We start from the raw sequence: 143,373 nt of genomic DNA, 5'->3' as shown, positions 1-143,373 counted from the left end.
GCTGAAGCTCCAATACTTTGGCCACCTGATGCAAGGAGCCGACTCACTGGAAAAGACCTTGATGCTGGGAAAGACTGAGGGCCGGAGGAGAAGGGGGCGACAGAGGATGAGATGGTTGGATGGCATCAGCGACACAGTGGACATGGGTTTGGGTAAACTCCGGGAGTTGGTGAAGGACAGGGAGGCCTGGCGTGCTGCGGTCCACGGGGTCACAAAGAGTCAGATACGACTGAGCAACTGAACACAACAACAGTGGGTGTTACCATGTGGAGCCCACAAGGGTCTACCTTTCTCTCCCTTCCTCTCTCCAGGGCCCAGGCTTTCCGTTCTTTCTTCTCAGGTCTTTATGGAGCACCTACTAAGTACTGGGTACTTGGACAAAATAGACCTGCTCCTTAACCCAGCAGTGTCTGGATGGTTCACTGGGAAGACAGACTATCAACAAACAGAGTGGCAAACAAGGTAATTTTAAGTGGTAAAGAGTTCTTTGAGAGAGTCACCCAGCTGATAAGATGGGAGGGGTTTTATGTGAATCCAGGAGGACCTCTTGGAGGAGGTGATATCTGAGTTGCGACCTGAAGGGGAGACAGAGCATGCTGGGCAGACACCTGTGTGTGTGTGGGAAGCGTGGTGCAGAGGAGAGGGCTGGGAATTCCAGGGAGAGAGAAGAGCAAGCAAAGGCCCTGGGGTGGGGTGGGGAGAGCTGGGGGTTTCTAACAGCAGGAAGCAGCACAGGGTGAGCGAGGCAAGTACTGCAGGGGAGAGGTGTGGAGGGCAGGCAGATGAGTCCTGCCCTGCAGACCAGGGTGAGAAAAGAGGGTTTTATTTTAAGTGTGAGCAGAAGTTATTCGCTGGAGGCTCCAAGCAGGGGAGAGACACATGATCCCATTTATATTTTAAACAGAGGACTCTGGCTGCCGTGCAAAAAGGAGCGGCTGGCTGGGGGAGACGCCAGGCTGGAAGCTGGGAGAGAGGGAGGCGGCGGCTGCAGAAATTGCGGTGCCTGGGCCCAAGGTAGCCTCAGTGGAAAGGGAGAGCTGGATTCCCCGTACATTTTGAAGGAACAGCCAACAGGACTTGCTGACAGGTTGACTGGATGGTGCATAAGGGTGATGGATTTGAACCTGTCTGTCTTTATTTAGGCCCAGTTCTGTTTTAATATCAGCCTTTCTATCATGGTTAATATTGCCGTGCCTCAGACTCCCGGGAGGGCGGGAGGAACGGACTGCAGTGGAGACTGTGATGTCAGAGGTCTGGGAGGTCGCCCTGTCTCCGCTACTGACTTGTTAAGGGATGCTGGTTGAATCACAACCCTGCCTCGCCTTGGTTCCTGTGTCTCCCTTGTGAAATATGCACGGCCATCATGTCTGGCGGAGGGAGGCTTGGATGTGAACTTGGGGAGCTTGGAAAGCAGTGGAGCAGGATGGTGGCAGCAAGCCCACGCCCCTTTGCTGGCCGGCCGGCCCCCCAACCCCGCCTCCCTCCCTGCTCTCGCTGTGGTTCTGAAGGCCCTCTCCTCCCCTGTCTGATGCCACCAAAGTGGACTGATGTGTGGGACGGATGAGGACACGGGGCAGAGGGAGGGGAGATGGCTCTGAGGGCTGTCTTGGGCAGAAGGGCCTGGGAGGGAGCGGCCTCCAGCATGACAACCAGGGAGGAGAGGGCCACGGCTGAGTGCTGAACAGCCCTCGTTGGGGTCGGGCTGGGAGGAGACTGACTTTCTGACCCATCTTTCAAGAATAATTTGCTACACAATTATTCTGGCAATTCTTCAGCACCCTAAAGAGAAGGCAGGGGGCTCAGGAACCTTGTTGGGAGAGGGAAAGAAGGGTGATCTTGTTCCCTAACTAGGGGTGACTGACCGATGTGCATTAGTCGCTCAGTCATGTCCAACTCTTTGTGACAGCATGGACTGTAGCCACCAGGCTCCTCTGTCCATGGGATTCTCCAGACAAGAATACTGGAGTGGGAAGCCATTCCCTTTTCCAAGGGATCTTCCTGATCGAGGGATGAAACCTGGGTCTCTAACTAGAGGCGACTGACCAGAGCCCCTGGGAAAGTTCCCATGAGCGGGGACATGAAGGAACTCTCTGACACTGTGGGTTGTATACACTTGGGACTTAGCAGTCCCAACTGGGGAACCTCTTTTTAAACATCTATGAAATCATGATTATGTCCAAGGATGTTTAATGGATCTTCTCCACCTGGAGACATCCTAACTGCCCATCAGTCTGGGACTTGTCCAACAAACAATACCACGACGGCACGTACCATGGAATACTATGCAGCCGTTGAAAAGGAGAAGGCCAATCTCGGTGTCACCCCGATGGAACCTCCTTAATACAAAATGAAGTGGAAACAGGCAAGTTGGAGAATCATGTGTGTAGTGTTATCCCTTTTTTGGTAAGGAAAACAGGCACAGAGAAAGGAACTCTACAATAATCTGTTAACATTCGTAACTTCATGGAAGTGGGCTTGGAGAATGGAGTGGGAGAGATTATTGACTTTTTCTTTAAACTTCCAGCACATTACAACAGTCATGTGTTTATTTTCACAATTCAAAAACTGACTGTGTGTTCTTGGAAGTTCAAGATGTTCTCAAACTTGCTAAATCTACAGGGAATTTTGCACCTGAACCCCAGTCCCTGGTATTAGGAAAAGATACTAGATGCATGATTGAAAGAGGATGAGTGAAATTTCTAGGCCTGTGTATCTCCTTTCTCCGATGGTCTTTAAAAGTCTAATAAAACAGGAGCCCAGACGATGGAGTCAGAAACTAATGAATACCTCCTCATGGGGGGTTTGTATTGACGTAAAACAGTCTCGCCACCCAACACGTTAGCATGCCCCTGCTCCAGCTGGTCCAGGCCACGGCTAGCTGACAGCCTGGAGATGAGGGGCCAGAGTTCCCTCCTGTGACCCCTCTCCATCCTCTGGGTTGACAATTCTGCTGCTAGAATGAGACAGTGAGGGGTGAATGCGTGTTAGGGGTGGTGCTGTGGCGTCCAGCTCTGGAGGCTGTGATGGGGGACAGTGATGTTACTACCAGATGGGGCTGCTGCTGCTTCGGCAGAGCTGCTCACTACAGACAAACCCTCTGATAGGTAAACGCAAGGGGGTTGTTCCTTAGTCTGTTCATTAGCTCTGACGTCGTCCCCAGGATATCTGTTAGCTGATGTGCTGGTGGGGTAGGTGGAGGGGTGTGGATGGGTGGGGGACTTCTCTCTTCCCGTCTCTCATCTGGCTGCCTCCTTCCTGATGTCAGAACAGAGAGCCCTGATTCGCCACTGGGATTCCACACTGGTCCAGACTTTGCCCATCGCCTGCCCCACCTGCCCGTGTCTCCCCGAGCCGGGGAGAGCTCCTCCCTCCCCCAGAACAGCAGCTCAGTGTTGGATTCCCTTGTTCATGTTTTGTTTTCACAGGTGACAAGAGCTTGGGATGCTGTTTCTCCTAAGCGTTCTAACGGGAGCCTCCATGAACACAATGCTGAATCATATGAGGGACTTGGAGAAATTTCAGGGATTCTGGTTAACCAAGGGATAGAAGATCTTAGGGCTAGGTAGCAAGTACTGGTTGTTAAATAACATACCCCCTATTTATAACGAACTGTGTATGCTCAACACATAACTCTTGGAAAACACAGAAGGGCAAAAAGAAAATTAAATATAAAATTCCTCTATAATTTCTCCAGTCCAAAATTACATTAGCAACACACACACACATGCAATGTATATATTTACCCCAAATAGCAGACTCTGCATCTTCTTCTGTAATGGATTCTTTTCATATGGGCATACACCCGCAACTACCTTCTTTCAAACCATCTATTTTTTCCCAAATGCAAATATTATAAACAACACAAAATGTAAAAAAAATAAAGATCTGCTATAATCTCAATCCTCTGGGTAACCATTATCACTTAAGAAAGTATTTTTAAGGCTTTTTTTCTATGCACATGTGCACCAGTGTGATTCCTATAGGCTTGGCTTCTTTTTTTCAGCCCCACGTCCTCAGCACCTACAGGAATGTCTGGCATGTGGTAGGTGCTCAGTAAATATTGCTGAATTAATGAAACACAAATGCATATTTAATAGTATTCCTGGAGTAGAGTCAACTCACACATTTTTACAAATCAAAGCTGGGAAAGCCTTCATGCAAGACATTACATTCATTTTCTGCTTTCTGGGAACGAGCCTGGAGTTTACCTTTGAGAAAGACCGTCTCTTAATTCTGGATGTGAGCAGGTGGTGAGCAGAAGAGAAAACTACCAGTCTGCAGTTCTCGGGGAGGCGCTAAAAGCCCGAATGCTGAAGATGCAGCTAGAGCTCTTACATATTCTAAAGAGGACTGAAAGGCAACTGTGTTCACAGAACGTAGCCTTGCAGGCTGGGAGAAAAAGGCCCAAACTTGAGAGCTGGGCAGCTCCAGGTCTCGGCGTGCTTATTTGCCCTGAGAGACAGGGTGTGTTTTCTTCTCCAGGCATTTGCTCCCTAGAACTTGGGGACTGAGGACCAGATGACTGGAGTGTGCATCTCATGCACCCAGGAGGCTTTATAAATGTAGATCCCCAGGTTCTACCTTGTGCAGCAGCCATCTGCTGCTGCAGAACAAGTTACACCCAAACTTAATGACTGAAATAGCAACAATGAATCTTTGCCTCACATAGTGTTTGAGGGTCAGGAACTGGGGAGTGTCTGAGCTGGTTGGTCCTGGCTCCTGGTCTCACATGAGGTTGCGGTCAGGGTGTGTATCAGAGCTTGGCTAGGGCTGGAGGACTGTTTCCAAGGTGGCTCTCCCACGGCTGTCACGTCTGTGTTGGATCTCAGCAGAACTCGGTGTCTCAGCACATGGAAACCTCCATAAGGCTGCTTGAGCATCCTTGAGACATGGCGGTTGACTTCCCCTAGAACAAGTGATCCAAGAGACAGCAAGGCAGAAGAAGCTGCAACGTCTCTTCTGACATGGCCTCAGAAGTCACTCCATTAATTCCACCATAGCCTACTGGTTACACAGATGTTATGGACTGAATGTTTGTGTCCCACCCCAAATTCCTATGTTGAAACCTTAATCCCCAGTGTGCTGGTAACAGAAGTGGGGCCTTCAGAAAATGATTGGGGCATGAGAGTGGAGCCCTCACGGATGGAATCAGTGTCTCGCATAAGGGACCCCAGAGGAGTCCCTTGCTTTTTTCTGCCAGATGACGACACAGAAAAAATACGGTCATCTATGACTCAGGAAGAGAGCCCTGACACCTTGATCTTAGACTTCCCAACCTTTGGAACTGTGAGAAATGTTTGTTACAAAGAACTGATGCTTTTGAACTGTGGTGCTGGAGAAGACCCTTGAGAGTTCCTTGGACTGCAAGGAAATCAAACCAGTCAACCCTAAAGGAAATCAATGCTGAATATTCATTGGAAGGACTGATGCTGAAGCTGAAGCTCCAATACTTTGGCCACCCTATGCAAAGAGCCGACTCATTGGAAAAGACCCTGATTCTGGGAAAGATTGAGGGCAGGAGAAGAAGGGAATGGCAGAGGATGAGATGATTAGATAGCATCACTGACTCAAGGGACATGAATTTGAGCAAACTCAGGGAGACAGTGAAGGACAGAGGAGCCTGGTGTGCTGCAGTCCATGATGTTGCAAAGAGTCAGACACGACTTAGTGACTGAACATCTACTATGGTATTCTTGTTGTAGCAGCTGTTGGAGACTAAGATAACAGGTCAGGCCTGCTCAAGGTAGAAGGGGACGACACACAAGGATGTGAACACCAGGGATCCATGGGAGGCAGGGATCATAGGGGACCATCTTGGAGGCCGGATGTCACAGCCTGATTTCACAGGTGTGTGTGGGGCTGAGCTCAGGGGTCTACCTTCTTTCAAAGTGCTCAGGTGATTCTCCTGCTTTGGCCTCAACACAGAATTGCTGGCTCAGTGGGTGGCTGTAAACAGCCTCCTGAAACTTGCTTTCCCTGGGTTGTGGGAGAGAGGGGTGAAGACCACTAGTCCCATTGGCTTATACATGCAGTAGAAGAGTTCGGACGATCCTGAAAACGACCCCTGGGCCTGTAAATGGTCTTTGTAAGAAAAGGCAGTAAGCAGATCTGCTCTGTGGTTTAAGGAGCCCCACTTTGGTGTCAGACAGGCTGAAAATTTCAGTGTTGTTTGATCCTTCTGAACCTCAGTTTCTCTTACTATAAAATTAACTATTACAATAAGTGTACATGACTTTGAGAAAGTTCAAATGATCATTTTTTGGAATCATCAATTCCCTTGAGAATCAGATGACAGCTGGGGAGCCTGTCTGGCATAACTTGCCTCTCTTCTGGAAACATCACTCTGATTTATCATGAGGAGCCATCTCTGCTCTTAATCAATGGGATTTGGATTAACCCCATTCCAGGTTCCTGGATAGACAATGGTAGGCCTGGCCAATCAGAGCACGTATTGCATCCCCCAGGACAGTGATTGGTTCAGGTAAGGCATGTGACCACAGAGCTGGTCCAATCAGAGTGGATTCCAGGACTTCTAAGAGAGTTACATACAGAGGCATTCTTTTTCTTCTTGGGCCCCTAGCTGGTGGGACTGTAAACAGCAAGGAGCTCCTGCTGTCATTTATCCTGGGGTAGGTGGTTGTGGTTTTGTTGCTAAGTTGTGTCTGACTCTTGTGACCCCATGGACTGTAGCCCACCAGGTTCCTCTGTCCCTAGGACTTTCCAGGCAAGAATACTGGAGTAGGTTGCCATTCCCTTCTCCAGGGGATCTTCCCGATCCAGGGATTGAACCCAGGTCTCCTGCACTGCAGGCAGATTCTTTACTGACTGAGCTACCAGGGAACCTCCTCTTCCCTGGTAAATACCTCCCTAAGGGAACAAATAGAAAAGAACCAAGTCTTGATGGTACCTTGTGAGTACCTGGATCAAGCCATGCTTGAATTTCCAGGTTATACCAGACAGTAAATTCTCCTTAAAGCTTAATCACTTTGAGTTGGGTTTCTGACACTAGCAGTCTTGCATAATATAGCAGCTGAGGTGAAACCATTTTGACATGCTGAAAGCCCCCAACAGATGCAAATTATCCGTACTAAATTTTCATGCATTTGATACTTTTGATGGAGATGAAGCAAGGGGATATTTTCCTGGATCACTCTCCCATTCTCTTGGGAAAACAAATTATTTTCTTTGTTTTGAGAAGCCAGGCATCTGGCCACTCTCAGAGATATAACACAGCTCTGTTTCAAAGCAGGGTGGTGTCCGGCATATGTGACTGCTCTTACTGAATACGAGACACTCCCCTCTACAAAAATCAACTTGTTTCCACTTCTTAGGGGAAAAAAAACAATCAAATCCTGAATGAATAGAATTTATAGTTTTGGCTTTTCCTTCCATCATTTTCCTGCTAGATCACTGGTTCTTGCTACTGACTTGTAGCAGCGTTTGGTATAAGATGATAGTGGATTTAGCACAAAATTTTATGAGGCAGTGTAATTCATTGACATACTCATTTGTGTTTTGTTTTGCACAGGAAAATAATCATGAAAGTTATTTGTAAGTTCTTCTCTGTGGATGCTATGAGGAAAGGGGGAAAGAGAATGGGCAGACAGACAGGCAGACAGACGACATCTGCTACTGTTTGTTGTTATTCAGCTGCTAAATCATGTCTGACTCATTGCAACTCCATGGACTGCAGCACGCCAGGCTCCTCTGTCCCTCACTATCTCCTGGAGCTTGCTCAAATTCATGTCCATTGAGTCCGTGATGCTATCTAACCATCTCATCCTCTGCCGCCCCCTTCTCTTGCCCTCAATCTTTCCAGCATCAGGGTCTTTTCTAATGAGTCAGCTCTTTGCATCAGGTGGCCAAAGTACTGGAGCTTCAGTTTCAGCATCAGTCCTTCCAGTGAATATTCAGGGTTGACTTCCTTTCTGATTTTCTGGTTTGATCTCCTTGCTGTCTAAGGGACTCTCAAGAGTCTTCTCCAGCACAATTTGAAAGCATCAGTTCTTTGGTGCTCAGCCTTCTTTATGGTCCAACTCTCACAACCTGTGAGTGATGACCGCTACTGCTGGTGCTCAGAAGTGGTTTGTTTCCATTTCTCTCTCCTGTGTCTTGTTAGACACCGTGACAAACTGCAAGAGTAGTCGTGTGCAGGCAGAACTGTCCCAGAGAGAGTCGAACCTACTTGATAGCCAGTGACCTACATACAAAGTCTGTGATGAGCTTCTTTGGTGGTCCAGTGGCTAAGACTCTGCACTCCCAGTGCAGGGGGACTGAGTTCAATCCCTGGTCAGGGAACTAGATCCACATGCTGCAAGTAAAGGCCTTGCATGCTGCAGCTAAAGACCTTGGTACAGTCAAATACATACATACATATTTAAAAGTCTGTGAATCCACCTCAGGCAGAGGACTGGGCTGACGAGAGATTTCAGGGATGCTGTAGGAGAATGCTGGGCTGTGATGCTCTTCCTATTACAGCCCGTCACCATTCATAAGTCAAGGATGTGCAGCTCAGATGATGCTGGCAGCTCATTCCAAGAAGGCACTTGTTATCTCAGAGAGGAAACTCGGTCCATTCTGTTCATCCTCCAGTTGGCCACTCTTGGCTGATGTCTCAAAAAGGGGGAGGAGAGGAGTGACTTTGAGGTGTGGGGAAAACGCAGAAGAGAGTAAGGGAGAGATTTCCCCAACACTAGAAGGGGGCTGGTTGGAGCTCTGTAGGGGCCACGATCCTACACAGAATCCTGGGGCGATGGCTGGAGCCCCACTGGGGGCCAGGATGGGGAGGTGTGGAATGGCTCGGGTTACCTGAAGAAAGATGGACCCTGGATACGGGGCTCTCGGTTCCTACAGTCAAGCTTAAAGAGCTCTGTAAGGGCTGGATGACAGACAGTCAGAGTCAGTGGGGGACTGGAGAGCAGAGGCCTGGCCTTTGTTTCCCGAGCCCCATGTTAAGCCTCTCAGATTCCAATGCAACTTTAGAGAGGGAAGGACCATCCCAAAATACAGAGATCGAATTTCTTGCTGACTCTACAGGAAGGGGCTCAGAGTTGATTAAAAATACAAGCACAGCATTCATTGTATATTTGATTTTGCAGGCTGGGTCTTTCGAACAGAGCTATCACTTACTGAATGGCTTCTAGTGCACTGTGTTGAATATTTTAACTTATGGTATTGTCTTTATCCCTCAAAGCAACCCCAGGCTATTAGATATTATTGCATTTTATAGATGAGGAAGCTGAGTCTCAGAGAGGTTAGGTTGCTTGCTGTAGCAAACGTTGCTGGTGCCCCTTTGCACCTACCCCTTGGGTCTTACCATTTCAGGGTTCCTGGACCGGTCTTCCAACCCCCAGCGTGGGCACCTCTTTGCCTGAAGGCTCTTGCAGGACTCCAGCGACCACAGGCCCAACAGGCCAGCAGTGCCAGGGAATGAATGCCCTCAGGGGGCAGCTCTCAAATAAAGACCCATAGGATAAGTCCCCTGGCCCTCCTGCTCCTTAGATGAGCTACCATTTGCTCCCTGGACGAGATCCCTTGATGGCTTCCTTGATACTCGTCCTGCGTGGGTTCCTTCTCTTCCCCAGCCCCTGGCTGGTGCTTCAAGAGGTCACCTTCCAAATCAGCTACTTGCACTTGACCCCCTTGTCTCGGAATAAGTTTCTGTGGGATCCCAGCCAGAGACACTTGCCCACAATAGGTAGCAAATTGGGGAGCTGGGTTTTGAAACCCTGTCCTGCTTCTCTCTGACGCCTGTGCACTTAGCCACAGCACTAGAGCTTTCTTCTAAGCTCTATGGACCTGCACTTTAGGTGTCTGCAAGGGTGCCATGAAGTTCAAGTTCTCTGCCACTCGACAAGCTTGAAGGCAGTGATCTTGCAGGACGTGTGCATGTGAGGCGAGCACTGACTATGCAGACCCCCAGTCTTCTTTGCCATCCAAGCGGCCTGGAAGTATAGCTCCTCCAGGCCCATCCCAGGGTGGAGTTCTTCTGCTCTTCACAGGGCAGGAGGAGGGAGGGTTCTGTTGCTCCGAGGAAGTGCCTGGGTGCTGATACTGACTCTAGTTAGCATGCTGCCCGAGTACATCTCCTGCAGGCTGGCCATCTCTCAGTTGGGCGATAAAGTAATTTAACTAGGGCTGTCTTCCAGGCTAGAGCTCCTGGAGATTGCTCCCCATTTATCACAGGGGAAAAATCAGAACCCGCAGCTCCTGGGCTGCCAGCACCATCCAGGCTGCACGCTGTTGATCTTTGAATGGTGAAGTTCTGAGACGGGTAATGAATGGAGTCAGAGCCCTCATGCTCCAGCAGCTCTGAAGGCTCTTCTCAACCCAGTCCTCCACCTGATTTGAATTCACAGGCTTCTGCGTTTAGTCATGGGCAATGGGGTGTGAGTTGATGGACCCTGGGAGGATTCTCCTGCCTACAGATGCCTACTCTGCTGGCTTGCCATCATGTTGCTCAAAACGGAAAGGATAGGGTGGGGGTGTGGGGGAAGTTAAAGGAATATGTTTTTTAAGTACTATTGCAATGGTGGTTGTTTGTTTGCTTATATGCAGGGGTCTGTGAATTTTTTTCTGTAAGGGGTCTGATAGTTAAGTATTTTAGGCTTTGCAGGTGATTGCAAATATTTTAGGCTCTGTGGCAATTGCTTAATCTTGCTGCTGTAACACAAAAGCAGTCAGACAACATGTAGGTCAATGATTGTCGGTCTGTTTCAATAAAACTTTGTTTACAAAAGCAGGCAATGGACTGGATCTGGCAGATCAGTTGACCTTGGCCTATAGCAGTACTTTTCTCTTTCCCTCTTTTCTACAGGAACTGATTTTCATTCTACCTCTCTTGTGTTCCTTGGAGACTGACTCCAGCCCCAAACACTGAAGGTGGATTTTGATTGGCTGAAGCTAATTAGCTCATTTCATTTTCCTGGACATGGGTTGGTTCAGGGGTGGGCATGTGACCACAGTCCAATCAAAGTGAATGCCAAGACTCTTGCTTGTAATGTTGGGAGGAAGACACTCTTCCTTTGTGGACTGTGTGAGTTTTGAACATGAGAGCTGGAACAGCTGCAACTGTTTTGCTATTATGAGGAAAGCCTTTTTGTGGATGACATCATCCAAAGACCAGGAGAATCAGACATGAAGAGTGGGCCTTGAGACTTTCCGATTATATATCACTCTTTCTAAAAGGCCAGTTTGAGATGAGTTGTATGTATTTGTAGCAGTAAGGATCTTAATAGATTTTCATGTAGCTAAACATTTTGCTTTACAGATATTGCCTAATTTAATAGTCGTAACAACTCAATGCAGAAGGCATTCAAACCCTATTTAGCAGATGTTGAGACTATAACATAAATAGATGAAGTGGCATGTCCAGAGTCATGCAGTATCAACACCATCATGCATGACCATCTGGGACCCCTTCTTGACACCTGCCCCTCCCCCTTGACAACTGTGATTGGTGGTTCTTGAGAGGGGCATGTAACGCAAGCTGAGGCAATCAGAATCCTTCCCTGGGAACTGTTCTCTCCAGAACTGGAGGAAAACAGCCCTTTCTTCTCCAGTTCTGCAGCTCTCCTTTCTAGAAACTTCTTTCCCACCATTTCCACGAGATTATGGAGGGAGCAGCCATATTATGACATGACTGTCTCTGATCACAGTTGATGAAACTGGATAGAAAAATGGACCCAAGAAGGACTCATCAATTCTGTGGTTGTTTACATGTATATCCACAAGTCCTCGGAGATGGCAACGGCACCCCACTCCAGTACTCTTGTCTGGAAAATCCCATGGACGGAGGAGCCTGGTGGGCTGCGATCCATGGGGTCGCTACGAGTCAGGCACGACTGAGCGACTTCACTTTCACTTTTCACTTTCCTGCATTGGGGAAGGAAATGGCAATCCACTCCAGTGTCCTTGCCTGGAGAATCCCAGGGACGGGGGAGCCTGGTGGGCTTCCATCTATGGGGTCGCACAGAGTCGGACACGACTGAAGTGACTTGCAGCAGCAGCAGCCACAAGTCCTCTGATATTCTTTCAAGAGGTGAAGAATTCCCCTTCTCTTGAACGTGGGCTGGACTTAGTGCCTTAGTTAGCAGCATGACGGTATGTAACTTTGGAGGCTGGTCATAAAAAGTGTAGTTTCTGCCTGGTGTTCCCTGTCTTGGATCACCTTCTTCAGGGGAAACCAACACCCAAGCAGCCCACAGAGAGGCCTGCGTGGTGAGGGACTGCAACAAAACCAGTGCAGACTTGTCAACCATTAGAGTGAACTATTTTGGAAATGGATTCTCCAGCCCCAGTCAAACCTGCAAATGATTTCCAGCATAATAGAAACCCTGAGCAACCATCACTCCGTCAAGCTGCCCCTGGATCCCTAACCCACAGAAACTATGCGAAGTAATAAATGTTTTTGTTGTATTAAGCTGCTCAGTTTGGGGGTAATTTGTTATGCAGAGGTAGATAGCTGATACAAGACCCTTCCCTGAGACTTTTAGGCTTGGGCTTGAGAGTCAGGCCAAGTGGACTTGCGATCTGTTGGCAGCTGTATGTACCACCATAAAGATCAGTGTGTTTGAAGAAGCCAGTTTTCAGAGCAAGAGGGTGAGACGAGAGAGTGAGAAAAGAGAATGAGGACAGAGATGATCTGTGGTCAGTGGAGCGCTATTTCTTCTTACCTAGGATCCCTTCTAGCTCTTTCAGTGACAACGCCCTGACTTGCTTTGGCAAGAACCACCTGTTTCCCACTCTTAGTTCATGTGGGTTGGGTAGAACTGATTCCATACTCTGCTTCCAGGGTGAGTGTGTAACTTACAGTTTTTGTACCTACATGAAGGAGTATCTGAAGCCACAGTTACATGAGACAATAAGTAGCCCCCCCACACACACAGCCACACACACCACTTTTTTTTTTTTTGGCTAAAGTTGGTGACTTGGGTTTCACTTACAAGTGAAAGAGGCCCCACTGAAACAGAAGGAGAAATGAGCAAAGGACAGAGATAAAGACATTTATCCAGCTACCAATTCCTGGATCTAGCCGTTCCTGAAACCCAATCAAGTCTTGCCTTTAACAACAACAGCAGGGGCAGCAGCAACAACCAACATTTACTGAAGGTTTAAAATAAATTCCACCTTTTGCTTCGTTTCTTTCACTTGCAACTAAGAAGGTCTTAGAGGTATAGTAGCTAATGCAGAACATGTCTGGAAGGGGGGAGAATGTGCCCTTAAAGGGAAACCAAACAAAGAAAGATTTACAAGACACAAGGGGGAAACGGGGCCACACTGTAACTGTGCCATCTGTAAATTCTGCCTGGACCTCCTCTGTGCTTAGGGCTCCTTGTGGTAAAAAGCACAGCCCCACGGGGAAACTAATGGATCGCAGGCCAGGGAGATACAGGATTCAGGACTGGGCAGAGAAGACAAAGCAAGGCGTGTGTCTGAAAGCCTTCCAAATATTTAAAACTAGGCCCCGAATCTACCTTATTATTATAGGAGATGGCATTGTAAGGCGAAAGTTTTTAACTGATAATAAACCATTTCCTTCCTTATTTCTGTATTTTTTTTTCTGCTTAGATCCCCCCCGCCTTTTTTTTTTGTATAGGATGCAAAGTACAAGCAGTCGCTCCCCTCTCTCTGATAGGGATAAAATGGGATAGTCACACAGGTTATTGTAGAAGTTGTAGTTGTTGTAGACGTCCCAGTAGGGGATTATGGATAGAAAGGGAAACCTTGGAAACTTCAGGAGACCATGTTAATAATGATTGCTCAATGTAGGTTAATGATTGCTCAAGAAAGCTACTGGAACATCGTTCAATGAAGCAGGTTTGCTTAACTATAAAGCCATAAACAAAAGCATGAGATATGATCCAGGCCATCGGGTGAAAGAAAAATGTCACCACCCCTCTACTGACTTGCATAAGCACTAACATAACCCTGGTTTTACCTCATAGGGTCAGACACTCTCCTGCCCCATATGAAGGAGGAGCTGGTGATGTAAGCCTGACGTTTACTTGAAGAAGGTGGTCTTCCCTCCCTCCCCCACTTTCATTTGATTATAAAATTGTAGCCCACGTAATACTTGGGGCAGAGACCCCTCACCTGCCTGCATCTCTCACAAGTGTTGTATATTAATACATTTCTTGCTTATCATTTTGCTTCTTGCTGAATTCCTTCTGTGCTGAGACACAAAGAACCTGAGCCTCAAGTCCAGATACCCAGTGAGTGATTCCAATTAAAAGACCACGGGTTTGGGCTTCCCTTGTGGTCCAGAGGTTAAGAATCCACCTTGCAATGCAGGGGACACTGGTTCGATCCCTGGTCTGGGAAGATCCCGCATACCTCGGGGCAACTAAGCCCATGCGCCACAATTACCGAGCCTGCACCCTGGGGCCTGTGAGCTGCAACTCCTGACTGTGAGAGCCCTAGAGCCCGTGCTCCACAAGAGAAGCCCCTGCAGTGAGAAGCCTGCACACCGCAACTAGAGAACAGCCCCTACTCTCTGCAGCTAGAGAAAGCCTGCACGCAGCAACAAAGAGCAACCATTAAAAAAAAAAAAGATCGTGGGTTCAAATCCCAATCTGTCCTAAGAGAACTCACAGAACAACATGCGTACAAGCTTAGTTGTGTCCCACTCTTTGTGACCCTTTCTACTGTAGCCCACCAGGCTCCTCTGTCCATGGGGTTTTCCAGGCAAGAATACAGGAGTGGGTTGCCCTTTCCTTCTCCAAGGGATATTCCCGACCCAGGGATCAAACCTGGGTCTCCTGCATTGCAGGCGGATTCTTTACCTGCTGAGCCATTGGAGAAGCCCTCAAGTTCCAATCTGGGTTTAGGCTGTGTTCGAGTCCCAGCACGTAGGTTCAATCAGAGGTGAATGGTTTCAGGATCAGGCAAGGGTTCCCCCAAGGAGGAGACAATGAAATAGAGACCCAAGGAAGAGTAGGACTTAGCAAGCAGAAGCATGTCAGGAAGGGCTTTCCAGGGAACAGCAGGTGCAAAGGAGGCAGAAGGAGATGTCTGAGAAACAGGCCAGTGCAGCCTCCGGGCAATGAGCAAGGGGTATGTGTGTGTGTGTGTATCTGTGTGTGGGTGGGCGGATGTGGGTGGGTGTGGGTGGTGTGGGTGTGTGTGGGTGGGTATGTGTGTGTGTGTGGGTGTGTGTGTGTATGTGTATGGGTGGGTGGATGTGGGTGTGTGTGGGTGTGGGTGTGGATGTAGGTGTCTGTGGGTGTGGATGTGGGTGGTGTGTGTGTGTGTGAGAGAGAGAGAGAGACAGACAGAGCTTGTGGTCGTGTGGAGGGTGGGATATGAAACACGAGGTAGGAAAGATGGTCAGGGGCCAGATGTCTTTTTACTTTATAAAGTGCAAAGAATTTGTCCTTAATCAAAATCAAGGGAGAGTGTCCCTGGTGGCTCAGTGGTAAAGAATCCGCCTGCCCATGCAGGGGACATGGCTTCAATCCCTGATCTGGGAAGATCCCACATACCGCGAGGCAACTAAGCCCGTGCGCCACAGCTGTGGAGCCTGGGAACCACCACCACTGAGCCCATGAGCCGTAACGACTGAAGCCCGCGCAACCGAGAGCCCGTGCTCCACGGCAAGAGAAGCCGCCAAAATTAGGAGCCTGCACACCGCCCTGGAGAGTAGGCCCCGCTCGCTGCAACTGGAGAAAAGTCCAAGCAGCAACAAAGACCCGGCACAGCCAAAAATAAATAAATAATTTTTTAAAAGATGGAAAGCCATTAAAGAACTTGAAAACAGGCAAGGGACATAATCACCTCTTCAGTTTGGGAAGAGCCCTTGGGCTGTGCACGGGCCAAGATCGGAGGCAGGAGATGGGGTGGAAGCAGTGGCAGCAATCCTGTAACTGGCAGAAGGCGTTGGTCAAGGAGATGCAGGAGAGGTGGATGGAAATACTTAGGCAGCAGAGTGGAGCTGGGGACTTGGCTGGGCATTACTGGGTGTGTAGCGGAGGCAGGGGAACTGTTTAGCTCCGTTGGCGACGGGAAGAGGGACCCACCAAGGGAAGCACGTGGCTGGGGGCGGTGGTCTGGAGCAGGGATGCAGGCGGTCAATTTAGGTTTGTGCAGGATGCCTCTGAGGCATCTTTAAACATCCAAACATCCAGGTGTGACCGACACGGACAGGTTACTCCCTCCTGCAGGGTGGGCAATTTACAATTACTAAAGCTGATTTTCTCACTGCAATCAGGAAGCAAAGATGAGGCGGGAAGAAGAAAACAAACTTCGTTGTGGACACTCAAGATACATTTTGTTCAACTCCTGAGCCGTAGTAGAGAACTGTCAGGCAAGGGAGGTGTGTAGGGGGATGGAGAGAGAGGGGCTCTGCTTCAGTCCCACTCTTGAAAGATTGTAGGGTCGCAGTCACTCGGTTCAATGCAATTCAGCTGAAATCCACAGCATTTCTTGAGTACATGCATGTGGGCTCAGTTGCTTTAGTCATGTCTGACTCTGCCACCCCGCGGACTCCTCTGTCCATGGGGTTCTCCAGGCAAGGATACTGGAGTGGGTTGCCGTGCCCTCCGCCAGGGGATCTTCCTGACCCAGATGTTGAACCCAGGTCTACGACATTGCAGGTGGATTCTTTACTGTTGAGCCACCAGGGAAGCCCTTGTTGAGCACATGGCTGGCTTAATGGTGAACAGAGGAATTCTGTCTTTTTCTTGGTGCCTCCCTGGAAAAGACTCAGAAACCATCTGTTCGTGGCCTGGATGGAGGGACCGTATATTTGAATAGTGGCAAAGACAAAAAAATTAATCAGGACAAGTAATCAAAACTAAATGAGATCCACGTGCTAAGTAGAAGCTCCACCAGCTCTGCCAAGTAATTAGGATTAAACAGAAATATGTTTTCTTTTGCCCCCTGCCCTCATCAACCTTTTCCCAATGTCTTTTTTTTCCCCTCTAAAAGTAAAGAGAAGTCTTAACAAGCACCTCAGTGAATGATGTGGAGTTCTCCTGGAGTTTTCAATTTGGCTGTATTGATTTATAAGGTCTTTTCAATTACTGAATTCTTCTTGGTGGCCGTGCACAGGGCCAGAGTACGTGAGAATCATGCTCTATTGATCCCAGGTACTTAGAGAGGGGGCATTTATGTGTCTGCTTTAGATGGATGAAGTTGCAAATAATGAAGCTTCCCACACAACATTTATTAAATGAAAATCTAGAATTCATTAACACAAGAACTTGTCTCGTATTAGAAAGAAATGGAAGGGGGGGTGGGCTTGAAGAAAAAAATAGAGACTCCAGTAGTTATCATGAACATAATATATGAAGCAATTTGAATTCAAGGGAAGGCAATTTAGAATCTTATTAAATTTTCTTCTCTCCTTTTATTGTGTGAGCACGGTTGGGTGGCTTCTGGGGAGTCATCGATCAAAACAGAGGTATGTGGAGAGGTGGGGACTGAAAAAGGCCAGTTCCCAGATCCTTGCTTTAGTTACAATGGGATTGCTACCCAGTGCCTAGGATCTGGCCCAAGTCAGGGACTCAGTAAATACGAATGATAAATAATGAATGAGTGGATGGATGGATGGGCCTGGATCAGGAGAGACCATTAAACATTAGCTGTGGTTGCCCAAGAGGCTGGCATAGCTGTTGGCTAAGCCCCGTCAGATTCTGTTTCCAATTCATGCCACTGCTTCATCGCTCACTCAGTCACTCATTCTCACTCACTGTGTACTGAGAATGGACCGTATACAAGGTTATGTCAAGTACTTGCCTTAAGTACTCTATAGTTGCCGTTGTCCGCACATGCTCAATCATGTCCAACCCTTTGCGACCCCATGGATGTTAGCCCGCCAGGCTCCTCTGTCCATGGGACTCCCCAGGCAAGAATACTGGAGTGGGTTGCCACTGCCTTCTCCAGGGGGTCTTCCCACCCAGGGATCGAGCTCGAGTCTCTGGCGTCTCCTGCACTGACAGGTGGGCTCTTTACCACAGAGCCACCGGGCATAGTTGCCTAGGGGTGTTCTCACAAAACACCACAAATCAGTTGCTTAAAATCACAGGAATTAATTTTCTTATAGTTCTGGAGGCAACAAGTCCAAAATTGTGTTAACACCCTCTGAAGGCTCTAGGGAGGAATCCTTCCTTGCTTCGTCTAGCCTCTGATCACCCCAGGCATTCCTTGGTTTGTGGCAGCCTCCTTCCAGCCTTTACCTCTGTCTTCCCATGGCCATCTTTTCTGTGGTTCTGTCTCTCTAATCTCCCTCTCCTTATAAGGACGCCAGTCATCAGGTTTAGGGTTCACCCTGACTCTGTCTGACCTCATCTTAACTTGGTAACATCTGCAAAGACCTCATTTCCAAATAAGGTCACATTCACATGTTCTGGAAGGACATACATTTTGAGGGAAAGCTATTCAATTCAGCAGAAGCAATATGGGGAAATACAGATTGGTGCCTGCTAATGTTGAGTAGGGGAGATAAGAGAAACACACATATTCAATATGTAAATATATAAACACCTCCCGGTTTACAGCGTGGCCCTAGAAGCCAGTTTTAAGCTTGGAACTCTCGAGTTGAAGCACTTGCTGCTTTAAGGGGAGTGGGGGGCCCATTACTGAGGGCAGGGGGTATTAATGGACCTGGGCTGAGTACAGCAGGACTGTCGGTAAGACTTTCACCTGGGGGGTGAAGAGGATACAAAGCTTGTGCAGTGTCTCTGGCATATGAATGACATGGGGGAAATAAAAACTGTAGGAATCAGAAAACTGAGTAGCCATTCCCTTGAATCGCTGGATGCGTTGGAGAGAGAGAATGATAGGTTCCGATCTATTCATTACCATGGAAAACCACACATAACAGAGCATCTCCTTGGGAAAATTTAAAGACACCAACTGGGGGGTTCCCTGGTGGCTCAGTGGTAAGGAATCCGCCTGCCAGTGCAGGAGACATGGTTTCGATCCTTGATCCGGGAAGATCCCATATGCCACAGAGCAACTAAGCCCGTGCACCACAACTGTTGAGCCTGCGCCCTAGGGGTGGGAGCCCCAACTGCTGAAGCCCACGCACCCTAGAGCCCATGCTCCGCGACAAGAGGAGCCGCCACAATGAGAAGCCTTCGAGCCACCCTGGAGAGTAGCCCCCGCTTGGTGCGCTGGAGAAAAGCCCGCGCAGAGACAGAGACCCGGCACAGCCAAAAATAGATAGATAGATAATAAATAAAATTATATTAAAAAAAAAGACACCCGCTGGAAGGCAGACCAAGCTGATGACCAAGTACCAGACTCAACTGTGAAAGTCACTGAACTTCAGAGAAAGCGGAAGTCTCAGCCTAGGCAAGTCGTCTATGCCAGAGTCAGGACCCTGATAGACAGTGAGGGAGAGAGAGAGACCCTGAGAACTGAGGATGTCTGAGAAGGGGCACTTGGGAACCTCAAATCCTTTGATTTTCCTGAGCCCTCCATGCCTGCAAAAGCGGTTCACTCACTCTTCCTTGTCAGAAGAGCGCCCCCCACCCATATTTGCTTGAAACTTATGCAGAAATCTCAAACGAGACAGCTACCTATAAATAATCCTTCCTCTCCCCAGCACCTGTCCCCCCGACCCCACTACTCTTGGATGTCAGGCCTATAAGAAGGTTTAACCAGGAAAATGCTGGAACTGCTCAGGGAGGAGAGACAATGGACTCCAGAGGAATTGTAAAAGCTTGAGTTGGGAGAGAATATTTTGGAGTGACTGCAGGGAGCATGCAGGATCAAGGGGTACAAGTTTGGATAAAAGGGAATCAGTCAATGTGAGGCATTCTTCCCATGATGTTAGAGCACATTTAACTTCTGGTTAAGCACCCCAGGTGCCCATCTTGGTACACTGCCTGGATGCGTGAGGAAACTGTCTTATAGTGAATGAAGCAGAGAGGCGAGATTGGAGGAAGGGATCAAAAGTCCTCAAGGAGCGAAAATGCTCGAGGGGCTATACTACCCAAGAGCAGAAAATCATCAGATGACTGGATTCCTTGGGAAGGCCTGGTGGACCATCCTTTCACCAAGGCCATGAGGAGGGTATCCATAAGGGGTCACCAACGTCATTGGGAGATTCTCTAGTGGTGCCCTCTGAGGGTGGGGCTGGCAGAGACCCTGCTACAGAACTTGGGAGCAATGGGAATGGTGGGATTGGGACCAGAGGCCAGCAGGCAGCTCTCACCCATCAGAAGTAAGGAGGTTAGGGGCTTCCCTGATGGTCTAGTGGCTAAGACTCCATGCTCCCAGCGCAGGGGGCCCAGGTTCAATCCCCGGTCAGGAAACTAGATTCCCAGACGCCACAACTAAAGGTCCCGTGTGCCACAACTAAGACCTGGTACAGTCAAATAAATAAATAAATATTAAAAAAAAAAAAGCAAGGAGGGCACAGTGACTGTCATAGGCAGCAAGTCAGAGTGGTAGCCAGGGTCGCTTGACCTGTTGGGGTCTGTTGAGGTGCTTAACAGATCATGATGTTTCTGGGCAGGATAGATAAACAGTCAACAAATGAGTTTCTAAATATGTATAATCAAAGAAGATTAAAAAAAATGGATGCGCAGAAGACTGAAGTCAGTTATTTCCAAGGAAATCCACCATCCCAATTTCCATGCCTTGAAAGAGTTCCCAAACCTGCTGCTGCTGCTGCTAAGTCGCTTCAGTCGTGTCTGACTCTGTGCGACCCCATAGATGGCAGCCCACCAGGCTCCTCCGTCCCTGGGACTCTCCAGGCAAGAGTACTGGAGTGGGTTGCCATTTCCTATTCCAATGCATGCAAGCATGCTAAGTCGCTTCAGTCGTGTCCGACTCTGTGCAGCCCTATGGACAGCAGCCCACCAGGCTCCTCTGTCCATTTGATTCTCTAGGCAAGAATACTGGGGCAGGTTGCCATTTCCTTTTCCTGTTCCCAAACCTATAATCCATCAACTGAGAGAGAGGGCAGAGTTCCTACAAGAAAGGACCCTGCAGCGTCGTGGTAGCGAGTACAGCTGTAATGTTCTTAGTTTTTCACCCAGATCTACGACATTCACTCAGGTATCTGCATACTGGGGTGCGGTAGGCAGAATAGTACCCCTCACCCCAAAATGTCTACACCCTAATTCCTAGATTCTGGGAACACATTACATTACACAGAAAAAGGGACTGTGAAGATGTAATGAAGTTTCCAGATTTTTAACAGCTTATTGACCAGAGATGTAGTAATACATCTTTTGTTACCCGACCCTATTGACCAGAGCGTTTCAATTCACTTACATAACAAACCGCTGGCCACAGGCATTAATGTCTGCCAAAGTCCCCCAGTCAATAATGTGTTAAGAAAGGGAGATAATCCTGGATTAACCAAGTGGGTCTAAACTCATCACTTGAGCCGTCAAGAGTGGAGAATCTTCTCCAGCTGGAGACAGGAGAGAAGGCAGAGCGGAAAGTCAGAGAGATTCAAAGCAAGAGAGTGACTCAACCCACCAATGCTAGAGGGAGGCCACACGAGAGCATGAGAAAAAACGCGGGAAGCCTCTATGAGCAAAGACTGGCTTCCAGCAAGGAAGCGGGACCTCAGTCCTACACCCACGAGGAAGCAAGTTTGACCAACAACCTGAATAGGCTTGGGAGCAGATTCATCCTCAGAGCCTCTGCAAAGAAACCCAGCCTTGATTTTGGCATTATAAGACTCTGAGAGGAGGACTCATGGAGTCACGCTACACTCGGAATTTTGACCTACAGAACTGCGAGATGATGAGTAGATGTTACTCCCTTGTCCCCCTATTTTTATTTAGTGTTTACTTACTTAGTCATGGACTGTCACCACACTAGGCCGTAAGCACTCTGAGGTCAGGGACTGTGCCCATCTTACTCCTAAACATACCCCTGGCACGCAGCACAGTAGCCGGCACGTAGTGGGTACACAACAGACAGTGTGGGACCGAACCTTGCCATCGTTTACATCAATGCCATAGTGCAAGTACATGCTATTCCAAGCCAGCAAGTCTGTGGCAGGGTGTGTCGGCAGTGAGAAAATCAACACAGGGCTATAGGGTATGAGTTGAAACTGACACCCACAGACCCAAAGCAGCAGAGCGGTTCCTGACTGAGAGTGTTTGCATACCTCGGCGATATTGAGAGTTCACTTTCAGACCACTGCAATAAAATGAGCATCACAATATGGGAAATCATGCGAAGTTTTTCATTTCCAGTGCATATAAAAGTAATGTTGACAGCATACTGTAGGCTATGTGTACAAGAGTGTTGTGTCTTCAAAAACAATATATATATATCTTAAAATAATACTTTATGGCTAAAAAACGCTAACCATCACCTGAGCCTTCAGTAAGTCATACTCTTTTTGAAACATTCGTTATCAAAGGCCACTGATCACAGATCAACATAACAAATACAGTAACAATGAAAACGTCTGAACCATTGCCAGTGTTTCCACCATGTGACACAGAGGCGGGGACTGAGCAAGTGGCACCAGCAGACTTGCTTGACGCAGGGTCGCTACAGGCCTTCAATCTGTAACAAAATGCAGCACGTGAGAGGCTTGATGAGCTATGCCTACCCCAGCTTCATCTCCTAGACTTTGCATGGGAGATGGACCGATGTGATGCTTTAAAGACCAGCTGCTGGGCATCCCCGTTTTCGAATGTACAGTCTGAATGGATGCAGTTAATTGTGGGCATGACCCTCACGTTCACATTGGTCCTTTGACCTGTGAGGTAAGTCACTGTACTAGGAAAGGCCAAGTGGGAACCCCTGAAACTACTTCCTCCAAGCCAAGAGAGCAAAGAAAAAAAAAAACATTCTAGGGGGAAGATGGAGATGAGTATCTCCCACACAAGGCTTTATAGAATGCGTGGATGTTGGACTCATATTTCTGTTCTAATTCATCAGTCTAGTTCCTGGAGAAACCAGGCAGATCATGGTAGGTGATAGAGGATGACCTCAAATATCGTCAGTTGTAGCTCTGACCACATCACATTCTAGTTGCGGATTCTTTACTAGAAAAGACTATCCGGTCTCTTCTCTGAAGACGTATGGCCACTGAATGCATGCTTTTCAATAACTGTCAAGAATGAGAATTGGAAGCAGTTTTCATTTGCATGGGGACAGATAAGAGATAAATTCAAGGTCTTTCCCCAGAGTTATGTTAATTTCCAATTCTCTTCCTGAACATAGTCCAAAGGGATCTGGACTCCCTAGAAATTCTGCAGAATATCATATAGGTCTACTACATTGATGACTTTATGTTCATCTAACTGACTGAACAAAAAGTGCTAAGTACCCTGGATACCTTGCAAAGACAAATTCGCTACAGAAGGTGGGAGTGAAAACCTATTGTGATTCAGGAGCTTGCCATATCAGTGAAGTTTTTCCTGGCCCAGTGATCTAAAGCACATCAGTACATCCCCTCTTACGCTGAAGACAAGTCACTGTATTTTGCACCTTATAACACTCTCTTGAGAGTCCCTTGAACTGCAAGGTGATCAAACCAGTCAATCCTAAAGGAAATCAGTCCTGAATATTCATTGGAAGGACTAACGCTGAAGCTGAAGCTCCGATATTTTTGCTACCTGATACGAAGAGCCAACTCATTGGAAAAGACCCTGATGCTGGGAAAGATTGAGGGCAGGAGGAGAAGGGGACAACAGAGGATAAGATGGTTGGATGGCATCACCGACTCAATGGACATGAGTTTGAGCAAACTCCTGGAGATAGTGGAGGACAGGGAAGCCTGGAGTGCTGCAGTCCATAGGGTCGCGAAGAGTCGGACACAACTTAGCAACCGAACAACAACAACACTAAAAAAGCAGCACAATGCTTGGTGAGCTCCTTTGGGTTTTGAAGGGAGATCATTTCACAGTTGAAGATAACTCTCTGACATACTTACTGCATGACACGAAAGGCTGCTAGGTTTCTCACAGAGCCCAGCAGCAAGAAAGGGCTCCAGAGTGAGTCCAAGCTACTGTCCGAGCGGCCCTGCTATTTGAGTCATATGACTTGGTAGACAACACTGAACTAGAGGGATCTTTGGTAGAGGAGGATGCTGGGGTTTGGAGGAAGACCTTGCCATCTGTAGTGGACTGAATTGTGTCCTAACCCTTGGTACCCATGAATGAGACTTTACTTGGAAACTGGAATTTTGCAGATGTGATGACGATAAAATGAGATTCTATTGGTCTAGGGTGCACCTTCAATCCAATGACTCATGTTCTTATCAGGAAAGGGATATTTGGAGGCAATTTCACTGGGAGAGAATAGAATGTGAAGACAGAGGCAAAGACTGGAGCGATACTTCTTACAAAGCCGAGGAAGGCCAAGGACTGCCCACAACCACCAGCTGGGAGGGAGGTGAGGGACTGTTTGTCCCTTAGACCATTGGTCCCCAACCTTTTTTGGCATCAGGGACTGGTTTCGTGGAAGACACTTTTCACAGACCAAGATGGGGGTGGGTGGGATGGTTGCTGGATGATTTAACTGCATTACATGTGCTGTACACTTTATTCCTATTATCACACCAGCTCCGCCTCAGATCATCGGGCATTAGATCCCAAACAGTGGGGACCCCCCGCCTTAGAGCATCCAGAAGGAACCAACTTTGCCGACACCTTGATTTTGGACTCCTAGCTTGCAAACTAGGAGGAAATTTGGAAATGAAACTGCCTTTCATTTCCAATGGAAGAATACATTTTTGAAGTTTTTAGCTCCCTGGTTTGGGGAACTTTGTTACAGCAGCCCTGCAAATTGAATATGCCATCTAAGGCATTGAACTATATACCGTCTAAAGTATAGACCTGAAAACTGTATAAAAAGCCACGCCCACCCTGCTGGCGGGCTGTGCTAAACACTGAGCGTCTGGCCATGTGACATCAAGGGGGAACCGGCTCAGATGAAGAGTAAAAAGACCCTGGGCCCACCTCTTCTGACGTTCACACTAAAATCACAACTGTGCAAAACCCATTGATGAAAAAGGTTGAACCTAGAGAAGAAATTCTAGAACTAAAGACAAACAGCAGGAACCACAATGACAAAAGAGGGGCAGACCCACAATATAGCCAAGTTCCATATCCCCAGCGGGGGGCCCCACAAGCTGGAGAATAATTACATTTTAGAGGTTCTTCCACAGGAGTGCGGGGTCTGAACCCTATGTTGAGCTCTAGGGGGCCTGAACCGGGAAGATGAGCCCCCAGAGCAGTTGATTTTGAAGGCCAGGGGACCTTCAGGGGTCCCAGGAAGCTGTAGAAAATAGAGGCTTCATCCTTTAAGGATGCACACAAAATCTTATGTGAACCGGGACACAGGGCAGAAGTAACTTGATAGGAGTCTGGGCCAGACTGACCTGCTGGTCTGGGAGAGTCTCCTGGAGAGGGCAGGGGAGGGCAGCTGCTGCTCACCCACCAGGGACCCAGACCTGGTGGCAGCGATTCTTGGGAGCTGCCACCACAAGGATGCTGATGCTGGTGGACACCCTGGAATCCTTCCTGCAGCTCATTAGCACCAAGAACTGGCCCCACCAGAGAGTCTGCAGAAATCAGTGCTGGGACAGCTCAGGCCAAGCAACTGAGTTGGGACACAGCCCCACCCAGCAGCTCAGGCTGCTTTAAGACTCCCTGAGTAAACAAGGGGGACCTAATTAAAAGCTTTTGCACAGCAAAGGAAACTATGAACAAGGTGAAAAGACAGTCCTCAGGATGGGAGAAAATAATAGCAAAGGAAACCACTGACAAAGGATTAATCTCCAAATATGCAAGCAGCTCAATACCAGAAAAACAACCAACCTAATCAAAAAGGGCAGAACCTAAACAGACATTTCTCCAAAGACACACAGATGGCCAATAAACACATGGAAAGATGCTCATCATCTTGCATTATTAGAGAAATGCAAATCAAAACTACAATGAGGTATTACTTCACACTGGTCAGAATGGCCAACATCAAAAAAATCTACAGATAATAAATGCTGGAGAGGGTGTGGAGAAAAGGGAACCCTCCTGCACTGTTGGTGGGAATGTAAACTGATGTAGTCACTGTGCCTAACAGTATGGAGATTCTTTTAAAAACTAGGAATAAAACTACCATCAGTTCAGTTCAGTTCAGTTGCTCAGTCGTGTCCGACTCTTTGTGACCCCATGAATCACAGCACGCCAGGCCTCCCTGTCCATCACCAACTCCCGGAGTTCACTCAGACTCACGTCCATTGAGTCAGTGATGCCATCCAGCCATCTCATCCTCTGTCGTCCCCTTCTCCTCTTGCCCCCAATCCCTCCCAGCATCAGAGTCTTTTCTAATGAGTCAACTCTTCGCATCAGGTGGCCAAAGTACTGGAGTTTCAGCTTTAGCATCATTCCTTTCAAAGAAATCCCAGGGCTGATCTCCTTCAGAATGGACTGGTTGGATCTCCTTGCAGTCCAAGGGACTCTCAAAAGTCTTCTCCAACACCACAGTTCAAAAGCATCAATTCTTCGGTGCTCAGCCTTCTTCACAGTCCAACTCTCACATCCATACATGACCACAGGAAAAACCATAGCCTTGATAGACAGACCTTTGTTGGCAAAGTAATGTCTCTGCTTTTGAATATGCTATCTAGGTTGGTCATAACTTTCCTTCCAAGGAGTAAGTGTCATTTTAATTTCATGGCTGCAGTCACTATCTGCAGTGATTTTGGAGCCCCCCAAAATAAAGTCTGACACTGTTTCTACAGTTTCCCCATCTATTTCCCATGAAATGATGGGACTGGATGCCATGATCTTCATTTTCTGAATGTTGAGCTTTAAGCCAACTTTTTCACTCTCCTCTTTCACTTTCATCAAGAGGCTTTTTAGTTCCTCTTCACTTTCTGCCATAAGGGTGGTGTCATCTGCATATCTGAGGTTATTGATATTTCTCCTGGCAATCTTGATTCCAGCTTGTGTTTCTTCCAGTCCAGTGTTTCTCATGATGTACTCTGCATAGAAGTTAAATAAGCAGGGTGATAATATACAGCCTTGACGTACTCCTTTTCCTATTTGGAACCAGTCTGCTGTTCCATGTCCAGTCTAACTCTTGCTTCCTGACCTGCATACAGGTTTCTCAAGAGGCAGGTCAGGTGGTCTGTTATTCCCATCTCTTTCAGAATTTTCCACAGTTTATTGTGATCCACACAGTCAAAGGCTTTGTCATAGTCAAGAAAGCAGAAATAGATGTTTTTCTGGAACTCCTTGCTTTTTCCATGATCCAGTGGATGTTGGCAATTTGATCTGTGGTTCCTCTGCCTTTTCTAAAACCAGCTTGAACATCAGGAAGTTCACGGTTCACGTATTGCTGAAGCCTGGCCTGGAGAATTTTGAGCATTACTTTACCAGCATGTGAGATGAGTGCAATTGTGCAGTAGTTTGAGCATTCTTTGGCATTGCCTTTCTTTGGGATTGGAATGAAAACTGACCTTTTCCAGTCCTGTGGCCACTGCTGAGTTTTCCAAATTTGCTGGCATATTGAGTGCAACACTTTCACAGCATCATCTTTCAGGATCTGAAATAGTTCAACTGGAATTCCATCACCTCCACTAGCTTTGTTCGTAGTGATGCTTTCTAAGGCCCACTTGACTTCACATTCCAGGATGTCTGGCTCTAGGTCAGTGATCACACCATCGTGATTATCTGGGTCATGAAGATCTTTTTTGTATAGTTCTTCTGTGTATTCTTGCCATCTCTTCTTAATATCTTCTGCTTCTGTTAGGTCCATACCATTTCTGTCCTTTATCAAGCCCATCTTTGCATGAAATGTCCCCTTGGTATCTCTAATTTTCTTGAAGAGATCTCTAGTCTTTCCCATTCTGTTGTTTTCCTCTATTTCTTTGCATTGATCACTGAGGAAGGCTTTTTTTATCTCTCCTTGCTATTCTTTGGAACTCTGCATTCAGATGCTTATATCTTTCCTTTTCTCCTTTGCTTTTTGCTTCTCTTCTTTTCACAGCTATTTGTAAGGCCTCCCCAGACAGCCATTTTGCTTTTTTGCATTTCTTTTCCACGGGGATGATCTTGATCCCTGTCTCCTGTACAATTTTATGAACCTCATTCCATAGTTCATCAGGCACTCTATCTATCAGATCTAGGCCCTTAAATCTATTTCTCACTTCCACTGTTTAATCATAAGGGATTTGATTTAGGTCATACCTGAATGGTCTAGTGGTTTTCCCTACTTTCTTCAATTTCAGTCTGAATTTGGCAAAAAGGAGTTCATGATCTGAGCCACAGTCAGCTCCTGGTCTTGTTTTTGCTGACTGTATAGAGCTTCTCCATCTTTGGCTGCAAAGAATATAATCAATCTGATTTCGGTGTTGACCATCTGGTGATATCTACGTGTAGAGTCTTCTCTTGTGTTGTTGGAAGAGGGTGTTTGCTATGACCAGTGCATTTTCTTGGCAAAACTGTATTAGTCTTTGCCCTGCTTCATTCCGTATTAATCCCACTACTGAATATATACCCTGAGAAAACCACAATTGAAAAAAGACACATGTATCGCAATGTCCACTGCAGCACTATTTACAATAGTTAGGGCAGGGCAGCAACCCAGATGTCCATCAACAAATGAATGGATAAAGAGACTGTGGTACATTTATACAGGGGAGTATTACTCAGTCATAAAAAGGAACACATTTGAGTCAGTTCTAGTGAGGTGGATCAACCTAGAGCCTTTTATTCAGAGTGAAGCAAGTCAGAAAGAGAAAAACAAATACTGTATATTAACGCACATATATGGAATCCAGAAACCTGGTACTGACGAGCCTATCTGCAGGGCAGCAACAGACACAGAGAATGGACTTGTGGCCACAGTGCGGGAAGGAGCGGATGCGATGAATTGAGTAGCATGGGAACATGTTACCTTACCATACGTAAAACAGATGGTCAGTGGGAACTTGCTGTGTGACCCAGGGAGCTCAAACTGGGGCTCTGTGACAACCTAGAGGGGTGGGATGGGGACATATGTATACGCATGGCTGATTCATGTTGATGTATGGCAGAAACCAGTATCGTAAAGCCATTATCCTCCAATTAAAAAAAAAAAAAGATTCCCTGAGCCCCACAGCTGCCTCTGGACGTGGCCCTGCCCACCAGAGGGTCCAGCACTCAGCTCTGCCCACAGTCCCAGAATCCCCTGGTCCTGGCCCCACCCCAGGGGGTACCAGACTTACCTGGCAGACACCAGATGCAAGAAAACCACAGTCTCGAAGCCCATGGACCCAGCCAGCTCACAGCGAGCCAGGCCCTGCCCTGGGACTAGCTGGGCCCCGGCCCTGTCCACTAGCAGGTGAACACAGGCTTCGGGACACTCGGGATCCCATGCCCAAGTGTGTCGGGACCTGCCCGTAAGGTAACATACTCGCACATTCTAGGCATTAGGAAATGGGCATCTTTGGAGACCATTATTTTGCTACCACAGGATCCAAATAAAGTCCACATATTATGTTTGGATGATATCACTCAAGTCTTTAGAAATCTATAGATTCCCTCCTCTAAAACTTTGTCCTTGTAATTCATTGTTGAACATACTGGGTTCTTTTTCCTGTAAGTGTCCTGTAGTCTTAATTTTGCTACATCTTCTTGAATTCTTCAAATTATTCTTCTGGTCTTTGTTTTCTCTTGTAAATCAGTAGTTGGATCTAGAGGCTATATTAAATTTATGTTCATTTCTTTTTGTAAGACTACTTGATAGCAAGTATTTTGTATTTTTGGGTGATATTAGTAGCTGTTGGTGCCCAGTCCCTACATCAATCAGTTCTATAGGGGTTGCAAAAAGGGTGATACTCTAATTCTGTAATTCTGTGTTCATACTTTATTTGGAATATATCTACAAAGTGTCACATGCTACTTGGCTAGCCTGAGATATAGTTCTTTTAGAAGAGCCACCATAAAGATTTCTTTCCCTTTATTTTTCTATTTTTTCACAGTAAAGCGTTGGCTTGCTTGCATCCTCCATGAGTAACCAGTGAGTGTCCTTTTGAGTATCATTATGAAGTCAAGGATCTCAGCATGCTGCTGCTGCTGCTGCTAAGTCGCTTCAGTCGTGTCTGACTCTGTACGACCCCATAGACGGCAGCCCACCAGGCTCTCCCATCCCTGGGATTCTCCAGGCAAAAACACTGGAGTGGGTTGCCATTTCCTTCTCCAATGCATGAAAGTGAAAAGTGAAAGTGAAGTCGCTCAGTCGTGTCTGACTCCTAGCATATTTGGTGTCAAACCCAGATCTATACTCTGGTTTTAGAACAACAGTCTCCAAATGTCCTCTCATCAAGAATCCAGCTATTCTATTCCCTAAGACTCCTTAACTGAAAATATTTTGCTAAGTCCACTGTGGAAAATAAGAATTAATAAGTTGTTCAAATTTTAACACATTAAAGGCATGAGTTGAATAAGGTGATGATCAGCAGGGAAGTCCCAATACGACTGTGCATCGTGTTGTCAGCATTCCAGCCCAAATAAAAAATTGTTTAGTCAACCTGGTCTTGTCCCATGCCATGAGCCTCTCTACAATGAGAATAGTTTGAATACCCTTGTTCACATTAATGGTTATGAGAATCCTTTGTTGAAAACTACTGACTTAATAATAACAGCTGGGACTTCCCTGGTGGCCCAGTGGCTTAGACTCCATGCTCCCAATGCAGGGGGCCCGGGTTTGATCCCTGGCCAGGGACCTAGCTCCCGCAGGCCACAACTAAAGATCCCACATGTTACAATGAACACTGAAGATCCCGTGTGCTGCAACTAAGACCAGGCACAGACAAATAAACAAGTATTAGAAACCAGTAACAGTCAACATTACTGAGTTCCTCCTAGGGGATGGGCAGTGTTCTAAGGACTTCAGTGTAATGCTTAATTTTCACAGTCACCCTAACAGGTAGGCATTTTGTGGATAACATTGAGTCACAGGGAGGTTAAGTGACTTGACTGAGGTCACACAGCTGCTAAGAGATGAAGCTGGGGTTGGCAACTCTGGGCTCATCTCCCACGTGGCAATTATTGGCAGGGTAGTGGCTCTCTCCTTGAGACTGAGTGAGTATTCACACAATACCCACCCTGCCTCTTCATTTACTGATATTACTTGCCTAGCCTCTGCAGGTATCTGAGTTTGAGAACTCTGACATGGATCACCACCCCTTTAGAAGTCTTGGGATTCTGGGGAATTTTAATGGGGTTGGTAATAAGAATGGATGCCTCATCTGAACCTGTCCAGGGAACAGAGTTTTATTTGTCCTGCATCCCATGCTGGGCTGGATTTATAAACACAGAATCCTGGGGCCAAATTTAACAGAGTGAATTATGTTATTCCCCCAATGTAGGCCACAGCATCTAATTTGAGCTTAACTTAGGAACTGTGTGTGCAATTACCCAGTGAGGTGATGGGTGATGGACATGTTCAAGATGGGATCTGGAAGCACTGGACCAAATAATTTCCTTTTTTCTCTTTCCTGCCACAAGAAACAATTTTCTTCCCTGTTGACTGTACTGGTGGATTCAATGCTTCCTTTGATCCCTGGAGACCACACTGAAGTTGTGGCTCAAAGACCAGCCAGCGAGAGACAATGAAACTCAAGCCCTGAACCACGGTTATTCCTGTGTGATATGGGGTTATTTTCCCAGGCATTCTGGGCCTAGTAACATAGAGACCTGGAAGTGTTTCCCGAAGATGTTTGAGTCTATGCCATCAATGGGGGCTCTGAGACCAGGTCGATTTCATTTCCATACAAGTGGTGGTATACAGATAGCATCATGGGCTCAATGGACATGAATTTGAGCAAACTCTGGGAGATCAAGCCAGTCCATCCTAAAATAAATCAGTCCTGAATATTCACTGGAAGGACTGATGCTGAAGCTGAAGCTCCAATACTCTGGCCACCTGATGCGAAGAACTGATTCATTAGAAAAGACTCCAGTGCTGGGAAAGACTGAAGGCAGGAGAAGAAGGGGATGACAGAGGATGAGATGGTTGGATGGCATCACCCACTCGATGGACATGAGTTTGAGCAAACTCCAGAAGTTGGTGATGGACATGGAAGCTTGGTGTGCTGCAGTCCATGGGGTCGCAAAGAGTGGAACATGACTTAGCAACTGAACAACAAGTGATGGTAATTGCCTTTAACTGTGCATTTACTACGTATGAAGTATTTTACATATATCATCTCATTCAAAACACACTACAGTATAACACACACAGATTGAGGCTCAGAGGAGTTAAGTGGTTTCCCCCAAAATCACACAGCTAGTAAGTGGCAGAGCTGGTCAAAACCCATGAAAGCAGATTCTCTGGGAGGCAGAGGACTTCCCACTAGAAGGCTGGACAATGTCTTGGTGTGGGCTACAGGATTTACCCAGGAGGGAGGGAACTGGTCAACCAAATCCCCTCTAATTCTAATATTCCATGAGTTTAAAGACCTGTTACAATGGGCACAAAGCCACTTTGGCTACTTCAGGGCTCTGTTTCCAGGCCTTCACCTACAAAACATCAGACACTGTATCACTGAGCTAACGGATCAAAACAAATGACGGAAGAACTCATAGAACCAAAGAATAACCCAACAACGATTCCATGGATGGAGAGGACGCTGACACGCTGGGGCTCCGGGCAGCAGTACAAACCAATGAATGAAGAGGACGCTGACACGCTGGGGCTCCGGGCAGCAGTACAAACCAACGGGCTTCAGGTCTTGGAGGTAACGACGCATCAGCTCCACCTACTTCCACTCTGGGTTCACTGTGCTTAAGAGCCAGAGTCCTAGGAGACAGTGGTCCAGGCTGGGTCACGTGCCTGCTTCCCAGCCGAGAGAGGATGGGGCATTTTGACCAGCAGCTCCCAAAGAACAGTGTTCAGTGTGGGTGGGTGGGTGGGAACAGGTCCCCGTATAAAAATGAAGGTGATCGTAGCAGATGAAGAGGAAAGGAAACCAGCCAGGCAAAACTCAGCACAGTCCACTGCAGAGGTTATCCTGGGGATGGACAGGGTGCTGTGGGGTCCACAGCAGCTATTTTAGGAGCTGGGACAGTGATAGTCAGTTCTCCCCATCTGTAGAATGGCCATATTAGAGTGACCTCACTCTTGCCACTTAAAACCCCTCACTGAACCCCACTCCACCAAGGAGTGTTGGTTTTTTGACTCCTGCCCGGATGCTGTCCTGGGAAACACAGCTGTGCCTGTCACCTGGACCTCCCCGTCTCGCTTTGTTTACCAAACCTCTTGATGAGCTGCAGGAGGAGGATCATTAACATTGGACGTGTAGGGGCTGTAATTACACACCCACGGAAATCCTCCTCCCACGTCCCCTCCATCACTGAGTACCCATCTTAACCCCGTCAGGCTTCATTATGCGTGGAGAATAAAGAGACCTTGGGAATCATATGGCAGTAATGCTGAAGAGCTGAGGGGAGTGGGGACGGCCTTCTTGGCCACACCCCACCTCTTCCGTGTTGAGTCTTTTGTTTCCGTCAATTGCACCTTCCCCCAAGCACTTAGAGCTCAGGCTCTAAGCCAGCGGTCCCCAACCTTTTTGGCACTGGATCTGGTTTTGTGGAAGCCAGTTTTCCCACATCGGGCGGTGGCAGGGGCGTGGGATGGTTTTGGGATGACTCAAGTGCATTGTGCATTTTTTATTATTATTACATTGTGATATATAATGAAACGATTATACAACTCACCATAATGCAGAATCAGTGGGAGCCCTGAGCTTGCTTTCCTGCAACTAGCTGGTCCCATCTGGGGAGAAGCGACAGGAGACAGTGACACCGGAAGTGTGGGAAGCAGCTCTAAATACAGATGAAGCTTCGCTCGCTCGCCTGGTGCTCATTTCCTGCTCTCTGGTCCAGTTCCTAATAGGCTGCTGGTTCCGGCCCATGACCCTGGGGAGTGGGGACCCCTGCTCTAAGTCAGTGATTCTCTTCCTGGGCCGCAAATTGGAAATATGCTGGGGGAGCTTAAGATCCTGAGATCTGGGACCCCACCTCCCAGAGATGCTGATTTAGTTGGTCTGGGGTCATCTTTGGGCATTGGCATGTTTAAAAGTCTTCTCATGTGATTATAATGTGAAGCCAGAAACGAGAACTCCTGACAGAGTATGGGCCAGTACTTTAGTTACTGGGTCTCTCTCCCTTAGGAAAGGGCACATTCTAGCCTTGTCCTGGGCCTTTGGAAATACTTCCCAGGGCTGAAGCATGTAGAGCCAGATATCCCTAGGTTCAAATCCCATATCTTCATCTCACTAGCTGTGTGTCTTTGGGCAAGCGTCTTAACCTCTCTGAGATGCAGCTTCTTCAGCTTCTTCATCTATAAAGTAGGATTAGTAATAGAACCTCTCTTAACAGGGTGTTAGGAGTAAATGAACGAGTGTGGAGAAAGCGTGTGGCATGAAGCCTGATATAGAATAAGCCCCCCATAAACGTTGGTTCTGTTGTTGTCATCATTCTTATTGTCTGGCATTTCCTCACACTTTAAGCCTCAAAGTATCTCTTTATGATAGGCTATAATATACGCACTATTATTCCCTCTACTTCCCATATAAAGAAATCAAGACTCAAGAGAGGTTAAGGAACTTGCCTAGGGACACACAGCTTGTGCAGGACAGTTTTTTGCAGCCTGCTGCAGGGTTCTGGCCTGTCCTCCTCTGCTTTTAGCTCCTGGGAATCAGGCAGTAACCTCCGGATAATCCCCTATTCCCACTCTGGGAAAAGGGGAAGGTGGCCACTTCGCCGGCCCTCCTTCCTTCCTTGTCTCTTTCCAGCTGGAGGAGAAACATGCCAGTTAGAGACATTCCCAGTGGCCGCCGCTCCTTGTGGTTTTACAGAAACGGCTTGATCGCTGTGATGGTCACTCCCTCCATTAAGTTAATGGATATTCATAGGCAGGCTTGATCCTTACGAGTGTGCAGGCTGAGTGTGTATGAGACCTCACAAGAGCACAGCAGGGATGGCACAGAAGTGCTCCCCAAAGCCTGAGGGCTGTCATGCCTTCGCCAGTCTCTCTTTTAAGTGAAGAACAGAAGCCCCACGCCATTTCAGTAAAAGGGCTGAAGGGCCCTTTCAGGTTCGAGAAGAACATTGGGAGGGCTCCCAGCCTTCTCCAAACGGCGCTCACATCATTTGACTCACAGGGGAATTAAGGGAGTCAGAGTGACAGAGAAACAAAACCCTCAGCGGATGGAAAGAGCGGAAGAGGCTGAGAAAGGATGTCAATGATTAGGTGGTGGGAGAAGCTGGGGGCCGTGAGGGCCTTGACCCCTGCCACTCGGGGAGAAACAGGGGTGATCTTGAGCAAGGGGCTGAAACAGATGGATTTTTAAAAACTGAAGCACAGTTGAGGTACAATATTATATGTTATGGGTCTATAACATATCAAGTCACTTTTTAAAGGCTATATACTCCATTTATAGTTATTAGAAAACATTGGCTGTATTCCTGTAGATGGATCTTGAGGACTATGAGCTTGATGATGTGGTTAGTTCATATGGAGAGCCATTCTGTGCTGGGCATTATGTAAGTTCTTTATAAGTACCATCCCACTGAATCCTCTAGACCCGCACCATTCAATACGGCAGCCACTAGCCACACGTGGCTTTTGAGATTTAGGTTTACATTAACTAAGACGACAAGTAAGTTCTGCAGTGACACCAGCCACCCTGCAGGTTTTCCGTAGCCTCGGGCAGCTAGTGGCTGGCACACTGGACAGTGAGGATACAGGACGTTCTTGCCACTGCAGGGCGCTCTCCTGGACAGCGCTGGTCCAGACCCTGCACACGTGAGGTGTGGCTCCTCAGTGTTAGCCAGGAGCTTGTCAGAATGACAGACTCTCAGCCCTTCCTCTGGCTCCACTGAATTGCCAATTGGGAAAGTCTGGGGGTACCGATTCTTCAAATATATTTTTTCTGCCTCAGTTTCTCTCTCTCTCTTTTCTTCTGGGACTCTGACTACCCTTATTTTAAACCTTCTGATTTTTGTTCCTTGGACGCCCCCGCCCAGAGGATCTGTTCATTTTATTTCTCCATCTTTCTCCCTCCTCAAGAATGGTTCATTTCTATAGCTCTATCTTCAAATCCCCTTCCTTTGTGTATTCCAGCTCTGAATTTCATTTGGTTCCTTTTTGTATGTCCTATTTCTCTGCGGAGATTCCCTGTCTTTTCATTCATTAAAAGCATATTTAAAAACAAAACATAATCAGACAGCGTTACGGCAGTTTTAAATCCTTATCTCAGGTGCATCATCTCAGGGTTGGCTTCTATTGATTGCCTTTCTCCTTAAAAATGGGTCCCATCTCCCTGGTTCTCTACATGCTGAGTAATTGTGAAGTTTATCCTGGATGTTGTGAATTTTTATTTTAATGGAAGATTATGGGTTATGTTATTGATATATTCCTCCAAAGAGTGTTGACCTCTTTGTTTTAGTTGGCCATTACGGTTTGCTGTAAAGACAACATACTCTGTCTTACCTACATGAGCAGTAGCTGAAATCTTAGTTGTAGTTTAATATTTAATAAGCTGTAAGCATGGGGCTTCCCCAGCGGCTCAGTCAGAAAAGAATTCGCCTGCGGTGCAGGAGACATGGCTTTGATTCCTGGGTTGGGAAGATACCCTGGATAAGGCAGTGGCAACCCACTCCAGCATCCTTCCTGGAGAATCCCCAGGGACAAAGGAGTCTGGTGGGCTACCGTCCATGGGGTTGCAAAGTGTCGGACAACCACAGAGTTGGACACTACTTAGCGACTAAACCAGCACCTCCACCACCAAGCTGTAAGCATTAGGCGTGCGTTGCCTAGGGGTCAGCCAGAGATTTGGACTAAACCTATGCCCAAGCCCGAATTTTGGGGTACCCCTTCTCTGTTCTCTCTTTACTAGGATTATCCCTTGTTATGACTGTGGTTGCCAAAAGTTTGGCAAGATTTCCTAAGTGTTCCAGCTGTCCTATGCTGAGCCACAGCTGTGCCTGAGTCTGGACCCTCAGACCAGAATTCTGTGCCAGTTCCTTCCTCTAAGATTTGAAATTCCCACCTAGGTCTACCTGTTCCTCACCACCCTGACTCTCTAGAGACCTAAAGTAATCCCTTTCCATATTTTGCTCAGCGTTGTTATATGTGGCATGGTTAGTCTGTCAGGCTCTAACTTTACCACATGAGAAACAGAGCCCTGGGCTTCCTGAATCAGAATCTTTGTCTTAGCAAGACCCGCAAACGATTCCAGTGTAGCAGAGAGGCGATAAACCACCCCAAGAGGGAGGGACTTCTCTTTCTTATTCTCATTTTACAGATGGGGAAACTGAGGCTTAAGAAGGTTTCTTAAAATGTTAGAGGTCGGGACTTCCCTGGTGGTCCGGTGGCTAGGACTGCGCTCCCAGTGCAGGAGGCCCGAGTTTGATCCCTGGTCAGGGAACTAGATCCCACGTACTGCAACTAGAGGTCCCACATGCTGCAACTAAGACCCAGCACAGCCAAATAAATAAATAATTTAAAAATGGCAGAGGTCACCGAGTGAGTAAAGAGATACAGGATTCAAACCCATCAGGAGTCTGACTCCAGAGCATAACCCAAAGGCTGTAGTTTATCTCCTCCCTAGCAACAGCGCGCCTTGATCTATGCTGAAGTGTGGTAGCGATCGAAAGAGGAGAGAGGCAACGAGACGGCTGTGCGTTTCTGCCTTTGGTCATGCACCGGGAGACGGATGACCCAACACAAAGTTGGAATTGGATGGATCCCATGCACTCATCAATCTTTGCTTGGTCCTGGATCATTGCTATTTAATATTTGAGTCCCCAGATCTGGGTATATCAATCTTGAGAGCCTTGTACTTTGAAAACTTTGAGTTGGAGACCTACTTCATTTTTTCAGCTGATGCAAGTGACTTGCTCATCATACAAAGCAGAACATAAGGTTAATTGAACTTGAAGATGAAATTGCATTCTTATCATTTCATGGAGCCCCCGTAGGACTCCTGCCTTGCAAGTTAAGAGGACTTGGATATCCTAAATGAGCACCCTCTTCTTTTGCGTTTCACATCTGAACTGTCCACGGTAAAATGGAGTTATGGTTTCCTCTATCCTATGCAGTGGGCCAATCCATCAGCCAAAGAAATGTTTCCATCCATCCTTGTGTTCAGTCTTGTCTGACTCTTTGTGACCCCATGGACTGTAGCCCACCAGGCTCCTCTCTCCATGGGGATCCCTCAGGCAAGAATACTGGAGTGGGTTGCCATTTCCTCCTCCAGGGCATCTCCCTAACCCAGGTGGAGAACCTGCATCTCCTGGTGTCTCATCTCCTGCATTGTAGGCAGATTCTTTACCCCCTGAGTCATTGGAGAAGCCACTGAAGAAATGCTTGGAGGACAAGAAATAAATGTCAGTGGTCTTGTGATCTTCTCTCTCCATCCTTTTGGTCCTCAACAGAAGCCTATTGACAGGTCATCTGGGTTGGTATTTAAGTACCATCTAGAATCTGACAAAACGTGGTCCACTGGAGAAGGGAATTGCAAACCCCTTGAACTGTTGGAGAAGTTGGAGTGTTGGAGAAGACCCTTGAGAGTTCCCTGGACTGCAAGGAGATCAAACCAGTCCATCCTAAAGGAAATCAATCCTGAATATTCATTGAAAGGACTGATACTAAAGCTCCAATCCTTTGGCCGCCTGATGCGAAGAGCTAACTCATTGGAAAAGACCTTGATGCTGGGAAAGATGGAAGGTAGGAGGAGAAGGGGACGACAGAGGGCAAGATGGTTGGATGGCATCACTGGCTCAATGGGCTTGAGTTTGAACAAGCTCTGGGAGATGGTGAAGGACAGGGAAGCCTGGCGTGCTGCAGTCCATGGGGACGCAGAGAGTTGGACACGACTGAGCGACTGAAGAACAACAACAACAGAGTCTATGGAGAAAGAGGGAGTGTGGAGTTGGCCTAGGCAATACTTTAAATATCATCTGCTCCAGCCTCATCTCATTTTTTGGATGAGGAATGGAAGCCAAGAGTCTGGTGGGGGCAACTGTCCTAGCCCAGGTTACACAGCTATTAATGGATAGAGCCCAGATGCTTAATCCCCTGGTCCTGGCCCGCACTGGCCATAAATTAGATGAAGTAGGGTTTGGGAGAAGATGTGACTGTTTGGATGAGGGTCAGAACTGGTTGTTGATGCCGGCAGGAAAAACACATTGCCAGGGGTTTTAGAGTAACCTCTGGCTGGGAGCTTTCCTTGGAGACTCTGGTGTCCCATGGACTCCAGGGGCCTCAGCTCCTCTGCAGCTCCTTTTTGGGGTGGTGGGCTCCAGTCTGGGGCTTTCATCTCCTTTCACATTTCCCTTGGTGCCCTGCACTGTGCTAGATTGTGTGCAGATCTCGAATTTTTCTGGAAGGTCAGAATTGTGCACTTCGGGTTTTCTCACACGTCTGCCCTCACGCACACACCCGGAGACTAGATACAGTCAGATGGACCAGTATCACAGTGGGTCTTCATGTCCCCCAGTCAGATCACGTGGCTTCAGATCCTGGCCCCACTGCACGCTGGCTGGGTGACCTCAGAGAAGACACTTAGCGGCCCCGCGCCTCAGTTTCCTCGATGTAAGATGGAGCATCATACCATCTTCCTGCTTGACAAGGTTGTGCATCTAATTAAGACAGCTTAGTTTATGTCAAGTACAGTCAGTTCTCATGATGCGTGGCAGTTACATTCTATGAGGCAGAACAAAGACAGAATTAGAGTTAGGGGTTAGGACCACGGCTCCTGGGGGAAATACAGGATCAGGTTCTTGCAAGCCCCTGGTCACAACATTTCCGTCAACCAAGGATGCATAACCTTGTTGTATATGTGTTTCTGTTTAAAGACATCTTATTTAATATGTGCAGCTGATTCATTAACACTGAACTCAGAGCCAACGGCACCATAACTCACGCCTGAAGGGAGCTTATCTAACACCAGTGAGGTTCTTCCTACGGCACATTGCAGCATTCTTGCGCTGAGGAGCCCTGGGTAGCACTTCAGCACTACGCTTGGGGCCATTTAAAATGCAAAATCACCAAACAGAAAGCACAAAATGCAAAAATGTCACATTAAGCCGACGGCAGAAAAGAACACTTGTTTACAGTCTGAGAGCAGATACAAAGAAGGCAGCCAGGAATATGCATGCCGGGTAACAAAATTTTTACTATTCTGTGCATGCCTGGGAGAGTGCTGCAAATATTGATTTGGGGCTTACAAATAAGTTTTAGTGAGTGGGCGGATTCTCATATATGGACTCCATGAAAAATGAGGATCAACTCTACTTAGCTGCTACTGGGCATACAGTGAGTACTCAGTAAAGATTTCTTATAATTATTAAGAATTGGAAAGTAGGTGGGGGCTTCCCAGGTGACTCAGTGGTAAAGAATCCGCCTGCCACTGCAGGAGACTCGACTTTGATCCCTGGGTCGGGAAGATCCCCTGGAAAAGGAAATGACAACCCACTCCAGCATTCTTGCCTGGAGAATGCTATGGACAGAGGAGCCTGGTAAGCTACAGCCCATGGGGTGTCAAAGAGCTGGACATGACTGATCACGGCTCAGAAAGTATAATAGGTGGCTTGCAGGGTTCATGTCTTTGTCAGAGAAGAAAGGGTGAAATGGAGAAAGACCTCACTGCAGACTCCCTGACCCCCAGAGGAAGGGGTTCCCATGGCTTAGAGTGGAGTCCCCTATATATTTAACCTCTAGAAATTCAACTCTTTGAATGTACCAGCTAGGCTCTTGATTCTGCCTGTGGTGGGGGTGATACTCTTCCTGGTAGGAAGGGAGAGGTGCAACATCAGTGTGTTAGAGCAACGGTTCTTCAAATGCGGCCCCTCTGGAGGGGGTGACTCCTCCTACCACCTGGGAACTGGACAGAATTGTGACTTCTTGAGGGTCACCCCAGATGTCCCGGATGGACACCCCGAGGACATAACAAGGCCTGCAGGAGATTCTGTTGCTGAACTTTGAGACCCCTTGCTTAAAGGGCTGGTGCTTGTTGCTGGGTGGCTTCTGCTGTTTGTCATCTTCTGCATTATTTATGAGGTTTTAGCAATATGTAAATGTCTGCCAGTTGATTGGCTTGCCTGGCATGGTTCCATGCATCTCGTAAATCAGAAGCTGATACGCTTTCTTGTTTTGTGATTCCCCAATGGTAGACCATTCTGTAGCTGCCCTGAGATCAAAAAGCCCTCACTCCTAGGGAAACGAGCCTGTCTGGCCCCCACATTCCCGGGATACCTGCTGCCCTGAAGCTCGGCTAGAGCCTGTGGAATTACAAAGAGGCTCTGGAGTCAATGGGTTGAGGTTCACGCTTCAGCTTTGCCAATTCTCGGCTCTGTGATGAGAGTAAGCCCCTTTCCTCATCTGTGTGATGGAGGTGGTAGAATCTTAGAATTACTCATATAAAAATGATTGGTTCTCGCTTTTTCCCCTTCATAGATCACAGCCTTGTCGTGGCAAAGGGGCTTGCATAACTCAGTGAAGCTATGAGTCATGCTGTGCTGGGCCACCTGAGATGGACGGGTCACACTGAAGAGTTCTGACAAAACCTGGTCCACTGGAGGAGGGACGGCAAGCCGCTCCAGCATTCTTGCCACAAGAACCCCTTGAACAGTATGAAAAGGCAAAAAGATATGACACCGGAAGATGAGTCCCCAGGCCTGGAAGAGCTGACTCGTTGGAAAAGACCCTGATGCTGGGGAAGGTTGAAGGTAAGAGGAGGAGGAGGCAGAAGAGGACACGATGGTTGGATGGCATCGCTGGCTCAATGCACACGCATCTGAGCAAACTCTGGGAGACAGTGGAGGACAGAGGAGCTGGCGTGCATGCTGCAGGCTGCGGGGTCACAAAGGATACAACTCAGTGACTGAAAAACAACAACTTGCTTTTTCCTACTGTTGGCTTCTGAGGACTTCGGCGACATGGCCGAGGTCACACAGCTCTCTTGCGGTGAAATCAGGCTAGAAGCCAGGAGTCTTGAAAGGGGCCTAGTCTAGCTTGCTTTCTCTCTCACAAGGATTCCTGGCCCTTCATTAATCTATTACAAGCCTCGTGTTGTATGCAGTGTTGGTAATTCAATTGCTCTCTAACTGTTTGGGGTGAAGAGTCAGTTTCAGGAGTTTGGAAACATGGCCGCTAGCTTGGCCCTCTTTGGAGGCTGAGCGTCTGGGCAGGAAGGAGACAGAGCCAGTTCATGGAGGTAGTGACCAGCCCCACCTTGGAATCCGAGCCCTGGACATCTGCCTTTTTCTCCACTTATCTGCAAGCTGCCTCTCTTTGGTACGCTTTGCTTTGTCCAGGGAGATATTTCCAAGCTGGTGGACTGGTGGTTAAGGGCACATGCATTGGAGTGAGACAGAACAGAGCCACAGGTGCCCGTGTGTCCCTGGGAAAATTGCTTAACCTCGCTGAGACGCAGCTTCCTCATCTGTAAAGTGGGACTAATCACAGTATTCACCTTACAGGGTGGTGATCAGAACTGACTGAGACAATTCTTGGCACAGGGCCCAGCACACGACGCCTGCTCGGAGGTAGTCTCATGTAAGGTTCAGAGGGGCATCCACCCTCTCAGTATTTCCTCAAGGGCAGGGTACACTCTACAGGTAGGAGAGTGGAGGAGACAGAAGAAACTGCATAGACGCTGCACAGAGCATCTGTTGAGGTTGGACCAGAGAAATAGAACCAGTGTATGTGTGGGGATCTATATTAAGGGTTTGTTTTTTTTTTTTGCAAGAAGTCTGTTTTGTGATCGTAGGGGCTGGCTGGGCAGGTATGAAACCCACAGAGCAGGCTGCAGGGCTGGAATTCTCCAGAGAAGCTGGAGCTGCAGGACAGGGAGAGTTTCCTCCTCTTCCAGGAAACCTCGGTTCTCCTCTCCAAGCCTTTCAATGGACAGAATCAGATTCTGCCCAGATAATGGGGGATAATCCCCTCTGCTTAAAGTCAACTGGTTACGAACACCATCTACAGGATATCTTCACAGCAATAGCAGGGCTTGGGACCTCTGGCACCCTGGCACCTGGGTCTCTTGACTGATAGGTCCCCAAACTGCTCGGAACAGGGGAGAGTTAGTTCTCAAAAAAAGGTCAATACAGAATTTTACCTAGGACTGAATGTGGAGCAAGCAACAAACAAGAGTTCTACTACTAAAAGGACAAAATCATTGCCAGGGTCCTCTTACTGTGCGTGTGTCTTAGTTGCTCAGTCATGTCTGATTCTTTGCAGCCACATGGACTGTATCACCAGTCTCCTCTGTCCCTGGGATTCTCCAGGCATGAATCCTGGAGTGGGTTGGGTAGAGACAAAGAAATTAGCAGAGGAGAAAAACAAATCTAATAAGCAAATACCTCCACAGAAAAACCTAGGTTGGTGGGGCTAGATTTGGTATATAATACCAAAGTACGGTAGCTTAGCCAAACTGACCCATAAAACTGATACATGTCAAATATTACATACATATGGATTATATGCATGCACTTCTGTAATGGATTTATGCTATGCCTCTTACCCTACAGTTCAGTTCAGTCGCTCAGTCATGTCAAAAATCTTTTTTTTTAAATTATTTTGGCTGCACCATGTGGCAAAAGTGGTCTTAGTTCCCCCACCAGGGATCAAGCCCACACCCCCTTGCAGTGGAAGCATGGAGTCTTAACCACTGAGCCGCCAGGGGAATCCCCAATTTTCTTTTTTTAAAAAATCAGTGGTCCATTATGGCTATTTCTAATTCTTTTCACATTAGTGCTACGTTATTCTTTCTGTATTAGCATAATCTCCCTTGGGAAAGTGACCAATTGCCGCCCCCCCACCAATCCCAGCCTCAGTGTTCTCATAGGTAAAATCGGGGTAATGACGGAACTGGTCTTAAAAGGCTTGCTGTGATCCTTGCTGTTGTTACAGCCATTGCTTTGTTTGGATGAGTCTGAATTTGTTACCCAGTCCTCGTGGGGGACTTCTGCATCACCCCCACTGTTTGCTACTGCAGTTTCTTGACCCCTTTTCCAAGTCTTCTGGGGACACCTGTGTTCTGGGTCTCAGTTTTTTTTTTCTTTTAAAGTATATTTGATTTACAATGTTGTCTTAGCTTCAGGTGTACAGCAAAGTGACTCAGTTTATATATGTATGTATATAAAATTCTTTTTCAGATTCTTTTCCCTTATAGGTTTATTACAAAATACTGAGTCGAGTAGTCTTACACAGTAGGTCCCTGTTGGTTATTGATTTTATATATGTGTGTATGCGTTAATCTCAAACTCTGAATTGATCCCTCCCACCCTCTTTCTCTTTGGTGACCATAAGTTTGTTTTCTATTATCTTGGGACTCAGGTTTTTAAAATCTCAGACAGGTTTTGGGTACACGTATCACACACTCTGTGACATGACTAGGGGAACTTGGGGTAGAACCCTATAATCCAAGACCTTAATCCATTCTTCAGTGAAACACACAAATATTCCCACTGAGTAGGATAAACATAGACTATCAACAGCCTCACATTGGTCCAGAGCTGGTTTTGCTGCTGACTGAGTGTCGGCTCCAAGCTTCAGGAGAGCTGTTCGGTTTTCAAAGACTCTTGGGTTTTCAGATTACGGGTGAACACACGACCGTGAGGGCTTCCCTGGTGGCTCAGATAGATGGTCAAGAATCTGCCTGCAGTACGGGAGATGTGGGTTCCATCCCTGGGTCAGGAAGATCCCCTGGAGAAGGGAATGGCAACCCACTCCAGTATTCTTGCCTGGAATATTCCATTTCCTGGAACAGAGGAGCCTGACGGGCTACAGTCTATGGGGCCGCAAAGAGTTGGATATGACTGAGCGACTGACATGCCTGAATGTGAACTTGGCCAAGTATTTCTGGAAGGTATTTTTCTGTAAGGTATATTCTGGAAGGTAAATTTCTAGGAAAGATGTGGCTGGGTTGAGGAGTCTGTACCTTTTAAAACTGGCTTATGAATTTCTATCCCCAGGTGTCTCCTGAGCACGTTTGGTTCTGAGCTGGGACGGCCACAGAGGTGGAGGCCTGGCTCCTGTATCGGGGTGAATGGAGGTTCGTGGGGCTGGGGAGAGGCTTGCTGAGAGAGTGGGGGCTTCTCTGTGCACCTGCCTGGGAGACGGAGCTGTGCCAGCAGAAGGGGGAGCCGGGCTTGGAGCAAGCAGAGCTCAAGGAAATAGAATCTGAGCTCCCAGCAGCCTGCGGAGAGGCAGGGAAAGTCTCCAGGGAGCCGGCCTCAGAGCCTGGAGGCCACGAGAGGCAGCTGGTGTCGGAACCAGAGCTGGCCCTCTTCCCATCCCAGAGCCCCGAGCTCCGGGACAGGGCGGGGCTGTGTTCCCTGCCAAGCCTCTCCATCTGTCTTCATCTGAGGGAAACATGATCCTGAGTCGAGGTGGAAGGCCTGCTGTGGCCACAGCTGTTGGAGCGGGTGGCACAGGGCTGGCGCAGGGTGGTAGTCCTGGGTGAGTTTGGCAGGTGCGGGCCCCCTCCTGAATTTATGGCAAAACACAGGGACATGAAAGAAGCCGAAGATGGTTCCTGATCTGATTCAGGTGGGGATGGAAACAGCACAGAGCTTAGTGAGAATTTAGTATGTAATGAGATGGAAGGAAGAAAAAGAAGCAGAAAAGACAAAGAAAAGAAAGTAATTTAGCAGGTCAGAGTGAAAACGATCGTTGATGATCATGCTCTGTCCCCATTTTACAGATAGGGAAGTGGAGGCCCAGAGAGGTCAAGGAGCTTGCCCAAGGTCAGCCAGCTCTGGGCCCCTCCAAGCCTTCCCAGCCTCTTCTGTCCAATGCGTGTTGTGCTCCTGACCTGCTGTTTCTACTCGGTGGGGATAAGAACCAAAGTCTATCACATCGCTCCCCTGCTGAAAACCTTTCTGAGGCTCCCCACTGCCCTCAAAATAAAGACACCTGCCCCTGATGTGGCTGATGCATCTGTGTAGTCTGCCCTGCACTCTCCTCCCAGCTTGTACCCCAGCTCCCCCATCTCTGCTCTCAGCTCCCCTGTCTGCTGGCAGTTCCTCCTCCACTGACACTCCTTCTCCCCACAGGGCCTCTGCACGGCCTCTGCCTGCTGGACAGGCACCTGGGCGCTGGGGCTGCAGCGCCTGCTTCAGATTCCAGTCCTGCAGGCCCTCCTCTGGGTGACTTTGGGAAAGTCACTTGCCCTCTCTGGGCCTCAGTTTCCTCATCCGAAAAATGGAACTGATGAACAACAAGGCCCTGCTGAATAGCACAGGGAACTACATTCAATCCCTTGCAATAACCTATAATGGACAAGAATCTGAAAAGGAACAGATTCATGTACATGCTCAGTCACTTAGTTGTGTCTGACTCTTTGTGACCCCATGGACTGTAGCCCGCCAGACTCCTCTGTCCATGGTATTCTCCAGGCAAGAATACTGGAGTGGGTTGCCGTCTCTTCTCCAGGGATCTTCCCAGGATTGAACCCACATCATTTACGTCTCCTGCACTGGCAAGCAGGTTCTTTACTGCTATGCCACCTGGGAGTGTGAAAGTCAAAGTATTAGCCGCTCAGTTGTGTCTGACTCTTTGCAACCCCATGGACTGTAGCCTTCTAGGCTCCTCTGTCCATGGAATTCTCCAGGCAAGAATACTGGAGTGGGTGTCCATTCCCTTCTCTGGGTGCCACCTGGGAAGCCTATATATATATATATATATATATATATATATATATATATACACACATTTGTGTGTGTGTGTGTGTGTGTGTGTGTATGTGTATACACCTACTTATAAAAAACTGAATCACTATGCTGTATACCAGAAAATAACAACACTGTAAATCAACTATACCAAACAAAACTGTAAATCAACTAGCCAAAGAATGTTCAAACTACTGCACAATTGCACTCATCTCACACACTAGCAAAGTAATGCTCGAAATTCTCCAAGCTAGGCTTCAGTAGTATGTGAACTGAGAGCTTCCAGATGTTCGAGCTGGATTTAGAAAAGGCAAAGGAGCCAGAGATCAAATTGCCAACATCCGCTGGATCATGGAAAAGGCAAGAGAGTTCCAGAAAAACATCTACTTCTGCTTTATTGACTTAGTCAAAGCCTTTGACTGTGTGGATCACGATAAACTGTGGAAAATTCTCCAAGAGATGGGAATACCAGACCACCTTACTTGCCTCCTGAGAAATCTGTATGCAGGTCAAGAAGCAACAGTTAGAACTGGAAATGGAACAACAGACTGGTTCCATATTGGGAAAGGAGTATGTCAGTGCTGCATATTGCCACCCTGCTTATTTAACTTATATGCAGACTACATCATGCGAAATGCCAGGCTAGATGAAGCACAAGCTAGAATCATGATTTCTGGGAGAAATATTAATAGCCTCAGATATGCAGATGACACCACCCTTATGGCAGAAAGTGAAGAAGAACTAAAGAGCTTGATGAAAGTGAAAGAGGAGAGTAAAAAAGTTGGCTTAAAACTCAACATTCAGAAAACTAAGATCATGGCATCTGGTCCCATCACTTCATGGCAAATAGATGGAGAAACAATGGAAACAGTGACAGACTTTATTTTGGGAGGCTCCAAAATTACTGAAGATGGTGACTGCAGCCATGAAATTAAAAAACACTTGCTCCTTGGAAGAAAAGCTATAACCAACCTAGACAGCATTTTAAAAGGCAAAGACATCACTTTGCCAACAAAGGTCATTTAGTCAAAGCTTTGGCTTTTCCCGTAGTCATGTATGGGTATGAGACTAGGACTATAAAGAAAGCTGAGTGCCGAAGAATTGATGCTTTTGAACTGTAGTGTTGGAGAAGACTCTTGAGAGTCCCTTGGACTGCAAGGAGATCCAACCAGTCCATCCTAAAGGAGATCAGTCTTGAATATTCATTGGAAGGACTGATGCTGAAGCTCCAATCCTTTGGCCGCCTGATGCAAAGAACTGACTCATTGGAAAAGACCCTGATGCTGGGAAAGACTGAAGGCAGGAGGAGAAGGGAACGACAGAGGATGAGATGGTTTGATGGCATCACCAACTCGATGGACTTGAGTTTGAGCAAGCTCCATGAGGGGGTGATGGACAGGGAAGCCTGGCGTGCTGCAGTCCACGGGGTCGCAGAGTTGGATACAACTGAGTGACTGAACTGAACTTAAATCAACTATACCTCAATAAAAAAAAGTTAAAAAATGAACTAAAAAAAACCCAACCTGGAACTGACAATAATAAAACCGCCCTCACTGTGTTGTTATAACGATTAAATGAGTAGGGGAAACACTCATTTATCATTCCTTCTCATGGTCCTCAGATCTCTCGCTTGCTGCTTGGCTGTGATTGTTGTGTCTTTTCCCGTGTGATCATTTGGCTTGTAACTGTCATTCTGCTAGACTTTAATCTCCAGGAGGGCAGGGACAGTCAGCCTCACTCACAGCTGTGTCCCCAGCATGCAGCCCAGCATCTGGAAATGCTGTGTATGTCTTGGTGTCTAGGGACCTGACTTCAAGATTGTGTCTGATGTCTCTAGGTTACGTGTGTCCAGCTAGCCTCAGTCACACTCCTCCGGCCCCAACCCTGATCTCTTTTACGAAACACAATCATCTCAGCAGAGACCACTCTGAGTCCCCAGGCATCCGGCTGTGGCCTCCGTCTGCCAGGTGAGTCCGATCAGCCTACTCACAGCTTGTCTAATTAGATCCACCAAGAGGAAGAACAGAGTGGAACGAAGCGTGCCTCCTGCATGCTTCCAGTTAACTCAGGAGTGCTCCCAGTGGCCACCTCTGGATAAATTCCTTGTCTGGGTTGGCTGCCTGGGGGAACCAAGAAGATGTAATTATTATCTGAGGGTGTGGCTAACAGGAGGTGGCTGACCTGAGCCCACCTCTTCCCTGGGTCACTCCAGGCAGAGCCCCAGGTTGGGTGGGGGCATAAGAAAATGGACCTAAGGCCAAAGTCTCCAGTACCAACCTCTCTATTGCCTCTGCTTTAGTTTATATGTGGATTTCATTGATTCTCCCCAGGTTGTTGAAGGCGGGATCCTCTGGCCACCTTGCTGTACCCTTCCAGCCCTTCACCGCTCTAAGCTTATCACCTCTAACTGGTCGTGGTGTCTGCTCTGTTGCCCCCTGCAATTCCTGCTCCATCCTGCAGCCAGATGGTCTTCTTAAGGTACATGTCTCTCCCTATGTCTATACCTTTCCATGGCTCCCCACTACCCCAAATAAAGCCCAGATTTTTCTGATAAAGGTCTATGAGGCTGTTTAGGGGCTTCCCTGGTGGCTCAGCTGGTAAATAAATCTGCCTGCAGGATTATGCAGGAGACCCCAGTTCGATCCCTGGGTCAGAAGATTCCCTGAAGAAGAGAATGGCTACCCACTCCAGTATTCTTGCCTAGAGAATCCCATGGACAGACAAGCCTGGCGGGCTACAGTCCACGGGGTTGCAAAGAGTCGCACATGACGAGTGACTAAGCATGCGTGAGGCCACTGGTGATCTGGCCTCTCCTGACCTCTCTGAGCTCAGCTCTCATTCTCTCTCCACCTGTGCTCCAGCACAATGTAAGCATTTCAAGATTCAGACAAACAGAATGTGTTCCCTTTCTTGACTGGGCTCTGCCCACTGCCACCTCCAGGCTTTTTGCATCTGCTGTTCCCTTTGCCAGGAGCACCGTTCCCCTGTTCACGTGGCTGAAATCAATTCACTGAAAAGTTTCTCTGATGCCCCCGGGGTCTCTCTCATCATGTCACACACCAGTGAATCACTGGTTCAGTGCTGTACCCTCTAACTCTGCAAGGTCAGGGATCAAGGCCGTCTTATTCATTTGTTCATATATCTTCAGTGCCTGGCACACAGTAGGTGCTCAGTAAACACCAGTCAAATGAATGCCTGTGGAAAACGGATGTTTGGGGTTATGTGATCCTGAAGGGTCCTGACGATGATGATGACAACAATGATTATAAAGTTAAGGTGTGGGTTATCACCCCCCCTTTACAGTCTAGGAAATGGAGGCTCAGAAAAGTGGGGGTCCCCAGTGCAGGGGCCTTACAGGATTAGGGAAAGACAAGAAATTCACAGAGCCAGCCCCACCTTCTCTGTACATATTGATCTGGGAGGCCACTCACCAGCATGGTGCAGATGATTGGGAAAATCAACTGCCTAGGGTCTCACAGGGCTTCCCTGGTAGCTCGGTTGGTAAAGAATCTGCCTGCAATGCAGGAGACTCAGGTTCGATCCCTGGGTGGAGAAGATCCCCTAGAGAAGGAAATGGCAACCCACTCCAGTATTCTTGCCTGGAAAATCCCATGGACAGAGGAGCCTGGCAGGCTACAGTCCATGGGGCTGCAAAGAGCTGGACACGACTTAGCAACTAAACCACCATCATGGTCTCACAGCTACCAAGTGGAGGAGCTTGGATCTGCACCCAGCTTTGTTGGATCCTAGAGCTCTAACGCACAGGCACTACCACCATAATTCCTTTTCCTGGAATTCCATTGTCCCTGTCAAGATCTAAAGTTGTGCCCATTTCCTCCTTGAAGTTCTCTGGGAGTCAAGCTGTTGGCTTTCCCCCATAGACACATGTATATTTCAGGCAGAGATGGAAAAAGGTGTGCATTTAGGAGAGGGCAAGTGGCTGGCACCGCTTCTTCCTGTGAGGGCTTCCTCACAAGACCTCACTGTCCCCCAGGGCTAAACCCACCAAACAGGAAAGCTGGAGGTGTTCTAAGCCTCCCCCTGGGAGGGGAGGACCACGGCAGGTTCTAGCGGTGTCAAGCACTGAAGTCACTGACTTCTGAAGGACGCCTGGGGAAAGAGACAATAGTTCAGGCAGGAAAACTAAATTACATGGTCATAAATCCTCAGGAAGCTGCTATGTTCTCTCTCCTCCCTGACACTCTGCCACCTTAGGAAGTCATAAGATGCTCTCCGAAGCTTAATCACACCATAGGATCTAGGGCAAGACATGTGCTAAAGGGAGAGGAAGAGCTTGTTCCCTGGATGCTGCAAAATGTGCCGTCATCTCCTCGATCTTGACCTTGGCTCAGAAATATGAGCAGCTTTTATTAAGTTGCAGAAAATTGGTCAGTTTTCTGAAAAGAGGAGAGCGAATGAAAGCCTTGAGAACAGCCGGACAGACACTCGTTTTCAGCCACGCATGTGGGATAACCCCTGTCTCCGGATCCTGCCTCACCTCCTGCTATTTTCCCGCCTTCCCACCCCCAGCCCCCGCCCCAGCCACACTGGCCTATGAGTGATTCTTCCAACATCCTAGGTTCTTTCCAACATCAGGGCTATTGGGCCTTCTGCTGTCTCTGCCTCGGATGCCTTCCCCCACCTTGTGCTACAAGTGGTTTTTCATCCTTCAGCCACCAGTTCAATCGTCACCTCCTCAGAGAGGCCCTGGTGGCTCAGCTGGCAACGAACTCACCTACAACGTGGGAGACCTGGGTTCGATCCCTGTGTTGGGAAGATCCCCTGGAGAAGGGAACAGCCACCCACTCCAGTATTCTTGCCTGGAGAAGCCCATGAACAGAGGAGCCTGGCGGGCTACAGTCCATGGGGTCACACGGAGTCGGACACGACTGAAGCAGCTGAGCATGCATGCGTGCACATGTTTTCCCATTATCCTTTTGTTTTTTCTTGTAATAAGAACTTTAAAGATCTATCCTCCCAACAACTTGCACATATACAATACAGGTGTATTAACCAGTCAGCATGCTGTACGTTACACCCCCAGGACTTATTTACTTCATAACTGGAAGTTTTTACTTGTGACCCCCTTCACTTATTTCTTCTATGCCTGCATCCCCTGAGTCTGGCAATCACCAATCTGTTCTCTGTATCTATGAGCTTAGTAGTTTTTTTTTTTCTGGTTTTTTAGATTCCGAATATAAGTGGGATCTATGGTATTTGTCTACCTCTGTCAGACTTATGTCACTCAGCATAATGCCCTTGAGATCCACCTGCATTGTGGCAAGATTTCATTCTTTTTTATGGCTGAATAATATTCCGTTGTGTGTGTGTATATTCCACTGGGTCTGGTTCACCCCAACGTTCAATAAAAAGCTGATAAATGCAGGTGGGACAGGCTTGGGACTCAGGGAGCTGTAACCATAAGGATGTTTGCCCTCTGTCAGAATGGCTTCTGACTCAGAGATCCTGCAAGTGCTCCGGTCCCTCCCAGCACATCACTTACCAGGACGGCAGTGAGCGTCCCTCAGACCCTTGGGCTGCTGCATAAATCAAGGAATTTCCCATTTCTTTCCTCTTCCACAGCCCAGAGGGTTCGTGGCGGTAGCTCTCCCTTTCCTGCCAGTCATAAACCTTTCCTGTTGTCTAGTTGCTAGGTCATGCCAACTCTTTGCAACCCCATGGACTGTAGTCGCCAGGCTCCTCTGTCCATGGGATTTCCCTGGCAAGAACACTGGAGTGAGTTGGCATTTCCTTCTCCAGGGGGGCTTCCCAACCTAGGGATCAAACCCACATCTCCTGTACTGTATTCTTTACTGCTGAGCCACCAGGGAAGCCCCAACCTTTAGTAGGTTGGGGAAAAGGTGACCGGGCAGATCTTCCCATTTCTCAGGCCAGCTTCTCATCTTCCAAGGCCCTTTGCAAAAATGATGATGGCAAATGGGAACTTCTCCAACTTATACTCATAGCATCCACTTCTTCATGGACCTGGCCCTGGGTTGAGGGGCTTTCCAACATAAACTTATGGAATCCTCAGCACCACCCTGCAAGGTTGCTGATGATTTCCCACTTTATAGATGAGGAACTGAGGCTTGGAGAAATCTGCTTGTCCAAGGTCCTGCAGCTGGGGACCAAACCCAGGCCACTCACACCCGGGTCTGCTTCTGACTCCCATGTAACTGCCTGTTTCATCCTATTTCACAGCCGGGGAGCAGAGGTGAAGTGCCCCACTCCACTCACATTTGGGGAGTGGCACATCTGAATCTAGGTCTTCCATTTGGAAGCAGGGTCTGTGTGATGGAGTCTGGTCTGTAGAGCTCGGGACTCAGTCTCATGAGCTCCGTTAGGGGAGCCTGAGTGGATCTGGAGACAGAGCAGCGTCCTTAGTGAAAATGTGTGTGGCCATGGGCAAACCGTCTACCCTAGCCTCTGCCCGTTTCCCCATCTGTAGTTACACGATGCCCATCAAACTCATATGCTGGTTGTTATACTCAGATGAGACAGTGACCTTAAAAGACATTTTAAGAACAACAAAAGCAGCGGCTATGCTTTACTGAGCACCAGCAGTGTGCCAGGCATAAGGTCAGGAGATCTGTAAGCTCTATCTCCTCTAGTCCTCACCCTATGAGACAGGTGCTTTGACTCCTCAGCGTGAGTCCCAGGCCTCAGTTCTTTTACCTGTACAGTAGGGCTGATGTTAAGTACCATGGAGAGTCATTTAGGTATTAAATGAGTTAATGTATGTAAGTGATTAGAATGGAGTTCAATATAAAAAAATAAACAACCCAATCAAAAAATGGGCAGAAGACCTAGACAGACATTTCTCCAAAGAAGACATCCAGAGGGACAACAGGCAAATGAAAAGATATTCAACATCACTAATTATTAGAGAAATGCAGATCAAAGTCATCATGAGGTACCACCTCTCACCAGCCAGAATAGCCATTATAAAAAGAACAAATAATAAGTGCTGGAGAGGGTGTGGAGAAAAGGGAACCCTCCTACACTGTTGATGGGAATATAAATTGGAGCACCCACTATGGAAAACAATATGGAGATTCCTTAAAAAACGAAAAATAGAGTTGCCATATGACCCAGCAATTCCTCCTGGGCATATATCCAGAAAAGACGAAAACTCTAACTCAAAAACATAAATGCAACAATGTTCATAGCAGCACTATTTATAATAACCAAGGCATGGACACAACCTAAGTGTCCACTGACAGATGAGTGGATAAGGAAGATGTTGTATAAGTATATAGACAAGGGACTATTACTCAGCCATAAAAAGAATGAAGTAATGCCACTTACAGCAACATGATACTAACTCAGACAGAAAAAGAAAATATTAAAGGATATCTCCTATCTGTGGAATCTAAGAAAAAGAATGGTACACACGACCTGACTCCCAAAACAGCAACAGGCTCACAGCTATGGAAAAAAGCTTACGGTGAGCCAAGGGCAAGGAGAGGAGAGAGAGATTAGAGCCATGGGGCTAACAAATACAGACCACTGTGTATAAAACGGATAGCCAGCACGGACCTACTTGTACAGCACAGGGAACTATACTCAGTGTGTTATAACCTACAGTAGGAAGAATCTGGAAAAGAATTATGTCTATATCTGACTGTCTGCATCTCTCTGAATTACTTTGTTGTACACCTGAAACTAACACAGTATTATAAATTAACTATACTTCAATTTAAAAAAAGAAAGCAGTGATTCGAACAGGATCTGTCACGCACTAAGTACTATGCAAATGTCCTGTCACCAAGCACATCTTATTAATATAACTGGGGAAACTGAGGCTCAGAGAAGTAAATGGCCTGTTCAAGGTCACACAGCTGAGAAGCAGCTGACCAGATCTTAAGCCACGGCCTCGGGACTCCAGTGTCCACTCTTTTTCCTCCCTATTCGGAGGCCCCCATTTGGCAGTGCCGCTTGTCTGGGTCCTGGGTCCTGCCCATACATCAGGGTGGGATACCTCAGCTCCTATGACTTTGACCTGTCCTGTCTCTGTCCATGGAAGCCTGATGCCCTCTCCTGGAGCCTCCAGAGGTGTGGAAATAAACCACAGAGCCTGAGAAATAAATTAAAAAATTAGCTCCTCGCACCCAGTGTCCAGAGTCTGTGGCGGGCGTTGAATTATTCAGGCTGTTTGTGTGTGAGCTGTTAGTTTTCTGCTGCTCTTGCCTTGACGGCCACCCTGACAGATTGATGGATGAGCCAGTAAAACACTCAGAGGCCAGGAGGAAAATTCTTAATCATAACTTACTGACGGGAGAGAGCGTTTTTTTTTTTTTCCTGCACTGGCAGCTCTAGAGGCTCAACCTGGCCCGGACCCCCCTCTGCCGCCTTCTCATGAGGCTGGAGATGCCTAAGGCAGAGTCACCCTGGGTGACCACTTCAAGGAGGGCTCTGAAGACCGGCCCTTCCTTCATTTACATTATGTTTGCATTTTTACAAAGGGAAGGGCAATCTACATAAAAGGCAGGAAACCTTAAGTCTGGAGCTCTATTAATTTCCACCTTTGTGAACATGGTGTAACTAACCACTCAGATTGAGACATGAAACACTTCCTATTCTGGAAGTTTCCTTCAGTCTCCTTTCCAGCCAATACATCTCTGCTCTCAGACAACGCCTAACCTGATCTCTATCAGATTTGTTTTGTCTTCTCTAGAGTTTCACACAAATAGAATCACAGAGATGATGTCTAGCTTCTTTCACTAGCCCCCCCCTTTTTTTTCGATTCATCCACATCATTGGATATCTCAGTTGTTCATTTTTATTACTGAGTATTGGAGAAGACTCTTGAGAGTCCCTTGGACAGCAAGGAGATCATAGCAGTCAACCCTAAAGGAAATTAACTCTGAATTTTCATTGGCAGGATTGTTGCTGAAGCTCCAATACTTTGGCCACCTGATGTGAAGAGCCGACTCATTGGAAAAGACCCTGATGCTGGGAAAGATTGAAGGCAAAAGGAGAACAGGGTGGCAGAGGATGAGATGGTTGGATAGTAGCACTGGCTCAGTGGACATAAATTTGAGCAAACTCCGGAAGACAGTGGAGGACAGAGGAGCCTGGCATGCTGCAGCCCATGGGGTCGCAAAGAATTGGACACGACTTAGCAACTGAACAATTCCACTATATGAATATACTGCCATTTCTCTATCCATTCTCCTAATGACGGGCATCTGGGATGCTCCAGACTTTGTCTATTACAAATAAAGCTGGTATTAATATCTGTGCACAAGCCTTTGTGTAGACACGTGTTTTTCTTTCTCTTGGGCATACACCTGGGAGAGAGATGGGTACGCATTAGGAAAGTAATGTTATCAGGAACAGCAGAACGATTTTCCAAAGTGCTTGTTGCACCATTTTACAATCCCTGCCAGGAGTATATGAGAGTTTCAGTTGTTTATAACTTCACCAACATTTGGTATTACCAGCCTTTTCAGTTTCAGCCATTCTGATGGGAATGTAGTATCATTTCCTTGTGATTTTACTTTTTGTGTGACTAGTTTTCATGCACTTAGTGGTCATTGGCATATCTTGTTTTTTTTTTTTGGCCACACTGCGTGGCTGGATATCAGCTCCCCAACCAGGGGCTGAACCTGGGCCACAGCCGTGAAAGGCCTGGATGCTAACACTAGGCCACCAGGGAACTCCCTGCATCTATTCTTTTTGTGCAGCATCTTTTCAACTCCATCTGGAGCCCGTGTAACTCTGCTTCTCTGCATGAGGTCTTCCTCCTGGACCTGAGAGCCTGCAGTGCAGCCTAGAGGTTTTATATCTGTAACACCCCAAGGGCAGTCTTCAAAGTAGAAATGGAATTTCATAGATAAAGGACAGCTTTGCATCCCTCCAGCAGGTTGGGTCTAAGGTGTGTTTCCCAAGGATTCTTAAAAGGGCCCCAGGGGGGTGGAGCCCAGTAGCCCACCAAGGTTGCCAGTTCACTCACACACCTTGTCTTAGCTTTATCTCTTCCCCATCTCCCTTCCCCATGCCCTTCCTTGTTCCTTCTGGGGTTGTCTCCCAAATAAACTGCACGTACCCAAGTCTTTGTCTCGGGATCTGCTTTGAGCATGACCCAAACTCAGACGGACGGTACCCCAGAGATGAGCAGGAGCAGGAGGCTGCTGCCTCCCCGAGATCTGGAGAAACACAGGGAGAGGCCGGTGTAACTGGTGCCGCGGGCGCTGGGGGCACCTGGCAGAAGCTGGGATAACAGTGGGTCTTTCGAGGAAACCGAAGCCTCTGAGGACTTTAGCACTGTCTGACACATGCCCAAATTGGAGAAGGAAGAAGGGAAAGGCTCTGGTTCCTTTGTCCCCCACCCTCAAATCTCCTGCCGGAGTCTCCCATTAGAGGAGTCCAGACAGCATCCAGATGACCCGAGAGCCTGGAACATGCAGCCGACAGGGTCAGACCCCTGGGATTTAGAGCTGAGCCAGGAAACAGTGAGGCACGGTTACAGGGCATACAAGCCCAGATCCAGAAGGAGGCCAGTGGGCATGGGGTCCTCCTAGAGATGACCCACTCTCCTTTTCCAGTGGACATCCAAGTGAGCCCCAAGAATCATCCCCTTTACTGCTTTCTTCCAGCCAAGGCTCTGAGTGGATGCTCCTTCTCAATCACTGAGATCCTCAGCATGCTTCCTGCCCCTTTTTGCCCGGACACAAAGCCTGGCCCGGAGCCCCTTCTTCCTGGGCACTGAGAAGTTTTGCTCCTTCCAGGGTGATGGGCTGTGTAGGTATCTGTTGTTTGCAAGATTAAAACCTACCCAGGTGGAAAATGGCAGACAGGGTGCCAAGCAAAAGGATCCCTTCCCTCTGCAGTGGGAAGGCAGTCCTCTGGGCTAGTGCCAGGGACGCCGGATGCTGCCGCTGGCAAGATCCGCCCTGGCAGATGGAGTTTACAGACCTTAGTGCCCTGCAAGGGAAGTCAGACCGAGGAGAAAAAAAAAAATCCATACTAGAGCCTGCCTGCTCATCCAGCCCATCCACTAACAGGTCAGGTGGCTTGGGCAGATCATCTCAACTCCCCCAGCCTCTGCTTTGCCATCCATAATATGGGATCCTGATACTCATTACTTTTCTCATGAAGTGTTGAATGGATTCATGTCCAGAGAAAGTAACTGTTTACAGGATGAAGGGAAAGAACCTTGCTTCCACCCCAGGACATTCTCCTGCTTAGAAAAGGAGACACGGAGGCGTTACACCAGAAAGTCCAGTTTGTCTCAGCACAGTCCCATGGTCTCTACCATGGCCCCCAGGGATGAACGATCAATTAAGGAAGTGCTTAAAAGGGCTCTCCTGGTGGTCCTGCAGTTAAGAATCTGCCTGCCGGGACTTTCCTTGTGGTCTAATGGTTGCAGGGGACATGGGTTCAATTCCTGGCTGGGGAACTAAGACCTCACATGTCACAGAGTGACTAAACCTTTGTGCCACAACTACGGAGCCTGTGTGACCTAACTAAAATGTGACAAAGTTAAGAAAAATAAAAGAACCCTGCTGCCAATGCAGGAGACATGGGTTCGATCCCTGGTCTGGGAAGATTTCACATGCCGCCAGGCAACTAAGCCCATGCACAGCTACTGAGCCCGGGAGCCACAGCTATGGAAGCCCACAACTGACGCCCCTGCGCCCTAGAGTCCATGCTTTGCAACAAGAGAAGCCATTACGGTGAGAAGTCCAAGCACTCAACAGAGAGTAGCCCCCGCTCACCCCAAATAGAGAAAGCCCATGCAAAGCAACGAAGATCCAGAGCAGCCAAAAATAAATAAATAAATAAAATGTTTAAAAAAAAAATGGAATTAGGCCATGTCCATAATTTCCCCTTGATTTAGAATCAAATCCTAATAAGCAAAAATTTTTAAAAAAGAAGGTGCTTGACAAATGTTTGCTAAATGCGTGAATATATCAATGCCAGCCCCTAACCCCTTATTCAGCCAGATCTAAATGAATATTGGGCAGTGCAAGCTCCTAGGTCTTGCCCCAGCCCTTCCCACCTAACCTCCTTTCCCGCTGCTCCCCGCTGCAGCCTGCAGATGCCTGTGGCCTCACACTCCTGCTGCTGGTGACTTCGCTACCTTCCTCTCCAGAAGGCCACGGCTTCTGTCACACAGCCCTCCGAGTTCTGAGCCGCTACCCTCATGCCTCCCACTTTTTCTGCCCTTGTCCAGGCCACCACCTCAGGCCTCAGGACTCCTCTGGCCCATCCACAGTGCCTGACAGCTTGGTTAAACGGAAGGGTTGCAGAGGGCTTCCCTGGTGGCTCAGCAGTAAAGAACCCGCCTGCCAACGCAGGAGACTCGGGTTTGATCCCTGGATTGGAAGATTCCCCTGGTGGAGGAAATGGCAACCCACTCCTGTATTCTTGCCTGAGAAATCCCATGGACAGAGGAGCCTGGTGGGCTACAGTCCGTGGAGCTGCAAAGAGTTGGAAATGACTTAGTGACTAAATAATGACAACAAGGGGTTGCAGGGAGCACAGCATAAGCAAGAGCCCGGGTGGGAACCAGTTGGGCCTAAACAGAGAGCAAGGAGGCGACAGATCTGATTAAAGAGGCGGGTAAGTTCCCGAGCACCTGTGCTGTGCCAGGCATGGTGCCAAGCTCATTACACACATTCTCATTTAAGCTGCTTATGTGTTTCATGACCTCTGCTTATGTAGCTAAATCCCAGGCTCTGGAATCAGACAGCCTGGGCTCAGAGCACAGCTCCCCCATGTTTTGGTGGACTGAGCTTGTAAAAACTTAACCTTGCTGCCCCTCAGTTTCTCCAGAGGAACCACTGGGGATCTAGTACCTACTCATGGGATTCTTATGAGACTTAGAGGAGTTAATACGTGGCAAGTGCTTAGAACAGGGTCGGCCATGCAGTCACTGCTCCGAGTGTATGGGCGCTCAGCCAAGTCTGACTCTGTGACCCCATGGACGGTACCCCGCCAGGCTCCTCTGTCTATGGGATTTCCCAGGCAAGAATACTGGAGCGGGTTGCCATTTCCTCCTCCAGGGGATCTTCCTGACCCAGGGATTGAACCCACGTCTCTTGCGTCTCCTGCTTGGTAGGTAGATTCTTTACCACTAGTGCCGCCTGGGAAGCCCTCACTGCTCGGCAGACATTAGTTATCATCAGGGTCTCCAGACTTGCACTGTCCAAGATGGCAGCCCCCAGCCACAGGCAGCTAATTTAAATGAATTAAAATCCAATAGAACTCAGAAAGTTACATCCTCATCACATTAACCACAGTTCAAATGCTCAATAGCCCATGTTTTGAAGAGCATGGGTGTAGGAGGTCTCCATCACTGCTAAGTTCTCTTAGATGGAGCTGCTTCAGAGGATGCAAGAGAAACTCACAAGAGTGCTTACAGCTGGGTGGGGGGTAGGGGGAGAACCTGGAGATGGTGGGGAGACAGGTGGGAGACTTTCCTCTTTTGTACAGTTGGAGCTTTTATCATGGCTATTACTTAGCCAAACACAAAAGCAAAACACAACGTATTAAGCAAAGATTTTGATAGAAGAGGAGAAACGGAGGCTCAGAGAAGACCCAGGAGAAGGGTTGGAAAGAGGAGGGTCTGAGGCTGGAAGCTCCTGTCTGACTGCGAGCTTGAGCCTTCGACCATCAGGCAGCTGGAATGCGGATTCTAAGGGAAGTCAGGAAGTCCCAGAGGCAGGCAATGTTTCCAAGAGTCCAGCCCTGGACACTCCCAGGACCTGCTTCCCTCATTTAGTCCTGAACAGGGACCACTCTGCAATGCCCCTTAGAAGGATGTTAGACTTGTGGAGCCCACATTAGAGGGACTGTGGAAGATCTCTGGTGTCAGGGTGCGCTGGTTCAAGTCTAGGCTCCTCCACTAAATTGCTGAGATCTTGCGCCTTGGTTTTCTCACCTACGAAATGGGGCACAGTCACTGTTCCACACTCATAGGGCTGTTGCCAAGATGAAGGACTTGGCTCACAGAGAGCCCACAGTATGGGTTGAGTTAATTATTATTGGGCTTCCCTGGTGGCTCAGTGGTGAAGAATCCACCTGCCAATTCAGGAGCCACAGGAGACGCAGGATCAATCCTTGGGTTGGGAAGATCCCCTGGAAAAGGAATTTGCAACCCACTCCAGTATTCTGGCATGGACAGAGGTGCCTGGCCAGGCTACAGTCCTTGGGGTCGCAAAGAGTCCGACACGACTTAGCAACTAAACAATTACTATTTTATTAAACTTTTCAAGCTGGCCTCTGAAGAAGGAAGACAGGAAAGGGAAGCCGTTGGTGGGCCCCCTGAAGCACCTCCTCTTCCCACGTTCCTGGGAAGGGCAACGGAGGAGGGAGGAGGCAGCCTGAAATCCTCTCAGTTACCAATCGTGCCCATTCCCTGGTGTGTTCCCTTCAGCCTTGCAAAGCGTGGACAGAGAAACACTAACTTCTGCCCACAAAGGGTGTGGCAGAAGACACGAGCGGCCCTGAGGAGTATTTATGGGCTGTCCCATGGGTGTTCTCAGGTTTCCCCGACAGTCCCAAGGTGAAGCAGCCATTTCCCATCTGCCATTAATCTTGCAAATAAACGCCTGAAGTGGCCCCAGGTGGGAGTTTTCCTATTAATTAATTGTGGCTTCAGAACTGAGTTCAGAGCCCATTAGGCAGGGCCCTTGCAGGTGGCCGGCGCTACGTGCAGCCCGCTGTGGCCCTGGCTTACCGGTGGGTGATGCTCAGGGCTCCCCGCCAGCTTCATACAGGACTCGTATGAAGCCCAAGGGGAGGAAGAAGGGGCTTCAAGGCTGGAGAACAGTGCAGCTTCATGGAGTGATCTTGGGGGTGTGAGAGAATGTGAGGTTTGGGAGAGAGGATTCAAGCCCAGGCCCCCCCTTCCTCTCTTGTCAGAACTTGGTCACTGCCCCCTCGGCATCTGATTCTTCATCTTTAAAATGGAGACGATACCAGTGCTTAGTAGGGCTTCACTGGTGGCCCAGATGGTAAAGAATCTGCCTGCAATGCAGGACACCCAGGTTCGATCCCTGGGTTGGGAAGATTCCCTGGAGAAGGAAATGACAACCCACTCCCCATGGACATAGGAGCCTGGCGGGCTACAGTCCATGCAGTCGCAAAAGAGTTGGACGTGACTTAGCAACTAAACCACCACTACCAGTACTGATGGTTACTCTGAGAATCACATGAGCGCTACCATTATCGTGAGCAGCATTTACTCTGACCTAGGATGTGACTACTGGGTTCTAGAAAAATCTTTTCTTCAAATCCCAATCCCATCTGCTATATAGGATGGTTGAAATATCCCCCTTCATGCTCTCTCAAAAATACATATATTCCAACATACTGGCCAACACCCTGGCAACAGAGGATGAGATGGCTGGATGGCATCATCGAGTCAATGGACATGAGTTTGAGAAAATTTGGGGATTTTCTGTCCTCCACAGAGGAGCCTGGCATGCTGCAGTCCATGAGGTCGCAAACAGTCAGACACAACTGAACCACTGAACAACAACTGCCACGCTGAGCTGTGATCCATCGCTAACAGCCCAGGGTAAACACAGCACTGAAGAGCAGGGTTGTCTGGGGGTAGAGATGGCAGAAACTAGGAGGCACTGGGAGCCCGGGGTGGGGTGTCAGGGGAGAGGACCCCCTGACACGTGTAACCGGTTTTACAGCTTCTATAGGACACACACTGGTTGGCTTATCTGCTCACTTCCCAACTCAAGAAGGCCAATGGGCATCTGTTGATGTCTCGTTGCTACTGTTCCAGCCATCACTCTGAGTACATCATCACGTCTCCCTCCACGTCTCAGGATATCTGCTCGGCGCCTCGTCTTGCAAATGTCCCCTTCATGTCTCAGAGCCTTCTCCAAAGCTCTACCGTGAGGCATCCTCATTTGTTCAACCAACCAATGAACCAACCAACCATCTCATCAATCATCTTATTAATGAACTGACCATCTAACTGGGAAACCAACCACACAACCCAGATAATGGAACCACCAACCATCAACCAACAGGCTAATCAGTCAACTAATCAACCAATTAGCCAACTGATCAGTGAACAAGTCAACAAGCCAACCAACTACTCAACCATTCAATGAGCAACGAATGACTCATCCAATCCCACAAACCAACCAACCGAATGACTGCTAACCAACAAATCAAGAAAAATTTACTAGTTTTGGGCAAATCCTCAAAACAAGACTGGCCCAGGGCAAGGGGTATCTGCCTCCGGTTGGGGTTTCAGCAACTCTCCTGCTTAAGGAACCTCAGCTTTGCACTATCTCCCTGGGTAACCCAGGGCCAGACATTATCCCTTCCGAGGCTGACTACAGTTTGGCCAGCTGGGTTCCTGGGGGCACAAGCTTCCATGCAAGGGCCCTGGGGCTCCCTTGGAAGGCAAGAGGTAGCCGTGTAGGCAGGGACTAGGACTGTCATCTCTGCTTTCACCTTGTATCTGTCTTGTGCATTGGAACTTTGTGTAAGACTTTATATGAAAAAGTCTTGGATGTTTTAAAAGCCATTTTTAAATGTTTAAAAACCATTGCATTGGTTTTCAGCTGTAAGGGGGCTGTTCCGTTGTGGTTGTAGGGAAGGCTCGAAGGAGACCCTGGGCTCCAGACCTAGGGTTTCCAGGAAGAACTTGTGGGTTAGCAGTGATTTCCTTGGTTGGAAAGCACAGAGGCAGCCCTCTGTATCTCTGGAGGACGTGTGACTGCCGAGTTCGGGGACACGGCAGCTGGGAACCCGATGTACTTAAAAGCATTCAGAGACCACATAGCAGTGAATCGCTGAGTATAAACAACCACTAAATGCATCTCCTCACTCGTTCCCAAGCGCAGCTGCTTACCACGATACAACGTGCCGTTGCAGTTCGTAAACAGCCGAGGCAGGGCATGGGAGGGCCTCCGATTCGGCATCCATAGGAGCTGACTCCAAAGCCTCCGATCCCAGGCAGCAGCTGCCCTTCTGCCTGGTTCTCGAGTTGCCCCTGCGGGAGGGACACAGAGCCAGGGCGTACATCACAACGGCCCGTGGACCAGCCCCCAGAGGCCCGGAGTGGGCCGTGCAGCTGGGACTCCCCAGGTACTCCAACTAAGCCCCCTTAAAGTGAAAAGGCAGCCAAAGAGTTCCTAAGGCTCCTACTGGGGCAGAGAAAGCCAGGCATCAAGGGCTCAGGCGTTGGGCTGAATCCGAACTTGCTGCGAGACCCCGGACAGGTCACTTTGTCTTTCTGAGCCTCTATTTTTCCTCTTCTGTGTAAAATGGGGCTGGCCAGAGGTTACCACTGAGAGGCCGCAACTAAGACAAAGCGCAGTCAAATAAACAGAGACTTTTTAAAGAGTAGGATGCCTCTTCCTTTACTGGGATCCTCACTCTCCAGATGAACCAACTGGCTGAGCAGGGAGACTTTGACGGGAGTGGGGCATGTAATTCAGGTTTCTAAGTCCACGTCTCTTTCCATAACCCCACGTTGGGCTGCAAGCTGCAGGCCCGCGAGCCTTGTAGTCGTCTAGCCTCGAGACCGAAGAAAGAGCCCGGAGACAGGGACAGGGACATCCACGGTCCGTCGGACAGAAGACCTTACATGTCCGAAGCCAGGTCTTGGAGCAACACACCACTGTCTGCGGCAGGCGGTGACTGCTACGGGGCCATCATCTTCACCACTGAGGGCCGGGCGAGGGAATGCTATCGCTTATAGGGGGGAACTGACGTCAGCTAGGTTACCAGGGCAACCAGTCGCTTGGACACGTGCTGCTCACAGTCCCTCAGGTTAACGACCATCTCGAGGGCAGGTGTTTCCTATTAGTAAACTAGTAGGTGGAGCCTTTCGGGGCTAAGGATTAGAACCCGCACTAGCTGGGGCAGGGGGCAGGCACAGGCTGGGGGACCGGAGAAGGTGCCGGTGAAGCAGGGGCGGGTTGAGCAGGGGAGGTACAGAGAACAGGAGAACCACCACCTTGAATAGCCTGACCATACACCCTAGGTTGTTTTTTTGTTCTCCCTCTGGGTGTTTATTTTCCAGGTAAAATAGGGTCAGTTGTGACTGTGAAAGCTTGGGTCTATTGTTCATTCGCTTAGATGCGTCCAACTCTTTGTGACTCCATGGAATGCAGCAACCCAGGCTTCCCTGTCCATTACTATCTCCCGGAGCTTGCTCAAATTCACGTCCATTGAGTCGGTGATGCCATCCCACCATCTCATCCTCTGTCCTCCCCTTCTCCTCCTGCCTTTGATCTTTCCCAGCATCAGGGTCTTTTCGAGTGAGTCCGGTCTTCGCATCAGGTGGCCAAAGTACTGGAGCTTCAGCATCAGCATCAGTCCTTCCAATGAATATTCAGGGTTGATTTCCTTGCAGTCCAAGGGACTCACAAGACTCTTCTCTAGTACCACAGTTTGAAAGCATCAGTCTGCTTCTGTCCAAACACCCAGGGATGACTCTGGGGGCCTCTTGATCCACTCAGCACACTCCCTGACTTCTTAGCAATGCCTCCTACCCCAGCAGGGTGCGGGTTGAGATCTTTCTTGGGTTCATCAAACATCCCCAGCTCATCTGCCCACTGATCCGAGGGGCTATCATTTATCCCAAAGCATCACCGGGAGTTTCTGATTTATTGGTGACGGGTCAGCTGTGTTCTTTAGGCAGTTTATGGCCGTGCCATTAAATTTTCAGAGATTAAGAGCATGATGGGAAAGATAAATGTAGTGATTCTGGGGATCCTGGGAGACCAGTTCCTAGGAGAGGCCCCCATACCCCTTCATGCTCACATCACGAGTCCCTTTTTGCTGCTTTCATGATGAAAGGCATCCTGTGAGGAGGAGATTTGCTCCCAGAACAGGAGGGCCATTCCTGGAGTTATAGGGTAGTCTCATGCTAGAATCATGAATATCTGAATCAGAGAATCACAGATGGTTAGAGCAAGATGAGCTCTTAAACCCACGTAGTCCAGCCCTCTCATTTTACTGATGAAGAAGCTGAGGTCCCAGGTGGGGAAGTGGCCTAACCAGGAGCATTCAACCAGAAGGCTGTATCTTGACTCTATTTTTCCAGTCCCCCTCTTGTGGCTCCAGGATGCTCTTCTTCTAGAGATGGGGATTAACTTCACAGTGGAGGAAAAGGGGATCTCACATCTTCATCAGCACCCCCACCACCTTACAGAAAAAGAAGCTGAGGTTCAGAGAAGATATCTGACCTCCTGAGTATTAATTTCACTGAGACCCCTAGGTTTTGCATGGCTTCCCTAGCACCTACCTCAGTGCTTAGAGTAAAACAGGTGCCATAAATCCTTGTTGAATGAGTGTATGAGTGAATGAATAAATGAGTGAGTGTTTATCGGCAGATCTGGAACTAGAACTAAAAAAAAAAAAGCCTGCATTTGGTGCTGGGGAGGGTGTGGAGAAAAGGAAACCCTCCTACACTGTTGGTGGGAATGCATGTTGGTGTAGTTACTGTGGAAAACCATATGGAGCTTCCTGAGAGAACTAAAACTGGAGTTACCATATGATCCAGCAATCCCACTCCTGGGCGTATATGCAGACAGAATTCCAATTCAAAAAGAGACATGCACCGCTGTGTTCATAGCAGCACTGTCCACAGTAGCTGAGACACGGAAACAGCCTAAATGCCCATCGACAGATGAATGGACAAAGATGTGTTACATATGTAAAATGGAATACTACTCAGCCATAAAAAAGAAGGAAATAATACCATTTGCGGCAACATGGATGCAATGAGAGATCATCATACTAAGTGAAGCAAATCGGAAAGAGAAAGACAAATAACAAATGATACAGCTTATATGTGGAATCTAAAACATGACACAGGGAGTTCCCTGGTGGTCCAGTGCTTACGACGCGGCACTTTTACTGCTGAGGCCCGGATTCGATCCCTGGTCGGGGAACTAAGATCCCGAAGGCTGAAGAGTGGTCAAAAATAATAATAAAATAAAACATGACCCAGATGAGCCTGTCTATGAAACACAAACAGAATCATGGACATAGAGAACAGACTGATGGTTGCCAAGGGGAGGGGAGTTGGGTGAGGGCTGGAGTGGGAGGTGGGTCAGCAGATACACGCTTTCGTACAGAGAATGGATAAACAGCAAGGTCTTACTGTATAGCACAGAGAACTATAGTCAGTGCCCTATGAGAAGCCATAATGGAAGAGAATATATAAAAAGGAATGTGTTTGCTGTACAGCAGTAATTAACACAATGCTGTAAATCAGCTATACTTCAATTAAATCAAAAAAAGAAAAGCCCCTATTTGGGCTCAGTGGCCAATTTCGGCAACGGCAGCTGCACGGCTTCGGAGCCTGGCCCGTTTTGTGTGTCTCCCGTATGGTAATGAGCAGCAGGTGGGGGACTGGAATTCCCACAGGTGGGAACTGCCTCCCAGACAGTGGAAATTTCCATCTAAGGGCTTCAAATGTCCCAAGAGAAATTCAAAAGGGGTTCAAACCCCTGCAATGCTTAGCTTTGTGCAGATAACCCCCTCTCTCCCCTTTTAGGTAAACGCCCCTACTAGAGAAGTTACTCTGAAGGTTCCAAATGCTAACACAGACTTCTAGAGATAGATCTGAAATAGACCTGGAAGTCGAGGATGTAGCCCAGGAGGGAGGCAGAGCTTGATCGCTGGAGTAGGGTGGGAAGGCTGGAGATGGATTAGAAGCAAGAGCCTGTGGAGTCAGGAAAGGATGGTTAGAGGGAAGGATGGGGCTCCTTCTCTCTCTCTCTCTTTTTGACTGTGCCCTGCAGCATACAGGAGCCGATTTCCCCAACCAGGGATTGAACCCATGCCTCCTATATTGGGAGTCTTAACCACTGGGCCTCCAGGGAAGTCCCTGGGGGCTCCTTCTCATTACAGACCATGCCTGGGTGATTTCAACCCATTACCTGGGGGAGAACCCTGCCCAAGCAGAAGCTACAAACCAGTTCTTGAAATAGGAACACAAAATCCGTTGAAATAATAGCATTGGATTCTAATAGATCTAATTCCCTGAGACTTTGTTCAATGAAACAGACATTTTCTGAGCACCCACTGTGTGCCACGCTCTGCCCAAGGCTCTTTGGGATTTAGGCTAGGCGGAGTTGCCTACAGTAAAGAGAACAGATTCTAGAGCCAGACTGTCCAGGTCTGAGTCCCAGCTCTGCCTCTTACTAGCTGAGTGACTTGAGTGAGTCACTTAATGGAACCTCGATTTCCTTATCTGTAAAGTAGAGGCTTCTCCAGTGGCTCAGTGGTAAAGAGTCCGCCTGCAGTGAAGGAGACTTGGTTTCGATCCCTGGGTTGGAAAGATCCCCTGGAGGAGGAAATGGCAACCCACTTCGGTCTTCTTGCTTGTTAAATCCCATGGAGAGAAGAGCCTGGCAGGCTACAGTCCGTGGGGTCTCGGAGAGTCAGCCATGACTGAGCGACTAAACGACGGCAACGGAAGCGGGACTGATGGCCATGCCCACCTCCCAGGGTGGCAGTGAGAACGAAATGCAATAATACATGTAAAGCGCTTGGCATGGTGTCAGCACAGAGTATGTGCTCAATAAGTATTGGTGTGAAGACATTCGTGGAGCGATGCAAGCGGGCTGGGGGGACCAGAACTCTCTAATTACAGGGGCATTCAGTCCCTGCTTGCAGGACCTTACTTCCCCTCACAGTCTCTCCCAGCAACTTCTAGGGGGCTTCAGGGGTACTTCCCTTGGCATTCTAGAAATTGTCCACTCACATTCTCCTGTTCTGAGCCCTGTGTGGACACCCCCAGCCACAGGCCGTTTAATTTCCCACGTACTTCCTCCAGTCCACTCTCTCAGAGGTTACACACTGGCAGTCTGCGGTTCCTTTGTGGTTCCCAAGACATATTTGGATGGATGGCACGATGTTTCAAAACAATCTGAGCCAACTTCTATAAGCCAGGAGATTTCCTCTTGAAACAAAACATATTTTCAGATATTTGATATTTTCAAAAACCAAAAAGGAAGCCCTAGCACATCGTCCAGAAATGGGTCTGCATTTCTGGCTGGCAGTGAAAGTGAGTAGCTGCCAACCTATTTGGTGGGGGGGCGGGTGGAGACAGAGTGTCCATTTGTCTCTAGTCCCCAAGGCTGCCTCTACTAACACCACACCCACCAGTTCCTGTGACCAGCCTGGCCTCGGCAAGCATTCCTCTCCCCTGATCCATTCCTTTCTGGCCCTGCTGAATGGATCAGGGCTGAGCCCACTGCCCTCTCCTCATGAATTCACCACCCTGGGGGGCAGCCCCGAAGACCTCTTGCTCAGGCTTTTCTGGCAGTCCAGTGGCTAAGACTCTGAGCTTTCAATGCAGGGGGCACCAGTTGGATCTCTGGTCAGGAATCTAAGATCCTGAGCACCATGAGGCACGGCCAAAAAAAAAAAAAAAAAAAAAATGTGACTCCTGCTTTGGAGCCATAGCAATACAGGGAAAAAAAACAAAAAAAAACCCCTTGTTCCAACTTCCACCCCATACCTCGCCCTTGGAGTACAGACCGCAAAACAGGCACAATTGATTTGCCAAGGACGGGGGACTAATTAGAAACGAAGGCTCGCAGCAGGAGAGCCTCTGAGGCCGTTTTGATCTCCGAAGCCCCTTGAATTTCTCTGCCTTTGTTCTGGCCGCAGATGGGGGACTCCACGGGCGGTGAGGCGCTGCTGCCGCACACATGGTTTGGTCTTTGTGACAACCGTCCACTCATCACCCCGTCTCCATCCGCTTCCCTTCTCTTTCTTCCTGGGATCTCCCCCACACTCCGGGGATGTGTGTGGGGTGGCGCTTGGAGGAGTTTGGGGGTTTGGGGGACCCAGATCCACACCTGACTGGTGGCAAGGGGGCGTTTCGTTCCTTCCCTGTGGTCTGTTCTCACCTCCAGATGATGCTCAGGACTGTCCGTGGTGGAGAAACGGGGGAAGAAGCTGAGGGCTGAGAGGTTCCCTTCAGAACCTTGCCCCCCACCTCTGTTCTCAGTCCTGCAGTGACACAACGGAGCGCTTTAGAAAGGCAGGCTCTTGGGCCCCAGCCCAGACGTGCTGCATAGGAATCTGAGCTTTAATCAGATCCCCCAGGCAACTCGTGTGACCGGAGCACCTTTCATCTTTACCTGGGCTCTGTGCTTCCCTAGTGTTTCTATATATATATATATACATATATATATATATATGTATATATATATATATTTGATCTTCCCGACCCGGGGATCAAACCCACATCTTCTGTGGCTCCTATATTGCAGGCATATTGTTTACCACTGAGTCACCGGGGAAGCCCTAGGGGTCAGCTCCAAAGACCTCTTGCTCAGGCTTTCCACTTGCTCAGTCTTGTCCACTCACATTCTCTTGCTCTGAGCCCCATGTGGACATCCCCAGCTGCAGGACATTTAATTTCCCAGGTAATTCCTACAGCAGTAAAGAATATGCCTGCAATACAGGAGCCGCAGGAGATGCAGGTTTGATCCCTGGGTCGGGAAGAGCCCCTGGAGAAGGAAATGGCAACCCGCTCCAGTGTTCTTGCCTGGAGAATCCCATGGACGGAGGAGCCTGGTGGGCTGCAGTCCATAGGGTTGCAAGAGTTGAACGTGACTGAAGCGACTTGGCACACACACATGCATATATTTATTTATTTGTTTTTGGCTGTGCCGGGTCTTTGTTTTCTCTAGTTGCAGGGAGCGGGGGCTACTCTTCCTTGCAGTGTATGAGCTTCTCACTGTGGTGACCTCTCTTGTTGCAGAGCACAGGCTCTAGGGCGCCCAGGCTTTGGTAGTCACGACATGTGGGCTCAATAGCTGCTGTCCCTGGGCCCCAGAGCACAGGCTCAGTAGTTGTGGAGCATGGGTTTAGTTGCTCCACAGCATGTGGGATCTTCCTGGACTGGGGATCGAACCTGTGTCTCCTGCATTGGCAGGTAAAGATTCTTTACCACTGAGCCACAAGGGAAGCTCCGTTAGTGATTCTTAAATGATCTGATTCTCATCACCTTCCACCGTGCTCATCGCCTGGCCTGTAGTAGGTACTTAGTAAATTTTTCTAGGTTTGAATCCTCCATAGGACTGGGTTTCCTCAGTGGTTCTCAGCCTTGGTCACATATTGGACTCCTCTGGGGAGCTTCCCAGGTGGCATAGTGGTGAAGAACCCACCTGCCAATGCAGGAGAAGTAAGAGATGCAGGTTCGATCCCTGGGTCAGGAAAATCCCCTGAAGGCGGAAATGGTAACTCGCTCCAGTATTCTTGCCTGGAAAAATCCATGGACAGAAGAGCCTGGTGGGCTACAGTCCAGAGGGTCGCAAAGAGTTGGACAGGATTGAGCATGCACGCATTTACACGCAGGGGAGATTTAAACTTTACTGGTCACCAGACCCCCCCACCCCCACCCCCGCCCAGGGAGTCTAACTTAATGGACTGGGCATAACTTGATTGTGCCTGGGTGTCTCCTGGGCTTGCACACTTGAAAACTTCCAAGAGTTCCAAGTGCAGCCCTGACTGAGATCCACTATGTTGGTGCCTACAATAAAAGTTCTCTGTGGTCAAAATCACTCTTTCAAATCCCACAGGCAGGCTGGCGTTGGAGACCCCCTCAGCATCTCAGTTTCTCCTCAGTGTTGGGTTGGATGGCTGTTTCCCCACTGAAGAACAGTTGCCCTTGCTGGCTTGCATTTAGGCTTGAGACACGAAACACGTATCTTTGAATCCAAGGATCACACTTGGGTGGTGGCACCGGGGTGAGATACTCACTTTGGGAGGGGTATGTGGGCACGAAAGCTCATCCACATACATGGACATACCTGCCCTTTCACCCCTCTCTCCTCCCACCTCCTTTAATTTCTGTTCTTTCTCTAGATTGCAACTTGATGGTCACTTCCTCCAGGAAACCTTCCCTGACCACTTACAGGATAGGCAAGTTTCTTCTGTTACTTGCTTTCAAAGGATGGTGCTCTCTTCTGAGCCCATTTGGCAATTTATGCACTTCCGCAGGTGAGGCTGGGCTTCACGTCTGTCGCCCCCTCCTGGACTGGAGGCTCGCTGCTGTCCTCTGTATTTCCAGGCATATCGCAGAGGCTGGGTAAACACGGCAAGAGATGGTTGAATAAATGAGTGAGTGAATGAATAAATGCAATTCCACATACCCAGACGGTTGAGGAGCCATAGTTGGGGGAAGGGTTCTTCCTTTCTACACAGCTTCTATGAAGACAGGGTTTATCCAATTATCATGAGGTATTTGGTCAAACCTGTGGTGTGCAGTGAGGCATAGCTGTGTTTCTTAGGTCTGTAATTTTCCAATAATTAGACTTTCAGGCACATAGGTCTAGTGGTTTGAATATGATTCACTTATATCTCTGTTGCTACAGAAACTGCATACGTAAGCCCTCAAAAAACCTGCTTTAATCGTGTTGGGCTACTGTGAATGTGTGCTATTTAGGTAACTTGCAATATACTTTCAGGACAATATAATTACATGGCTGGGTTATTTTTAATTTCATGGGGCAGTGTTTCTCAAGCCTCAATCATTTCAATGCCACCTTTTTTATTTTTGCCCTGGTTGTATACCACCTCTATGGTGTCATGAATTTAGTATTTCTCTTTAAATTTACTCATTTAAAAGTGTGATTAAAGGTACTCATTTAAGAAAACCAGTAAATGTAGCTCAAAAGGAAAATTTATATAAGCACAGTAAATAGAAAGCCAGTTATCACTTTCCTCAAACAGCAGGTAAGCATAAAATACCCCCAACACCCCCATAAGCAATAATATAGTTATTACATGTTAACTGGATACTGTTGCCTGCAGGCTCTGAGCCTGAAGCCTGCTCTTTCTTTGTTATGGAAGGAAGTTAGCAAGTTTGGGAGAAGATGTTAAAGACAGGTGGACAGCGTCAGATGGACATTTTCTCCTGGGTGTAATTAGAAGGGTTGAAAGAGACTTGGAAAGAATAATTTTCTCATATTGTGATTCCGTACATATTTAGCATCTCATTCAAATTATAGGGTATTGTTTTATCATGTAGATTCATTTGTACAAATTCATAGCAATAGCTTCAGCATCAAGTTTGTTATAACTGATTTTGTTTTTCTCCAGATCTTTCTTACAACCTTACCGAGGTTGAGATTGGGTGGATCTTAAGGTGTTTTGTTCTGCCTGAACAGTAAAGTTAAGAACCATTGACAGATATAGAGATGAGACTTGTGGTTGCCAAGTCTCGGGGGCAGGGTGGAGGTGTGATGAACTGGGAATAGCAGATGCAAACTATTATGTATAGAATGGATAAACGACAAGGTCCTACTGTAGAGCAGAGGGAACTACATTCAACATCCTATGATAAACCATAATGGAAAGAAATATTAAAAATGTATACCTATGCATAACTAAGTCACTTTGCTGTACAGCAGAATTGAACATGACATTGTAAATCAAATACACTTCAATTTAAAAAAAAAGAACCACTGATAAATCACAAGTACCTTGGAGGTGTAACTGATCTCTGTGACCTTTGGCAAAGCATGTCACTTCCCTGGGCTTCAGTTTTCTTAGCTGTGAAATGTAAATGATGGTATCAGCCTCTAAGCGTTGGTGTGAAAACTCATAAAACAGTAGTGTGTGTGAACCCCTCTCTGGAGCAGGAGAGGGGTCTGTCGCTGGTAGCTATGGTTGATCCCGTATGCCCCGAGAGAGCAGGATAGTACCTGTTTTATTCACTGGCACAGCACCGACGCCTGGCACCTGGCTGATGATCAGGAAATAGCCTCATGTTTGACCGGATTCAGAGGTGCAGAGGGTGGAGATGCAGTGCTCTGGAAAGCCTTCTTGCATTAGACAAGTGTCACTCAATGTAGAGATTGCCTTGTGGGGGCAGAATGGCCCTTGAGATTCCTGGGGCAGGGGCTGTGCTGGGCAGTCAATAGGAAGCGCTTCCACCTGTTTGTTACAAGGACAGTGCAAAGAAAAGACTTCAGATGTGTGACCACAGAATCACAAATCATCCGGACTAGGACCCAGGGGCCTCATTTTACAGAGGGGGAGACTGAGGCCTGGAGAGAGATGGTCACTTGTTTGACTGAGGTCACCCAGACTGTTGGAAGCAGGGTGGAAGAAGCAGCTCACATCTGTCTCCTGAGGTCCACCCGGCTCAGAGCTCTGTCCCTGATGTCCCGTCTTGTCCTTAAGCTGTTGCCATGTAATGATGAGCTTGCTTGTCTGCATTCCCAGAACTCTGCAAAGCCTCTGGTCTCTTCTCTCCTCTGGGAGGAAACCCACATTCTCCACTGGCACCTGCAGAAAGCAAGGCATGCTGGGAGTCTCCACGAGTGCACGTGTCGTTCTGCTCGGCCCAGCTGTGGCCCAGGGGTGTCGGCGAGCTCCCACCAGAGGAATGGCCGGGCCAAGCTGTCTCCAGAAAAACACTGCCTGTTGTCTTCCTGCCTGGGTCTCATTGTTGGACTTAAAAAATGTTTATTCTTTAATATCATGCAACATCTACTGTGAATATGGAAAAGGAAAAAAGATGTCAGGAAGCTAAAGAAGGTTTCAATTCCATGACCCAGAGATAACCACCGCTAATATGTTGGCTTTGCTGACAAAGGTCCATAGAGTCAAAACTATGGTTTTTCCAGGAGTCATGTACGGATGTGAGAGTTGGACGAAAAAGAAGGCTGAGCACCGAAGAACTGACGCTTTTGAATTGTGGTGTTGGCGAAGACTCTGAAGAATCCCTTGGACTGCAAGGAGATCAAACCAGTCAATTCTAAAAGAAATCAACCCTGAATATTCATTGGAAGGACTGATTGTGAAGCTGAAGCTCCAATATTTGGCCATCGGATGTAAAGAACTGACTCATTGGAAAAGACCCTGATACTGGGAAAGATTGAAGGCAGGAGGAGAAGGGGATGACAGAGGATGAGCTGGTGGGATGGCATCACTGACTCAATGGACATGAGTTTGAGCAAACTCTGGGAGTTGGTGATGGACAGGGAAGCCTGGCGTGCTGCAGTCCATGGGGTCGCAAAGAGTTGGACACGACTTAGGGACTGATCAACAATGCACAGAGCTTTATATCTGCTTTTTCTCACTTATCATTATGTTATGACCATTTTCATATATTACTACATATTTTTTCTTCCTTCCTAGAGCATCAGTTTTATTCATGGATGTGGAGAAAATAATTTTTTTATTAAAATTAACATGGGGATATTTTGAAGTGGAAGGCAAACTGTGCTGGAATTTTGTAACTAAGCCATGAGGCTTTGTGGCTTAACCTCTACCTTACACCCTCAGAGCTCTTTGCATTCACTCTTCTTTGCCATTTGGTGGGTAGGTCTGAGAAGTATCAGTCTACTATTTTTATATAATATTCACCAAGCATCATTTCGGAGAAGGCAATGGCACCCCACTCCAGGACTCTTGCCTGGAAAATCCCATGGACAGAGGAGCCTGGTAGGCGGCAGAACATGGGGTCGCACAGAGTCGGACACAACTGAGGGACTTTACTTTAATTTTTCACTTTCATGCATTGGAGAAGGATATGGCAACCCACTCCAGTGTTCTTGCCTGAAGAATCCCAGGGATGGGAAAGCCTGGTGGCCTGCTGTCTATGGGGTCGCACAGAGTCGGACACGACTGAAGTGACTTAGCAGCAGCAAGCATCATTTACCTAATAAATATTTACGTATTATATAAAAATATATGCTTAATCTATACTTATATATATTTATATTATATATTTATATGCAATATACTCAATATGCCCTGGTGGCTCAGACAATAAAGAATCTTCCTGCAATGTAGGAGACTCAAGTTTGATCCCTGGGTTGGGAAGATCCCCTGGAAGAGGGATTGACTACCTACTGTAGAATTCTTGCCTGGAGAATTCCAATGGACAGAGGAGCCTGGCAGGCTACAATCCACGGGGTCACAAAGAGTCAGACATGACTGAACGACTAACCCTTTCACTACTTTTTCAATACATATAAAAGAGTTTTGTTGAGATATAATTCATACACTACACAATTCACCTGAAGTGTTTATTTCTGTGGTTTTTTTCAGTGTGTTCACAAAATTTTGCAACTATTACTATAGTCAATTCTAGAACACATTCATTGCCTCAAAAAGAAGCATACTGTGCATTTGCTTTCATTTTCCATTTTACTCCGGTTCCTGACAACCACTAATCTACTTTCTGTCTTTAGATTTGCCTTTTGATTTCATATCAATGGAATCATTCACTACGCGGCCCTTTGTATCTGGTTTTCTCTCAGCATAATGCTTCCAAGCTTCATCCTCATTGTAGCAGGTATCAGGACTTCATTTCCTTTGTATGGCCGAACGATTGCTCTTTGTATGGAGAGACCACGTTTTGTTTATTCTACTTTTTGGTTGACAAGTACTGCTGTGAACATTTGTGTCTAAATTTTTGTGTGGACAAAACATTTTCGTTTCTCTTGGGTGCATACCTAGGAGTGGAGTTGCTGGCTCCTATGGTAACCCTTCTCCCTGGAGAAGGAAATAACCCACTCCAGTATTCTTGCCTGGAAAATCCCATGGATGGAGCCTGGTAGGCTACAGTCCCTGGGGGCGCAAAGAATCGGATAAGACTGAGCAACTTCACTTCTATGGTAACCCTGTTTCTCCTTTTTAGGACCTGAAGAATATTTTCCCAAAGCAGTTGCATCATTTTATGTTCCCATCAGCAGGGTGTGAAGGTTCTTTTTCCTCCACATCCTCTGCAACACTTATTAACAGCCACCCTAGTGGGTGTGAAGTGGTATTTCACTGTGGTTTTGGTTTGTTTCCCTAATGACTAATGATGTTGATCATCTTCTTCTGTGCTTATTGGCCATTTCTATGCCTTCTTTGGAGACATGTCTATTTAAATAACTTGCCCATCTTTAAATTAGGTGATTTGTCCTTTTATATTGAGTTATAAAAGTTCTTTTAATATTCTAGATACAAGTCTCTTATCAGATACGTGATTTGCAAATATTTTCTTCCATTCTGTAGGCTGTCTTCACTTTCTTGATGCTATCCTTTGAAGAACAAAAGGTTTTAAATTTTTATGAAGCTTTGAGAATATTTTCTAGACATGATTGTATTTGATTTAATGTTTCATATGAGTATGCTACAATTTGTTTAACTAACGCTGACTGTTGAAGTCTTGCATCGCTGGTGTCCATGTCCATCAGGTTGGTGATGCCATCCAACCATCTCGTCCCCTCCTGTCCCTTCTCTTTGAAGGCAGGAGGAGAAGGGCACGACAGAGGATGAGACGGTTGGATGGCATCACCAACTCAATGGACATGAGTTTGAGCAAGCTCTGGGAGTTGGTGATTGACTGGCAGGGAAGCTTGGCGTGCTGTAGTTCATGGGGTCACAAAGAGTCAGACACCACTGAGCGACTGAACTGAACACTGACTGCCGAAGTCTTGCATTGTTTCCCGTTTCTTCGCCATTCTTAATCACGTTTAGCTGTATGTGTCTGGAAAAAGAGTCTCCAAGCACAATGCTGATGCACTTCTTAGGACAAAGCCCTGGAAGGGCAACTACTCTGCCTAAGAATAAGAACGCTCATACTCCTCTTACCAGATTGCTTTCCAAAAAAGTCATGGAACCCAGGTACCTTTCTCTGCTCACCACTCATCCCTATGGTGCATGTAAGTGCCCAGTCAATGCGTCCTCTGGTAATATTATTTACAAAGTAAACTTCTTTAGTGAAGTCACTGAATTTTAAGATGTGTGTTTTTTAGCTGGTCTGAGGAAAAAAATGTTGAGGTTGATCAGAGGCAAGTAAGAAATGGCTAATGAGATTCCCAGACTGTCTTTCAAGCGATGCAGTTGCACTACTTTTGTGGTACAGACCACACCTGTCTGGGACGAGAAAGCATCTTTTTTGTGAAGTTCTTTGGGAAGGCCGCTTCAGTTCTGGGAGCAAGACATGGCAGCTCTGAGGACACTTTGCTGGCCGGCGGTGGGCACCCTTCATTGCCACTCATTGCACATTCTTCTTTGCATCATTATTAATGTACTTCTCCCTTCCTGGAGACAGAAAAAGAATCCGTTCAAGTTAGTCCCGAGTTCCAGTTTGGTGGGGTTTGCCCACCCAGGAAGTCTGATTATCAGGCAGTTTGGCAGCCTGTGGTTTTGAGCAGTCTTTCAATGATTGATTCATCCAGCAAACATTTCTTGAGCACCTGTCATGCCCAGCTATCGTACTAGACATTAGGGACAGAGCTATGCATCAGACTTGAGATCTCATGTTTATAACCATTCGAAGTTCTGGAACTCTCAAAAATCTGATGAAAATGCTGGACCCCGTTTCCCCCCAAAACACCTGTGCACTACACACAGGATGTTACGTGAGGATGGTCTCCTCAGAGACCATCAGTGGATTTCCTGGCGGGGGTGGGGGGCGCCAGGCATGGAGCCCAAATTCAGAGTCATAGTCATATTCCAGTAAATGAGAGGAAAAAAATGATGCCATGTCATATCTGTGTCATTATCATTACGTAACACCATGAAGCCTGAGTCCCGATCAAGGCTCTCCTTCCTCATACAGCAGGATTTTGTAGCCTTGGCCATCTGAACGCTGGCTCCTAGGTGCTGTGCTGGGGCTGTTTGAGGTGCTGCAGTTTAGCAGAAAGTTAGACAGACATGGTGCTGGGTTTCACGGAGCCTGCAGGCCGGGGAGGAACTTCTGTCCTCCCCTGACCTGGGCTACCCTGGGGATGTCTGCTGAACCTCAGCGGGGTGTTTGTCCTCTGGCTGTCACTGATAGTGTGTCAGGAAGAAACAGGAGTGACAGAGCTGAGGACAGGACACGCAGGGGGCAGTGGTGTCAGGATGTTTGGCCATCATGACGTGTGATGACCTCCAGTCAAGGCAGGGGCTGCCAATTGCTGAGTCCAGCCAGGTTCTTTTAGGTGATGTCAGAGCCCGTGTAGGGTTTTGGGAACCACCGTGCCTCAAATAGTGGAAATCGAAGCCTTTTATCTGTGGGCATGAAACAAAGCCAAGAAGCGTGGCCAGCAGGGTCCTCCGGATCGGGGAGGTCTGCCAGCTACTTTGTGTGCAGGCTTCGTACCACACCACCACATCACCCAACTCCTGTTAAACCGGTGAGGAATGGCAGAGCCTCCTGCCTGCCTCCCAAAGGAGCGAAGGCAATCGGACGTGGGAAGACATCTTTCTGGGGTGAATAAGTCACAGGTTTCCTTTGCTGAATTCCAGATGAGCTCTTGGGCCCCCTTTCTTTCACCCCAACATCACACAAAAGGAGCACAGAAGATCTCTGAAGCAGGAGGCAGGCAACTGCTTCAGAACAGGCAATAGAGCAACACAGAGAGAAATCTTAGTTACGAAGCCTTGATGTCCCGGTGTCCTAGAATGGGACTGTCTGAGAGACAGGCAAACCCGGGAAAATAAAGGAGGGTGTTGACTTAGACCTGGGCCAGTTCCCCAAATGCTCATGGTCCTGTGATTGTGTTCTTCTCATGGGCCACAGGCTTTGAGCAACCAATGAAAGCTATGGACCCTCTCCCATACATTATTACCGTGAATAACTTGATGAGGTTTTTGGACCATGGAAACCCAACCATGGGTTGCTAGGTGATTCCTGGAAAGCAAATCTTATGTACAGTCCACTGAGGGAGATGAAATGTACATGTATGGTAATTATTGCTATTAAAGAAGGGAAGAATGATACCAATCAGGCAAACTTTTTCTGAACGGGTAAGATAGTAAACACTGTAGCCTTTGTGACCCATTCAGTATCTTGCTGCAACTGCTCAGCCCTGTGGCTGCAGCATTAAAGCAGCCAGAGATGATTCGTAAATGAATGGGCATGGGTGTGTTCCAATAAAACTTTATTTACAAAAATAGGCAGTGGCCATATTTGGCTATGGGTTATAGTTTTCTGACTTCTGATAATAATGACAGCCAGTGTTTAGGAACACTCACCATAAGCCAAAATCTGAGTATGTTTTATTATATTATTGTTGTTCAGTCGCTCAGGTGTGTCTGACTCAGCAACCCCACAGACTGCAGCACGCCAATCTTCCCTGTTCTTCATCATCTCCCGAAGTTTGCTCAAAGTCATGTCCATTGAGTCAGTGATGCCATCCAACCATCTCTTCCTCTGCCACCCCCTTCTCCTCCTTCCCTCAATCTCTCCCATCATCAATAATAGAATAAATTATGGGGCTATTATTATCCCTATTTTACAGATGAGAAACCAGTGTTGTAAGCTGCCCAAGGTCACTTGGCTGATGATTGATGGAGCTAAACTCTGATTTTATCGCTTTGTTCCTAAGATATGATCACACAATTTTTTTATGAAGGATAAGAAGAAGGAGATGATGTTAATAGTAGTAATAATAATAAAAATTTACTGAGAGTCTGCTATGTGTCAGGTGCTATGCTAACTTTATTTGGGTTAAGGTAAGTCATCCCTACCACAACTCTCTGTCTATTATTACCTCTGAGAGGGAACTGAGCCACAGAGAGGTCAAACCACTAGCTTTAGGGTGCACAGCTCATAAGTGGGAGGGCAGGATTCACATTCAGGCTATGCTCTCAGTCTTCAGCTGCTGTCTCAAAGCCCTCAGCCTGCAGGAATACCCTCTTTCTCATCTGCGAGGATGTGGGCTCTGACCAATTAGGAGGCAGCCCTGAGTCAAGATTCTGGGTTCCACAGCCACCCCGCTCCCCCGACCGCCGCCCACTAGCCTGTTGCTACCACTTTAGTTCTTGGATGAGAGGTGTTCCTTGGAGAGGGTCCAGGGTAGCTGGCTTTTCCCGACTGGCCAGGAAGTATTTTGATATTTACAGATCCAGTTCAGTCATCCAGCTGTGTTCCTACAAGGTGAGCTGTGTGAAGATGCATGCCTCGGCGGGAATATGTGGATGCACACAGAGCAGAAAGCCTGAGTGGGGAGCAGCAACTTCAGGGGCATCTGGGTGCCCAGAGGCCGTGCCAGCTGAAGCGGACCTGTGGCCTGGGGCTCTGAGCGTTCCCAGGACCCTCACCCCTCCCTTAGAGGGAGCGGACTGAGTACTGGGCTTGTTTCTGAGTCAGAGGCCTCTGCAGGAAAATAAACTTTCTGTCCTAAAAGGAGGAGGGAACAGCTCACTTTTTAAAAATAGGAGAGGCAGCCCCGTTGCTATGACAAATTTCTCATGTTTCTCCGTGTTTTTAAAAAATTTTTATTTTTATTTTTTGACCCACATAAAAAGGTACATACGCCTTCCTGTAAAATTACATGAAAAAATCTTCATCTTATGCCCAGTTCGAGTAAGATTCAAGGGGCTATGGGCCAAGAGAGCTTGTGTTAAGGCCTTTGAAGGTTCTTGGATCTTTGACATTTTGGGGACCCACCCCACACCACTGCTAACCTCAACATGTCCCTACAGATACCATTATACATATGTGTTTTTAATTAAAAAAATAATACCCGAAAAGATGTTAAAAAAGTAATTCATATATATGGAGCTTAGGAAGAATAAATTAATTTTTGTGTTCTTGTGATCTGTGCTTTTCTATTTCTAAACACAAGTGTGGTTGGATAGCAGTTGAGTCACCAATGTATTATAGACATTGAATCAGACACATTAATTTTGAGTTTGCAGTTGTCTTTTGATGTTCTGGGGTCAATCTGCTTGTGAGTTCAGGTTTCAGATATCTCTGTAGGCCCTCGTCAACTTTTTCGATCTCAGTTTCTGGGCCTCTAAGGTGGGACCACCGAGGCAGGTGCCAGAAGCAACTCCGAGGCCTCAGTTTTCCCATATGCAAAATGGGTGTGTTTCAGGAAAAGAAGTGCAGAGAGATAGAGGGAAAGAATGATAAAGCAAAATGGGCAAAATATAAATAATTGGAGACCCTGGGTGAAGGTTTTAGGGAGTTCCAACTTTCCTGCATTTTAAAATGACACCTTGAGCATATATTCAGAACAGACAAAAACTGTAGCCCCAAAACATACATGCACCCCAATGTTCCAACGTTCACTGCAGTGCTATCTACAATAGCTGAGTCAAGGAAGCAACCTAAATGTCCATCGACAGATGAATGGATTCAGAAGATGTGGGATATTTATACAAGGGAATATTACTAAGCAATAAAAAGAAGGAAACAATGCCATTTGCAGCAACATGGACGGACCTAGAGATCGTCACAGTAAGTGAAGTAGGTCAGGAAGAGACAGACACACAGCCTACCATCTCACTCATGTATTCATGTAAACTGTGAACAAATGAACGTCTCTACGAAATAGAAACAGACTCACAAACGGAGAAAACGATTTGTGGTCACCGAGGGTGAGAGGTTCCGGGGCGAGATGGATTGGGAGTTTGCGATGAGCAGGTTCGAACTATTACACAGAGAATGAATAAGGAGCAAGGCCCTACTGTATAGCACAGGGAACCATGTTTAATATCCTGCAATAAGCCATAGTGAAAAGAAATATATATATATCTTACTGAATCACTGTCATCCCGCAGAAATTAACACAACTTACTTCAATAAAATAAAGGGGACTTCCCTAGTGGCCCAGGGTCTAGGACTCTGTTCTCCTAATGCAGGGGGCCTGGGTTTCATCCCTGGTCAGGGAACTAAATCCCACCTGTCTCAACTAAAGAGTTCACATATGGTAACAAAGATCCTGCATGCCACAATTAGGACTCAGCGCAGCCAAATAAATAAATACATACATTTTTTAAATGAAAAAAGAAAAAGAGAGAGATGAAGCCTAATCCGCCATCTTGTAACAACAATTTCTACGGGAATAAACAGAGTGTCTTTTCAGGCCGTGCAGGGTATCACGTCTCTCAGCTACTAGCATTTCTAGATCAGGCCTTGGATTTCAGAATCCTATTTTAAAAAAAAAGCAAAAGTTAAAAACCTCAACAAAAGCCTTTTCACTCCAAGGAAGGGAAAAAAACTAAACTTTTCTGCCATGTTCAGAGTGGTGGCCCAAGACTATAGCTTCTGACGGGGGCAGGGGCAGCTCGACTCTGCCTGTTTCTCACTGGAGGGGCGGGGGGCGCCCCGGGCGGGGCTGTCGTGCCCCGACCTCCACCTCGAATCTGAGGCCTGGCCGCTGGGAGCCCTGGTCCTCGCTCAGCCTCCCTGATGTGGCTCCCAGCTGATAACACCTGAAGCTCGTTAAAGCTTGGCTTTGGAGGCCTGGGGCCTGGGACCGGGCTGAGCCTGTAGTAGCAGCACCTGAAGAAGGAGGAAGAGGCAATTTCCCTAAATCCGTCCAGAGGCCAGGGTCTCCCAGCTCCTCTTCCAGGCTCCCCGCGGCCCCACCCCAGTGTGCTCCGTCTTCCTGGAAGGCTGCTTCTTCCCCCCACTCCTTCTCCCACCCTCCTCCACTTCCTCCCCTCTGCTCAGCCCCTCCTCCCTCCTCCAGCCTCTGCTGATGAGCAAACTGAGGTTCAGAGAGGTGAAAGGACTTGCCCACCCAGCTCCCAGTGGTAGAGACAGGGATTTCATCATATCGGGCTAAGTCGCTTTAGTCGTGTCCGACTCTGTGCGACCCCGTGGACTGTAGCCTGCCAGGTAGCCTGCCAGGCTCCTCTGTCTGTGGGATTCTCCAGGCAAGACTACTGGAGTGGGTGGTCATGCCCTCCTCCAAGGGGATCTTCCCCACCCAGGGATCGAACCAGTGTCTCTTACCTCTCCTGCATTGGCAGGCGGGTTCTTTACCATTAGCCCCACCTGGGAAGCCCATCATCAGATTGGGTCTGTCTAATCCCAAGGCCTCTGTTCTTAACCGCAATTCTGCAGATGGAGAATGTGACAAGTCCTGGGAGCCAGAATGCGTTCTTTATGGAAATGTTTGAGTCAGTGGTTTTGAAACTTGAGCCAGCCTCAGCATCCCCTGGTGGCTTGTTAAGAGCCTGCAAACAAGTTCCCAGGTAAGGCTGCAGCTGCTGGTTCAGAATCCACGCTTTGAGAACCACTGGTCTCAGTGACAAAGCTTTAGATGGTGATGTACGGGGCCCCCCGCACGTGATGGAAACGTCCTCTCCTTTGGGCCAGCGGCTGCTGCTCTACTGCTAACTGGTGGGTGACCTTGGGCCAGTGCCTTCTGTCTCTGGATCCGGTGTCCCCCATCTGTACAGTAAAGATTTGGATGAGCAAGCCTGGTAGAGGGCAGAGGAGGGAAGTCTGGAGGCAGGCTGGGTCTGACTTCTGACTCTAAAAAGCTGTGTGACCTTGGGCAAGTGACTTAACCTCTCTGTGCTTCCTACTATTATCTGTGATGTGAAATCATTAAACCACATCGTTTCTAAGTGTAAATATCACTGAATTAAGGGCTGAGGATGGTGGGGAGAGAAGATGAGGTTCTCAGCCTGGTCAGATGGTGAAGGACATTCTTCCATACCAGCATAAGCTTTTGGAGGCCTGAGAAGAGGCAGGTGTCCCTTCTTCCCGCCCTCTCCCTCCTTTGCTCCCTCCCCATTCCTTCTTTTTTCTCTCCTGTCTGTCTTTCTTTCCTATGCCTCCTCCCTCCCTTTTTCTCGCTGGTATCTTTTCCCTCCCCTCCCCGCCCACCCCCCCCCACAACTGTCCCTTTCTCTTTACCTTTTTTCACAGGTTATTTCCGGCATCAGCTTCTAATTAGACGGAGTCAGTCCTGTCTCTGTCGGTGTGACCTGGGCGCCCTTGGCATAAGGACTTTCCCTCCGTGGGCCTAGAATCCTCATCTGTAAAATGGGAGTGCGTCACCCCCTGCAGCGCTGTTGGAGGTTCCCGACTTAGCCCAGAGGCAGCACCCGGCACAGCGGGCCCTCCAGTTAGTTCTTTAGCTTGGAGGCTAAGGGTGGGGCTCTGGAGCCAGGTGACCTGGTTGGAAGCCCAGCTTTGCCACCTACTAGCTGTGTGGCCTTGGGCAAGTGACTTGACCTCTCTGTGTCCCAATTTTCTCATCGGGAAATGGGGGCAGAAATAGTGCTCACTTCGGTCCTTCATGAGGCTTAAGTAGCACGTGCCTCGCACGCTGCCTGGCTGTCAGCTCTTCTGATTGTTCACGGCTGATGGTGACATTGCAGGGCACCATGCTAAGTTCTGGGAATAGAACAGAGGATGAAACACAGACCCATCCCCAAGAAAGTCCCAGTGCGAGTGAGAGACCTACTCTCACAAGCCAGAACAACACTGCATCAGTGCTGTCCTGGGGGGAGCCCAGAGCAGCCCCCCAAGGGGCAGGGACGTCTTCCAGGAGGTGGTCCCAAGCTGAGACATGAAGAGGGAGCGGGCAACTCAATAATAAACATGCTCATAGGAATTTTGTATAATAAAGTAATTGGACAAGTGTGCAATGGTGTGTTAAAACAACCTAATCACCCAGTTCCAAATACTGTAATAGTTGGATAAACTATGGTACACTGAATGAATGGAATCATTAGCAGCTCTTAAAATATGGTAAGGAATATAAACATAAGCACAAATACATATAATCATTAAATGCAAAAGCAGGTTGCAATATGGTACATAGAGATTGACTGAGTCACTTTACATTTATATAAAAAAAGTGTGTGTGTGTTCAAACCAACGTTTTAAAGATACTTATCTCTGGGGAACTGGGTTTAGGATGAAAAGAGAATTTTTATTTAAACAACATGAGATCTGAACGTAGTTAAAAGTTTGATGTCATTTGTTAGCTTTCTAGAAATGGTACATGAATCTACATTCAATGATAGATCAGGTTTTTGCTTCCCAAAGGAAGAGAGTTCCAGAAAAACATCTATTTCTGCTTTATTGACTATGCCAAAGCCTTTGACTGTGTGGATCACAATCAACTGTGGAAAATTCTGAAAGAGATGGGAATACCAGACCACCTGACCTGCCTCTTGAGAAATTTGTATGCAGGTCAGGAAGCAACACTTAGAACTGGACATGGAACAACAGACTGGTTCCAAATAGGAAAAGGAGTACGTCAAGGCTGTATATTGTCACCCTGCTTATTTAACTTATATGCAGAGTACATCATGAGAAACACTGGGCTGGAAGAAGCACAAGCTGGAATCAAGATTGCCAGGAGAAATATCAATAACCTCAGATATGCAGATGACACCACCCTTATGGCAGAAAGTGAAGAGGAACTCAAAAGCCTCTTGATGAAAGTGAAAGAGGAGAGTGAAAAAGTTGGCTTAAAGCGCAACATTTAGAAAACGAAGATCACGGCATCTGGTCCCATCACTTCATGGGAAATAGATGGGGAAACAGTGGAAACAGTGTCAGACTTTACTTTTTTGGGCTCCAAAATCACTGCAGATGGTGATTGCAGCCATGACATTAAAAGACGCTTACTCCTTGGAAGGGAAGTTATGACCAACCTAGATAGCATATTCAAAAGCAGAGACATTACTTTGCCAACAAAGGTCCATTTAGTCAAGGCTATGGTTCTTCCAGTGGTCATGTATGGATGTGAGAGTTGGACTGTGAAGAAAGCTGAGCGCCAAAGAATTGATGCTTTTGAACTGTGGTGTTGGAGAAGACTCTTGAGAGTCCCTTGGACGGAGATCCAACCAGTCCATCCTAAAGGAGATGAGTCCTGGGTGTTCTTTGGAAGGACTGATGCTGAAGCTGAAACTCCAATATTTTGGCCACCTGATGCGAAGAGTTGATTCATTAGAAAAGACTCTGATGCTGGGAGGGATTGAGGGCAGGAGGAGGAGGGGACGACAGAGGATGAGATGGTTGGATGGCATCACTGACTCCATGGACATGAGTTTGGGTGAACTCTGAAAGTTGGTGATGGACAGGGAGGCCTGGCGTGCTGCAATTCATGGGTCACAAAGAGTTGGACAGGAGTGAGCGACTGAACTGAACTGAACATTTACTAAAGGACTTCCCCTGGTGGCTTAGTGGTAAAGAATCCGCCTACTGAGGCAGGAGATGCTGGTTTGATCCCTGGGTCAGGAAGATCCGCTGGAGGAGGAAATGGCAACCCACTCCCATATTCTCACCTAGAAAACTCCAAGGACAGAGGAGCCTGGTGAGCTACAGTCCATGGGGTTGCAAACAGTCAGACCCAACTTAGCAAGTCAACCACGACAACAACATTTGCTAAAATCCAATATTACAGGACATTTACATTTTTGTTCATTAGATGCTGCAAAAAACCTCATTGCTATTTTAATTTACCAGAAAAAAAAAAAAAAAAAAGGAAACACAAGGTCGTGAGGCCACGGATAGGGGCAGGAAGCAGGAAGGGCATCCAGGTGGAAGGAACCGCATGCACAAAGGCCTGGGGTGGGGGTGACGGGCAGCGGGACGTCAGGCAGCCACGCTCCTGCGTAGTCTGTCTGGAACTCCGGAGGCTCTTGCTGGGAGCAGACGCGCTTCCCACAGCTGCCCCGGGGCCTGCATGTGCTCCTGGTTTGTGCTCAGACGGTGGGCAGCGCTCCCAGCTCCCAGAGGGGCGGGTCGTCCCGGGCAGACCTCGCCACCAGCCGCCGCCCGCCCGCCACCGGCAGCCTCCCCAGAAGGCCCCCACTCCGCGCAGCTGGCCTCCCCCGCCCTTGGTCAGCCCCGCTTCCTGCCCCTCCCTCTCTCCTCCCTCCAGCTGTTTCTCTGGCAGAGCCCTGTCCCATTCAGCCCCCAGTGAGCAAAGAGGGCAGGACAGACCGGGGGTCTCCCTGGGAGCCTCCGGGGGATGAGGATGTTCTGGGGGTGCCGTGCTCTGGGGTCTCTGGGGGGCCCATGAATGAGGGGGTGAACTGCTTTCTTGGGCGAATGGCCCCAAAGAACGGTGTGACTTCGAGAAAGAAGTTGGGGAACACGCGTCTCCTGCACAACCTCGAGTGACCTGAAGTCACAGGACCCCGGGAAGACTTGGGTGAGACCAGCCACAAAGGTATCTAGCTGGGCTCTGACATTGATTGCCCAGAGGGGTCGGGTTGCAGGGGTGGGGGGCGTGGGAAACAGTAATAGAGAAGTTCTTTGGCTCTTGGTAAAATGTAATTTTTGTCAAAATGGAAATAGCTCTATTATGATTTTCAGATTTCCAAAGTAATGCATGCCAATTGGAAAAACCCAGCGAGGTCACCATAGTTATAAAAAGCAGCGAACTCTGTGTTTCTCTTCTGTTAATGCTCATGACAAACCTACAAAGGAGGCACTTTCATTGTCCACATCTTACAGGTGAAGAAACTGAGACTCAGATTGGGGGAGCTCAACGCTGTGCAGGCAGGTAGCGGGGTGCGGAGCTGAAAGTCTGTATAACCCACATTCTTAGCTGCTGGATTGTCCTACCTCTCAGCTACAGAGAAGAAAGAGGGGTTCTTAACCCAGAGGTGAGCCTTCAGGTGCCTCTCTGTATCACTCACTGACTCCCTGACCAACCTGTGATGTTTGTGGAGTGCCTACAATGTAGCAGCCACATGGGAGCATCTAGATGTGGACATACACCCCCTTTTCTGACATCTTGTGTGGTACCCTGTAGTGAAAGTGTTAGTCGCCCAGTCCTACTCTTTGCGATCCCATGGACCGTAGCCCCCCAGTCTCCTCTGTCCAAGGAATTCTCCAGGCAAGAATACTGGAGTGGGTAGCCGTTCCTTTCTCCAGGGGGTCTTCCCAACCCCGGGATCAAACTTGGGTCTCCTGCATTACAGGCAGATTCTTTACGGTCTGCGCCGTCAGGGAAGCCCATGTTTGGTACCCTCCCTTGTCCTTAAGCACAGATCATGAACCTTCATCCGTATTATCTATGTTCGTCCAATATGCATTTTAAAGGCTGCATGGAGAAGCTGGCTTGGGATTTATTAATCATCCCTCCACGTGGTTGCTTCCTTTTTTTTTTTTTCATTATTATAAACAGAGCTGCAGTGGCTGCTCCTAGTACATCATCTTTGCCTGTGTGTCCTGTGGACAGCTTTCCCAAGGTGAAATTGTGTGTTTTTAAGGCCTTCGAGGCTTTTAGCCACATTGCCCTAGAAGGTTGACCTGGCATAATATTGGGGTGTGATATTCTCACAGCCTCATCTACACTGGTTGTCACTGTCTCCTAAAATTTCCCTGATGGGAAAGGTGAGAATAGCATCTGGCTGCTTGAGTTTTCATTTGTTCATTCATGCTGAGTATCCTCTACAATCCTGTTATTCACTTTTGTGACTATCCTGTTCAAGTCCATCCCCATTTTTTTTTTTTTCCTCTTGCTGGCATGTTTGTCTTTTTTCTCATTGATGTTTACGAGTTCTTTGTATATGAAGGATATGGATCCTTTGCCAGTGCTATCTACTGAAAGTTCCAGTCCCCCCTCTGCTTTCAGATGAGCGTGTTTTAAGTAGGTGAGCCATTTGGACCAGCGTTTGGCAAAATTACAGGCAAATAGCACATCATTATACTCAAGTACCTGCTACTTGATGTTAGTCTGATCACTCGGACCTATGTAGTTCAGAGAGGCCAGAGGACAAGTGGCCAAGTCTCAGGTCTGTCTTCTCTCTCTGTTCAAGTGCCTGGCTCCCAGCTTCCTTTTTGCCACCCCCGACCTCCTCTTCAAGATCAATCTTCCCTGTGGTTCTTGCTGTCAATTTAGAGTGAGTTGAATTAGACTCAGGACTTCTCAAAGGGCCATCCTGGGACCATGAGCATCAGTTTTTTTGAGTTGGGAGTCTGCATTTTGAACCAGCACCCCTGACAATCTTGAGAACCACTGAGCTGGAATCCTTGAACATCCCCTTTGCCCAGGTTTCTGGGTTCTTTGCTGCACACTGAGCTTCTTTTTTTCGTTCCTAAGCAAGTATCTATGCACTTCTGCGAGTCTACATTTCCTATGTCAGCAGTTAAAGCCAGGAGGCAATGGTGGAGAAGAAGCGAAACTCAGTTTCATACCACAGAAAGTCAGATCACATTAGCAGTCATCCAGCCTGTGGGCTTTGACATTATTTTAAGCCACAGACTGCTTTCCTCTGATGAAAATACATGGAGAAGTGCACTTTAAAGATAGATAAAAGTGATGTTATTCTAGTGGAGGACTCCAGACGGCAGCTCATTGAACCTCACTGTCACTGCTGAAGGGCCTTTAGGAACCTTCATGGCTCTGGGGGGCAGACTGAAAACTAGAAAATCTACTCCAGATTGTTAAAGACACCAATGTTTTTAACCACTGTTGAATTTGCTATGTGACCTTAGGCAAGGTACGCCCATTCTCTGGCCCTAAGCATCTTATTTGAAAATAAGGAGGTTGAATGTTGTATTAGTCAGGGTCGCAGTTGCAGTAACAAATAGACCCAATGTGTACAATGGCTCAAAGCAAACAGACGTGTGTTATAAGTCAGGCATTTGTGAATGGAGCCTGGGCCTCTTCCACAGTGATTCAGCGTGCCATCGCACCTGGCTGCTATCCCTTAGACATCATCCCCGAGGAAAGAGTGCATGGGGGAGGGATGTTTGCTTCTTAACTGTTTCCTGCCACACACAGGAACTGGTCGTGGAACCAATCTAGTTGCAAAGGAGGCTGTGAGATATAGCTCGTGGCTAAGCTGGTTCTTTCCCACCTATAGCTGTGTACTGTGGAAGGGAGAACGAGTTTCTGTGGATGGCTCACTGTCTCCCCCACAAATACGGTGACCTCTTGGGTCCCTTCCAGTCTCTGGTTCTAAATTCTGAATTTTTGTTAGTTGATCTTAGAGTTAACGCAGTGATGTTGGGCCCACAAATACTTTCCTATCCTCAAGATAATCCCTATCAAATACACCGAGTAAATGTCCACATTCCAGGCCCCTAAACATGGACTTTCCTGGAACATGGGCAACTGCCATTCTCTTTCACTCCTGGAAAAAGGAAACAAAAATAACAATGTTATTGAGCTAAGCACTTTTACTGAACCAAAGGATTTTGTATCCACAATCCCATTAAATCTCTCTACAACCCTCATGGAGAAGCTTCATGATTAGCATTCCCATTTATTTATTTTTACTTATTTTTGTGTGTGTCACTTGTGTTTATGTTTTTATATTTTTATTAAAAAATTTTTTTTTGGCCACACTGCATGGCTTTGGGGATCTTAGTTCCCTGACCAGGGATCGAGCTTATGCCCCCAACAGTAAAGTACAGAGTCTTAACCACCCGACCGCCAGGGAAGTCACAGCAATTTTTTTTTTTCACATGAAGAAAGTGAGGCTCAGGAGGTAAAGGGACTTGCCCAGGGTCACACAGCTCAGACGCAAAAGAACTGAGATTTGAACTCAGAAAATCTCACTCCTGTCCTAGGATCCCACTGCACACCGGAGTGCATGTGTACAAGGCTGAGTGTGTGTGAGTGCGTGTGTGCGTTAAGGGTCAGAGTTTTCCTCGGGCTGTATTTCCCCAGGGTGGGGTATAAGAAAGTGGAAGTGCAGGAATCGTGGTCCAAATCCCCAGAATGGGCCAAACTTGCTTATTAGAAGGCAGCTGGGTGGGTGTCTTGGGCCAAGGAAGCCCAGCACGACTAAGTACTACAGTCACCAGCCAGAAAAAAGAGAAGGGGCGGCACATGAGCACGCAGCCTGAGGCCGTCCGTGGGTGCTAGATGTCACTGAGGCCTTGGCCTGGCACATAGTAGGTGCTTGTGGATGATTTCCTGTGAATAAACTGCAGGAGTTGGTGATGGACAGGGAAGCCTGGTGTGCTGCAGTCCAGGGGGTCGCAGAGTCAGACACGACTGAGCAACTGTACTGAACGGAACTGAACTGAAAACCCACGGGGAGCAAAAGCTGCACCTGTGCGAGAACTCAAGATGGGTCAGGTTTAGTCCCTGTTCTGAAGGTCTTGGGGGAGGGAAGGCAAGCCGGTCACAGACTTTTCTTCAGTCACTCAGGCAACATTTATGAGCTCCTGCTCTGTATCTGGCACTCCCCAACGCACTTCCTGCTTTTGTGGGACTTTGGAGGGGTCGGGGGTCGTAGTTATGTTTGCCCCCATACTAGATCTGAGGAAAGTGAGGCCCTGATTGGCTGAGTGACATCCCCAAGGTCCCTTGGTGAGATTAGGGACCTGGTGTTGATCTGGCCCCCAGGCCAGGATTCCCTCTGTGGCCCTGGCTGAGGTCTCAGGCCTGGGGTGCAGGCTGGCAGTCACTTTGTGCTGCTTCTGAGTCCCAGGACGTGGCGTTTTTCAGGCAAAATGAGGAGACATGTTAATTTACTCCTCTTTTGGAACCTCTCTATTTTTGCCGCGTTGGCACAAGCATGATAGAGAGAGAGTAGCATTTCTTGCCCCGCTGGGTGGAAGCCAGAGGCCTTGTTAATTCTGTTGCTGCAGTCAGGTTGGCACAGACTCTGTAGCCTCAGGCTCTAGAATTCAGATCTGTTTTTGCCTTTTCACCTCCTGCCTCCTCTGTGCCCTTTTCTCTAAGGCGGGGGGATACTCTCAGGGCTGCTGGGGGTTAAAGACATACACATATACAGGAGTACTTCCTGGTGAACTTCCCTGGTGGCTCAGATGGTAAAGAATCTGCCTGCAATGCAGGAGACCTGGGTTCGATGCCTAGGTTGGGAAGATCCCCTGGAGAAGGAAATGGCTACCCATTCCAGTATTCTTGCCTGGAGAATCCCATGCACAGGGGAGCTTGGTGGGCAACAATCTATGGGGTCCCAAAGAGTCGAACATGACTGAGCGACTGACACACTTTCAGACAGGAGCACAAAGCGCATGGCCAGCTCGATGAAGGCACTTCTATTTTTATTCTTGGGGAAGTGGGTATTGGTATTCGCCTTTGAATGTCAAGGTTGATGTGGGCATATTGTGCCTTGTGATCCCAGGTTGTCAGGGCAGGAAAGGTCATTTTGGCTAGGCTCCAGGTTTCGTGCCTTGCCCTGTGGGCTCTGGTGGGTGGGAAGGGGAGTGCTCCACCCACCATAGACTCTCTGGCAACCTTGGAAGTGTCAGCAGCTGAGTCAGCAGGGGGGGTCAGCTGCTCTTCAGGCACACTGTCAGAATCGGTTCCGCTTTTCTTGGGGTGCATGTCTCGGATCCTCTGATCTTAGCCCTGGAATCCCGCTGAGGGCAGCTCTTGTGCAAGGAGGTGGGGGCGTAGGGTGATTGGTGCAAGAAACAGCAGCGAGCACACTCAGTTTTTCCTTCTGGGGGTCATGGGTCAGAGAGACTTGAGGGCTGGTGGGGTGCAGCCAGGTAGACCCGGGTTCTGCTCCTGGGAACCAGTTACCTCCGTGAGCTGGGGCAAGTCACACGACCTCTCTGAGTCTCAGTTTCCTTTTGTCTCAGAATTTTTTAAAATGATTTTTTTGATGTGGACCATTTTTAAAGTCTGTATGGAATTTGTGACAATATTGCTTCTGCTTTACAGTTTGGGTCTTTTGACTCCAAGGCAGGTGAGACCTTAGTTTCCTGGTCAGGGAGCAAACATGCAGACCCTGCATTAGAAAGCAAAGTCTTAACCACTGGACCACCAGAGAACTCCCCATTCGAGTTGTTGAGAGAACATCTGCCATGCTAAGTTAGTGATCTGGGGTGGTGTTTAGGGACAGGGGACATTCAAAACATGCCCATCCCTTGTTAGTGGATTTTGTTCGAACGTTTGTCAGAATCTATGATTTCCTGGATGTGGAATGAATGAGGAGCTCAGATAGTCAGTGTATGAGGCTGCTGCTGCTATAACAACCACTGCAGACTTTGTGGCTTAAAACAATATACATTTATGATCTCAGCTTTCTGGAGCTCAGAAGTCTCAAAAGAGTTTCACCCACAGCTTTGCAACCTAGAGCTTATTGCTAAAGTCACTCCCGTCAGTGCCCGCCTGGTGCATTCAGTGTGCGAACTCTCACAGGAGCAAAGAGGGCGTAGCTTTGATTGGGGAAATCAGGAAATAGTGTCTGGTGATGGGAGCATATATTTGATCTGGTTCCAAGGATGAGTTGGCCTTGAGTGCCTGGAGGAAAAATTGGCCAGAAATGAAAGATATTTCTGGCTGGGAGAGCGGCATGAGCAGAGGTTTGGAGGTTTGATGTGTGTGGGGTATCTGGTGTGGCGGGTGGAAGCAGGGAGCGACCAGAGGCAGTCTGGATGTTCTGGAGGGCCTCAAAGGTCCCACCCAACTTTCTGGGTGGTCCAGTATCCTCCATTTCACCGGAACAGCATCTTATTGTCCCCTGACCTTGCCCTCCCCAAACTCGGCACTTAAACTCAAACATTTGGACCATCGAAGATTCCAGACGATCCCAAGATAATTGAGTTTGAAATTCCAACTTGGCAAAAGGGTATGTTGGTTTGTGGATTTATCTCCTGGATCGTCTGGCCCAGAAACCAGTTCAGAGGGGAGAATATTTCTCTGCATTGGTGGCTTTCTGGACTGGATGTTGGGTCTCCTCCCCTAGGATGCCCAGGACTTGGTGATAGCTGTAGGCATCGAGCTTGGGACAAACAAGGGGCTTCCTTCAGGGTGAAAGAGAGCTGATTTAGGACGACAGCTGTGGCTGGCATGGGATGTGTTTCCTTGGGGAGAGGGCCACCACCCGCTGGTGCCAGATGAACCAGGCTGAGCATTGAAGGGTCTGCTGCGTCCCCATTGCCAGGGGTAGAGCTGACTGACGTCAAGAGCAGGTCTTCTGGGAGCATGGGCAATTTTCAGTCTCTTTTATGACAGATGCGACTCACTGGGGGCCTCTTCAACGGTCAGGGATTTGGGCCAAGAAGAAAAAGGACGTCCCTTGATTGAGAAAAGAGTGGCTACCCAGGGTAAAAGCAGGACTCTGCTGGCTCATGGACCTGTCCTGAAACCTGCTCCTGCCCTCGCTGGCTGTGAGACCTCAGAAAGGACATTTAACTTCTCTGAGCCTCAGTTTCCACCATTGTAAATTGGGGGTGAAAAAAGGACCTTCCTCATGGTTGGGGGGAGCATTGGATGGTTTGCATGAGATGCTGAGTGGCACAGAGTTGGGGCTGAAAACCAAATATGGCCTGAACATGAGGGGCCTGGCTCAGATGTCGGGGGAGGGGAGAGCTGTGGGAACCAGAAGTCCTGAGCCAGGAGAGGCTAGAAATGCCAGGGATGGAGGGTGCCAGGGTCAGAGCCTAACCCCGGCTTCCCTTCCCCCACTTGCTGGTGTGGCCTGAAAACACAGCAGGATCTGGGAGGAGACCTCAGATCACCATCCCTCCTTTCCTGGGGGGCAGTGGGGCCTGGCCGGCTTACACGGGCCTTTCTTTATCTGTGTTTCCTCATCTCCTGTGAAAAATCCCAGGCATGAAGGGAAATCAGAAGCAGGGTTCTGGGGAAGGGCAGGGCAGCTTCCCGGAGCCTGACTGGGGGATGCCCTTTATCTCCCTATCACTAATTCCTGGTGGGCCTGGGATCCATCAGCCTGGGGCCTGGGGTCTCCTCCCTGTCTCTGGGCTGGCCTCTGCTCCGTGCATCCTGTCTGCTCCATATTCTCGGCCTCTCCCCATTCTGGCAGCTCACATTTCCCGGGGGGCTGGGAAGCCAGCAGCACCCCAAAGTTCCTCCTTCTCAGAGCTTTTTAAAAGCAAGTTTATTATCTTCGGCTCTGCTGGGTCTTCATTGCTGCAGGCTTTCCTCTGGTCGTGGTGGGTGGGGGTTGCTCTCTAATTGTGGTGTGCAGGCTTCTCATTGTGGCGGCTTTAGGTGCTAGGGCTTCTGTAGTCACGGCACACGGGCTCAGCAGTTGTGGTGCATGCATGGGTCTAGTTATTCCTCGGCATGTGAGATCTTCCTGGACCAGGGATCGAACCTCTGTCTCCTGCACTGGTAGTCAGATTCTTTACCACTGAGCCACCAGGGAAGCCCCCCAGAAGTTGTTTCCACTGCCTGGGGGATTGGTAGTTTTCACTCACCAAGGCTTAGCTGGACTTTTGCCCAGTCCTACTTCCTGCTGCCAAGATCCTCTTTGGGGACCAGTCATTCCTCTCTTGGTATCACGCAGACTCATCACAAAAGTTGGAGATGGGGCAAAGGGCCCCATTTTACAGCCGAGGAAACTGAGGCTCAGAGGGACTGTGGGTGCTCACTGCCCCCCTACCCTTCCATCCCCTAATTCACAGCCGCCCTCTCTGCTTTGGGAACACCTCCCAACCCTCAGTGAAAGTGAAAGTCGCTCAGTCATGTCCGACTCTTTGTGACCCCATGGACTGTAGCCCAGCAGGCTCCTCTATCTGTGGGATTCTCTGGGCAAGAATACCGGAGTGGGTAGCTGTTCCCTTCTCCAGGGGATCTTCCCAACCCGGGGATCGAACCCAGGTCTCCCGAATTGCAGGCGGATTCTTTAGTGCCACTGAGGGTACACTGGTTGCAGAAAAAGCCAGTGCAACCCTCAGCGGCCCTGGCCTTTTGTCCTTCCATGGGGCTCACAGAGTATCGATTCAGTTTGGCATTAGGCAGACCTGGGTTCGAATGCTGAGTCCTTTAAGGACCAGCTGGGTGACCTCGGGTCGGCTCCTGTCTCTCACCTGTAAACAAGACTGATGGCAGGTTCTTCCCTGAGTCATGGGGGTGAGAACAAAAGGAGACAATCCATGTAAAGGGCTTAGCAGTGGGCCCCGCACTTAATGGGTCCCTGCGAAGACTTCTGGGCCCTAAAGATGGGGTGCCTGGCGGGTCCTCCATAAATACTTTCTGAAATGAGATTGACTTCTTTAATCATCCTCTTCTGCTCCAATCCCCAGTCTGTTAGCAGCTGTGTTTTTTTATTTTTTTCCCCTGTAAGGGATGAGGCTCAGTTAGAGACTGAGATCAGAGAGGTTAATTGGCTTCCTAAGGCCACACAGCTCATAACAAAGGGAGTCAGGCTGCCGATGCCTCACCCTACATTGGCCTGGACACCACAAGAGCTGTTCCTAACCTCCTGGTCTTCTGTCCAGAGCCCACCTGCCCTCCTCCTCTGTGATTTCCAGTTCTTTCCACTGATGTCACACTCTCCCTACACCAATTAGGGTTAGCTCACGTATCTTCCCCAGTGGCTCAGCGGTAGAGAATCTGCCTTCAGTGCAGGAGCCGCAGGAGACTTGGGTTTGATCCCTGGGTTGGGAAGATCATGGCAACCCACTCCAATATTCTTGCCTGGAGAATCCTCATGTACAGAGGAGCCTGGTGGGCTACAGTCCATGGGGTCGCAGAGTCGGACACCACTGAAGCAACTTAGCAGGCACATGTCTTCCATAGCTCGATCAAAACATGAATGAATCTCATGAGCCATTCCTCAGAAGCCTGTTCTCATCTAGACATTCCACTGAAAACCAAAGGGATCAACTCCTTCACCTGAGGCGTCAGCAGCTGACGACAGCTCGCAGGAGAGGGGTTGGTGAGCCTGGTGCCTCCAGCCAGCATGGAGCATCCTCCATGGTGGACCCCCAGGCTCTGCGCACAGGTGAAGGGGAGGGGAGACTGCTCAGGGATGCTCCAGGGGGTTAGTAAGGGGCAGCCTCCCTGGCTTCAAGGACCCTAGGACAGGCAGAGTCTGAGTTAGTTCCATGAACGTCTGTGTTACAACTTCCTCACTCCTCCACTGGGACCTCTCTGTTCCTCCCTTTTCTTGTAGAATTGCAGTGACTTTTATTTTTTTAAATGTGACAAAGATGCATATCAGCAGAGCCGAGAAACTGAGCCTGGGAGGCCATGGGGGTAAGTGTTGCAATCTTGGCAACCCCTCGTCTACACTGCCTGCCTGCCTGCTGGCCTGCGGCTTTCTGTCAGAGCCTGCGGGCTGCTGTGGTTAAAGCGTGGTCAAGGCTGCGTCCTGTGACGTGGATGAGGAGCCTGGGGTCCCGTCCCCTTCTGCTGAACTGGTAAAACTGTCCTCTGACTCAGGGAGCCTTCCTTCCCTGTGCGTGTGTTGGAACCGGTGCTGGGAGACCAGGGGGAGAAGCCCGTCTCGTCCAGGTGTCTTCGGAGAGGCAGGATGGTGTGGTGGTCAGGACTTCTGGAATCCAACCGCTTGGCTGCAAATTTCTCATCTTCCTAGCTCTTCAGCCTCGGTTTCCTCATCTGTGAAGTGGGGGTAATGCTACCTTGCGGGCCCTGTAAGGCGAGAGTTGGGGGAACATGGGCTTCCCAAGTGGTGCTGGGAATAAAGGATCTGCCTGCCGATGCAGGAGATGCAAGCAACCTGGGTTCGATCCCTGGGTTGGGAAGATCCGTTGGAGGAGGGAATGGCAACCCAGTCCAGTATTCTTGCCTGGAGAATCCCCATGGACAGAGGAGCCTGGCGGGCCACAGTCCACGAGGTCGCACAGAGTCGGACACAACTGAACGAGTAACATTTTGCAGAAACATGGATCTAGGGGAGGGAATATTTTAATTTTTAATTTTTATTATTTTGGTACTGGCTGCCACTGGTTGTTTAAAGGAAAGAACCTGGGGTTGGAGAAGTTGGACATGTGAGGGACACGCTTAGCTTGGGGCCCAGAGTTCGGTACATGCGTGGCATTTGCGACTTGGTCACTAGCTATCTGTGGCCCCAGGGCAAATTCAGCGACAGGTTCAGCCCCTTTCTGCTTTCTTGCTGCGGGGCTTTGGCAGGTTGCTGCGCCTTGCTGAGAGCCGTGTTCTGGAGAACTGGGGCTCTGCCAGCTCCATCCCTGGTGTTTGCATGGACATGGGGGTGACCTCAGAGGTGGCCCTGGCCCCCGGGGCAGCGAGCAGTTCTGGGAGCACCTGAAAGGCCTCTCTGGGCGTCATCCTTGTCCCCTGGGGTGGGTGTGGAGGTGGTGGTGACCGGCTGGTTTCTCCCCTCGGATGTCACAGGGAAAGGTTGGGGGCACCCCCAGACACTCAGGTTCCTTAGGCGGTTTGGAAGCTCATGAGCCAAGCTGAAGGCAGGCTGCCTCATCCCTGCCTTTTTCCTTTCTCCTTTCTTCAGCGGCCCGGGCTCTGAGCTAGCCGACATCTCCCAGAACTTGAGTGGATGGATCTTTGGGCAAAACCAAGCACTTCCCCGTCCCTGGCAAAAGGGTCCTCAAGGCCAGATGCTGGCTGCATCCTGGGTGGTTCTCCACTCTGGGAGTTGGCTGCAGTCAGAGGAAGCGTGCCCCAGCTGACCAAGAAACATACCCCGGGCGCCCACCCTGCACCCAGCATGCCATGGCTCCTTATTAACCGTCTGCAGGGAATGAACACAGGAGCCCCGTGAGCAGCGGGCCACTCCCGGATACTTTGGGGACCTTCACTTGAAGCCCCCTCTTTCCCTTAGGGAAAACCAATCCTCACTAGAGTTATTCTGAGGTCGTGTGCCTTGTTTTTAAAACACACAAAATTATTTTGAGGCCATACCCTGTTAAAGGGACTTCCTTAGTAGCTCAGGTGGTAAAGAATCTGCTTGCAGTGTAGGAGACCCAGGTCCGATTCCTGGGTCGGGAAGATCCCCTGGAGAATGAAATGGCAACCCACACCTGTATTCTTGCCTGGGAAAATCCCATGGACAGAGGAGCCTGACAGGCTACAGTCCATGGGGTTGCAAAGAGTCAGACATGACTAAGCGACTTCACTCACTTCACACTGTTTTAAAAAAAAAGCATGGGAATTTTGTGTTCAGCACCATAATATTCCTGGCCATTTAAAGACCAGAATTGTGTCCCTTGGAAATCTTTGGTCCAGCCCCACAGAGAAGCCCCATCGCTATGGCTCATCCAGAGAGACCCAGGGTAGGGAATGCCTGGGTCGTCAGGTCTGAGGGGTGCCCTCATAGACTTCCTTTGCCTTTCCACTGTGTAGGTGAGGAAGTAAAGGCACAGAGAGGTTAAGTGACTTGCCCAAGGTCACACAGCTGGTAAGGGCAGAGCCAGAGTTTGGACCCAGAGGGCTTTAACCGCAGCGCTTGCAGTCCCAGAAGAGGAAACTGAGGCCCAAATGTGACGTCAGAGGAAGAGGCCTGGTGTCCAGTCCATTTCTCCAGCCATGCTGGCTCCTGAGGTTGGCCCGGCAGTGTCTGAGCCCTGCCTCCTCAATGCTGGGCCAGAGGGCACCTTCCAGCTCAGGGTCCTTTGGAAGATTTGTGGGCTCGTGGCTCAGAGAGGGGAAGAGAATTGTGCAGATTCTCTGAAATTTAGGAGCAGAGTTGAGCCTGGAACACAGACCTCTTATCTCTTCTTGGTTTCCCTCTGGGGGAGATTGAAGGTTTGGGCCGAGAACACAGAGCTGTGATGCAGGTCTCAGCTTCCTTGAGTGTCAAATGATGGCATTGACAACCCCAGCCTACTGGAACCTGTTATCTGGCCCTGTTTTTCAAACCAGCCTGCAGAGAAATGAAAAAACAGACGACAGAGTGAGTTTTTCTCATAAAGTGTTTACGTCTTATAAAGGAGAGGCCCCGTCCCATCGATTTTTATCGGTCTTAGGCACCGTTTGTTTCCTGGAATGGTGAGGATGGTTAAGGACAGTTTTCAGTTTGCTGTGCCCTTGCTGGGCAACATGAAAAACTGGCAGCTCCGGGACAGTCTTGGAAGCGTGTGGGAAATGTAACTGGGTCGCGAGATCCCACAGTTTGGAGTTCGCTTGAGCTGAGAAGGTCTCTTGGGTTCCTTCAAGGTGAGGCTGAGGTGAGGATGCCCAGAAGGGACGGAGAAGCTGCGCGTGGAGGTGAAGGCTCCGGCTGCCAGCAGGGCTGGACTGCAGAGGGAAGGAGGTACCTGGCATGCCGTGGGTGCCGGATGAGGGCGACAGGATACGACGGTTGCCATGTGAGGGCTCATTCGTGACTCAGAGTCTGGGCAGCAGGCGAGGAGAGAGAGAACCAGGGAAGAGAAGGTGACGGGGGAGATGCTGGTCATGGACCAGGAGACACAAGGCAGGGAGGAAAAGCAGAACCCAGAGGCGGGGCCAGGAGCCTGATCCAGCTGGGAGCGAGCGGGGCTGAGTGCGGAGGAGTTGAGGGGCTCTCCAGAGCCTCTTTTGAAGTAGGGGAAACACAGGAGAGAACAAATAAAAGACAGAGACTTGGCTTTTGAGCTAGGTATCTTTTATTTAAATTTTTTTTTTTTTGTATTGGAGTATAGCCGATTAACAAACGATGTCACGTTAGTTTCAGGTCAGTAGCCAAGGGACTCAGCCACACTTACACAAGTATCCCCTTCTCACCCGAACTCCCCTCCTGTCCTGGCTGCTCCGTAATATTGAGCAGAGTTCCCTCTGCTCTCCAGCAGGTCCTTGTTGGTTTAGATGTCTATCTTGGGTGGAGTAGCCCCAGAAGCAGAGCCCGAGGCGAGGGTTCGGTGAATGGGAGGCGGCCAGGGCGTGTCTCAGGCAGGGCTGGGACCTGGGGGAGCATAGGGAGGCAGGGTCACGCCTGTTCCGGTTGGTGCTCATCGTGACTGCACATTCTGACATTTTGCTCATCAAGCAGGTTACGTATTAGTTTTGATTTTTAAATATTGCCACGGAAGTATTATTTATCCCGATGAGTGAGCTTGGCGAGGCATATCCTTGCTTTTGGATTCAAAGGTCTGTCAAGGGGAGAAGCTTAGCAAGAATCTGGTCTCAAGTGGAGACCAGCCTCAGCCTGATCCCAACAGGGAACCCTGGACCCTGAATTGTCCCTCACGGAAGTGAGGGAGGAGCAGCTCACTGCTTGGTTGGGGGCATTTCTTGGGGGAAGGGGACAGCTGTGAGCTGTGATATTTAGCAGTCTGCAGCTGTGAGCTGGGTGCCCGCCTCTCGCCTGTAAATGTGATCTGGGCTTACACCATCAACACCTATTATAATATTCTTTGTGGTTCTTTGAGAGATGGCAGTAAAATTTTGAATTAATTGTAAGTGCTTATGTCTATCAGCTTATTTCTTTGAATATGACTAAGATAGAGCTTCCGGGCCCCGCTTCTATTCCTGTTGTACAATGGTTGAATGAATGAATGCTTTGCAGCAAGGAAGGTGTCCTGGCTGGAGGGGAGGGGTGAGGAGCAGGATGGTCAGTGAAGCTGGTGTGTGTGTGGCCCCACCTGAGGGGTGGGCTCATGTCAAGTTGTTGATTCATTTCCTTGGAAGGTGGGAGGTGGGGAGAGGAAGGCCAAGTGAAGTAAGGAGCTGTGACTCTGGCCATGGGAAGAAGAGCAGAGGGAAGAGGCATCTGGCTTTGGGTTTCTTAGAAGGGGGAGTTGCTTCCTCTCTGCTTGCCTGGTACCTGGCAGATAGTATGTGCGCATTAAGGTTTCCTGAATGTATAAATGAGAAATCTGTAATCTGTCATCGGTGTGAAAGAAGCTCCGAGAGGAGGTTTTGTAGAGTCACAGTCTCTGATGAGTGGACCACATTCACGCCTGGGGCAAGCTATTCCATCGTAAGAACTGTAATCACACTTGACAACCATAATAGTAGAAATAGTGATGGGTAGTTTACTGAGAACTTAACGTGGACCAGGCCTTGTTCTGGGTGCTTTATATTCCTTCTCTTATTTAGCTTTAATACCAACTTTGAGGAGTATGTACTATTTCTGTCCCATTTTACAGATCTAGAAACTGAGGCACAGAGAATTTAAGTGACAAAGACGCCTCACAGGTCGTAAGTGGCAGAACTGGGATTTGAGCTGGGATGGTCTGGCTCTAGAACCTGCCCACTTCACTACCACTTATTGACCATGGCTTTGGGATCAAGTTCTGGCTCTCTTTTTTAGCTGTGTGACCTTGGGCAAGTTTCTTGACCCCTCTGAGCTTCAGTTTCTGCAGTTGTGAGGTGAGGGTAGTATCAGGGCTCTTGGGAGGCTGGAGCAAAGTGAGGGATGGGAAGGATCCTGAGGGCTGACGGTGGTTGTTCCCATGACTCAGCATCACGGCAGTTTCAAGGGTCCCCACTTGTGGCTTCAAAGTGCGGGGGCTCTTGGAAACCTACACCAGTAAGTCATTGCCAGGGTTCTTGGCAGGAGGGTGAGGAAAAGGGAGGAGGGAGACAAAGCCTCCTCTGTCAGCCCCTGGGGCCCGCCCCAAGTTGGGAAGATGTGAATGCTACAGAGAGAGAGATGAGGAGTGCCTGGGCGTGGGGTGGGCACCCTGTTGCCCGCCAAGATTTGTTCTTCATGAGAAATCGGTGGAAAATTACTTTGGATCCTTTCCTGAGAGGCTGGGAAGGCAAGGGCCAATTCACGGAGGGGAGAGGTTTCTCCACACCCCAGGCGTGTGATCCTGGCTTTATTTTAAAACAGAATGCAACCTGCAAACACCTTCAAGTTGGCAGCTGCTGGGGGCTGTCAAGGTTGCCAAACTAGCTCCAGGAAATGGCATCCCGTGGGTTCAGGCACCAGTCTCTGAGCTCGGGGTCAACACTGGAAATCTGGCTGGTCCATCATGACCCTGTTGTCTGTAGCCTGATTCCTCCAGCCTAAGTGCCTTCTTCTCTGAGAAACTGCAGGGTCTGGCTCTACCCTTCAGTGTTGTTGAGGGACCCTCGGGGCTAAATCTGTCTCCCTCACTCTGGAGACTGTTTCATACACCGCAGAATTCTTTTCTGATTCCAGTCTACATGGCTCTGAATCATTTTTTTTTTTAAATAGATTAAAGCACAGAACAGCCAGTGAAAAGTGAGGGCTTAAAACTTGCTTGCTCATCATAAAAGGATTTCAGAACCCCAGACACTACGAAGAATAAGTGAGGAATGACATATGCACACACACACAATGATTTCTTATAATTATTAAATCTTGGGGCTTCCCTGGTGGCTCAGAGGTTAAAGCATCTGCATAGAATGCAGGATACCTGGGTTCGATCCCTGGGTTGGGAAGATCCCCTGGAGAAGGAAATGGCAACCCACTCCAGTACTCTTGCCTGGAGAATCCCATGGAGGGAGGAGCCTGGTAGGCTACAGTCCACGGGGTTGAGAAGAGTCGGACACGACTGAGCGACTTCAGGACAGGACAGGAGGAACACATACATGATGGTGAACTCTAATGTTAAAAAACTGGAAACAAGCCAAGTGCTCATCCTTAGGAGACTGGTTAAGTAAATGATGGCAAATCCAATAATGAAATACTATGCAGCCATGAAAAAGGGTGGGTACTTTTTACATATTGATAGAAAATCATCTCCAAGGTACATTGCTGGGTAAAAAGGACGAGATGACAAGTAGTGTGTAACAGACCAACTTTAGTGCAAAACAGGGAAGCACTCAGGATATATGTTTGTTTTTGTTTAAAGATACTCTGAATGGGCTCAGATGGTAAAGAATCTGCCTGCAATGCAGGAGAACAAGGTTCAATCCCTGGGTCGGGAAGATCCACTGGGAAGGGAATGGCAACCCATTTCAATATTCTTGCCTGGAGAATCCCATGGACAGAGAAGCCTGGCAGGCTATAGTCTATGGGGTCTCAAAGAGTTGGACACGACTGAGCAATTAACATGCACACACACACTCTGAAAGGAAACATAAGACACTAATAATAGGATTTGGGTGCTGTGGGGACTGGGTGGATGGTGGTAGGTAAGGAATGAGGATTTGCATTCTTATCTTTTTATAATTTTAGATAATTTTGAATGTCATCAATTAGATGGAGTCACATTGCCTAGTCAAAAATTTCTATTAGAAAAGCCAAATTAGAATTGTGCAGGGATGCCCATTAGGCTAATAGCAAGTGCTGTTATGAAGTAGGATTATAAACACTAATGTCTGTGGATTTCTTATAATATTGTACATTAGCTCCTCTACCTGACTCCAGCTTCCTCGATGTCGCAAGGAGAAGGTTCGTTGTGGTCCACTTGAATGTAGCCCTAGAGGGTCCTGTTCGAGGCTTATGTAGGATCCACTCCTCTTTCTAGCATCACAGCATCCTAGTGGCTAAGACATGCTCCTGGTGGTCTCTGGTGGCCTTGGGTGGTCCCGCCAATGTCTCACAGTGCACTGGCCATCTCATTCCAAGAGACTCCTTGAATGCCTGACCCCTCGATGAAGTGTTGGCAGAAGGGAAATGTGTCCTCGTGGGCTGATAGCCAATGGACACAGAGTTCCTCTGCAGAAAGTAATGACTGAAAAGCTGTGCTCTTAGGGGTTGCGGGTGTCCTTGCCAGAATCCTCTTTCTACAGATCAGGGTAACAGACAGGCAAGCCCGGGGCAGTGCATGCCATGACGTCCCAGGCCTGTTCCCGACTGGTGAAGAGCATGGTTGGGTTTAGTCTTTGTCATAGAAAATAATGTCCTGCTGGGCTTCCCTGGTGGTTCAGATGGTAAAGGATCTGCCTGCAGTGAGGGAGACTGGGGTTCGATCCCTGGGTCAGGAAGATCCCCTGGAGAAGGGAATGGCAACCCACTCCAGTATTCTTGCCTGGAGAATCCCATGTACAGAGGAACCTGGAGGGCTACAGTCCATGGGGTTGCAAAGAGTCGGACACGACTGAGCAACTCACACTGCCGTGCTAAGAGTATCAAAACATCAGAGAAATGGCATCGGGGAGAATGCCTCGAGGGCCCCATAGTTCAGGCCCTTTCCCAGACATTCTAGAAATTTCTTCACATGAGGCCGGCAGTGCATAACCCTGGGTGTCTAGACGAAAGCAAATAATCACTGCTTTCTTGGCACGTCTGGGGAAAGCAGCTCCTGCTAACGGCCTTTGGGGACAGAGCTGCCAGCCTACAGGAAGGGCCGCTGCATTCAGGCAGCTGGTTTGGAAGCTTCAGGCAGCCGGAACCTCAAAGCTGCATCCACCATCAGCTCGTCACCAAGGATGCTGACCTGTATGCATCCTGCCGCGTCCCCTGGACAAAGTTCCTTCTGCTCCTGGTCCCCGAAGGTTTCACTTTCCCCCAGCATGGGTTTGTTTTAAGCCAAGGGGCACGTGACTCCTGTAACTGATTTTGCTTTTCCAGGCTAGGAATCTGGTGCGCCTGCTGTGTGGCCCACCCAGACTAAGTATTTAGGACATTACTTATCGTCTGCATTTTTCCCCTCAGCCCTGGCTCCGTTCTCTGTCTCCACCCACATTTCCCTTCCTCCTTTCCCTCTCACTCTTAATTCACGTTCCCTTGGATACGTGAGCCTCTGTGGAGCTTCACCTCTGACCCCCAGCCCTTCTGGATCAAGTACATAAGCCGGGACACAAGCAAACACATAATTTGAAAAAAAAAAAAAAAAAAAGCCTGCAAGTCAAAGCAGCCTGTGGAGCACCCCCCCTTCTCTGGCCCCGGGGGAAACAGCCATTCCTGTCGGTCGGGGTCAGCAGGTAAGGGGTTAAGAACGGTCCAGAGGAAGTGCTGGTCAAGGTTACAGTGAGGAAGTGGCCACGGCCAGGGAAAGGAGGTGGCGGCTTATCCTGTGTGACTCTAGGGGGCTGAACCAGGCTTGAGGGGAATGTGGTAGGTTGCTGGAGTTCAGTTTAGTAAAAAAAAAAGGAAGAACTTTCTAATGACTTGGTGGGTTTTTCTAGAAGTTCTATTGTGGAGGTTTGGGAGGAGAGAGAGAGGAGACCTTCTCTGGAAAGTAGCAGAACCCAGGGAGAGATTTTTTTTTTCCTGTTGATTTGGTTCTGAGCGATGAACTCAAGGGCCAAGTGACTCCCGAGGGGAGGTCTTAAGTTGGAGGGTCCCCCATTTCAAGGTAAAAGCAAGTCTCAGAAACCAACTGACTTACCAAGAGGGTTCCGCTTCCCGCTGCCTGTGTGATGATGTTTGGCATCTTTCTAAGCTCCAGCAGGCACCAGTTTTCGCCCACGCTTCTCTCTATAGCATCCCCACACCTAGCATGGTGCCTGGCAAAGATCTGTGAAATTTAATCGAACGAAAACCTAAAACAAAGTTTGTTTTCTTTTCTTTTTTTAATGATGGCAGAGCCAGAATACAAATGCAATGTTATCTGGCTCCAGAAGTAGTCACTTTCTTTAAACATTACAGACACGGGGTTTGTTTGTTGGAGCCAGGATTTTTATATAGGTAGGGCCCCCTACTCGTCCTGATTTGCCTGGAATGTTCTGGTTTTAGCACCACAAGTCCCATTTCTCAGGACACCCTCAAACTGGGATGACTGGTCAACCTATACACCCTGTATGTGTGATCCCATGAAAACTTTGCATTGGCCCACTCCGCAGATGAACAAACTGAGTCATGACCCAAGATCTCAGGGGCCCAGTTGGCCCTGGTACACTTTGCTGCAGCTGTGTAAGGCTTAAGCTCTCCTTGGCTCCAGGATGCTCTCCTTTGTCTGTAACGTGGGGGTGGCACCCCTTGATGCTCTAGCCTCTCCAGCAATGGCTTATAGGATTCTGGAATTTCCTCTGGACTTCAGCTGTCTGTCTTTTCCCGTTGAGGGTGGGAAGCAATATTCCCAGGGACACCCTTTCTGGGTTAGGGTTGAGTTTCTCCTTGGGAAGAGGTGACGGCACAGCGACGGGGTCAGGGTTGGGGGCAGCCTGTCCTTCCTCCTCCCCTTCCCTCCCCACCCCCTCCTCGAGCCTGGGAACAGGGTGGGACCGTGTATGTTAACTACTTCACCAAGACCAGCCCTTCCGTCAGCTGGCTGGGCTGGAGCCAGGCTATTCCAAGGGGCCAGAGCCTGCCTGAGTGCCCCAGGGGCCCTGCATCGGGTGCTGGCAGCCTGGGCGGCTTGGGGCTCCAGGGTCTCGCAGTGGTCCTCCCTGCTGGACAGGCTTCTGCAGCCCCCTACCTGCCCTGGAGCATGGTGGGTGGCAACTGCATTTGACTAGACGTGGCTGTGAAGGGTGCCTGAGGGCTCTTTCAGGCGGGGTTGTGGATATGTGAGACACTGCTGCCCTGCCTGCCCTGTGCATGGGGCAGAGGGAGTCAGTAGGTGCATGAACAAAGAGCCTTGCACACAGCGGAGCCCCCAGCCACCAAGGGCGGTCACAGAGTCACAGTGATTGAAGATGTGGGCATCAGAACAGCCCAGGATCAGATCTCACCTCTGCCTCTTCCTAAGTGTGAGATCTTGGGCATTCCTTTCTGTGCCTCAGTTTCCACATCTGCCAAACGGGAACAAAGATGCCCACCTTGAAGATTTGCTCTGAGTAGAGATACTGGGTATGCAGTTGGTGCCTGACAAGTAAGGGTTAATGTTATCACCACCCCCTACCCCAGCCTCAGGGTGGTTTTGGCTCCTCCCTCCCCAGGACGTCACCCAAGGATGTCAGAAAGACCCAAGAGAGGAATGGATGCAGGATACTTGTCACAGCCTTGCAGGCCTGGCAGCCCACGCAGGGGGCTTGGAAGCGCTGTGATAAGGACAGGGGAACATCTTAAACAGCTGTGTGGGTTGCAGCTGGAGTGCCCTGGAGCATGGGCTTTGCAGGCCCACAGATCCAAGTTCAAGTCCTGCCTCCACCTGGGCTGCCTGGTGACCCTGATCTGGTTCCTTTCAGAGCCTGAGTTTCAGCACCTGCTGAGTGAGGATGATAAGCATTCCCACCTGGGTGGGGATGAGGATGGGGAGATAAGGAAGGCGAGTGTCCAGCCAGGCGCGCCGGGTGCGTATCAGCACCATCATTCCCTGTCTTCTCACTTCTTTGCTGGCTGCTCTGCCTGCCTTTGTGTAGAGGGGGTACTGAGGCTGGGAGGAGTGAGAGGAAAGGAGAAGGGCACCCCCAGCAGAGGGACTCACAAGAGCAAAGGCCTGGAGGCCTTGAACACCACGCTTGGGGCACTGGGCTCCTGGGGCACAGAGAGAAGTTGTCTTGGAAGGATGTGGGTGCTGAGTTCGGCCCCTCTCAGCTTCCCATGAACCCTGCAGCCCCGTCCTGCGTGGGTGCGTGCAGGTCACCGACCTCCCTCTGGCTGCCCAAAGGGAACAGAGTCCAGTGCTCACACCCAGGGACCCTCCCTTCCTCTCTCGGCCGCTTATCTCCACCTGGCCTCCCGATCTGGGCTGCCCTTTCCCCTTGACCTCCCCTGCCCAGAGCCGGGGAACCTCAGGATCACACACACACGTGCCTCCCGTGTACACGCTTGTGGCCTTGTTTTCATCAGGAGTGAGATAACAAGAGCCAGGATCTATGTAAGCACTCTCCATAAGTCTAGTTATTTAATCCCAGAATACTGCAGTGCAAGAGAAGTCACTTCATTTTCTCCCACTTTGCAGATGGGGAAACCAAGGCACAAGGCAAGTAAATGATTCTCCCCTGGTCCCCAGCTAAGATTAAATCCAGGCAACATGACTCCTGAGCTGGGCACTCAGCCCCTCCACCATTCGGCCTCCGTGAGAGCTTGAGTTTGATGGGCTGGTTGTTTGGCCTGACCAGACAGGGAAAATACTTGCCTAAAATCACACAGCAAGACAGGGACAGGATGGGAGGTTGTGTCAGTTTGAGCTCTAAGCTGTGCACTCAGTGTATTCCTCAGGTTTGCTGGAGTGGAAGATGGGGAGGGGGGTCAAGTTGTATCCTTGGGAGGTCCCATTAACCTGTCATTTAGCATAAACCATTCTCTCCCTGCCTCTCTCCACACCCACAACCCAGCCCTGAACCAACCTGAGCCAGTGAATGACAGGTAGGTGGTGGGGGGTGGGTGGGAGGGGAGGGGTGTCAGCCCCCAGGCCATTATTACTTTTACTGTAGTTAATTGTGGGGGAGTTAAAAATAGAACTCCAGTGATGGACTTCAAGGCCCAGCAGCAGGGTTTACTAGACACCAGTTTTGGGTGGAGGATGCCTTTCTGAATCCAAAAATCAGACCCCAGAGTCTGCTCTTTCATCTACACCCATGCTCCTGGACTTACTGCCTCCCACTGGCATCCCAGCATGAACATACCTTGTATGCTCTGATTGCTCCTTGGCATTGCCCAAGGATGGGGAATCAGTGTTGTCATGGTGACCAGATTTCATCCATGGCATTAGGGATTCTGGGGGCAGGGGTTGAGTCTCAGCCCCTGCGACTGGCCAGTGTGACCTGGCTTTTCCTGTGAAGACTCATCTCAGTGTATCCTGTCCCCACTTCTCTGCTATTCCAAGATTTTTCTTGGAGCATTGGCGGTTGCCATGGAAACAGCTTTTGAGGCAAATGTGCCCATGTGAGCTGAGGAAGAATTCCTCAAGAAAATGGGGAGATTGCCATACTCCCCGACTCTGTGAGGGGGGCCCTTGATTTCTGGAGTCTCCAAAGACTGCTGCTTCTGGGTAGACCTGGAGCTGGAGGATTTTCAGTCAGCTCATCAGGCCCTTTGCTAGCCTCTTGCCTCGTCTCTCCTCTTCCAAGGCAGTCCCCATATCAGTCACGTGGGTTAGAGCTGGGGTCGTTTTAGAAAAATGGACACCTTTCTGCTTAAAATCCACCCATACCCCCTATTACCCACGGGATAAATTTGGTGACTTGCAGGAGGTCTTATAATCTGACCCCTCTTCTTTTCTCAGCCATATCTCCTGCCCTCCCTGCAAAATACCTGCCCCCCCCCCCCCGCCCCCACTCTCTAATCTCACATTACCCAGCTGTACCTTTGCAGTTTCCTCTGCAAAGGTGCCTTGTCTCCCCACCACTCCATTAAGAAAAGGCTCATACCCTCCAAGTCTCAACTAAAATGTTACCTCCTCCAAGAAGCCTCCCCTGCTTTCTCTGGTCACCTTCCCTTTGCTTTGTGCAGAGCCAGGGCCACAGACTCAGTCAGCAACAGGGTCAGGCAGGAGGCATGATTGACTAACTTCAGAACATTCTCCGCTTCTACAAAGAATCCACGCTGTCCCATGAAAGCTGAAAGTGAGAATGACTTGGTTCATCTTTCTCCCACCAGATTGCTCTTGTTTCAACAATAGAGCCTGGGCAGGCTCTGTGGTGAACTGCAGCTGATTCATTGCCCCAGAGTCAAGGAAACTATAGGGAAGTTGCCAAGAACCCCATCCGGTCTGTGATGTAGGCCCAGGAGGGCTAGTTAGCTGCAAGGCTGGATTTTAGGTGATATCTCAGAGCACTCACTGTGCCGTGTTCCTGCACCCACCTCCCCTACTGTGGAGCATAGACTCCCACAGCTTCCAATAAGGTGTGTGGCTCTTAGAAGGTATATTCACAAGCTGCCTTTTGAATGGATGCTTGAATGAATGGAGCCATGCTCTTTTCTGAACCTGTGAAACCTGCTTCTGCCTCAGGGCCTTTGCACTGGCCCTTCCCACTGTCTGAAGAGCTCTCCCATCAGACAGTGATATATCTTCCTCTCCCTGTTTTCAAGTCTGCTCAAAGGTAATCTCTATCAGAGCCCTTCTCTGAACACTCTGCCTGAAGTAGCATCCGCCCTCATCTCTATGCCCCACTCCTCTTTATATTTTAGTTCACAGCGTATGTCACCACCTGTTATATTCATTTCATTTTCCCAGCATTTACATAGTGCTTCCAACAAACCAGACCAGCTTCTGAACATGCCCAGCGTAAACTCATTTAATCCCTGGAGCAACCCTGGGAGGGAAGAGCTATCACCCCCATTTTTCAGATGAGGAAACCGAGGCACAGAGAGGTGTGGTGACTTGCCCACAGTCGCACAGCTGGTGAGTGTCAGGGCAGGGATTCAAACCCAGGCAGTCTGACTCCAGACTTCTTGTCTCCTTTATTACGATCCACACCTTCGAGAATGCCAGCCCCTCCAGGGAAGCAGCGTGTCTGTTTTGTTCCCTGATGTAGCCCCTGGGCCCGGGACACAATAGGCATTTAATAAATAATTCTTGAAAGGATGGAGGAAGGAAGAAAGGAGGATCAGAGAACTTGAGGGAAGAATCCTTGGCCTTCCAAGCTTTCCGTTAGCCCAACATCAAGGCCATCTTGTCGGAAGTTTCTCAGCCTCCCGGAGGGTTTGAGTCAGCCTGTCTGGAAGGGACCCCGCCCTGCCTTCCCTCCCCCTTCCTCCCTCTCCAATCGGGCTTCTGTTTTCTGACCTCTCCCAGACAAAGGTGCCAAACCGCACTCCTGAAGCCCCTGGGCCCATGCTGCGCACACTTCCTTCTGTGACAGGGCCAGTGGAGGAGAACATTCCAGGCCAGAGGCAGGAAGTCTCCGGAACAAGATGGCCTGGAGCAAATGGGGCCTTTGGGCAGCCAGCAAGGAGCCCGGGAGGGGCCGCTGATGGCCAGATGTGCCGGGGCCTCAGGGCTGTTCAGGGACAAGCAGATGGGATATGGGAGCAGGCCGGGAGAGGGTCCAGGATCGGATGCTGCAGCCTCTCGGCACCTCTAGTTTAACCCAACATTTCCTGACATCCCTAGTGGCTCAGATGGCAAAGAATCTGCCTGCAAGGCAGGAGACCTGGGTTCGATCCCTGGGTTGGGAAGATCCCCTGGAGGAGGGCATGGGAACCCACTCCAGTATTCTTGCCTGGAGAATCCCCATGGGCAGAGGAGCCTGGCAGGCTACAGTCCATGAGGTTGCAAAGAGTCAGATAGGACTGAGTGGCTGAAACTTTCCCTGACCTCTGATCCTGCCTCCAGAGTTCCAGAGAAGGCCACACCCTGCCAAATTCCCCTCGGACTCTAAAATAATGGACCCCACTGAGAGAGTGGGAATGTGTTTTCCAATTTCATCACTGCGAGGTGAATCCTCTTTCCCATAAAATTAATAACTACTAACATGAATAGTGTTGGCAGCCATGATCAGGGCAGGCAGGATGCCAAGCATTTCACCAGTCTGGTTTTATCGAATCCTCACAACTCCCAGAGAAAGAGGCTGTGGATGAGGGCCTGAGACTCAGAGAGGTTACACAGGCTCTAAGTGTTGGAGCTGGAGTCGAAACCTGGTTCTAAGTGATACAGAACACGATTCCAGGGACAACCAGGAGAAGAGAATCCTGAAGTCCAGCCTGGAGATCCTGATTATACCACGCTGAAGCTGAAGCTCCCAAACTTTGGCCACCTGATGCGAAGAGTTGACTCGTTAGAAAAGACCCTGATGCGGGGAAGGACTGAGGGCAGGAGGAGAAGGGGGCGACAGAGGACGAGATGGTCGTACGGAATCATTGACTCAGTGGACATGAGTTTGAGCAAGCTGCAAGAGATGGTAAACACAGGGAAGCCTGGCATGCTGCAGTCCATGGAGTCGCAAAGAGTCAGACATGACTGAGCGACGGAACAACAATTGCTCACTTTCCAGGTAACTTTGGGAAAGACCATGAAACTTGTTTGAATCTCAGTGTTCTCATCTGTTAAATGGGCATTAGGGGGAATCAAACATCATTTGAGACCCTACGGGGGGCTGGGTGTTTGGCTACGTCCTTCATATGGGTCATTTCCCTTCATCTTCAGTGTCTCTAGGTCCCAGGTTGGAAATGGGAGATTGGAGAATGGGCCACATAGCCTGGGCCAGCTCCTTGTTATCCTTAACTCCCCGGGTCGACAGAGGTGGGACAAAGCTTGTTTTAACTGAGGGACTACACTCAAGCTGAGAAATGCTTTTCAGAGGCTCTGGTGGAGGATGTGGGTATACCGGGAAGGGAAACGGAGCTGAGAGGGGGCGGGCATGGCAGGAGCCATGGTCTCCTCATCCGGCCCTAGGCGGCATCTGGTCTGGGTGGAGAAGCCTGGGAGCGACCGCTGGCTGGCTCCCAGCCTTCCTCGGCTTCCAGACCCCATCCGGGCTCACTTTCGAGCCCCGTGGGTTTCCTGGAAAACATAGCTCTTTCCTTTGGTTCCGAATCTGGATATTCAGCCTGGCTTTCTCTCCTCCACCGAACAGTGAGGCTGCTGGCTCTCACAGACATGTCACCACCTGCTTTCTCTACACAAACATTTGCTGAGCACCTGCTGTGTGCCAGGTACCATTCACATCATCATTTCATTTCACAGTAACCTTAGGAAGGAGGTGGTAATATCAGCCCGGTCTTATTGATGAGGACGCTGAGACTCGAAGAGAGGGGGTGTGTCCATGGTCACTGAACGAGGAAGGGCCTTTAAACCTGGTCTGTCTGACTCCCAAGTACGGGCTCTTAGCCACTGTGCAGCTGGGAAGGGGCTGGGGGGATAGTCTGAGACCACATCATCACAATCTGCAAGAACCCCAGACTCGAGGTCTTGATGGTGCAGAAGCTTGTAACTTCACCTTGAACTTCTGGTCCAGAGATCTTAGATCTGCAAGGGGGTCCACAGAGATTGCTTCATCCAGCCCCTTGGATTTTCTGAAAAGGAACTTTTTATTGGGAACCTTGTGATAGCTCAGAGAGGTAAAGCAACTTGTCTGAGGTCACACAGCATGGAGCCAAGCCATGCTGTCTTTTTACTGGCACAAGGCTGGGGACAGACCCTTGGTCCATTCAACCACAGCATATTTTAAAGCTGGAAGAGAGCCTTTGACGCCATCAACTCCAACCTCCTTGTTTTATAGTTGGGGAAACCAAGCCCCCAAAGGGTCAGAGATTTATCTAAAGACATTTGCCAAGTAGATCTTGTAAGGTATAAAAGAGAGAGCCTTGGGGTTCTTAATCTGGGTTCAAATCCTACCTCTGCCTCTTGCTAGCCACGTGACCTTGAGTAAGACTCTTAACCTCTCTGGCCTCAGCTTCCACAGCTCTAAAATGGCCATAGTAACCACCTCCCTCCCCCTGGGTTTGTGTGAGATGATGCACATAAGGTGCTTCTCAGTGTCCTGGCACACACAATAGCAGTGTTAGCTGTTCAGTTGTGTCCAACTCTTTGTGACCCCACGAAATTTAGCCCACCAGGCTCCTCTGTCCATGGGATTCTCCAGGCAAGAATACCAGGGTGGATTGCCTTTCCCTTCTCCAGAGGATCTTCCTGACCCAGGGATTGAACCCAGGTCTCCTGCATTGTAGGCAGATGCTTTACCATCTGAGCTACAGGGAAGATTCACACATGGTAGGTGCTCAATAAAATATTGATACTTTGGTGACTATTATGAATAATATTTAACCCTGGCGTTTGAGGGTCCAAGACTCTTTACCAGCACATCCAGCTGGGTCTCTGGGGTGACTTCCAAGGGCCTGGTGAGGCTTTTGAAGCAGCAGAAAGGGAGGGGCAGCAAAGAAGGACTGTGGGGGCAGATGAGGCCGATGCCCGGCTGCCTTGCCTTCTCCCCCATAGTAGGTGGGGGCGCTGTTGATGGGGACTGGGCCCTCGCCTGCCTCCTTCCACGTGTCTCAAGGTACTCAGAGAAGAAGTCTTGCTCTGGAGCTGTGTTAGATGCAGGACCAAAGGTAGCCTGTGCTGGCCTGGATCTAGCAGGGGCAGGGGCAGGAAACTCCCAGAGCGCCCAGGGCCGCTCAGTGTCTGGGCTCCAAGCCCACGCTGTGAGCAGGACACTGAGGGTATGGCCGTGGCCAGCTCCTGGCTCAGGGAGAAGGCGACCACCGCTGTCAGCCTCCTCCAACCACATCCTGCTTGGTTCACACAAACACCCCTGTGCCTGCTGCCTTCCAGATACGCACGCTGTGTGCACAGCTCGGGGATTATTTACATGAATCGACTCAAGGCTTCAGGGGATTAAGCGAATGGGGTGCCGGGCCTCCCAGTCCAGGGGGTTCCAAACACGGGAGAAAGCTTGTGTATAGGCCACCTCCAGGGGCTGGGACAGTGTTTCCGGGGGAGAGACTCAGGCTATTTCCCCAACAGCTTTGGACGGAAGCTGAGTGTCCAGGAGAACACATTGAGTTTGTGCACAGGACCCATGGTCGGGGCCGGAGTGGCTTTCTGGCCTGGAAGGAGAGACATACATCCACGCGCTCCTGCTGGGGGCCTTGCGTGACTGAAATAGCTGTTAGGTCTGCAGAAAAAAATAGCACTGCCCAGGTGGCACTAGTGGTAAAGAATCCGCTTGCCAATGCAGGAGACCCAGGAGATGCAGGAGACCCAGGAGATGCAGGCTGATCCCTCGGTGGGGAAGACCCCCTGGAGGAAGGAAATGGAAACCCACTCCAGTATTCTTGCCTGGGAAGTCTCACGGACAGAGGAGAGAGGCGGACTACGTACAGTCCATGGGCGGCAAAGAGTTTGACATGACTTAGCGACTAAGCAACAAGGATAAAGAACAAAGCGGGAGCCGCCGAGGGCTTTCAAGTCGGGGAGAGCTATGATGCGGCTTGCATTTTGACAGGATCGCTCCAGCTGAGAGGCAGAAAATGAAACCAGAGTGGAAGCGGCATGCTGGTTGGGGGGTCTCTAGCAGTCGGCCAGGTGGGCAGAAACGATGGGCGGATTTGTGAGCTGTTTAGGAAAACAGACATGGGAATGTCTTGAGGGGGCGTGTTGAGAGTCTGGACTCTGGGTCAGAGTCTCAGAGGGAAATGGATGACCCACTCGAACGGGGTCTTTTTTAATGGGGACTTTAAAAAAATGATTTGTTTGACTGCGTCAGGTCTTAATTGTATCATACAACATCTTTGTTGTGGCACAAGGGCCCTCTAGTTGTGGCCCACGGACCCTCCAGTTGTGGCCCATGGGGTCAGTAGTTGTGACGAGCGAGCTTAGTCTCTCCTGGCCATGTGGATCTTAATTCCCTGACCAGGGATCAAACCCGTGTCCCCTGTATTGCAAGGCAGATTCTTCACTGCTGGATCACAAGGGAAGTCCCTCACACGGGGTCTTGATGAGCGTTTTGCTGTCCACCCTTTCTAAGTCCTTCCTAGCCTAAATGTTCATCAGAAGCATAAAGGATGGGCAGGACTTCGGGTCTGAGAATACAAGGAGACCCTCCTGCCCTTTTAGCCAGGAGGTCGGGGAGGGACTGGTTCCTGGGACCCAGGCTGTGCAGTCAGGACTGACTCATGGAGACCCTGCAGGGAGGCCGCTGGGACCATAGACACCTGACTTGCCCTCTTCCTGTCCTGTAGCCCCAGCTGGGCCTTCAAGGATGAACCCAGCTAGAGGTCAGAGGGCAAGGAGTCTAGTGACGGTGTTTCTACAGCTCAGCCTGGGGGCACAGAGCAGGGGGCAGTGATCAGGGGGACAGAGCACACTGCGGGGAAGGGATGGGTCATTCTAACAAGGGGGATGCCGTGTGGTGCAGCGGACATTTGGGGGGTCTCCCGCTTCTGTGCTCTCATCAGCCATTGGAGGTTTCCTGGGGCCTCTGGCCTCTGGGCAAGTGGACCGTTCATGTCCAAGGGCATAAGCTTTTGCCTACCGCTGCAGAGCGTGCCCATCTAAACACAGCCCCATCCAAACCCAAAGAAAACGGGGCCTCCTGTTAGCGGGCCAGCTCCTTCCATCTCGCTGCAGTGACTCAGCCAGAGCTCCCGCGTGTGGGCGTGGGACCGGGGAGGAAAATTTCCCCCGACACAGGGCTAATTCTGTCTGGGTGCTGGCAGCCAGTCCTGCGGCTGGAACGGCCGCGGCCGCTATGTGGTTTCGCGGTTCCTGCGTCTCTCAGACCTGCGGATCCAGGGATGGGAACCCTGAGGTATCTCCAAGAGCCGTCTGTGGGGGCTGGGAGACCCCCTCGCTCTGCCCTGGAGGATGAGGCCAGTCAGGGGACTGTGGCAGCAGGCCAAGATAACAGGACCAAAGTCTGCGGGCCTGGCCTGGGTGGTGGTGTGTGGATACTGCCAAGGAGAGACATTTGTGATGGGAGAATCATGCCTGCAAGGTCCCATTATGGTTCAAACCTGCTCGCTGAGGCTGTGGTCTTGGCAAGTAGAAAGAGCCAAGGTTGGGGGGTCAGAGAGTCCTTGGTTCAAACCCTGGGATGATGCTGCAAGGCTGTGTGAGTCTGTAAGGGTCACTTCAGCTCTCTATGCCTTCATTTGCAAATCTATGCCGTAAGGGGGGACGGGCTTGGAGCAGCGAAGATGTTCCAGGCGCCAGGCAAACTTCTAGGCTCTGGGATACATCACACACAAGACAGGCTGAGGCCCTCTTCTTTGAGGCTTAGGGAGGTTCAGTTCCTCTCCCGGACCCCCGTTTTCCCAGCTACAAAACAGGATGCCTCTGGGGGCCCTCTCAGCTCCTAAGAGCCTTTGGGAGGCTGAAAAGGCTGGAGGAGAGGCTTCCAGGGCCTCCCAGCCCAGACTGTAGGGGTGGGCCATGGGGGAGGTGAGAGAGGGGACAGGAGCCCGGCCAAATGCTGAGGGAAGGGTTTCCAGTTTCCCCGCTGGGCTCCCACGCCCACGGACCCTAATCAAACCCCTGCATTCGGCCTGGGGCCGGGGGCCGCCGGAGGAAGCTTAGACCGGGCTGGAGAGGCAACAGTGGAGGCAGCAGGCTGGGAGAGGGGCAGCCATCGGTTTAGGTGTTCTTGGCACACAGGTGAGTGATGCTCACAGGTGAGGGGTGGCTGGGCCTCTGGGGGGGACAGGTAGAGGGAAGATGAGGGGAGAGGGAGGGGACAGGGAGACAGAGAGAAGGCAGGGAGACTGCACTGAGAAGCAAGAGCAGGGAGAGGGAGACACAGAGACAGGGCAGACAGAGTCGGAAAAGCACAAGGCGAGACAGAAGGAGCCAGGCCAGGACAGGGTGACTGAGGAACCAGCAGGGAGAGAACCAGACTCGGACAGAAAGGGAGCGAGCCCTCTGCAGACTCTAGCAGGAGATGGAGACGAAGCAGAAGGCCACAGCTGCTGCCCAAATGCCTCTCAGCCCTGGTGTCCCCTGAGCCCAGGGCACACAGACCAGTGGGTGGCAGCTGGAGGAGCTGGGGGGATTCCTAAGGACCAGGGTTCAACTCCCTGCCCTGCCACTAACCAGATGTGTGACTGCAGGCAAGTCCCCTTTCGCCCACTGGTGCCTGGCCTAGGGCGTCCCCTCGGTAAATCTGGACAGGTGACAGTGGCCGTGCAGGCTTCAGGGTCGGGGGCGGGGGTTCCGGGTGAGAAGAGCCGTGCTCGCAGCACCCTGGCCTCCCCTCCAGGGCCAGGGGGCAGGAGACTCCACAGGTCCCTGAAGGATGGATGCATGCACGAGCCCCGCCTCTGAAGGGCTTTTCCTGGGCACGTGGGATGTGACCCCTGGGCTGTGATGCGCTTCCATTAGGGCCGTTACCTAGAGGCAGAGGGGCTCGGAGGACAACCCTGGGGACCTGGAGTCTCGTCTTGCTCCGTGTGTAGAACGCACACCCCGAATCTGTGGGGGTTTTTGAGATCCTACCAGGGCAACCCCCGGAGGATTCTGGTATGTTCTGGGGAGGTGAAGCAGTGGACGAAGAAAGAGAGTGGGGGTTGGAAGTGGGGGTTGGAGGAAGCAAGCTCGGAGCTTCCTCTCGAGGAACTGGAGCTACCTTGCTGAGCTGAGCCAGCTGTGTGACCTTGGGCACCTTACTTAACCTCTCTGGGCCAGTTTCCTCATCTGTAACAGTGCTTAGAACTATGCCTGGAATCTGGTGAGGACTCTACACGTGTTTGTTTAAGAAAAACGAAGCCAGAAACATCTGCCTGAGGTTTTTGCTCTCTGTGGTGGGAGGAACTAGATATGGCCTAACACCCTGCCCCCTCACCCCACCACAGCCACTTCCCCAGTAAGGGTCTGGTCCAGCTGGTGGGGGGAGCAGGACCATACATGCAGGTCTCCTGCCTGCTGCGTCCGGTCCCCGGCAGGAGGAATCGGGCCTCGGCCACCTCACAGCCAGCTTGGACTGGGCTGATGCTATTCCTCTCGTGGGCTGGTCCGGGTTCATCCCTGGCCTGCTGGAGGCGGCTGGCACGGAGGGGCTCTCAAGGCCCCAGGCAGGGCCAAAGCCGCTTGCTAGGCCGCTCCCTGCCCAGTGTGGCTTCATGAGGGATTCAGCCTGGGCGTGGGCTGCTCACTGCCCCAGGCAGGGGTTTGGGGTGTTGTGCTTGTTTGGTCTGTGTTTTCCTGGACCTCAGGAGGGGAGAGAAGTCTGCCATAATGACACCCTTCCACCCCACCCTCATCTGGCCTCCGGAAACTCCCGTGCTTGTCTGATGTTCCTTCATTTCCTTTATCCCCCGTTCCTCCTCACTGTGCCTTCCCACGTAGGCAGTCTAGTCTGTTCAGAGTGTGTCTTGTTACTCTGCCCTGTGCTTTTGTGTTGCTGTGCGGCCGCTTTCAGATGCGAGTTTTCAGTGTGCTTAGGTGCTATCTGGGTAGGTGGTTTTAAGATGCAGGGCGTACTGTTTGTACACTTGCTAATCTGCGGCCTCTAACAGCTGCCTAGCTCTGTGGCTTTCCCACGTTGCCTCTTCGCATGTCGCCTCTCCCACAGCAGATGGATGTCAGCCGCCTCCAGCTTCCAGCCATCAGCAGATGCCTATGTGCGCTGCCCAGAGCCCTGGATCCCTGGGTGTCACAGCGCACAAGGCTCTTGCTTCCTGATGGCCTGCACCTGTGGCTCTGTCAGCGCACTGCCCTCAGTGGGCAGGCAGCGCCTGGGACGGTGCCCCTCGCAGGACAGGATGGGGGGATATAAATAGCTTCCTGGAATGTGACCTCCATTGTTTCCTGACCCCGCCCTGAGCCAAGGCCACCTTCCTTGGGCCTCTGCCTGGCGCTGCCCCCTTGACCGACCTCCTCCCTTTCCCAATCTTACTTCTCCAGTCACTTACTGGGGTTTCCTGGAACACTTCCTTAATAATCACGTTTGCAGGAAGGCTGATGTGAGGTTTGCTCCTGGAGAATCCAAGATAAGGCATGCCTGGCCCCCCGCCCCACCCACCAATCCTGCACACGGGCATCCTGAAGCACGATTCTTCCTGCGGCTGGGGGGCACACAGGGGCTTACGGGCACCCGAAGCGTGGCCTGAAGCCTTTGCCAGCCCGCGGGCTCCATCCCAGCTTTCTAGTCCTCTCGGTGGTTCTCATTTGTACCTCCTTGATCATCAGTCTGTCTAACGCCTCCTTTAAGGCTTCCCTCCTGTACATTATCTGTTTAGGTCATTAGCCCATTTTTTTCTGCCGGGGTTGCAGTCTTTCTGGATTTGCAGGAAGATGCTCTGTGTACATTCTAGCTGGCAGTCCCAGTGCAGAGGAAGCGAACTGGAAGAAGAGCAAATAGCAAGGTTAAGTTCTAACAGTAGAGGGCAACTGTGGAGGTGTTGTGGGCTGGAATCGCGCCTCCTCCCCCAAATTCCTAAGCTGCTGTCCTAACCCCCAGTACTTTGGGAGCATGACTGTATTTGGAGACAGGGCTTAAAAAATTTTATTTTTTTAAAATATATTTTATATTGGAGTATAGTTACTTTACCGGAGTAGGCAATGGCAACCCACTCCAGTACTCTTGCCTGGAAAATCCCATGGACAGAGGAGCCTGGTAGGCTGCAGTCCATGGGGTCGCCAGGAGTCGGACACGACTGAGCGACTTCACTTTCATGCATTGGAGAAGGAAATGGCAACCCACTCCAGTGTTCTTGCCTGGAGAGTCCCAGGGACAGGGGAGCGTGGTGGGCTGCCGTCTATGGGGTCACACAGTGTCGGACACGACTGAAGCGACTTAGCAGCAGCAGCATAGTTATTTACAACGCTGTGTTAGTTTCTGCTGCACAGAGAAGTGAATCCGCTGGATGTATACATCCATCCCTCCCTCTGAAGCCTCCCTCCCACTGCTCTGGGTCATCACAGAGCACTGAGCTGAGCTGCCCGTGCTATACAGCTTCCCGCGAGCTATTTTACACCCAATAGTGTGTATATGCCTGTTTTGCTCTCCCAGTTCATCCCACTCTCTTCTTCTCCCTCTGTGTCCACATGTCCGGTCTCTATAGGAGACAGGGCTTTTAAAGTGGTGATTAGCGTAAAGTGAGGTCATTGGGGGGATGCTTAACCCAACCTGCCTGATGCCCTTCTATGAAAAGGTGATTAGGACGCCGACACACACAGGGGGAAACCATGAGGACGTCGAAATATCCTGTGGACCCGCTTAGTGCCCACCTTCTTCCTTGACCTGGACACAGAGCTGAATGAGACCAGTCCTCACCCCCAGGTACCTTGCAGTCCAGTCAGGTGTGTCGTTTTGTTCAGTCGCTGAGTCGTGTCCGACTCTTTGCGACCCCATGGACTGCAGCACACCAGGCTTCCCTGTCCTTCACTAGCTCTTGAGTTAGCTCAAATTCACATCCACTGAGTCACTGAGGCCATCCAAGCATCTCATGCTCTGTCGCCCCCTTCTCCTCTTGCCCTCAATCTTTTCCAGCATCAGGGTCTTTTCCAATGAGTTGGCTCATCGCATCAGGTGACCAAAGTATTGGAGCTTCAGCATCAGTCCTTCCCATGTATATTCAGGGTTGATTTCCTTTAGGATGGACTGGTTGGATCTCCTTGCTGTGCAAGGGACTCTCAAGAGTCTTCTCCAACACCACAGTTCGAAAGCATCAATCCTTCTGCGCTCAGCTTTCTTTATAGCCCACCTCTCACATCCATTCTTGACTACTGGAAAAACCATAGCTTTGACTAGAGACAGAGCTTTGTCGGCAAACTGATATCTCTGCTTTTTCATATGCTGTGTGTAAAAGCCAGTAATAAGCATATAAATGCCATGGGTCCTGGAGTAGGGAGCCAGGCGCCCTGGGAGCCTGAACGAAGGGTGTGTCAGTGTCCTGCGCTGCTATTATGGATTACTGCAGACTGGGCGGCTTAAAACGACTGAAATGCACACTCGCTTGTGCCACCGGAGGCCAGAAGTCTGCAGTCGAGCCGTCTCAAGCTGAGCTTCCTTGGAAGGCTCTGGGGAGGGTCCCTTCTGTGTCCCCCAGTTCTGGGGCTCTGGGTGTCCCTCGGCTCCTGGCTACATCCCTCCAGTCTCTGCCTCCCTCTTCACGTGGCTTCTCTGTTCCCCTGTCAAATCTCCTGTCATCTCCTCTTATGGGGACACTTGTCTTAGGGGTTAGAGGCCAGCTTCTCCCAAGCTGATCTCATCTTGGGATCCTTACATCAATTATATCGGCAAAGATCCTTTTTCCAAATAAGGTCACGTTCACAGGTTCTGGTGGATGTAACTTTTTTTTTTTAAGGGAAGATTTAACCCACTACAAGGGGTGGGGGTTGTCATGGTAGTCTGGAAAAGAATTTCCAGAGACAGAGCATTTCATCAGGGAGTGAGTTTATTAAGAACAAAGAGCAGAGATAACGTGGGTGCTGCGAGCACAGCGGGCTGACCTCCTGACAGATCAGGGAGAGCTGACCGTGAGAACAGCGGGCCGGCTCAAGCGAGAGCCAGCGCTTTCGGTGGGTTAGTAGCCAATTTTATAGCCTCAGGACAAAGGAAATTCCTGCTGGAAAGCTGGCATTAGGTGATTGCTCAGGGTGCTATAGGGTGAGTACAGGGGTGGGCATTTTTGCCTGATATGGGGTCAGGAAATCTGCTGGTGATGATCAGGGGGGCTTCTGGCAACGGTTACAGAGGGGGCTCAGTCAGTTTCAGAGGTGACCTTGGTTGTGGGCTTCACTTCTGTGGCCTTGGTGTAAGGCCTCATACTGGTGGCCTTGGGATGGGAACTCCACGAGGGTGGGGGGACACCAAGAGAAACCTTCCTGGAGAGAGGCGCCTGGTTTCAGGGCTGAGTCTGAAGTTGTAGAGGAAATTAAAGAGAGTGATGCTGATTTTTGGTAGGTGCCGTGTAGCAAATATGTTGGTCAAAAAGGTTTTAGGGGATTCCCTCATGGTCCAGTGGTTAGGACTCTGCGCTCCTAATACCAAGGGCCCAGGTTTGATCTCCGATTAGGGAACTAAGATCCCGCAAGTTGAGGTGTTGGCCAAAAAAAGGTTTTAGTTGCTTTACTTCTGGACACTTTGTCTTTTCACAAAACAGAGCTCTCAGACCTCCCAGGACTTTGACCCTGATTTGCCTGGGTCTTTCCCTGTCGTCCTCGCCGAGCCTGGGGCAAGCTGGAGGGCCTTAACTCGTCCTCCCGGTGGTCCTGAGAAGTCGGTAGGGCAGGGTTTCTATCAGCCCCATTTTGCAGATGGCACAACTGAGGCTCAGAGATGGGGAGGCGACTTGCTCGGGTGACACAGGGAATCTCCCCCCAACCCCGCCGCCTCCTCCCTGGTCCCAAAGGGCACAAGTTGGAGATGACAGGAGGAATCTGGGAGCAGAGCCAGGACAGCTTGTCTGTTCCCTGGGCTCCTGGGGAGCCAAGGGCAGAAAGAGGGACAGTCTGGCCAGACTCACCTGCCCGCCTGGACTGTGATAGACAACGTCAGCTTGGCAAACGATTCCCAGCTGTGCCCTAGACCTCAGATCATCCTGAAAACTGGGGACATAGGTTCCTCGAGGAGCCAAGAAAGGTCAGCAAAGAGGAGGTGTCCTGGGAGGGTGGAGCTGGGGTCCCTGGGGCATCAGCATGGGTGCGAACAGACACAGGAAGGAGTGCCCACTTCCTGGAAAACAAGGCGGTGAAGAGCAGGCGAGTCAGAGCAACCTGGGTGTGAGGGTGCGTGTGTGCGTGCTCAGTCCCTTCAGTCGTGTCCAACTCTTTGTGACCCTGTGGACTGTAGCCCTCCAGGCAGCTCTGTCCATGGGATTCTCCAGGCAAGAATATTGGAGTGGGTTCAGTTCAGTCGCTCAGTCGTGTCTGACTCTTTGTGACCCCATAAATCACAGCACGCCAGGCCTCCCTGTTCATCACCAACTCCCTGAGATCACCCAAACTCATGTCCATCGAGTCAGTGATGCCATCCAGCCATCTCATCCTCTGTCGTCCCCTTCTCCTCCTGCCCTCAATCCTTCCCAGCATCAGACTCTTTTCCAATGAGTCAACTCTTCACATGAGGTGGCCAAAGTATTGCAGTTTCAGCCTTCGCATCAGTCCTTCCAATGAACACCCAGGACTGATCTCCTTTAGGATGGACTGGTTGGATCTCCTTGCAGTCCAAGGGACTCTCAAGAGTCTTCTCCAACACCACAGTTTAAAGGCATCAATTCTTTGGCGCTCAGCTTTCTTTATAGTCCAACTCTCGCATCCATACATGACTATTGGAAAAACTATAGCTTCGACTAGACAGACCTTTGTTGGCAAAGTAATGTCTCTGCTTTTGAATATGCTATCTAGGTTGGTCATAACTTCCCTTCCAAGGAGTAAGCGTCTTTTAATTTCATGGCTGCAATCACCATCTGCAGTGATTTTGGAGCCCAGAAAAATAAAGTCTGACACTGTTTCCACTGTTTCCCCATCTATTTCCCATGAAGTGGTGGGACCGGATGCCATGATCTTTGTTTGCTGAATGTTGAGCTTTAAGCCAACTTTTTCACTCTCCACTTTCACTTTCATCAAGAGGCTTTTTATTTCCTCTTCACTTTCTGCCATAAGGGTGGTGTCATCTGCATATCTGAGGTTATTGATATTTCTCCTGGCAATCTTGATTCCAGCTTGTGCTTCTTCCATCCCAGGGTTTCTCATGATGTACTCTGCATATAAGTTAAATAAACAGGGTGACAATATACAGCCTTGATGTACTCCTTTTCCTATTTGGAACGTCTGTTGTTCCATGTTCAATTCTAACTGATGCTTCCTGACCTGCATATAGGTTTCTCAAGAGCCAAGTCGTTGGGGCTCCTTATATGCCCCTGTGCTCTGCAACAGCCTTGCAAGGATATCAGTAGCTTCCAGGTAAGAAAACCGAGGTTCAGAAAGGTGAAGCAACTTGCCCAAGGCCACACAGCTGGGAAATCTGACTCCAGAGCCTGACTTCCAAGGATCCCGAGTGAAAACTCTCTTGGGTTCCCCTGCTTGCCTGAGGAATTCAGAGTCCCAGTACCACTTCTCTGAGCTCTCCAAGCCTTCACTTTGAATCCTGAGAGCCCAGACTGTCATCACGTCTTGGTCCTCCCATGGAGTTCCCCTTTCCCTTGCCTTCAAGGCCCCCACAAGCAGCCACCAGTGGGAAATCACCCCTGGGATGCTGTATCAGCCCTGGACAGTGACGCTACCCGCTGCCTCTGTCACGTGCCCTTCAGCGAAGCCCCTGCCCAGTGAGAAATGCCCTGGAGAATCCAGGCTGAGGGAACAACACTACCCCCTACGCTGCTTCCCCCATGTCCATAAATGAAGTTCTACCACGGATCACATTTCCCTTTCTGATGCGGCCACAAGGAAGCTCAGAGTTGCAGGTCAGAGGCCTCAAGCCCATTGACTCTGCTGGTCTGCAGTTTCTGCCCTGGTTTGGGTTGGCTCTGACGCCTACATCTAGTTAAACGTTTTATTGGTTGTAGTTCCTTGTGATAGATAAATCAATGGGCACATCAACCCAAACACTGTACCCAGCGTTTTAAAGGTGCAGTGTTTTTTTGTTTGTTGTTCGTGCCTCCCCAACAAATGCCAGTAGTGATAACGCTATTACTTCCAAGGTAAGGGTAAGCAAGGGGAAGGTCACACAGTCAGCAGGCTGACCAGATGTGCTGGGGTGGGGGGGTAGGGGGAGATGGGGGTTGGGATGAAGGGTCTAGCTGTTGATCTGAGTTCATGAGACTTCACCACTTGCCAGCTGGGTAACCCTGGGCCTGCCTCTAAGCGTCTCTGAGCCTCTGCTTCCTCCGTAAAGCGGGAGTAACTGGTACATTCTGTCTCTGGAGCTGGGTCCACCCAGACCTCTGGTTCTTAGATCGAGAGCCAACTGCTGTGCCTTGTTCTGCCCTGCAGGTGTTTCCAGCTGTGTGCGGGGGCTGACCGGCCAGGGACCAGCACTGGAGAGCTTTGGACATAACGGTGAAACGGTGAGGGGCTCTTGTGGTCTGAACTCCTCTCTCCAAAGGGCAGCAGTGGGAGGCCAGGACGAGGCAGGGGCACTGTTGGCGCAGCTGTCCCCTGGGTTTGGGAATCTGGTCAGAGTCAGGTTCAGAGCGCCGTGCACCTCTCCTTCATTGCACTTAGCATCACTGCGATTTTTCCACGATTTGAGGGTTGTTTATTTTTGGATGACTGTTTGTCTCCCATTAGACTGTAAAGGAAAAAGGGAGGGTCCCAGAGAGGCAGCAAAAACACTGTGGCGTCAGCGTCTGCCCTGACTCATGGACTGCCTCTTCCCAGCTTTGTGCTCTTGGGCATGTGACTTAAGCTCTCTGTGCCTCAGTTTCCTCATCTGTAAAATGGGGTTTGTAACCACTTCACTGAGTTGTTATGAGGATGAAAGGACTTTGCATACATCAACCCTTTAGAATAGTACCCGGTATATAGGAGGTGCCTGCGAGCTGTTTGTCAAAAATAGCAAAGCCACCCAACTGGTCTTGCTCACAGCCAGGGAGGACACTGTTGGTCTCGCTGGTGGTGGTCAACTCTTCAGTCCAGTTATACATTTCGCTGGTTATAGTTCCCTGTGGTAGATAAATGGGTGCACACATCAACCCAAACGCTTCACCCAGTGCTTTAAAGGCGCAATGGTTTTGTTTGTTTATTGTTCACTCCTCCCCAACAAACGCCAGTAGCCCTTTGTTTTTTTACAATTTATTCATTTTGGCTGTGCTGAGTCTTCGTTGCTGTGTGGGCTCTTCTCTAGTTGCGGCGAGTGGGAGCTCCTCCCTGTTTTGGCGCACAGGTTTCTCGTGGTGGTGGCTTCTCACAGGCTCACAGGCGCACGGGCCTCAGTAACCAGGGCTTGCAGGCTCGGTAGTGGCAGCGCTCGGGTTCTAGAGCACAGGCTCAATAGTTGTGGTGAACGGGCTTAGGTGCTCCTCCGCACGTGTAATCTTCCGCGATCTGCGATCGAACCCACGTCTCCGGCATCGGCAGGCAGATTCATTGCTGCTGAGCCACCAGGGAAGCCCTTTAAAGCCAGTTCTAATCAAAGTTCCCTCACGCCCCCTGTCTCCCCTGGCAGAGAATGGAGGCTGAGGATTACAACGCCTCCTACGAGGACTACCCCGATGACGTGGACCCCATCGTGGTTCTGGAGGAGTTATCCCCCCTGGAAGGCAGAGTGGTCAGGATCCTTCTGGTGGCGGTCTACAGCATCATCTGCCTCCTCGGGATCCTGGGCAACGGCTTGGTCATCGTCATGATCACGTGCAAGATGAAGAGGACGGTGAACACCGTCTGGTTCCTCAACCTGGCGGTGGCCGACTTCCTGTTCAACGTCTTCCTCCCGGTCCACATCGCCTACGCCGCCCTGGACTACCACTGGGTGTTCGGGACGGCCATGTGCAAGATCAGCAACTTCCTGCTCATCCACAACATGTTCACCAGCGTCTTCCTGCTGACCGTCATCAGCTTCGACCGCTGCGTCTCCGTGCTCCTCCCCGTCTGGTCCCAGAACCACCGCAGCGTCCGGCTCGCTTACACGGCCTGCCTGGTCATCTGGGTCCTGGCTTTTTTCTTGAGTTCCCCGTCCCTCGTCTTCCGGGACACGGCCCGCCTGCACGGGAAGATATCCTGCTTTAACAACTTCAGCCTGTCGGCCGCCGTCTCTTCGCCGTGGCCGGCTCACCCCCAGGTGGACCCGGTGGGCTCCGGCCGGCACAAGGTGGTGACCATCACGCGCTTCCTCTGTGGCTTCCTGGTGCCGGGTCTCATCACCACCGCCTGCTACCTCACCATTGTCTACAAGCTGCAGCGCAGCCGCCTGGCCAAGACCAAGAAGCCCTTCAAGATCATCCTGACCATCATTGTCACCTTCTTCCTCTGCTGGTGCCCCTACCACGCCTTCTACCTCCTGGAGCTCCGTCGTGGCTCCGTGCCTCCCTCCGTCTTCAGCCTGGGCGTGCCCCTGGCCACTGCCATCGCCATCGCCAACAGCTGCATGAACCCCATTCTGTACGTCTTCATGGGTCAGGACTTCAAGAAGTTCAGGGTGGCCCTCTTCTCCCGTCTGGTCAATGCCCTAAGTGAGGACACAGGCCATTCCTCCTACCCCAGCCACAGGAGCTTTACCAAGATGTCATCCATGAACGAGAGGGAGACTGGCATGCTCTGAGCCTCGCCCGGAAATCCCCCAGTGGATGCTCCCAACCTTGGAGGAGGCTCAAAGCTACAGCTTCTTGAGACCATGGCAGGAACCCTACCCACACCCCCCACAGTGGACACTCCCAACCTTGGAGACTCAAAGCTATGCCTTCTGGACACCACAACAGGAACCTCTTGGGCAACGCACAGATGCCCACTGTATTTTACGTGGGGCTGAGCAGTGTTTTTGAGCTGGGAATCCAGGGTTTGGAATGCCTTTCCTCCAGGGGCGTGGTGGGCACAGCATGCTGCAGTGCTCAGGCTTGGACCAGTATCCTGTACATCTTCGGAGACTTGCCTTGACCAACACAAAGGAAAAAAGGGAAAATTTTCTAAAGCACTGCCATGAACTAGGATGGGCATAAGACAGAGGGATTCAGTTACCTACCTGAGCACTTTCCAGGCATGACACAGACAGTTTGCAAGGTCCATTTCTGGTGTGAGGAGAGGAGGTCAGAGCCAAGCCAGTGTGATGTAGATCACGCTTCGCCACAGAGCCCTATATTAATAGCTGGCCAGAAATCCTGCTCTGAAGCCATTCTTCGGGTCTAGGGTGTGTTGGAATGCACACACCTTTTCCAGGTCACCTGGGAAGAGAAGGTGACATATGAGCACAGAAACTCCTGGGACCATGCATTTGACTTTCAGATCAGCTGGAAAGATAGACAACAGGTCCTGAGGAGGGCATGGGGCTTTTTAACAGGGGCAAGAGAAGCAGGGCTACAGCTGCTACAGGGCTACTTGGGTCTTGTGGGGGAAGGAATGGAGAAAGAAAAGACCTTTCAGAGGGCGTGTGACAGGAAACAGCTCACCCTAGAACCCTCCAGGGCAATGTTGTGTTGAGGGTGGGGTCATACTGCCAGCACCTTGCCCAAGCCCTGTCCTCACTTTGTATTTGTTTCCCTGGGGCTGGTTAGAGGTGGGCAACCCCCTACTCACTCCATCACAGCAATTCCTCCCTCTTTCCTGATCCACTGACTGGCTGGTGATGCTCCGGGGCAGGGGGTGGATGGTGGGTAGGGGGTGGGGGGTGGGATCTCTTCTTTCTCAACTTCCTCAGAGCCTTGCTGGAGGCTAGCCCAAAATCAGATGCAGGAAGCAACCTGGGAGCACCTCAAGGACCAAAGATGCCTCCGAGGGCTCAGTCCCTCCAGAAGCAGAATCTGGAGCCTGGCTCTTTGGACTGTGCTCCTGAGATGCAGGGCCTGGGGGGGTGGGGGTGGGGGGGGCAGGCCCAGCAGGGGGTGGTGGTGCCCTGGGCCCAGGACTCCTCCTGTGGGCAGTCACACTGTCTTTTCTGCGGCTGTGCTGTACTGTCAGCATCCCACTTACAAATGACAAAGGTGATGCTCAGATTGGGGAAGTTACCCAGCGTCACACAGCCAGCCGCGGGGCAGAATCTCCAGAAAAGAACAGAGCTGTTCTGTCATGGAGAATGCCTCTGCGGAGAATATTCTACACTGTCCTGGTAACCTACATTTATTTAGCACGTCTATGTTAAGCACTTTACATGTGTATCTCATTTATCCCTCACGGCAGCCAGGCCCGAATTAGGTACAATTACACTTCCCTTTTATGCATGAGGCTTCTGGGGTTCAGAGAGTTTAAGTAACTGGCCCAAGGATGCCCAGCTGGTCTCTGTTAGGAGTCTGGACTTGAACCTAGGTCTGTCTGGCTCAAAGAAGGCCGCAGAGGCTTAGGGTTTTGAGCATTCATATATGCATATCCCTCAGCAGATTCATGTTAACATCTTAAGGACTTTAAAGGCAGCTATGCAAATAGTTTTCAAAACTGATCCAAAGTGGCAGAGAAAATGTACTTGGCTCCCAGCTCCCTTGGTACCCATCCACACCCACCCACCCTGGCTCCCACCTCTTGTGTCCACACACACCGCTCCCCACCACCCCGCCCCACCCCACCCAGCTCTCCAGGGAGGATGGCGGGGAGGGAGGCCTGGAGGGAGGACCTTTTGGCCTCCGAGTGTCTGTATTCCATTCTCTTCCAAGTTTCTTTGTTGTGAAGCCACTTCTCCAACAAGATGCAATGAACAGATGTAACATCTACACGGCGCCGGGCGAGTTCCCGAGGCCACGGGCTGTTTGGAATCGTACCTCATTTAGAGACAAACTGTTCCTTCACTCTGTTGGGTCATTGTGCTTGTGAAAGGCAGCTCTGAGTTGACCCTACTGGGGGCCTCCAGTTGCTTCAAGCAGTCTGAACTTAGCTTGAGCGAAGGGAGCTTTCAATATTGCCCAGAGGCCCCTGTCACCCACCCCCCACCCACCCAACTTCACAGGTGAAGGATCCAGGGCATGAGATGGAGTGAGGGGGGTTCCAGGCCCCAGAGGCAGTCACAAGCCACTTGGGGAGGACCACACTATTTGCCAGGGCTCAGTTTCTTGTTCCTTTTGGGCTGCGTGCAGGCCAGCCCAGGCCGGGGGAGCCAGGAAATCATTTTGTCTTTGGAAAAGCTGATGAACAGGAGCAAAATGAAAACCAGCTGTTTTCCTCCTTGGAGCCAGGCCTCACTCTTTCTGGCTGCCCCACCAGTCTTCCTGTTCTGACCGTCAAATGCTTAAGTGCAGCTGTGACAACCTTTTCAGTCTTGTCCCTACAGCTTCTTCTGAGGGTCCCCCTGGGTCGCACGCTCAAAGGCCCTGTGTTTCACACAGCACGTTCACCTGAATTACTCCACAGGCGGCTAACACGGCGCTGTGCGCCCGAGAGCCCTCCCTCCGGGGCCAGGACCCGCCAATGGGTCCTGCAGCGTTGCCTCCTAGGTGGGGTGGGGCGGGGTGGAGGGGGCACGGGGCTGTGGGCAGAGGGACCAAAAGAGAAGATGCTGTTTGAGGGCAGGGGGAGAGGGAGGGAGGAGAGAAGTGAGAAGGAGAACAATGATGAAGAAAAGGGATCTGGCATTTATTAAACATCTACCATGTATCCGGCCCAGAATCTCATCAAAGCCTCAAAAACGACCCTGTGAGAAGAGGACCATCAGACCCGAGTTCGGGGTGCGGAAAAGGAGGTTTGGCCTGTGGACCCCACTTGATGAGAGTCACATAGTAGTAAATGGAACTGGGTCTGCTGCCCGAAGAGAGTTCCCAGCTTCTTCAGCTTTTGGGAGGATGGAGAGGGAGGGGGAGGGAGAGAGAAGGAAGAGGAACAAGGAGGGAGGGTCTCAGAAAGGGAGTCAGACCCGGGCGCTGGCAGAGGGAGGAGTTTGCCTTAAGCTGGACCCCAGGGTCAGCCTGGAGAGCAGAGCCCGGATGGATGGGAGAAGAGAGAATCCAATCATGAGAGCCTTGAGGGCCATTCAGACTCATCCCCACCAAGTCCTCCCCGTTTCACAGAGGAGGGAGCTGAGGTTGCAAGAGCTGCCCTTGGAGAAATCTGCAAAAGGAGATGTGTTAGTTTGGATGGTGTGATCAGTGGTTTCCCAGCTCCTGGTCCTGGCCTTCCTCTCATTCTTTCTTCCCTGACATGCTTTGGTACTCTGGCTTTGGAGAGCTGCTGCTGGGGCTGCTATCCAGGACAAGGGGGAATCGGGAGGCAGCTCGTCCAACCGCGAAATAATTCAGTAGGGGATTTGCTTGCTTCCTCTCTGAAGACAATGTTTCTCTTGAATAAACAGACCGAAGCAAGCGTGAGGACTCTCATTGCTGGAGGGTCCTGCCCCTTGCTTCTCCCACCCACCTCATGGAATGCCAGCTGAGGCTCAGAGAGGTGAAGTGTGCTGTCCAGAGTTGCACAGCTATGTTGTGAGATGGCAAGAGAACTCCTGCAACTCCCAATCTCCCATTTCCCAAATTTTGGAACACAAGAAATCCGTATCTTGAAAAAATTCCCTCCACTCATGTAATTTTTCTAAGCACCAAGGATACAAGACAGGTAGTGGCTTACCCAAGACAACACAGCCAGCCGCGGCAGAAAGGGGACTACAAACTAGGACTCCTTGCAAGTCCGTGCATTGGCCCACCCAAGGACAGACATTCTCATCTGCACATTCATCCAGCCATCCTTTCATGCACCCATCCATTTCCATAAGCATCTGTGTGTAAGTCCACCCGTTCACCTGCTCCACAAGCATCTGCCTAATACCCCTCTTTGCTGGGCCTTGGGGTCAACACTAGGGGTGTGGGCATGGTCAGGACAGACACAGTCTCCGTCCTCTTAGCTCATTCATTGGACAGCGGTGCCAGCCAATTAAAAAAAAAATACCCCAAACAGAAAACAGTCATAGTAAGGGTCACTCACATATTATAGAGAGATGTGACCCTGGCCAAGGCCAAGAAACTTCCCCAGGGTGGTACATGTGTGCTCAGTCATGTCTGACTCTTTTTGACCCCATGGACTGTAATCTGCCAGGCTCCTCTGTGGGAATTCTTCAGGAAAGAATACTGGAGTGTGGGTTGCCATTTCTCCTTCCGGGGGATCTTCCCCACCCAGGGATCGAACCCACGTCTCCTGCATTGGCTACTGCTGAGCCCCTGGGGAAGAGACTCCTGAGATTTGAAGGACGGATAGGCACTGACCCGGTGGGGAGGTGCTGGAGAGGGTGCTGCAGGTGGAGGAAATGGCACTGATGTGGGAGGGAGCAGGGTGACTTTGGAGAATTGAAAAGGGGGTAAGGGATGCAGCCAAGTGAGTACAATGAGCATCGGCCAGGTAGGATGGAGAGGAGGCAGGGCCAGACTGTGGGACAGGGGGGTGGGAAGGGGAAGCCATATGTAAAGGGGTGACTCAGATCCGTCTATTAAAAGGATGTTTGGGACCTCCCTGGGGTTCCAGTAGTTACGACTTGGTGCTTCCAATGCAGGGGTGTGGGTTCCATCCCTGGTCTGGAACTAAAATCTCATATGCCACGTGGTGCGACCCCCAACCCCCCAAAAAGGATTAAAGGATGCCTGATGCCTAGGGCTGCTCTGGAGGACTAGTTAGAGAGGGGCAGGAGGGGAAGCCGGAGGCTGCTACCACATCCAGGTGAATGCCCTGGTGCCTGGACTGTGGGAGCCAAGGTGGAGCCCGAGAGAAGCGGACTACTCCACAGATAGTTAAAAGCTACCCAAGCTTTCTCTGGGGAGTGGTTAGTCGGAAACCAACCCAGAGCTCGTTTCAGCTGCACAGAGGCCTTGGTGTGTTGCTTTATTGATGGAAATTAATTGTAAATATTATTCAAATTTGCCTCCCAATGCACAATTATATTTCTCAGGGGAGCCCTCTGAGCACATAATAAAGCCCTATAAATAATACATATATTAACCTAAGAGGAACGGAGGCATATTAATGTAGCAATTGTAGGTGGTGGCTGCGGGGTATTTAACAGACTAGATGCCAAGCACTTGAACTTGGGGTTTAACCTCGAGGTCACCTAGAATCCTCCAGGCACCCACCACGCACTTTCCTCTCATCATTTCACTGAATCCTTACAGAGATCTTTGTGGTAAGGGCCATTTCCATCTCCATCTACAGATGAGGAAATTGAGGTTCAGAGAGGTGAAGTGACTTGCCCAGTGTCACTCAGCTAGTAAGTGATAGAGCCAGAATTCAAACCCCAGTCTCTTTGACACCAAAGCAACTTGTAAATAACAAATTGTCCTCTGAAGAGACTCCTCCCTGGAGAAGGACGATAAGCATATGATACTTCTCCAGTGTCAGATTTTGAGGAGGTGAGAGAGGAATCTGAGCGGTTGCTTTTTCGTTTGGCGGAAGAAAATGTTGTCTGGGTGGACTTGTCACTTCCTCTTGACCCTGAGAATCTTAGGGTTGCTGAGTTTGCAGGAAACTCGGCTTCATCAGGTTCACAGCTCCCCATCCCCCCAATTTGCGGATGGTGAAACTGAGGCTTCTTTGTAATAAGACTGGAGACCTCCTGTCTTACCCACTGCCAAGAGATGAGATATGCATGAAAATGCTTACATGAGTCGCTTTTAAATCACCATCATTCTAGAGACCTGGGTCTTCACCAAGCCGCCCTCTTCACTTCTTGGTCTGTTGACAAGGGCTTTGGTGCTGCTCTGCCCTGAAGGACCCCTGCCTAGGATCTGGGAGGTCACTTGGAGTTTCCAGTGAGTCTTCCTTCCTTGGGGAGGTAGGAGATCTTAGAAAAACCTGGTACAGGGCAGAGACGTGCTGTGCTTGGGGCATAAACTGTACCGTTCAAAATTGTCCTGGATGTAGGTGAGAGGGCTTCCCAGGTGGCGCTAGTGATAAAGAACCCACCTGCCAATGCAGAAGACATAAGAGACCCAAGTTCGATCCCTGGGTTGGGAAGATCCCACAGGAAGGCATGGAAACCCACTCCAGCACTCCTGCCTGGAGAATCCCATGGACAGAGGAGCCTGGTGGGCTACAGTCCATGGGGTCACAAAGAGTCAAACACGACCGAAGTGACTGAGCACACACGCAGGTAGGTGAGAGATGTTCTCTTTCTTGATCCAGGTGGTGGTTCCATGGTTGTCTTCATATGAAAAACTCGTTTATCTGTACATGTAAGATTAATGCACTTCACAAGTACACTGCACTTCATTATGTCTCAATTAAAGGTATTTTAAAAAATAAAAAAAATTCATGGCACCTGGAGGAATACCTTTCCACTTGCATTGGCACGCTGGGCAGACCCACATCTGGAGGCTTCCCTCTGATTCAAGGAAGCAACTCAGAGAGGGGTGGTTCTGAAGGGGTCCATCCGAAGAGGCAGCATCTCAGGAAGGACTGAGCCCTTCCCACTCTGCCCTCGGACTCAAAGGGCCTTTGATGGTTAAGACCCAGGATCACATGGGCTCGGGAGTCAGACTGCCTGGGCTGGAACCCCAGCTCTATCATTTACATCAGCTAAGGTTAGGGCTAGGGTTAAGGCTCTATGACTGTGAGCAAGCTATTCAACATCTCCAAAGCCTCAGTTTTCTCATCTGTACAATGGGTATAGTAAAGACCTGCAGCTCACAGGGTTGCCATGGAGATTAAAGGAGATGTGAAATTTAAGCATTCAGCAGATGCTGGGCTCACATGCCCTGCCCTCTCTCAGCAGACATGCATCTACCCCATCACTGGTTTCCCTATTTCCAGCCTTGCCCCCCAACAACTCACTCTCCACAAAGCAGCTAGAGTGAGCATCTATCCGGTACAAAGTACAACAATCCAAAACCTTCACTGTGACTTACAAGGCCCTAGAGGACTGACATCACCTCCTCCATCTTTATCTCATGATGCTCCCCAGCCAGGCATTCCTCTTTACACAACATCAAGAGCGGCAACAACACTAACACATCTGAGACTGTTCCCACCTCAGGACTTCGAGTTTGCTATTCTAGGACCTCTGTTTGCATGACTGGTTCCTCCGCTTCCTCCAGGTCTCAGCTCCAGTGTCACCTCCTGAGACAGGCCCTTCCTGACCCCTCCCCTGACTTAATGAGGCTCCCCCTCCCCACTCACTGTCCATCAGGTCTCTTGTTTCTTTTTCACCATAGTACTTCCCGTCATCTGGAATAATTTGATTTATTTCTTTGTTTAGTTGCCTTAAGACTGTCTGTCCAGGGACTACCTCTTGCTCACCTCGGTACCTCCAGCACCCAGAAGTGCTTCATACAGAAAAAGTTCTCACCGTATCGTGTTGAACGAATGAAAAAAAATAACCATCAGCTGATGTTATTTTTGTCATCATTATCATCTAATTCATGATGATGTATTAATCTAAATTTAATTCATCATCTAAATCATGATTACCTCATTTCCAAAGTATTTTCACATTTTTTCTCATACTGGTGGAACTTGGAAAGGGTAGGGCTATCCCCCACTTCACAGACATGGAAACCGAGGCCCCAGGTTCAGAAGTGGAGTAACCACAATTCTTTCTCTTGTACCTTTAGGAGCAGTCACAAGCGAAGGAGGGAGGCTACCATTAAGTGCGTCTACCACCCCTGGCCTTTGCGCTTCCCCTTTGATTAATTGCAGCCTGAAAATAAAGGATGCAGATGCCTCCCTCCTCCTCCTTCCCCTCCTTCTATTGTTTTGTAGTTCTTTTCCGGTCCAGGACTCGGTTAAGGGTTTGGCTGGCATGACCGTGACCACAAACTTCCTGTGTTTATCCTGCCACTCAGAAATCATGGATGGAGCAGTCAACTGGGCTCCAGGTCTGTGTTGGGCACTGGGTGATGCTACAGCAGAAAGCACAGCGGCATGATTAGTCCCCGATGCCCAAGGATCCCTGGAGTCCAAATGCCTAGCTTTGGGAGAGATGGATTCCAGATGATCTTTTCCCAGGCTTCCATCATACAGATGTGTGACACCTATGGAGCAAACATCCAGATAATCGAAGGAATTTCCGGTTGACTCCCAGAGGCTGGCGCCACAGAGCAGGGACTCACACAGGGTGGTGGGAAAGGGGGGCTATTGGCTGTGGCTGGTGGCTAGTAACAGCCTAGGAGCCCCTGGTTCATGGCAGGGAGTTTACGATGGTCAGGGCCCAGTGCTTTACTGGGAAGAACTGACTCATGATGGGATTTTAGGCAATTCCACATCCATCATCCCATGCCATCCTCATTAGAAGCCTGAAGCGTAAAAGCATCTTAACTTTGGAGATGAAGAAGTTGAAACTCAAAGAGGTCAACTTTCGCAGAACCACAGGGTACTTATTGCCATCTGGAATAATTTTATTTATTTCTGTGTTTAACTGCCTTAAGGCTGTTCCCCGCCCGGGTGGTGAGCTCCATCAGGCCACAAACTGTGTTCATCTTGCTTACCTCCAGCAGCAGAGCAGTGCCTAGCACAGAAGAAGTGCTCATGATATTTGGTGGAATGAATGAAGAAATAAGTGCAGACTGATGTTAAGTTTATCATTGTCGCCATTGAGTTTTATGACAATGACTATTACAATTCACTGTTTCAAATTTATTTTACCTTTTTTCTATATTGATTACATTGTGAAGCTGCATTGATTTTTATTGAGCACCTACACTGTGCTGGGCTTTGGAGATGTGAGAGCAGTCACTCTCTTCATTCTCCTGAATCTTACAACATGTTAGCATGGAGAAGAGCTGGAGCTTGAACCCACATCTGTACAGCTTGCTTTTTTATTAGGTAGGCTGTTTCTTGTTTCAACAAAGGAGTGCTTTGTCGCTCAGTTGTGTCTGGCTCTTTGCGACCCCATGGACTGCAGCCCACCAGCCTCCTCTTTCCATGGGGATTCTCCAGGCAAGAATACTGGAGTGGGTTGCCGTGCCCTCCTCCAGGGGATCTTCCCAACCCAGGGATCAAACCCAGGTCTCCCCCATTGCAGACTGAGCCACCAGGGAAGCCCCAGTAAAGGAGGGATGAAGAAATTAGTTCAAAAGGGAGAGAAAGGCTTTCTGTTGTAAAGCAGTGAAACTCTCAGGGGTTAGAGAGAGAAGCCTCATGTCTTGGCTGGGGTTGCTGACCTGGGATTGATTCTGGGGGCCAGGGTGCAGCTGTTAGTGGCTGCTCCCCCATCTCTGACTCTTCAAAATAGGGGAGTGATCTGATCCAATATTCCTTCCCACCCTTGAAAGAGCAGCCGGAGGTGGCACTGCTCCGCCCAAACGAAAGGTGTGCTAAAAGTGGGATTGCAGGAACCCCGAAGGTCAGTGGAATAAGAACGTGGATATGGAGGCACCCTGCTCCATCTGGGGAATCCCAAATGGGGGTTCCACACTCCCCTACCAGGCTCACCACTGGGGCGATGGGTTTTCAGCTTGGAATCTTCAATGCCACCCGTTTCTGGTTCCTAGATTTCCCAGTTGTGTCACCTGCTTGTAAACCTCCTCCTGGTCCTCTGGCCACAGCATCTTCAAGGATGCAGATAGTTCTATGGAAATGGCTTGCTCACACTTAACATGTCAAAGCTGACAAGACCGTATGGTCAGTCTAGTTGAGTCAGTTCCCTGTATCCCTGTTGGGAAACGAGTCCCACAGTTCATTGGAGGTGAGCTATGACAATAATTAGATGCCCCCACGCCCAGCTCCACTGTTCTTTGCTCTTCAATGTGCATATACATCCCCTTCAATGGCTCTGTCTTTCTTTCTCTAACATTTTCGCTCAAACGTATCAATCTGTGTCAACCACATATCGCTCCTTAGGGCATTCATTGCTGAGTTTCTTGTGTAGCAGACCTAGTAGAGGAGAACCACAGTTTATTTAGCCAAGTTCTATTGAGAGGCCTGCAGAGTGTTTCCTTTCTAGAAGCATCATTGGTGCCGTTGGTTTTGTAACTCCCTGATGGGTTCTCCCCAGAGAAGCTAAGTACAGCCTAGCTTCTAAAGCCTGACCCTCAAGCCCAGGGAAGACTACAGATCTGGCTAATCTGAGCCTTCTGCACACCAGTACCCCACTTCGGGTCCCTGCCCCAACCCTTCCCTTGAGGGAGAAGGAAGCGCTCTTTAAAGCTTTAGGAAGAGGTCACCCAGCCCAGGAAAATGAGGCGGGTACAGCGGGCAGTATTCACACACACACCCTTTGGAATCAGGCCAGGTGGACTGGGCAAATAACATTTCCTCTCTGAAACTTGGCTTCCCCATCCCTAAGCCTGGGAGAGTAGGAAACACGCCTTGTAGGGTTGCATGAGGATTCGATAAAATCATCCGTGTCAAGAGCTTATCAGAGCATCTGGAAAATATTACACATCCCTAAAGTTGCTAGCTCTCACTGTGGTAATGTTTTATTCCATTTTTTCCCCCCTTTTACTGGAGCTACAAGACTGCAACTTGCTTTGTTATCTCTGGGGGCCGTGCCTAATCCACGCTATTGTTTCAGGAGGCTGCACAAATCTGCTTAAATTATGTATTGGGGTTGCACGTTGAATGCTTACTGCAATTTGAGTGTGTGAAGAAAATGTAATTGCTTTGTCTGTAGCTGATCTGGTCTTCCTTACGACTTCCATTCCAACTTCTCCCACCCCCCAGCACTGGCAGAAAACAAAACAAAAGCACAATTAAGTTTTACCCGTGCTGTGGTTTGAAGTGTGCCCCCCACATTCCTGTGTTGAACTCCTGACCCCCAGTACTTTAAAATGTGACCTGCTTTGGGAACAGAGCTTTCACAGAGGTGAGAAAGTTAAAACCAGGTCATCGGGGTGGGGCCTGATCCAGTTTGACTGGTGTCCTCATAGAAAGGGGGAAGTTTGAACACAGATACTTACAGAGAAAAGATGACATGGAGAGACACAGGGGGAATCGGCCACATGCAAGCCAAGGAGAGAGGCGTGGGGAAGACCCTCCCCTCCAGGCTCTCTGCAGGAACCAGCCCTGCTGACACCTTGATCCTGGACTTCCAGCCCCCAGAATTGTGAGACAGCGTTTTTCCATGTTTAAGCTGCACGATCTGTGGTACTTTGTTACAGAGGCTCTAGCAAACTAATCTAACTCTGTTTTGACATTTTAGTCCAAACGATCTTCATACAGGCTCCGGAGGTTAAGTGTCCTCTTGCTTGTCTCCTGTGGTGGTTTCGGGCCTGTGGAGGGTAGGGCTTGGTCTGATGGTCCCAGGGGAGCATGGGGGAGTCCGGAGTTCCTGAGGGTTCTCTGCCGCAGTGCGTGTGAAGGAATGTCTCCACTTGCCCTGGTCCTGCATGTGTGCCTGTAAGACCATGGAAAGGGGATTTTGCTCTGGGCTTGGGTGATCAGTTTCCTGCCCTGGCTCCCCCAAATATAAACCCCAGCACCCCTACTCTGCCCTCCTCCCAGGTGGGACTGAGATGAAGCATCCTAGCTTGTGAGAAGGTTACTGCCCCTGCCGCATATCCACAGCACATGAGAACCGAGGGCGTCGAGAAATCCAGCGAGACCAGGCTGCGATCTGGAGGCCACCCCCTGTCCCCTGTGGGCCTGGGGCAAAGCTGCAAGGAGGAAGCAAGCCAGTACCTGGGCAGTTCTCTCGCCTGCACCCCCTCCCCTTCTTCTGCCTCCTGGTTCTTGAAAAGCAGTAGCTTTTCTTTTCCTCTCCCTGTGCTCTATTCTCCTATTATCCAGTGGTAAGCCTTGGAGTTGTTGCAGGAAGTGGGTCTGCTCCTTGCCCTGGCAGAATCCAGGAGCTGGGCTTTCTTTTGTGCTAAAAAGAGAGAATAAAGGAAGGTGGGAAATCCTCCCTCAAGACAGCAGCCTGACTTTAGTCCACAGTCCAGCTGCAAATCGCATTGCACACATCAGAGCAGGTATCGCATCATTCTTCCTCTTATGTAACTGGTCCAGCCCTCCTCCCATGCACACAGACTCCTGGGGCTGACTGGACAAAGACCTTGTATTTGCAGCACTAGTTAAAAAAGCTCCTTCATCATTTGCAGAAGAGCCATCTATTACCAACACTTCTAACCCCTCCCACCCCCACTGCACCACACAGCGTGGCATGCAGAATCTTAATTCCCCAACCAAGGATGGAACCCGTGCCCCAGGAAGTCCTGCAGTGGAAGTGCAGAGTCCTAACCACTGGACTGCCAGGGAATTCCCCCTTCTTGACTCTATCTGCCGCTCCCAACGGTGTTTGGGTCTTAAGAATCGGAGTGAAAAAGTCATAACGATCACTATTAAGATCATGACTAACAATCTTCAGCAGTTAATGACAATTATTCTACATTTCACATTTGCAGGAGGAATGCAGGCTCACAGGGGCAAAGTCTCTTGCCCAAGGTGATTGGGCTGTGACGAGGATGTAGTGATTGGAAGCTGAACCCCCTTCCCCCCTGGTCTAACTTCCAGCTGTTTATCCTTGCACTATGAGGACTGCATCCTTGCAGCCCAGGAGGGTTTGGCATTGCTGTAATCAATGCACAGTCGTACATGATTTTTCTGCCCACTTAGGTGGAATTGCTTCCCAGATTTCTGAGACCTGGGAATCAGCCAGTGACAGGGCTGGGAAAGCTCTGCGGAGAGGACAGTGCTTCGTGAGGTCACCTAGGGCTCCTAATGCATCTGTAATAGGATTAACACTGCCCGGAACCCTGGGCGTCTGTTCTCCCTTCCTGCGCTGTGTCCCCTGGGTCAGAGGGTTGCCAGGGATTAGAAACCCAGCCTGCATTTTTGGAGACCACAAGAACAGATGCTCAAGACACTCCCCCCAGTGTCTTGTGTGAAGTGCTGTTTGCAGGCCGTCATTCTGCCTTCAAGGGGGCTTTCACCTGCCCGGCCTCGCTGCACCCTAAACGTTCACTGGAATAGGGTGACGAGCCCTGCTTTTAATGAGGAGAAACTAGGTGCTCAGAGAGGTTAAGACATGTGCCCAATCAACACAGCTAAGGAATGGCAGTGCCAAGAGGCTGGGACACGGAGGCTGCCAAGCTCTTGTGCTCGGCAACAATTTTTTTTTTTTTAAACCATTTTGAAAGTCTTTATGGAATTGGTTGCAATACTGTTTCTGTTTTGGTTTTTTGGCCTTGAAGCATGTGGGATCTTTGCTCCCTGACCAGGGATTGAACCCTCATTCCCCACATTGTTAGGCAAAGTCTTATCCACTCGACCACCAGGGAAGTTCCCTCAGCATCAAACTTGATGACCCTGGCCACCAAGTGCCCTCTACACTTCATGCCTCAGTGTTTTGGGCTTTGCTTTCATGTGCAAAGTGGAGCGGCACTGCAGGTTCTGAAATGAAGTGCTAAATCCGAAGGCAAGAGACTCGTGCTGGAGTCATACCACTGTCATGGGGTCTCTGTATAACTTTGACAGTCATGCTCCCTTTCTGGGTCTCAGCCTTCCTTTCTGAAAAAACAGGGAAAGGGAAGGAGATGGGTTTTGACAAGAGTGAACTTATCAGAAGTTAGCATATAACAAGCACCTACTATGTACCAGTTACTTAAGACACACATCACTTCATCGACTCCTCCCCAAACTAGCATGGCTGCATACATTTTCTGCTCTGCATGTGTGCTCGGAGTCCAACTCTTTGCAACCCCATGGGCTGTAGCCCACCAGGCCTCTCTGTCCATGGAATTTCCCAGGCAAGAATACTGGAGTGGGTTGCCATTTCCTACTCCAGGGGGTCTCCCTGACTCAGTGAGAGAACTTGAATCTTTGGGGTCTCCTGCATTGGCAGGTGGGTTCTTTATCACTAGCACCACCTGGTTAGGGATGTGTAAACTCAGGGTCTGTGTGTTTCCAGAGCCTTGCTCCTGGCCAGACAACCTGGAAGGACCCTTTAAGCTCTGACATTCCAAGATTCCAGGGAGAGGGTTTAGACAGATCAGGACACAAATTCTGCCTTTGTCACTTCCCAATCGTGGGACATTCTGGACAACTTATTTCACCTCTCTGAGCCTCAGTTCATCTACAAAATGGGTCAACTCTGTCCACCCCTTGGACTTACTGAGATAATTGGATAAGGAAGTTTGGTGTGCTGCAGTCCATGAGGTTGCAAACAGATGGACACGACTTAGCAACTGAACACACACACACACACAGATAATTAAATGATATAGTACACAAAAGTCCACCCTCCAGCACATGGTAGATGGTGAATCTTTTTGCCCTTTTCCTACCCACACTCATGGAATGTTGGAGAGGCTTCTAAGTGGGGATGTTGGAAGGTCTCTTCTCTCCCCAGCAAAAATCCTTTCCCTTCCTCCTTCCCTTCTGTTCTGCTCTACCACACTCAAGTTCCAGCAGCTGTGCTTAATTGGATTTAACTTAATAGTTTTATTGATGCCTTTTGGTTCGGGGGACGAAGAGGCCTCTGGGTAATTTGCACATTTTTAACAAACCCAATAAAGAGCTGATAAGCATAAACAAGTCCGTTTTAATTGGATTAAGGAGAGGCTTGGCATGGGGACTGCAAACCTCAGAGGAGGTGGAGAAAAAGAGGGCTCTCGGAGATTTCAGATTTTCTGCTTCCTTGGACCTCCAAAGTGCTTTGCACAAGGCGCTGGTTTCTTTCTGATCACCAGCATTCTGGAGTATTCATGTCCATGTCTTACTTGCTACATGGGATGGCAGCATCTTTCCCTCCACCTTCCTTCCCCACCTGCTGCCACTCTTCATATGACAAGTGGTTCAGCCCTCTGGGCCTTTGTTCTTAGATCCACCAAAGTTCAAGTCCTGGCCCTGACTCTTGCTTGTGTCTCTTGAACAATTAAGTGATCATCTAAGCCTCCACTTGCTCAGCTGTGAAAGGGGTTCATGGTGGTTCCTAAACCATAGGGTTAGTGTGAGAATCACATGCTGGGAAGTTGCCTGCTTCTGAATAGGCCCAGCAAAATGGCAGCCACT

At 49.5% G+C, this 143,373-nt stretch overlaps 1 protein-coding gene across 7 annotated transcripts; it reads left to right on the top strand.

Moving 5' to 3' along the window:
- The first annotated feature begins 87,061 nt into the window (after positions 1-87,061).
- Positions 87,062-129,142, top strand: CMKLR1 (chemerin chemokine-like receptor 1). 7 transcript variants are annotated; one of them, XM_027566477.1, is made up of 4 exons: positions 87,075-87,433; positions 87,721-87,872; positions 125,878-125,951; positions 127,052-129,142. In XM_027566477.1, the coding sequence occupies exon 4, from the start codon at positions 127,055-127,057 to the stop codon at positions 128,141-128,143; it is 1,089 nt and encodes a 362-aa protein (XP_027422278.1). In that variant the 5' UTR covers positions 87,075-87,433; positions 87,721-87,872; positions 125,878-125,951; positions 127,052-127,054; the 3' UTR covers positions 128,144-129,142. The 7 variants fall into 7 exon arrangements, with proteins under 7 accessions (XP_027422283.1, XP_027422278.1, XP_027422277.1 ...); XM_027566476.1 differs by lacking the exon at positions 87,721-87,872; XM_027566478.1 differs by lacking the exons at positions 87,075-87,433; positions 87,721-87,872 and adding an exon at positions 116,656-116,755.
- The last annotated feature ends 14,231 nt before the right edge of the window (positions 129,143-143,373 follow it).

Source organism: Bos indicus x Bos taurus, chromosome 17 (assembly GCF_003369695.1).
Source record: "Bos indicus x Bos taurus breed Angus x Brahman F1 hybrid chromosome 17, Bos_hybrid_MaternalHap_v2.0, whole genome shotgun sequence".
NCBI classification, from domain to species: domain Eukaryota; kingdom Metazoa; phylum Chordata; class Mammalia; order Artiodactyla; family Bovidae; genus Bos; species Bos indicus x Bos taurus.
This window is presented reverse-complemented; position numbering and strand designations above follow the sequence as displayed.

Bases quoted from the DNA above. Each gene is read 5' to 3' on its own strand.
- CMKLR1 (XM_027566482.1), top strand. From the start codon at position 127,055: ATGGAGGCTGAGGATTACAACGCCTCCTACGAGGACTACCCCGATGAC.